At 38.4% G+C, this 111020-nt stretch overlaps 1 protein-coding gene and 3 non-coding genes across 4 annotated transcripts; 2 read left to right on the top strand and 2 right to left on the bottom strand.

Annotated features, from left to right (window-relative positions):
* The first annotated feature begins 32572 nt into the window (after nt 1-32572).
* On the top strand, nt 32573-96507 carry LOC145988076 (uncharacterized). The gene is made up of 6 exons (XM_083122913.1): nt 32573-33017; nt 82851-82927; nt 83172-83323; nt 86928-87104; nt 91958-92198; nt 94726-96507. The coding sequence occupies exons 1-6, from the start codon at nt 32987-32989 to the stop codon at nt 96505-96507; spliced, it is 2460 nt and encodes an 819-aa protein (XP_082979039.1). The 5' UTR covers nt 32573-32986.
* Nucleotides 71811-71883, bottom strand: TRNAK-UUU (transfer RNA lysine (anticodon UUU)). Its single transcript has one exon. It is a non-coding gene; the product is annotated as a tRNA-Lys (tRNA).
* TRNAS-GCU (transfer RNA serine (anticodon GCU)) lies at nt 73969-74050 on the top strand. The gene has a single exon. It is a non-coding gene; the product is annotated as a tRNA-Ser (tRNA).
* On the bottom strand, nt 74977-75058 carry TRNAS-GCU (transfer RNA serine (anticodon GCU)). Its single transcript has one exon. It is a non-coding gene; the product is annotated as a tRNA-Ser (tRNA).
* Nucleotides 96508-111020: the final 14513 nt, after the last annotated feature.

Genomic DNA, 111020 nt, shown 5'->3' with positions numbered 1-111020 from the left:
TAAGATCTCCGCGCTATAACAGGTGACGGAGGAACAGTGTGGGAGGGAGATCAGCAGTCGGTAGGTAAGCCAAGGTTCTCACGGGCTGTCGCGCTATGGGTTATTATAATAAGACGTTCATTTTAATCCAAACATGCAGTGGCGGCGATTAGGAGGAGCGGGAAGTGGGGGGTGCAGTTCCCCAGCCACATTTTGCCACTTTTTCCTCCCACACTATGGCATCTTTATACGAAGCCTTTTCTATCAAGAAAAAGTATATTGTCCTTGCCCCTTAAATGTTGGCACCCGATCGCCGCTACTACAAACATTCAGATAGATTTGTCAGTTGTACAAACCTTGTAAGCTAAGAAAAGTAATCCCCAAAGGAGTAAGAAAACTCTTTCAGTCAAAAACTCATACGATGAAAATACTATGCTCAGGAACATGTCTTCAATTACGAGAAACTTCACGATTGTCTACCATCGCACTTTCTATCACTGTCGCTCCGGCTCCCGTGGTTAGCACATCACGCTACGACACCAGGGGTCCTGGGTTCGGAATCCTTGCATGGGCAGGGCATGGATGTTTGTGAGTGTTCATTGATCAATTTCATCATATCATCACTCATCCCCATCTTCGCAAATTAGCCAAAAGTGGCACAAAAAGCGAAGTAAAATAAAGCAAATAAATCTACCAATCAAATCAATCTATCATTGTCGCCGAATACATAAAATCAAGTATGTGCCTTGTATTTGCAACACAAGCTTAAACCTAATTCACATTTATTTCACTGTATTAACTTGCATGAAATAATGTGGTTAGAATGTATGGCTGCACATGCTAAACACTTCCTTGAAATAATTGTGTCCATCAGAGACAAAGCGAAAGGAAATGGAACAAGATGGGAGATAGATTAGAAAAGAATAAAGAGGGAAACAGGATAAGGAAAAGGAAAAGATGTAAGAGGAGAATCGGGAGTGTAAAAGAGAGGGTGATACATACGACTTACATACACACATGTACTATATATGGTCTTATATTTATACTGCCCACCCTAATCTATCAATATGGCGCTTCTGCCCACCCAGTCGAAAATTTCTGGCGCCGTCCCTGTTGACGATGGTTCAAACCTGGAACATCTGGCCACGAAGCTATGAGGCTGACATGCATGTGATTATCTTGTTGATCATTTTGCATTCATACGGACATGAACCAACGGAAATACTACTGCTACTACTAGCACGACCACCACAAATAATAATAATATTAATAATAATAATAATAATAATAATAATAATAAGTCGTTAGGTGAAGGGAAAAATTGGACCAAAAAGGGAAATTTTGTCCATCGGAAAGGGAAATTATTCCCTCAGATTGTGGCAACACTGGCACCATCTCCGGGAAGCCCAGCAAGTTACTGGACAACCCTTTCTCGAGATGTTCCTCTTGTCATTAATTGTCGACGCTTTTTACACGTATTGTGTACAAATGAAGCCACAAGTATCATCAACAAGTTCTCCTTTATCGCTGTTTCCGGAACAAACGAGAAGGGGCGATGTAGCCAAGATGGTTTGACGAGTTTGTTAGAAGCGTGCATTCCCCTCCTTTGGCGTTCAACACTGGATCCTGCTTTGTTGTCAAGATCAAGCAACAATGCACCAAATAACCCACGCAGTCATTGTCCATCTTCGGATATTTGTAAATAGGAACTTCTGGTCATGAACCAGGAAAGACAAGTACCTTAAGTGTGGCTGCAATTTTTTGCTACTTGATGCCGTCAACAATGCACATAGATCATATTTTTTGTTGTTTATAAGGGCAACCTGCCTATACCAGATTCCAGAAGGCTCAAATAAATAGATTGCGCAATAATATGTCCCTGAGGCTCTTCCACCCATGGATTTAGAGGAATTCAAGGCATTGCATCCGGGTCCTGCTTTTTCTAATGCCGTCGTACCACCATCCATCTTAATGTCTTCATCACGATAATAATGTTGTGCCTATATCATGGTGCATCAATTTTCTGCGTCGCAAAATTAATTATCATGGACAACAGCCCTCCCATTATATTTTCCAATGAAGGATGGCTAGTCTTGATGCTTGGACATGGGTGCCATGTAAAAAAACTTTCAAAATATTTTTGTGTAGAAAATTGCCGATCAAGTGTGTTGCGGCAAAGTTGTCCCTGTTTTTAACAGAGGCGGCGCTAAAATTTTTCAACAGGGTGAGCAGAAGCTGTATACTGATTAATTAATTAGGGTGGGCAGGTATAAATGAAGTACATTATATGAGTTTTAGAAATATGAATTTCTCTCCCTTTTTCTGTGCCTAACATATTTCCAGTTTTCTTCTTTTTTTAATTTTCATCTTAACTCTTTTTATGCCTTATTCGTCTCTTACATTGTCACCTTGTGTTAACTCTCTCCCTCTTCCTCCCTCTCTCATTCTTGAAATATCTCTCTTTACTGACTTCCTTGTCCATTTGTCTACTTTCCTCCATCGTAAGATCCCGGCATCGTATTTTTTCATGTCGATGCTCCGATCCCGATAATTTTACTCATAAATACCTTTTTCTTAAATCTATACATTAATTTTGTATCCTTCAAATTAAACATTAATAAATAAATTATGGCATAGCCGCAAAGAGGAATAGTTTATGTTTAAGCTCTGTGGACAAATATAAAATTTGGTATAAATTTGTTCCCAACCACTGGATCTAACGAAATCTTATAGTTTCCTCCAACACCATTAAATTGATTTTTTAATTGCTGAATTCCATTACCATGTTTCATTTTGAACACCGATAAATTCCAATTGGGAAATCGATGACTACAGTGTCATACTCGGAAAGCATAACTATATTCTTAATTTGATTATAATGATATTGATTGGAGAAATATTATGGGAGAAAATATGCGGTAGCTGAACAGAAGACGAGGAAGAAGGACGCCAACTTGTCGATGAAACATTTATCACAATCACATATCAAATTTGTATTTCTTGAATTTTTAATGAAAATTGCTGCTCAAATTATAATGACTAATTTCAGAAGAACCCTTCACTACCCGGTATAATTGAAGCCAGGGCCCAATAGCGTCATGGCCTATCCAGATGTTTAATTCATAATGCACGAAGTTACCGAGTGGGCAGAGTTTTAAATTATGTGAATTGAAATACAAATCTATTAAAGCATATTATCTCAAATTAGTCTCAATATCACGTAACATATTTATAAAACTACTGGTACTATAAATGCAAACTTTTAATTTCACGTCAATGGAAAATTGACAAGGTTTGTCAATTAGATGTTCAGGATAAACAGTACTGAAACTTTGTTCGTAAATATTTCTAACAATGAATATTTATATAACAATTGACCATCTCTGTAAGCTCTTATTGTAGCAAAAATCTCAACAATTTATATTAATTTTTCTATGACATTACCTTCGTGTTTTCAAAGAAATGCACGTATATTGCTCTGATAATTATCGAACACGAAGAACAAAGTATTTTATCGAGCACAGCAACGTATAAATTGCAGGTATGGTGTGAGAAATGTTTTTAATATTGTAGAAACACAATAAGGTGGCAATTCAGCGTCAGTTAGTGTTTCAATTAAGGTATACAAAGGAAATCTCGAAAGGTTTATGCAGACAACAAAGAATAATGAATATGTCTACAGTAATGAGTTATTTGATAATGAATTAGATTCAACAACCAGTCATATTTTTTTCCTTGATCTATGTATAATTGTATTTTAGATAAACTAAATGAAGAACAACTACCTGTATACATATATGTGGGAATAATACTAACTGTAGCTTTTGTGAATTTATATTGCCTCATTATGATCTCACACTTCCTCTGGAGTCTGAGAGTATGTAATACCGAGAAATCCCAATTTTTTGTAATTGGAAAGAAAATTATTACCTTTATTAAAGATGTTCAACGTCTTTCTATTGTCGATTTATTGCATCAAATGCTCTGAATCGTGTACAAAAGATTTTAGGAACGGTTCGTTTTACGTAAAAAGTAAAAGAGAGTAAAATGAAATGAGAGAAAAATTTACACGAGGAACATCCCCTTCTTCTATTAGAATAAGTTTAACGGCAAATTCGTAATTGTATAGTTGTACGTCGGGCTTTTGTCTTTGACGACAATAAGGTGAATGATCATTAAATTAGGGGGGCGCGCGCACGCACACACACACACACACACACACACACAGACACACACACACACACACACACAAACCCAAAACAAGACTCGAACCTGGAACCTTCAGTGGCATGGTTCTTCAACCAGATATATGATTGTTTGGTTGCCTTTATTGAAAGAATACGATTGACAATCGACGGGAATTACTGATTTATCCTGCGACACAAACTTATGATTTCACATACTGCTACCTATTAGTCAAATTGAACCTGCCATACATGATCATTTGTAATTAATAAAATATTGTAAAACGAATAGATCACGAGGAAATATCAGGATTGGGCTTCATAGCGCAACCCAAACGTATTCACCTTTCTTCTCATATAGGTGTCATTATTATATTCTGTCGTATTAAGTATTCATTAATATTTTCTTTAAATCGCCATCTTCGTGGATATATGTCAAACATCCTTATGACCTCTGTCCCGGGAATCTTTGGAGCAAGTGAACGAAAACAAGTCTCTGCGCAAGAGGGCTCGACCTATGAAGGCGAGAGGCGACGTGAATGAGTGGAGGGTTAAACACGGCTGCAGCTACCAGCCGTTTGCAGCAGCGTGCACTGCTTTGCTCCACCCGCTTGGTTTACCCACTTCTACCGTAACGCACGGCGTTGCACAGATCGCCGAGACAGTATAGCTAATAGTTTTAACGTAGTGCAGTGCAAAGAAATTACGATAAATAGGAAATAACCATAACAATTGTCCTCCTCCGTGGCCGTGCGGTCTAAGGCGCTGTGCTTTGGGCTCCGACTGCAGGACGACATGGGTTCGAGTCTGCCTGGGTTCAGTCTCTAGGTTTTCGGCCTTTGTATAGCGGAGTTGTAATCAATTGAAAGTAAAGCCATTGCGATAGAAGATTGGGCAGTAGAGTAGTAGTTCTTTCTTTACATTCAACATATTGATATAAAAAATGTTTCGAAATTCTAGGACGCAGGTACGGTGCAATGAAGAATACTATGAAACAAACAAAGCTTAAAACCAGATAGGGTGAAATATCTGTTATTATCGATAAAAGGAAACTGCCCACATCTGCGAGAGAGAGGAAATTCCCACCTTGAACCAAGAAGGACGTTTAGCATCGGAGAGAGAGAGGGAATCCCCACTTTGAACCAAGAAAGACGTTTACTATTGGAGAGAGAGAGAGAGGATATCCTCACTTTGAACCAAGAAGGACGTTTAGCATCGGAGAGAGAGAGAGGGAATCCCCACTTTGAACAAAGAAGGACGTTTTACATCTGGGAGATAGAGGGAATCCCCACTTTGAACCAAGAAAGACGTTTACCATTGGAGAGAGAGAGAGGAAATCCCCACTTTGAACCAAGAAGGACGTTTAGCATCGGAGAGAGAGAGAGGAAATCTCCACTTTGAACCAAGAAGGACGTTTACCATTGTAGAGAGAGAGAGGAAATCCCCACTTTGAACCCAGAAAGACGTTTACTATTGGAGAGAGAGAGAGAGGATATCTCCACTTTGAACCAAGAAGGACGTTTAGCATCGGAGAGAGAGAGGGAATCCCCACTTTGAACCAAGAAGGGCGTTTTACTTCTGGGAGATAGAGGGAATCCCCACTTTGAACCAAGAAAGACGTTAAGCATCGAGAGAGGGAATCCCCACTTTGAACCAAGATGGACGTTTTACATCCGGGTGAGAGAGGAAATCTTCACTTTCAACCAAGAAGGACGTTTAGCATCGAAGAGAGAGAGGAAATTCCCACTTTGAACCAAGAAGGACGTTTACCATTGGAGAGAGAGAGGAAATCTCCACTTTGAACCAAGAAGGACGTTTTACATCGGGGAGAGAGAGGAATTCTCCACTTTGAACCAAGAAGGACGTTTAGCATCGAAGAGAGAGAGGAAATTCCCACTTTGAACCAAGAAGGACGTTTACCATTGGAGAGAGAGAGGAAATCTCCACTTTGAACCAAGAAGGACGTTTTACATCGGGGAGAGAGAGGAATTCTCCACTTTGAACCAAGAAGGACGTTTAGCATCGAAGAGAGAGAGGAAATTCCCACTTTGAACCAAGAAGGACGTTTTACATCGGGGAGTAGAGAGGAAATCTCCACTTTGAACCAAGAAGGACGTTTAGCATCGAAGAGAGAGAGGAAATTCCCACTTTGAACCAAGAAGGACATTTAGCATCCAAGAGAGAGAGGAAATTCCCACTTTGAACCAAGAAGGACGTTTTACATCGGGAGAGAGAGAGAGGAAATCCCCACTTTGAACCAAGAAGGACGTTTTACATCGGGGAGAGCAAGAAAATCCCCACATTCTACCATGATGTACGTTTGACATCGGCTTGAGCATAGTAAGTCTCTTGTTATCGAATGAAGGAGTTTTTATCCCATGAAGAGCACAATATTCTCTATATCTTAATGGGAACTAACTTATATGCATTTTTTTAAAGTGAGTTCTTTCGGGCAACGTTTGAAATTACTGGTTTTCCATATAGAATTAACGAGATATTTACTTTTGTTTACAGATTGTTGATTTTTATGTATTTCTGGACAGTGTGAAATGTTTGTAACTAAAATTTTTCATTTACAACTTCTTGAAATTTAAAAGATGAACATTATTTTGAACGAGAGCGAACCATTATGTAATAAAACTCAAAAGGAACATTAAGTAATTTTATTTATTTGTGTTTTTATGTAATTGTATTGGTTACTTTCTGGGGTTAGGTTCAGTTATGGATATATTTGAGTGTTAATTATTACTTTTTCTTATTTTGTTTGGTGTCCTTTTGTTGTGCTAATTCTTCACTCAAGCTGATTTTGTTCCGATTAAAATTGTGCTGGTAACACAATGAAATTTAATTTGAAGTCGGTCTGCCATCTCTCGTTGAAAATTATACTTAACGTGCTTTTCTTTTAGTTGCTAGAGACATGTTAACATCACCAAACCTCACCTGCTAAAGCATCATTGATATTGTAATCGAATAAATCTTTCATTAATCTAAGGGTGCCGATTTGTTTGTCCAGTATCAACTTCTTGAGTTATGCCAAAATCAACGCAATGCTTACAATACCATATAAAATTAGGTGTAGATAAATTAGTTGTCATGAACTTGCCCTTGTGGAATCTTGTAGTTTGCTGAGGTCAACATCATTAAATTAATTTAATAATTGTTGATTTTCATTCTCATGTTGCATTTTGTAACACTGAAAAGAACCAGTTAATCAGAATATGTTAATGAAAATATGACAAATTTCAAAAGAACCTTTCACGGGATGGCGGTTCAGACACACTGCTCCCCAACACTGCTCCCCAACCTATCGCGTAGTCATCATATTAAACCATAGAACATCCCCCCAGGTATTCTCAAAGCTGAAGCGAACATTCCACTTCAAGGACTGCCCCCAAGTATTTACGATACAAGCAACAAGAGGAGAGATGCAGTAACCAAGAATGCGGGAATTTCCCCTTATCATCTCGTCAATACTACCCTAAGCTGTATAAACAAGGACATTGCCAGTGAAGGAAGTGAGGGTACCACGGGAAAGTTAAATGTCAGGAAACCGGATTCTTTAAAGATTTTTTAAGAATCCTTTTCCCCTCACTACTTTATATGAAATTGCTATTAGCGTTTTCGCAAAGCGATTTGAAGCTGAACCGAAATAATGACCGAATCACAGAGAAATGGATTTCCATAGGAATGCTCTAGTTGGCGCTGGACTGGCTGGCTACCTGGATGGAAACGATGGCTGCCCGACTGGCTACTCGACTGGTTTTGAAGACTATGTAATTTCAACTGGCTTTCTCTGCTAGATTCTGTGGAACAGCCAATCAGAGCGAAAGTTCGATCATGCGAAGATAATCTGTGAATTTGGAAAGGAAACCTTTTTGTCTGTGGCTTCCGAGTGTTGATTGTCTTTGTTCACTGCTTGATGAAAGAAAAAAGTAACAGAGGTGATGTGTATTCGTGTTCATTAATAGTAGAAATTTATCCAAAGCGATGAGATTTGTACACGACAAGTGTGAATAGCCGATAATAAAAATCGTTATTGTGTATTGGACATATTTAGTTGTCAAAATATTTTTTTTATGAATGAATCCTGTGAATCTCATGTACGAATATACATACTCGAGTTTAATTAAAAAGCTTGTTGAGTACACTATATTTTCTATCAAGCCAATTTAAGCCAAAGTAAAGACTTTTCTCTTAATTTTTAATAACAGCATAGCTGTTGTTAACAACTGTCTTCAAATATATCGTCCATCGTTTTAGCTTCTCTGCTCTACGCATTGCCTTGTGGGAATTAATCCAGTATCGTGTGAAGCGAAAACTGGAAGATGAGCAAGTACCACACAACTGGTCCAGGTCCAACGGAAAAATCCAGTAGGAAATCTAAACTCATATGATTCAGGCATTAGAAGTTAGCTTCAAGGGCGCCCGTAAGGAGGGGCCACGGCGGGCACTTGCCCCCCTGAGATTTCTGAAAAGAGTTAATGTAATTGGAATGGTGAATTTGTACCGACATTTTATACCATTTTTTTTTCTGTGCGTTACAGCAACTATTATTAATATTATTATATTATTTTATAATTATGTATTCAATTCTGTAATCTTGCATAACCAATTTTGACATAGTGATGTGCCTGTTTGTCAATGAAATAAATATTATTATTATTATTATTATTTTACAGTATCCTTCGGCAGGTAAAAACATGGATCAGAGGTACCTTGAAGGACAGTAGATTAAATAGTCTCTGACTCTGATAGATATCTGCTGCATATTGTGAAAATATACTAAGAGGCAAATAACTATTCATCAACAAAGTGATAGAGTTTATTGAAAGGAAGTAAGGCGAATCAAGGTTCTATCTAAATAGTAGACTCGAGTTTGAACTTGCATTCAACGCCAATTTCAATTCAATTTGAATTTTATGATTTGGAAGAAGAAGAAGTAGTAGTAATAATAATGGCAACAATAACAATAAAAATAATAACAACGAAATAGCATTAATAATAATAATAATAATAATAAAGTTTCTATGACTCCCACCCCTGAGAAAAAATCCTGCAGTCGCCCTTGGTTAGCTTCCAACAGCAACCTGACAGACAAACATGCAAGTCAGACACAGAACATGCTGGAAATAATTCGCATGTGCAGCTAAAGAACAGGTGTAGCGAATAGGTGAAAATCAGTGACTGCAGGCCAGGTCTGTGACATCGCCGAAAGCTGTAAATGGTCTCGTTTCCTTCATTCACCGATGACTGCCAGGCAGCCACAGTGAGTTCCAGTGCTTGCTTCAACGATGGGTGTAATTTGATTGTCTTTTGATGAACAAACCAACGTGAAGAATACCGGAACCTTTCTCCGCAGAAAAAAAATAAGCACTGGTTACAAGGAGAAAACTTAACAAGGACTAGAAAAATTGAATTTTTGAAATATTATTTTTTAGATTTACAGCTAAACCACTGACATTAGCGAAAAATTAAACAAAACCTTTTTGTAGCCCATCAAGATTAAGAAAAGATTATATGTTTGTGACCATTGGTTACGGAGATAGAGGTCGAGAACTAAGAGTCTGCGAATCCAGTGTTTGTTAGATCGCTGAGGAGGTAGCACCGGGAAAGGGGCGGAGATTTTTATGGTTTTGCACTTCTAGAAGTGTTCTATCAACGGACCAGCTTTTACGGGATTATTCCCTACACGAAACCTTTATTGTCTGGGCTAAGTGCTCGAGTTCGCCCCCCCCCCCCAACATATCTGAGTTTTCGTAGCTGTAATAAGTTTCTTTCATCAGTATTATACAGTGGTGTGTTCCAAGGAATTTTGCAGGGAGGGGATTGTGGCTTCTTTTGTTAGTCAACGTTATATTTTCATGTCTTTTCTTTCAATAATCTTACATTCTTTTCTGAAGAGAAAGTCTTGCCAACCCCTCTCCCACTGCTAACATGATCATAAATATATTTGCTTAAGTGAAAGAGACGCAAGGAAGCTCTTACCATGTGCGTGTGTTTGCCCAATTTCACTTTTGAAAATCATTGCTCTCGTACGCCATAAACATACACAGGAACACTTTGTATTCTCACTGTGTGCACCTCAATATCCAAGATAATGCTTCTGTGTGGTTAGCTTATGACACATTCTCACACTGGAGTAACACTTGTACCGGTGACTTAATCCACAACAGACTTAACGGCGACTGACAAAGTTACTGAGCAGCAATGGTGATAAAATCATAGACATATCACATGAAACTACGAAGGCTATGATGCAATCAACTACCATAAAAGCAGGTGCACAACTTTAAATCCTTTCTCGAGCTTTTGTGTGCGAGACTTACAAATTACTACATGCTTTTGTTGCAAATACTTCCCATATCAGAAGTATTATAATTTACCTAGTATAGGATCCGACAAGATTTTGCAGGTGTTTCAGTATTATTTTGGCGGTGACCATTCTACGCGTGCATTCTAAATTACATAACGTTGACAAAGCTGACGGTCCGCACCTTATGTGGTGAAATGCCACTTCATGGTTGACAACACGACACACATGTTTGCGCCTTAATGCAGGTCTCCATGTCTTTTATTTCTTGAAAAGTATCCAGTGTGATAACCACAGAAAGGTTTCTATGTACCTCAATTGGTTGTTTTTGCACATACTGATTCCTTTTTCAAGCGCTTACCTCATACATCCGCGTATTTGCGAGCGACTATTTTCACTCTATTGAAATCAGATCCGGGACATATATCCGATTTCTTTCTCTATACATTTCACCATTGACCTTTCCCTCCCTCCTCAGAGTGAATTAGAAGCCCAGAAAGAGGTACAGAAATAAATAAATTAATAAATTGAAGGCACAGAGAGAGGGAGAGAAACAGAGATAAAAATAGCAGATATCAATAGACACGTAGATTAAGGAGACAATCAGATGGAGAGAGAAAGGGTGACAGAGAAACAAATAAATAGATAGATAAGCGACAAAGCAGACAGAGATAGAGAAACATACAAGAGGGATAGAAACATAAAAAGTAGGGCTGAGCCGATACCGATGCTGATGTATCGGTATCGGAAAATATCGGTTTGAATTCATCTGCCGATACCAGCCGATACTTTTTCGGCATATTGGTCTTTTACGGGGTCCGCAAAAATCCAGTGTGACACCTTCCCGGAGTCTAATTATCCTGGAAATTACGCATAATTCAAACATTTTTTTTTATTTTGCACCAATTTTGCACGAAAAACTATAGTATTTTGTGATTACATAATATCTATTTTAATATTCTGATGTAATTCTTGAATATTCTAAAGCAAATTTCTTGGCAAATTGATGCATATATTTAGAGAAGAATATTTACACACCAATATTGATCAATATTTTTGAACAAATTTTAATTATTGCAATTTTCAAGTATCGGTATCGGTATCGGTGGGGATCGGTATCGGTTCAAGGTGATATCGGCTCACCTCTAATAAAAAGACACAGAAAGAGGGACAGAAACAGAGAATGCCACATACAAGAGGGACAGAGAACAGTGAAAAGGGGAGAGAAATAGCGAAAGACAGAAAAAGATAAACAGAGAACAGTAAAACAGACAGAAAGAGAGAGACACACAGAAAGTGGAAGAGAAACGGAGAAAAGTGAGGGAATTAAGGCAAGGCACAGAAAATAGAGATTACAGAAAGGCAGCTAAAGGCAACACACTTAGAAACAGAAAGAGGAAAACTGAATTAAGAGAAATGCAGAAAAATTTTGTGAAACAGAGACAGATGGACAGGGAGGGGGAGAGAGAAAGGCATAACAGAGAGATACAGAAAGAGAAGCATAAGCGACAAAGAAATAAGACAGAGATATAGAAATATAAGAGAGGGATAGAAACAGAGAAAGCCACAGGCAAAGAGAGACAGAGAACAGTTAAAAAGAGGGAAAGAGACAGCGAATGATAAAAGGAGAGAAACAGGGAAAAGTGAAAGAGGGAGACAAAGAACGAAAGACAGAAGCAGGGAAAGAGAACAGCGAAAGAGACAGAAAGAGAAAGACAGAATGTTGAAAGAGGGGGTGAAACAGCGAATGATACAGAATGAGAAAGACAGAATGTTGAAAGAGGGGGTGAAACAGCGAGAGATATAGAAAGAGAAAGACCGAATGTTGAAAGAGGGAGTAAAACAGCGAAAGAGACAGAAAGAGAAACAGAATGTTGAAAGAGGGAGAGAAGCAGCGAAAGACAGAAAGAAGGAGAGAGATATAGCGAAAGTTAGAAAGAGAGAGGCACAGAGTGACGGAGAAAAAGAGAATATGAAACGCCGAGAGGGGAACAGAAACAAACAGAAAAAGAGAGAGAAATGATATGACAGAATTACTGGTAACCACTCTCCAGTTTATACGCACAGTACCATGTGATTTTCGGAACATAAGAGAGATAGGACCGTTTGAAGGGAGTTTTATGGTTTCTTCTTTTGGTAATATGTACCATCTTCTCATGTACGCGTATCCATCATTAATTTTCTTTCTAAGTCAAAGCTGGATTAAAAGCGAGAGACATAACAACTTCCATACCGAACCGTATCATCTGAGTGTCGATGATGTTATAGTTACATACTTTAATATGCCGAAACCTAAATTTTGCCACCCCTTTTTTTAGTGATAGGGAGATTATAGAGCAGTGCTCTCCAAAGATTACATCCCCTGCTTTCATAGTCTCGGAAGTTGAAATACTGGTAAAATCTCGAATAACGCACTCGATACCACAACTCTGAGTATGACACGCGGCCGAAGGAGTTCTTGAGGATAGAGATGATAAACCTCTTCCAATACGCGTTGGAGATTGGGAAACTTTCCCCCCCTCGAAGTGATGAGTTGCTTTCTGATGCCACAACGAGTAACATTCGGTCACGACTTGCGAATGCCGGGTGCTTGAACCCGGAACCTCTTTGGTAGCAGAAGACATCGGTGACCTTGACGCATCGTCAGCCAAGTTCAGCTTTTTGACACACAAAAATCTTCCAACCACGGCGAAAGAGTTTTCGAATGCATGCCTGAAGCTAGGCAGGGGCCAAGGAAGATTTAGTCCTCTAACAGCTCCACCTTGAGCGTTGCCGCGTAATCAAGAGATCCTGTGTTCGATTCCCGGTAGGTGTACATAGTGGTTCGAATCCAACTTCAAACTGTAAACCCAGCCTTCATTAGTCACAAAGTTGACTTAAACACCAGTGATGTAGTCTACACATAAGCAACGACAAAATGTAGAGAATGTAAACAATGTAATACGAGCGGCCAATGTAGACTATGCAAACAGTAGCACCATGAGAGTGGGTTTAACATCAAGAATTCTAGAAATAGAATAGTTTCGGTTATCGAGAAAGTGTAAGAGATTCTTATATATTTCTAATATATTCTGCAGCCACATAGAAGCAACGAGTAAAGCATGTGGTATTGTTACTAAACAAGGAATTTGCTAGAAAACTAAGATAGTCCAACTGCATAAGAAACAATGCCCTAGTATAATAAAGCAATTTTGTGTGGGCAGGCTTCACATTCTAATTCAGTAAGTTCTCGAACCAGACAAGTCTCGAAGGTCTCACCTCGTCTCGATACAGCACACGCATTGATCGTCAAATTGTCCATGAGTATTTTGATTAGTTTCTCTCTTGTATCTATGTGTTTCTAAGATATGGATTTTTACGTCTGCTGGTGCAGAATCTGCCAGCAGTTTGTTAGCATTTCTTTTTCAATTTTCATTAGGGAAAACAAAGTGAATAAACATACCGATGGGCAACTTGATTATACCATCTCTACTCTGCCCAGAATATTGACTTGAAGGGTACAACATGCCTCACCGACTGGTAACATTGTCGCTTCGGAATTAAGGATTTGCGTGTTCGATCCCTGCAGGAGGCACATGTGGTTTGGATACCACTTTGAACTATAGGTCCAGTCCCAATCAGCCTATATAGTACATAACGTGGACTTGAAACGAAGTTTGACAACTAAGTATAGAACTGAGTACGACATCCGTTTTTGAACGCTGAATACTTCTACTATCCTGAAGGAAAACATCCCGGATCTGAAAGGCGAAAGCTGCCTTGGAAGAATTAAATACGCCCTTCTACTCTGTACGAGATAAAGTCTTTTCCTTTCTCCTCGAGCTAGAACGAGCGAAATTGGAGCAATCGTCGATGATAGCATTGGAATGGAAGTGAGAACACACGATCGTACACGCACAAGTGTAATTAGGCAAATTACAGGGAAGCAATATTACCATTTGCTCGCTTCTCCTTGCGGGGATCCTTCGTACCCATACTGGTTCTTCCATGAACACGCTTTATCTCACAATCAGAACTCTTGACCTGCACAAGGTCTGATTTATAATGACATCATGACAGCATCAACAACAATAAATGATAATCACTTCGATTTGGCATCTAAAAGTGATCACCGCCAACTTGACTTCCAAATTTAAGTGATCTCTTCATAGGCGTAGTTTGGTTCGTCCACTTTGGGGGCTAAATGGGGCTAACATTAGTTATGCTTTTATCCATCCATTATGAAAATCATAGTGGACATTCTACTTGGGAACAGGTGATCCCCACATCATCTTATACAAAAAAAATGAAATTGTGTTTACGTGGAGTGTTACTTTTATGAAAGAAAATAAATACACTATTATAGATGGTTGCAAATTTGTTAAAGAACACATTTCCTAATTAGAATAAGGAAGGTATAATTTTAGTGTGTTATTATATAGGATATTCCTGTGTTCATGGTAATGAACAAATTATAATGCTGCAAGGGAAAGCACTGAGAAGCACTTGCGATTAGTTCCGTGGAAAAATTACTAAGATATTACACAAATTGCATAATTGTCTCATAAAAGTGCTCTTTTTTGCTCTTCCGTATAAATTCCTTAAGAATCCTTTGCGATCCGCTACAATTTACCTTTCTATGTTGTATCTTGCCTCATGGTTGATCTTAGCCATATTTTCAGAAGACTCATTGCAGAAAAGGTCGTTCAGCTGTAGTCGAATGCACTGGAATACAATGTGCAATGTTCAACATTTTGTGCAACTGAAAGTTAACACCTACCCACGGTGCAATTTGTGCCCCACCCCCTTCCCTCCGCTATGTTACGCCTATGCTTTCTGCTTTCGGATCTTAAGAAAATGTACACTGACTAAATGAATTAGGGTAACGAAGAATTCGAGACTATTACAAAATTGAGAACCTCGTAAGTTATTGAATTATTCGCGACAGGTGCGCTATTCTTGGTCTATGTAAGCTTAACGATAAATTTGACTTTTATTAGAATAATTATCATAGGCGGCTGAAAAGAATTTCTGACTTAAACAAAATATAAAAAAGAACAAACTTATACTAAGCATGCACTAATAATAAATGATGGCGTGAAGGAAGGATTGAGAAAGTTGCAATTTAGGTGATATATTTTTCAATTATCATAACCCAGATCAGGTGACTTCAAAAGGACACCAAGTACGACATTAAAAGCAGGTTTTATAAGATCATTTTACATATGCATCCTTTATTTTTTCCCAAATTTAATAGTCTAAGTCTGTTCGCTTGACGCCTTTTACTATTAACAAACACTTTAATAATCAAAAGGAATGATAATTTTGTCATTTGTGACTTAATTTCACATGTGACATGTCTGTGACTTAATTTCACAAAAAAGTATGAGCAAAACATCAAGGAATGAATTTCCAATAATTTCCAATCTCCAAAAGATGATTACGATTTCTTGCTGTTATATAACCAGCATAAGCACGATGATCTTCTGTGGGTTACTTGAAACAAATAAGTTTCTTGTTACCTCCAATTAATATCCTCTGAGACTCTAAGAGATACCTGAGATTCCTATGTTCCTAGTGCAGCATCATTAGAAGTGATCCAGGAAACTCACCCGTCAGTAGAAGAGTTGAACGCAACTTTTAACTGTACCGCCCTCGCACAATGGGAAATTCAAGTAAGTCCTGCACATCTGCATACATATTCGTGACGTGGAGCAACGTGCACAAATTACTTGGAACGGAACGATTCCACTAATGAACTGTAATGATCATTTAATAAAGTGATTGCACGCAATTGAGTCGCTTCTACACGATCGTGACAAGTGATCAGACAGCTACATTTTAAAAGTAGTTTCGCTACAGCTACATCTGCTCTTCCAAAATGTAGCTTCTCTACAGCTACAGCTACATTTACAAAGAAGTAGCTCGCTACGCTACTCCTGTTCGCTACTCGCTACTCGCTACTCGCTACTTCGCTACTTTTGCGCTACTTCTGCATAAAAACTTAAACAACGACATGGATATTCAAAAGAAGTTGTAATTGCTGGAAAATTAATTGTTATTTATGATCATGATTCCCATCATTCAATAATTTTGATATCAGTTTTACTTCAGTTACTTATTTTTACTATAGTGTTTAAACCTATGTAAGCAGCATATCAGTCCAAATTTGATATAATATGAGTATTGCAATTGGGATGATACCCAAATTATTGATTACAACTATACACAAATAAAATTTGGTAGAATTATTTACATTTATATATAAACATATTTTCCTTGAGAATAAATATTGAGTTGAAGCACATAGCGGTTCGGAACCAGTCTCGATCAGCTTATCTGTGCATAAAGTGGACTCAAAATAAAAGCTAGGAAAGATGCCTAGAGGATTGGCTCCTCGTGCTCCTTCATTCCCCACACTGCTCACCATCATTCATCATTCTTCCTCAATCTCATAATTAGCCAAAAGTGGTAACAAGGAACTATAGATAAGAAAATTACTAAATTAAACATTGTCATGATCAGTGAAAGTAACAGAAAAGCGAAACAGAAATATATTGAGGACACTGACGTATAAATCAGAGTGTAATTTGAAAATTTTTGATCAAATATTACGACGAAAATAATTGTAATTCCAGAAAGTGTATGTCTAACGTTTTTGTAACAATAATTTATTGCTGGTGAGATCCTATATCCCGATAATGGTCAATGCTGTTAACGTACTGAGCCACTGATTGCTGGCACTATTACAGTGTCATTGCTATAGATCGCTCGTTTTTCCACTGCAAGTTGTTTTACACAGTAATTAATGACATTTTCTGTCCCTTACACTATGGATATCCACACGATATATACTGGCGCTGGCGCAAACGAGACATTTTTCTCCAAGGGTGCAGCAAAATATATTTGCAGCTCAAAACAACATAGCTGTCAGCCGGAATATATTAATGTACGTCAGTTAGGTATCTGGATACTAGAATTATTCAGATACTAATGAAATAAATTTCGCGGATATCTACAATGTAGATTATCCTTATTTCCATGTAATAGACTTCTTTATGTCTTCCTGCAAAATTAAGCGTTATTGTCGATTTTTGCAACATTGAAAATTTGTCTAAAAAAGGGTGACAAGAAATGTAGTTGTAGCAAAATTTTCACTACAACTACAGGAATTTTGTAGCTTCGCTACCGCTACAGCCAGTGGCGCAACCACAGGGGGCAGGGGGGCATTGCTCCCCAACCTTGGTCGGAAATGAGTTCTAGGGGTGAAAGGGGGGCAAACATTGACGGCCAAGTGTACCTGCAGGGGACAATTACCGCCCAGAACTTCAAATTTTATGCAAATAAAAATACTTTTGTAAAATTTTCTTGCTCGCTTCGCTCGCAATTCCTGTTTTTCTTAGTATTATCAAGTTCAGAACTGTAGCTAGGGGACAGCGGGAGACGGCCCTGGGCGCCGAACGATCTAAATGAAAAAAGAGTTGTGAAATTGATTGATTGATTTGTGTTGTTTTTTTCAAGTCTACTTTGTGCACAGAGAGGCTAGTCGAGATTGGGCCTATAGCTTAAAGTGGGTTCCGAACCACTATGTACCTCCACCGGGTATCGAACCCGTGATCCCTTGATCACAAGGTGACGATGTTACCACTACACCATAGGGGAGGCACAAAAGTTGTAAATGATATAATGCCATGGCGTTCCGTGAAATTATTTGCAACCTATTAAATTAATATTGATATCAGCCTGCAAAATAAAAATGGATCCAAAAATTTTCTTGCTCGCTTTGCTTGGAGTTTCTGTTTGTTCGCTGTAATGCATTGTAAATCACCAGACAGAGAAATAAGACTTGTCTTAATTCATTTTGTTTTAAATGCATGAACAATTACTTGGAGGGAAGGGAGCGTGCACATGTCAGAGACAATTCATGTAATTCTTGCTGTTGGTTTATTGTGAGATGGATGAATTGGTTGTGTAATGTATTTAAATAATAAAACTTGTATATAATATGTATTAAATAAACTTTGAATAGGCACGTACACAATTTAGTGTCCCCGCCACTCCACGTTGCATATATGTGAAGCATATATCGTGCATGGAAGTTATGTTAATGTAAAAATAATTATATTTGGAATGCATTTATCAAGCATTTTCTGTCTTTCAAAAATAGTTTATGTGCTTATTTTCCGTTATTAATGTGAATCTGAACCTGTTAAGAAAATTATTCAAATAAAGCAAATGCTTTAGCACAAACTTCTACCCCTTTTTTTGCGTAATTTACGAGGATAATAATGTCTTTGATACTACCACTACTAATAGTAATAATAATGTTGGTCTTGGGTTCGAATCCCGGCTTGGCCATGGATGTTTGCGAGTATCCATTCATCATTTTCATCATGCCATCACTCATCCCCATCTTCGCAAATTAGCCAAAAGTGGCACAAGAAGCGAAGTAAAATAAAGCAAATCAATAATAACAAAAATAATAATAATAATATATAATGACATTATTAGTAGCATTATTATTATTAAGATTATTTTTATTAACATTATTATTACTATAATTATTATTATTGGTACGTTTATCCTGGTACTTGCCCCCCCCCAGACAAAAATTCGTGGTTGCGCCTCTGGCTACAGCTACAATTTTCAAAATGTAGCGCCGCTACAGCTACAGCTACAAATTTTGTAGCTAGCTACAGTAGCGCCGCTACAAGTAGCACGCTACTTCCGACCACTGGTCGTGACACATTTACATTCACACGACATTCGGGTGGTTCGGATTCCACTTTATACTGTAGGTACTGCCCCAATTAGCCTAGCCTATCTGTGCATGATGTGAACTTTAAAAACAAAGAGGATGTCCAAAACGTTTCTTTACCTTGAGTGAAGGTGGTGTATATCCGGCCCTCTGTTACAACTTCAGAGTTGAAGAAACTGAACCGGTACTGTTATGGAGGCCTCTGGCCAATTGAAATTTGCATGAATCCTTAAAGGGAAACTTAAGCCAAATATACATTTCGACATGCGAGAATGGAATTTCTCAATGATGATCATTTGTTCGTGGGAATGACGCACCGAAACACCATTCCGTGCCTAAGTAACGTCAGTGTGATCATGTAACAGCATGACGTAAACATTATGTTGATGCAGGTGTATGTTGGTCATTTTCAAGTTACCTTCGAAATATTCTCATGACTATTTTAGTGGTGTGAAATTCAATGTTATTCTAATAGGATCCGCTAGCAGTGGCGTGTTCTGGAATTTCGAAACGAGTCATTATGGCTAATTTTTCTGGTTGTCTGTGCTATATGCAAAGTTGGAAGTGAAACAAACCATGAAATCCTTCTCTTATTTTCTTCCCATTTCTGAAGTCATTCCCGACCAGAAAATGCTCTCCCGTTTGAAATATGTACATTATTATAGTTGTGTTTCTATTAGGGCTGAGCCGATATCACTTTTAACCGATAACGATGCCAATACTCTCACCGATTCCCACCGATACCAATATCTGAAAATTGTAAAAATTAAAAGTTGTTCAAAATATTGATTACAATCAGTGTGTAGATATTCCATTCTAATTATATGCATCAATTTACCAAGATTTTTGCTTTAAAATATTCAAGAATTACAAAAGAATATTAAATTGCATGTTGTGTTCATAAAATTTAGTTTTTCACACAAAACTAGTGCAAAATAAAAAGAAACTTCGAATTTTGCATAATTGAAAGACCTTGAAAGACCAAAATTCCGGAAAGGTATCGGCCGGCATCGATAAATAAAATTTTAACCGATACTTTTCGATACCGTTACATCGGCATCGGTATTAGCTCGGCTCTAAATCTCTTTTATTCGTCAGTAATTTTCAGTATTAGGCTAATTCTCAGGTTGATAAGTGTCAATTGCACTATGCCATGTCAAACCTGTGCGGAAAAAGTGGAAATTACGCCTGGCATTTTCATTCTTGTTTTTGTATGTTGTTGCTTGCTATTGCTATTCGTTGTTGCTTGCATCTGGAAATGTGGCTAATTTCTTTTAGTTGAGGAAAAGTTGAGATTAATATTACTTCCAGTATATGCAATTATATGCAATTTATGCACAAATATGCACTAGCGTCTCAAATGTGCATTATATGCCCTGTGAAACTTCAACGGAGTAATCCAAATCAAGTGAAATGAACTAATCTGTTGAAAGGACTTGAATTTTCCCCAGGAGGAAAAAACATGCAAATATGCAAAAAATTTCCCCATGCTCATGACATGAGATAATGTACTAAATGAACATATAAAGACTTTAAAGTTCCCTTCAAGAAACTCAAATAACAGGGAGAGAGAGAGAGGGAGCGAGGGAGAGAGAGAGAGAGATAGAGAGAGAGGGAGAGAGAGAGAAAATCGGACAATAGTTGTTAGACTGTGTTGTGAGTGGAATAAAAACTTTAGAAACAATAAGGCGAGGAAAAGTTGAACTCAATTTCCACGTTTTCTAAAGGACGTGATGTGTTTACGGTGTAACTGTGTTATTGTCCTAGCACTTAGCAACCTGAGCGCGTTCCCACCATCGAAAGTTCGGATTCGGGTTCTATTGATTTGATGTATTTTACTTCGTTTCTCTGACACTTTTGGCTAATCTCGGAGATGATGATGTGTGATGAGATTGATGAAGGAACACTCACAAAGAACACCCACGACCAGGCCGGGATTCGAACCCGAAAAATTGGGGTTTCGAATTCCGGCCTGAGCATCGATAATCCTTTGAGAAGTGTCCCATGAACCATTTCATGTGATCATTTTAAGTCACTGCTGCTCTTAAACGTTAAAAAGGCAAAGTAATGCTACTCCCTCTCCTCCTCATTGCCATATGTTGTGAAGGCATATGGAGGAATGTAGAGATAGATCCTCACACATTCACAATCTCTGCTACTTGTGGAGGTGATGTTATCAGCATCATTCTCCGGCCGCCATGGCAGATGTTTTCAAATATTCCTCTCCTTTCGGAAAACCGCTGTGATATTCCAATATCTGAAAAATTACATCAGCTTACAATTCCTTCTAGAGCATTGACGTGAATTTTCCTGTAGTTTGCTTTCGCTGTTATCTAGATATTTTGAATAGTTTCGTGATTACGTAAGTCTATTAAACTATCGATAATATATTGGGCTGCTCTCAAGTATCCAGTTTTAGAAGCTGGGCGAATCCCAGAGCCGCTACCACCTAGGGGTAAGATGGCTTACCGACTGGGGGTGGATACTCTGCTCCCATTGGAAACTTGATGGTTTCTTCCTCTCTCTCAGTGTCGGCGCCCCAGCATCCGCAACAAGACGAACGAGGCACCAGTGTTCGATTAGTGGCGATGATTGCGGCAGCGTCTTCCTGGAGGTCATGGCTGCCGATGTTTGCTGTGAAGAGCTTTAGCTGTTTCCACGAGTTGTTAGGAAAGAGCTAGTTGAACGTCCGGGATGGAAGGAGGAAAAAAATCGTGACCTCGCTCACTTCAGATCATGAACACCCTGGCCTGGATGCTTTCTGCTGCAATCGTAACACTCTTTCGAGCGAAATTCCAGTGGAACAGTGTTGCCAACTACTATCAACAGGAAGTGACTATATTCAGAGCTGATGTTTAGAATTTTTTTTCAAAGGGATAGAGTATGACCTTTTTTTTTATTAGGTGGTCATTCTCAATGACGCATTTTCCAATCGTTTCTTTCCTACCTGTCTTGATTTCAGTCAGTTCGACGACTATAAATGGCCTAGATCACTTGTACTAATTACACTTTAGTTATTGAAGCATCAACATACTTACCTTAACATATAAAGGCATGAGGTGAACTGTTGCCAGTCCTCTTGCAATAACGAACCAGTTTGTCATCCTCGATATTGTTGCTGGGTGCACTTCGTACGTTTTCATGACACCTATAAAGAAAACGGGTTTGAGCGAGATTCATATCACAATGTTCTTGAAACAAAGAAGAGAGTAAAAAAATAATCCAAAATTAGATATTATAACAAGTCGAATCATTACGGGTGGAAACATCACAGTTCAGGTGATAAAGCAAAAAAAGAGGGTGGGGAGTGGGGTTAATATAACTTCTGGTAAGAATGAACATTTACGTGTATTGCTATGGAGACTTCATCATATCCTCTGAGAAATTTCCCCTTTAGGATCGTGGTGTTTGCTATAAATAGCCAGAACTGAAGAACGATAGTGGAGGGATCCCTGTAGGACGCCAGCTCGAGCAATGTGTGGTGCTGAATATATAACGTTGTAATAAATGTTCTACCTTGAAGTAGTTATTCAACATTTCTTAGCATGGTCGCTGTAGTTCCAGTTGAATGAGCTTAATCCGAGCCGAGGCTCTGGTCTGATGCCATACGTTATTGGATACTTTTTGAACATCGAGAAATACTCTGATCAACTCTACATCTAACATTGTCCACCAATCTTACTAGTAGTTGTTCAACTATACCATGTTTTGTCCTAAGTCAAAATTGATGGTCTGGTATCATGCAGTAATCCTCGTCCTACCTTTGTAGTTGTGCTTGGTATTACGTACAGTCTTGGACACTGCTGGGTTGTAACGACCCTATTGAAGAAGCACTGAAGCAAGCCCTAGGTGTCTGACCACCAAGCGCCTTGTGAGTAGACAACCCAAACAACATTACAATTATGCGGTTTGTATACCAGTCAAGGGTATACATCTTGGGAAATTGAGCAGTGATACCAAAGAGAAATACGAGATGAAGATTGTCGGAATGAATGTCTCGTGTTCTCGACATGGAAAAATACTCGGTCCACATTACGTTCCTTTATTTAATGTTGTTTGGGAACGAACCTGACGGACTGGGTTTATATTTTCACTCCTTGCATTACACTAAGTTCTATATTTTACAATTATATTAATACTTTGAACGAAAATAATACCTAGAACAACATCCAACACACGTTCACACCCCTCTTGTCACACACATGCACGTGAAAACACACAGACAAAGCTAAATTTTAACTTCCAAGTGAATGTCCAAATAACAGTAAACGGAGAAGCATGATGTGCGAGACATGGGATATCTCACAGAAAGAATGCGTCTATTTTTGACATACGTGTTCTATCAATAGACAACGAAACAATTATCAGTGAAATTAAGATGGATTTGCTTTTTCAGGTGTTGAGGAAGAAACAGACTGACTGGAGAAGAGAAAATGTAGTGTTATTGATACTGTGTTGGTTACCGTCCAGAGTTTTCTTCAGCGAGGCCTGGGTTCGATCCCCACCATGGGCAATTTTTAAAATTTTGTCTAGCAGTGAACAAGTATATTATATTGTTTTCTAGGCATTTTGACGAAAGGATAAACATCAAATTTAATATTTTAATCTGTCCTTTCATTCTTCTAATAGGTTCTCTATCACAAGGGATATAGAGATTCCCTATCTTGGTGAAGGATATCTTCTCAATGGTTCCTTAGCTATGATTCTTCATATCTTCTCACGAAATACCATGAATCTAACGAAAACACACAGATATAGTTAGAACAGGATACACACCTCTCATCGAAGGTTCCAGGCTTGAGTTCTGGATTTTTTCCGAGGGTGATTATTTCTGGGTGTCTATTTATCATCCTCGTCTATAAAACATTCCTCACTATTCCCGTGATTAACTTAGGGAGAGACCAAAGCTACTCAAATAACAAAAGTACAGAAAATGCAAGACACACCTGCCAGGCCATGTTATACTTTGGGAATTAGCAATCTGAAAATAAATTTTCGGTTTAGTCGACTACTTGCGAAAACGTTTCGTGTTGTCTCGTTTGGAGTGTTGGCAATCGTGTCGGACTTGCATGCGGGCAACCTGAGTTCGAGCCCACCAGAAGGTAACATTTTTTGTCTAATTTCATCCAACATTATTTATAATGATTGATTTGATTGATTGATATATATAACCACTTTATATATATATATATATATATATATATATAATTTATTTATTTTTTTATTATTATTTTTTAAAATTTTTTTTTAATCTTGATCAGCCCGACCCTGTGGACCACTCGGCCACAGGGTCGGGCTGATCAAGATTTTTGTTCTCGAGGTTACACACACACACTTACTCAGAACATTATTCCTAGCACATCTTGCCTTGACACTAAGGATCGCCAAAAAATATGACGTCACAGGTTTACAACCACCTCGGCTTGCTCAAAAGGGGCGTTATGAACAGACCTTCCAAAGCAGGCGGCAAACAAGTTAACTGACCTTGAATTATATGACTACAAAAGTTCCGCTGTGTTAGTTGTAGTAGCTCTATATAACATTATACACGTTTGAAGTGTGAGAGTAATTTGCACTCAGAATTTCTGCAAACTGCAAACTACTAACTGACTTGATTTTCGACTTGTCATATTTTTCCTTGTAGAGTGACGTCTCTTTTATTCCTTGGTTAAACTCTAAAGTGTTGCAATTTTAGTATTGTCATAGTTGTACAAGGTCTCTTCTCAAAAATACTCCGTAACTTCCTGAAGCTCTCTAAAACTATGTAAAAACACTTGATTTTGGACAGTAGTAATAAACTTATCTTTAATGTACATTATAATAAATAATAATAACCCATAGCTCTACAGCCCGATGAGGGCCTTGGCTTACCTACCGACTGCTGGTCTCCCTCCCACACTGTTCCTCCGTCACCTGTTGTAGCGTGGAGATCTTAGACAAGTATTGGAGTGTCGGGGGATCAGCCCGACGAGCCCCCAGCCGTTGCAGGTCTTCTCGATCGGGTTACGCTCACTCACTCACTCGGAGCTTCCCAATTTCCTCACGATGGTGGGTTGCCACCGGCCCTATACGTAGGCCGAATAAATTCCGACCAGAGCCGGATTCGAACCTACGCCGTCCCGCAGCGAACGATCTCAAGACGAGTGAACGCCTTAACCCGCTCGACTACGGAGGAGGACTAATGTACATTATATAACTTCAATTTTGTCGCTCTAAAGTTTTCTTAACGTAATTCCATTGCTTGGTTGTCAACATATTTTAAAGTCTAATGCAGTGCCATCTATCCGAGAAAGCTTGAATCATTGTTAATGTTAAGGTGCATTGTTTAAGATGCTTGCTTCCTGTTGTCTCGGTATTGCACCAATTTTGAGAAAGATTTCTTAGGACTGGAAACTGAATCTTTGCATTTATGCTTTGATATAGTGAAAATAAAAGTTTTTGCATGTTATTTCCAAAGGGGAACTGCTGTATACCACGGGAATTGAAATGCCAAAATGGCCCCACAATGTTTTCCATGTGCAAATACCATGTGTCACTTTAACAATAACATTTAAGCTTTCTTTATTAGCTCTCCTGGGTAGCTCAGTTGGTTAGAGCAGGTGGACTTAAGGTAAGTCGGGTCTGCGAGTTCGAGTCCACCGCAGGAGAACGATGATTTTTCTCTTTAGAAATTACATTTTTAATATTTTATCTAGTTTTTTAACAAATATATTTTATGTTTTTAGCAACACGTATTTCATTTTTGATAGATACATTTCGGATGTTCATGTGTTCAAATCTAGAAAGGACGTTATATCTCATTACTGATTGACTGTTTTTCTTGGTGATTTTTCTTTGAGTGGCGTTTCATTGCATGGACGTCCGGAAGGGGGCAAGGGAGGGCCACGGCCTCCACCTGGAAAATGAATGTTCACCTAAAAAGTATATATTTCACACATAATTTCATTTCAGTCAACGTAATTTGTTAATTATTATAAGAGATTTGGACGTAAGTAACCCTATAGCGCTACAGCCCAATATTGGGCCCTGACTTACCTACCGACTGCTGGCCTCCCTCCCACGCGGGCCACCAGGGGAACGTGGAGATCTGCAGACTAGGGGGACGGGTGGTCGACCCGGCTAACCCCAGAGTGTATAACATGGCCTGACAAGTGTGTCTTGCATTTCCTGTACTTTTGTTATTTGAGTAGCATTGGTCTCTCCCTAAGTTAATCACGGGAGTAGTTAGGAATGTTTTTTAGACGAGGATGATAAATAGACACTCAGAAATAATCACCCTCGCAAAAAAAAACAGAACTCGAGCCTGGAACCATCGATGAGAGGTGTGTATCTTGTTCTAACTATATCTGTGTGTTTTCGTTAGATTCGTGGTATTTCGTGAGTAGATATGAAGAAAGTAAATAAATAAGACAAGTGGGTGAAAAGGACTAGAGATTCGTAGCTACGGAACCATTGAGAAGATATCCTTCGCCAAGATAGAGAATCTCTATATCCCTTGTGATAGAGAACCTATTAGAAGAATGAAAGGACAGATTAAAATATTAAAGTTGATGTTTATCCTTTCGTCAAAATGCCTAGAAAACAATATAATATACTTGTTCACTGCTAGACAAAATTTTAAAAAATTGCCCATGGTGGGGATGAACCCCGCCTTTGCTGATGAAAGCTCTGCACGCTAACCAACACACTATCAACAACACATCATTTTCTTTTCTCCAGTCAGTCTGTTTCTTCCTCAACACCTGAAAAAGCAAATCCATCTTAATTTCACTGATAATTGTTTCATTGTCTATTGATAGAAACCACGGATCTCAAAAATAGACGCATTCTTTCTGTGAAATATCCCATGTCTCGCACATCATGCTTCTCCATTTACTGTTATTTGGACATTCACTTGGAAGTTAAAATTTAGCTTTGTCTGTGTGTTTTCACGTGCATGTGTGTGACAAGAGGGGTGTGAACGTGTGTTGGATGTTGTTCTAGGTATTATTTTCGTTCAAAGTATTAATATAATTGTAAAATATAGAACTTAGTGTAATGCAAGGAGTGAAAATATAAACCCAGTCCGTCAGGTTCGTTCCCAAACAACATTAAATAAAGGAACGTAATGTGGACCGAGTATTTTTCCATGTCGAGAACACGAGACATAAATTCCGACAATCTTCATCTCGTATTTCTCTTTGGTATCACTGCTCAATTTCCCAAGATACCCTTGACTGGTATACAAACCGCATAATTGCAATGTTGTTTGGGTTGTCTACTCACAAGTCGCTTGGTGGTCAGACACGGAGGGCTTGCTTCAGTGCTTCTTCAATAGGGTCGTTACAACCCAGCAGTGTCCAAGACTGAACACGTAATATGAGGCTGAAAGGTCTATAATTTTGAATGGACCAATTTGTCTTTGGTCTTGTACCCCCTAAATAATAGCCACATTCGTAACCAATGTGACTATTATAACAAATTTTGCATGTTTATTTATTTAACAATGGATTCCAAATAAAGAATTAGCCATTTTACATTTATATGTACTAACAATGTCCTCCTCCGTGGCCGTGTGGTCTAAGGCGCTGTGCTTTGGACTCCGACTGCGGGATGGCATGGGTTCGAGTCCGCCTGGGTTCAGTCTCTGGGTTCTCGGCCTGTGTATACGGTCGGTGGCAACGTGAGGAAATTGGGAAGCTACGAGTGTGTAGCGTAAACCGGTCTGGGAAACCTCCTATAACAGCTGGGGGTTCGACATGCTGACCCCAAGTCACCCCTTTACCGGTTGAAGATCTCCACATCTCTAGGTAGAATTGTGGGAAGGAGACTGGCAGCCGGGAGATAGACCAATCACGGGTTATTATGTTATGGACTAACAAGAGAAAATAACAACATAAAGTAAAATTACATGCGACATAGTGATTTACAAATTTTTACACAGCAGTCTTCTAGAATATGCATGGTTTTCAAAAATCTCTATTTGGTTTGGTAGGCTATTGTGTTGGTTGGATCACGTATGCAGGTTTTTTTATTCGGAAGGACTCGAATTGTAAATGTGGATATTAGATAGCTGCGGAGATTGTAAGGGTGGGATGCACAATAAAATATTTCGTAATTTCCATTTCTAACCTTCGTTTTAAAAGTTGTTCAAAGACGAAAATGGAAATCAGGAGTCATTTTAACGGTCATTTGCATTTATTTTTGGTTTTACCCGAGTACTTTACCGTTTTCATTTGAAAGTTTTTATTTTTAATAATAAATTCTGGAGGGGCTGTAGCTCCATAAGCTTTCTCTTTGCGTACCACCGAGGGCTGGGTAGTCTCTGAGACTTACGACAAGCAAGAGTGGTGCGACAAGGCACTCAAATACGAATTTCCTGGAGTAGGCGGACATCTTCGGTGTAGTGTTGCCCACGGGACGAGACGGGACAGGCTTTTAAAAATTCGAGACGAGACGAGATTGATCATGTGTCCCTTTGACAAACGAATATTTTCGAGACGAGACAGCATTTCACAGCATTTCCACGAGACGAGACAGGCCAAAGTCTCGCCTCGTGGGCAACACTACTTTGGTGTTACCATTGGCTATTTTATGAAGGGATGTGTGATGTGCCAGGCTGTCTCTCTCACGGGGATCGTGGATATTTAACATTTTCTAAAGGATGGGCTTTTCCATGTGTTTTGTAGATGAAACTGGATGACGAATAATGGCTAAGAAGAAATTTAGAATTGAGTTTAGTCTAGCTAGACATTAACGCAATCGCTGACACCATTACTAAATATTGTGAGAATTGAAGTATGTACTTTATACAAGAAATAGTGGCTAGGAAGAGTAATAATAATACATGTGTGGGAAGAATGTTAAGATGGGATGGAAAGCTACACCATTACAAAGGTTTATCAACTTCTCAAATCTACAAGACGACAACGTTGAACTGTTCTGACAATCATAAAGATCCAATAAATGTTAGTTTTATAGGCTCTTCAAAAATACTTAAATTTGTTCTAGAAGAAGAAAATGGCTAATTTACTTGTGGAACAACTATTTGTGAAACAACAAAGAAAATCAGTATAGACCAGCAGTGGAGCCGTGAATGCCGGGGATTGCTAGTGGAAAGAGTAAATAGTAAACACGCCATGTCGCCTAAAAGTATCTGTGGATGTCTAAAGTTAAGTGCTCGCCCCCCATGACACATAAATATAGCGACATGTCTAAGGTCTCTGAAATGTAGCTATCAGCTCTTCATCGGAGTTCCGAATTATTGGGAGTCGGGGGCCCATCTGCCCCCGCTTCCCGCTCTGGTCAGGGGCGGAGTCTGGGTGTTCGAAGAGGTGCTTGCGCATTCCACTTTCAAAACCTATTTTCAAACCGAAAACACTACTAGCTTTTGTACAGAGTGATCACAAAGTTCCATTACCCCCTATCGCGTGTCCACATCGTCATAGATGGTCGCATTGTATTAATGTGAGATCATGGCAGAGGACAACTCGGAGGTAGTGTGACTATTCGTTTTGATTTAGTCTAGAGTGTCTGTGTGTACTGTACACCATCGTTTTCATAACAGAGTATGATTCTCCGCCATGTACGATGGGAAATTCTCCTCAACAACTCATCAGCCATGATTTAGATATAAGATCCTGCAACAATAAGAAACAACAATTCATTAACATCTATGTAATACATAGGGGGTAATGGGACTTCGTGCTTACTAACATCTATGTAATACATAGGGGGTAATGGGACTTTGTGATCACTCTGTAGCAGTAGCGTACGCAGGATTTCATCAAGGGGAATGTTATTTCTAAAACTTTTTTCCAAATTCACATTACCATTGTTTTATTATACTTTAATTAAATAATAATAATCACAATTAATTAATAATACTTATAATTCATTAATTAGCTGAATTAATACTAATAATTCTACTAATACCACTACTACTACTATTAAGTAGTAAAGATCTACATAAATATAGTATTTATGAAAACAATAGAACGAAATTACTTTCTAGTCATTCGATTTTTATCAAATCCTGCGAGCATTTTTTTGTTTCTTTGCTACGAAATAATTGTTTGGTCAACGAGGTGAGACATTTCAAGGGTGAAGAAGATCCATAAATACAAGAAAATATATTAAAATAAATTGAAATAATCAAAGTATGGAACTCATCCAAGGAGCTGCGGTGATCTGGTCGGTAGAGCGTCTGACAAGTGACAATCACGCGGGAAATCTGGATTCGATTCTCGAAATTGGTTGGAATTTTTCCGGCTTTTTCCCCGCATAAATGTCCCCGATAATTCACATCTGGATTATCTCCCTGTTCTTACCAACACAACATTTTACAATAGTTAAGCTTATTGTCGTTTGAATAATTGTCTAGTCAACAAGGTAAGACATTTTAAAGAGAGACATTCAAACGTGCTGCGGTAAACAATATAATGGGAAGGCGGACTGGTGACTGTATTCTTGTCCGCCTAGCCTTTGTCTATACATTAGCCTCTTACAATGTACCAATACCTTTATTTAGTTAATTCTCATTGTTCACACACAAAAAAAATACATGTTCGTTGAACACTGGCGTACGTAGAGGGATGGTCGATGGTGTTACAGCCCCTACCGAAATTTGAGAAAATCAGAATTTTCAAATAAAAATCCATTAAAAAAAAATTTAAAAAAATCAAAATGTGTAAATGCGAAACCTCTTTTAAAGTGAATCCCGATTACCATTTTTGTCTTTGAATACAATTTTAATAGACTGAAAAGCTCCAAAAATACTAAATATTTTATTATGCATCCTGCCCTCCAAAACGAAGCCATGTGCTATCCACATTTACTAATCCAGCCCTCCCGGAAAAAAAATCCTGCGTATGCCAGTGTATTGAACATTGTTGCAACTAAGATACAAAACAACTTTTTTGTCTTTTAAATCATAGTTTCCCTAACCTAACCTCATAAACTCGTGTTTATTTTCAAGGCATCACTCTGAAAGACGAGTGTGTTTGGACCATGCTGCATGGAAATAATAATTCAAATTATTATTATTATTATTATTATTGTTAGTAGTAGTAGTAGTAGTAGTAGTAGTAGTAGTAGTAATAGTAATACTATTGTCCCAGATCTTTGACTGTGAAAAATTGGCCATTTAATTTTTTTCCACAGCATTTTTCATAATATTTCACAAGCTCAAGGGGGGGGGGTTTAAACCCTGTAACCCCCCTCCTTGCGTACGCCACTGCTCTGTAGTGTCATATTACGTTATGACTGTACTGGGGGTAGTCTACAAAGATCGGTGGTTGTTGTTTCCTCTCGTCAGCATTGCTGTTAAGAATTGTTTCTTTCTTTTGTAAGACACAATATTTGTCATTATTAGCCTGTCTTGGACAAGTTTTGTTCCTTTCAAATTACAAAACACGTGGTTGTTGTGGCCTAAGCAAACAAAAATTAATTCATTAGTAGCCTTCAGTTTCAGTGGCATATTATCATATAAGCCTACTAAAGGTGGTCTAGTCGGCGTCAGCCTCCGTGGCGGAGTGGTTAGCTCAGCGCACTACGACGCCAGGGGTCCCGGGTTCGAATCCCGGTTAGGACATGGATGTTTGTGTTTTTCGGGGGATACTACCGCATAGGGCTATTCCTTTAAAAAAAAAAGTCGCGGGACACCCTCGTTCGACTCCCAGGGTGAATGTCACCGCATAAATCGGCTCTGGGGCTCACCCAGCTTCGAATTATTGGTACCTGGTGGCAAAGGCAGCTGGAGCGTGGTGCTGATCACATCAGCTCTAAAATTACTGAGATCGAGGATGTGTGTGGGGCCTACCCTCACATCACCTAAATGTGCCTTCATGTTACGGTACTATATGCACGGGTAACTTTACCTTTTATATACTTAAGGTCAATTGGTATTTCGTGCAGTGGCCAATGCGTGCAATCATGTTTCATGTTTTCTTCATTTTCAACGTCACACCTAGACAAATAATACTGGCGCCTCCGCTACCCGTGGCGCCAAGTCGAATTCAGCGGGGAAGTTCGAAAGTTTGCAACAAAACAATCGTGACGTAACGATCCAAGCAGCGCACCTCCAGGTAATACGTGAACAATTGAACCTGATTCACTCACGCCGAGTGACTCTGCGCGTGCCCAGATAGCTCCGGGTTGTCAGGCACGGTTGAGGTCAAGCCTTTCCAATTTTTTAACAGATTCTTAATTTCACGACGGAGCTTTCCCGCCGCTCACGGTTTTTGGTAGCGGGCATAATTCTTACGAAGGGTCTCTGACCTTTGGATCACGACGCCTCTCTGTCATCGGGAACCCTAAAAGCAACAATGCGCCCGACTGCACCTGTGACGTCATCGGTGACCGAGCGATGTCAGCAATGCGAAGGTATAAAGGGGGATACTGCCGGGAGAGGGAGAGATCCGTGTTTAGACTTTGGGACATTCTAGGTGATCATGATATGTGACGGCCTCAGGACGTCAAGCAACTAGAGGCATTGTAAAAAAAGCGGTGAAGAGTCTATGACGGTTATGTCAGCTTCGCAATACACGTGCTGAAGGGACAAAACAAACAAGACTCTTGCATTGTTGACTTTCGCTGAATCGTGGGTTTTGTTGCAAATAGGTTTTGTTGCAACGCTCTCCAGTTTAACTAGTGTCATGTCTCAGTGCCAAAAGACAAGAACCAACCATTAGCAGGGAAAGTGCCTACCTATAGACTGCAGGGAAAGAAATTACCAAATATATAAACGGCACATGTTTCTTCACATCCTTGCTTTTACCAGATTACTTCTTTCTCATCATGACTTCAGCATCAACAGTGTTTCTCTTTGGTAAGTATTAGTTGCTTTTTCTTTCTTATTTTTAATAATTGGTTCGATATATCGAGCTTAGCCTACGCTCTTATTCACTTAATTAAACCTTACGTAATATCGGTAGCATTTTTAGCAGAGTCATGCGGGGAATGGGAGTACAAAATTCCGAAATTACTTTGTTTCCCTTTTTCAGAGAAACTATTTTTTATTTGATTTGGAAACTCAATGTCAAACTTTATTATATTTAATTACAATTTCTTTAGTTTACAAGTTCCTTTCATCATAACCTTTTATGTTCTTAATTTGGAAATATGGTATAAAATAAGTACATAGTTAGTATTTGCTCCATTTTTGTCAATACTGAAATATTCAGAGCATACGTTTTTTACCAAGAAGATTTCAGGTATCTGCGATTTTTCTGTGTGGTCAAAAATAGCACTTTCTTTATTTTTCATATCTATAGCATTCCGAATCCAGAGTGTTAAAACTACACCAGAAATATATTCCCTTTTATACAACTGACTTCGTGACTTAAGGATGTAGGTGAGTGCCTGTTGTCCCACCCCATATGGTTGGCTCTGACGGTTAATTAGCGATAGTTTTCATGCTCCGTAATTGAAATAAACGTTCTTATCCTGTTTAGCGGTTATTCCCATTGTGGTTATTACTTTTGCTAATAAGGTGGGCTGGAAGCGGACCTACAGTTTTAAGATTCGAAACGCGGAATTTGTGTGCTCGTAAATCGAATTGTAGACAGTGTTAAAAAGAATGTTTCTTGCAAGAAACTTCATTAGCTTTGTGTTTCTTTGGTTTCAAGGGTGCTTGAGTACTTTCCTCATTTATAAGACAAGCAATCGAAAACAAATAGGGGAATGCATTTTTTTCAATATTTGCTTAGTTCGTAAAACAACATAATGCACTGAACTCAAAACTCTGTGTCGCAACATCCCTTTGAGGGCCGAACTGCATTTATTCATTCGATGAAGTAAGGTCAGTGCATCAGTCTCGTTCAGCTCTTTCTGACTTTCGAGTTCGCTGCTATTGCTCTTTCAAACAGCTCCCCATTTGTTCTCACAATAATATCAATACCAACATTTTTAGTCCACCGAGAAACGAACCGAGGATCATTCGCACCAAAGGCAAAAGTGATGACTACACGTGAGCTCTCAAAATGCATGGATCGTTTTCGTCCCGATCTCGTCTCGAAATTATATGTAATACTGTCTTTCCCAGATCGGTACAATTATTGTCCTTAACAATACACTTTGTCTGTGGCTAAAAACGGAGGTAACTGTGATTTTAACTCTAGATGGCACATTCACGAACGTTAAAATCTAGAAATGTACGTGACTGTATCAAGACGAGACAAAACATGGAATTTCATCTCGTGAATGAATGAAGAAACGTATCTCGTCGTAGGTCTCGTCTCGAGTTGAAACTTGGCTCAAAATAATAAAATGCAAAAAATATATAACTAAACAAATTAACAAGAGTTTTTGAATAATGAACTATATATATAATACATAATATACATAATACAATACATATATCTACAAATAACTGGGTACCCACCCTTTTGGTATGTCTGAAAAGCGTCACAGTAAAGCATTTTGGTTAAGACGAACATTTTCGAAATACTTAAATTCTAGTTTCCTAAAGCCTAGAACGATAAGAGACTCTTGGACAGCAGGTCTATTTCTCGGCTCGATTCTCAAATGGCTGTCTAGTTCTCGGTACGTACCATTCTCAATATACTATTATTTTTTTTAAAAAAAAATCTAACTTGAAGTGTTTTCAAAATTGTGAGAATTGTTCTCCCTTATCCACAATACCCGGAACCAAGCAATTTATATGGGACAAAGAGATACCGCGGGATACGCAACTTGCACAACAAAGGAAAAAATTGAATATTTCATTGCATTCTCGTTACAACAGAGGAAAATACTATCTCCAAGTTTGTTACTATATTTTAGTCATTACTGTCAGGCAGTGGCGACGATTGGGTTCCAAAACTGGAGGGGGGGGTGCAAGGACAGTTGACTTTCCCTTGTTACATAAGGTTTAGCATAGTGTGGGGGCAAAAGTAGCAAAAGTGGGTGGGGGGGCAGCTGAAACCCCACGCCCCCCGTAACCCTGTCAGGATAAATTCTTGTTTTGGGTAAATGGTAGGGACCTTGAATGTTTCTCTAAATTGTTTTCTTAACTTGTAGGTGTTATTATTACTTGTTGATTTAAATATTCTAATTCCAGCTAAAATGCAATTGCAAGGTGTAAGGTCAAGGAACAGAATTGACCCCCTTCCGGAATTTAATCGTAAACGAGCTACAAATTTAGTAGAAAGCTTCTACACTCGAGACTGTGGACAAAGAGGATCACTATCTCTCAATGCAGCTGTCAAAAGTTTTCCCTCGCACATTGCAACAAGGCATGGAGCTCAAAGGAGGTGTGGAGGTAGGTGCTCTACATATTCACGATCTCGGCCATTGTAAAGGTGGTGTGATCAGTACCACGCTCCGGCCGCCTTTATCCTCCACAGGGTTGCCCCAACTAGCCATTTTATTAGAGGCCGGCCGACCCCCAGAGCTGCTATTATGCAGGGCATGCTCTGATATTAAGTATCGTGAGAATCGAACTCGGGTCCAGAATTGAAGTAGGTCGTTTTCTGCAACTTTTTGGCTAATGGCGACGATGGTGATGGGTGATGATTAGATTAAATTGATGAAGGGACACTCACAAAGAACAACCATGCCCATGCTGGGATTCGAACCTGGAACCGATGGTGTCGTAGCGCGCTGTGTTAACCATTTTTTTTTTTTTTTTTTTTTACAAAAAGGAATACCCCTAAGCGGTAGTATCCCCCGTTTTTCACTTTTCTATCAATTTTTAATTTCTCGGTTTTCCTCAATTTTCAGTTTTTCTCATTTGGACAAACACAAATACCCATACCTTACCCGGGACTCGAACCCGGAACCCCTGGCGCTGTAGGGCGCTGTGCTAACCACTCCGCCACGGAGGTCGGCTCTCAGTATTCTTTTAATATGCACTAGGGCTGAACCGATACCAGTTTGACCCGATAAAGATAGTCTTACCAATTCGAACGATACCGATGCTTGAAGATTGTAGCAATTAAAATTTGTTCAAAATACTGATCAATATTAGTGGGTGAATATTCCACTCATAGTGGGAAAGAAATAGCGGGATAGACGGAGAAAGAGGGGAAGGGGGAGAAGGCAAAGAAAGGGGGAATAGGGAGAGAAAGAATAAATAAAAACAGAAAGGGAGGTGGATAGAGAGGGGGAAGAGACGTACAGAGTGAGAAAAGCATGGGGAGGAAAAGAGACAGAAAATGCAGAAAGAAGGGGAGGAAGAGTTAGAGAGGAGAAAGAAGAGAGAGAGAGAGAGAGAGAGAGAGAGATCTTATACACACAAATTGCGGCGCAAACCACAAAATATTCTAAAAATCGCATGTTAAAGCAAAGATCAACACAACGGCCGAGTAGTTATCAAAGCGCACTGAAGTGCCAAGGGTTCCGGGTTCGAATCCTGACCTAGGTATGGGTGTTCATCGCGAGTGTCCCTCCATCATATCATCACTTATCCTTATCTTAGCTGGAGACAGTGGTTCGAATCCCACTTTAAACTGTAGGTCCAGTCCCGATTAGCCTTACTGTGCATAAAGTGGACTTCAAACACCAAATTAATCAATCAAAAAACCTTATCTTAGTAATTGGGCAAAAAAGTGGCAGAAAAACGAACAACCAACAAAATCAACCAATCAAAAACGACTTTCTAACCTTAATTGATTTGGTTTATTTTACTTCGCTTTTCTCCCACTTATTTGTCTAATCACGAAGATGAGGATGAGTGATGCTATGAAATTGATGAAGGTACACTCACAAAAGAAGAATCCCGTGGCCGGGATTCGAACCAGGGACCCTTGGCATCACAGACCTCTTTGCTAAACTCCAACACGGATGTCGGTTACCTTCTAACCATTAGTAGTACTTTAGTATGAGTACTACTGAAGTTACGATACACTAAAGATTATTTATTCTGCATTACAACCCCAAAACATAATATGGGGAACAAATGCTGCGGAACGCCACTGGACCTGTAACTCGTGCTGAATTATGTTGGTTGGGAGGACAACAATGGAGCTGCATTCGCGACGTATCCGGCATCTGAACCTGCAGAATGTCCTTGAGAGAAATGCTGTTCTCTTTGCTCGGCCCGTTTGTTCTGCAGCTGTCAAAAGGAGCAGCGTTCACCGGATACACAGGCTTCAGTGGCAGGGTCATCATATTTCATTCTGCAAGAATAAGGTTGCTGGGAATATTGACTAGTCTAAGGAGTACTTACTGTACGTACAATGTCATTTCTCACATTGTTGGTGATAAATGAAAGATGAAGACAGGGAAAGTGATGGAAATGAGAGAAAAACATTGCAAGAATGGATCAGATTTTAATGAAAAATTGATTTAAAAGGCTCGAAATCGCATCAAAACTAGTGCAACAATCATGGAAACTGTTTTTTTCCCTGCAAAATTGGATCTGTCCGCAGTGTGCGAATTTATGGGGGTGGGTGCCGAGAATTTCCCTCCCACACACAAAAATATTCCCCTGCAAAATACAATTACTTTTTTCCCTACCAAGGTTGTTCTTATCCCACTCAAAGAAAGTGGAATTGAATGCATATAGCATACCATTTATTAACTGCATATGTAACAAACACAATTGAGAAATCATTCGTGTCCGTTAAATGTCTAGTCAGCAAAGATTTCCCTGCCGCTAAGTATGCAGCCTTGTGGATCAACTGACCAACCACACCGAGCCGACACAACAGCAGCCTGTTTTCTACTTAAGTTTTCATGGCATCGTGCTGATATTTTACATGTATTATATACGTTCAAAAGAAACTTGAAGGTAGCTTAGATGGACGTTAAGTTTGAACTTGGCAACAGAATTTGGTCAAGTTGTCTGTGTTAGAAGTTGACGAGCTGTATCTTTGCGGGTGAATCCTGTCCAAGCCCGGCTGCGCAGTAGCAAGGGGGAGGAGCTACCGGCTGCGCGTCATTATCCTTGCGTTCTGTCCTTGCTGTCGACCACCCAAAGGGCGAGTAGGTGGCAACTACATAAACGTATCTCTCTCACACTCTGCGCGGGGTAGCCAAGGCGCAGGGGCGGCGCCAGAAATTTTTCACCGGGTGGGCAGAAGCTGTATATTGATAGATTTGGGTGGGCAGGTATAAATGTAAGGCCATATATGTGTATGACATATATGTATGTATATATGTATGTATATATGTACGCATATATATCCCTTCCTCTCTTACCTCCCGATTTCCCTACACTTCTTTTCCCTTTACTTTTCATCTTTTCTTTTTTACTCTTTAATGCCGACTTACATCTTTCCTTCTCAACTTGTTACCTCTTTCTCCCTTTCACTTTCTCTCGTTCCATTCTTCAAATGTTTTTTTTTTCTTTTCTAATCTCTTCTCGCATCTTGTTCCACTTCTTTGTCTCCGATGGACACAAATATTTCAAGGAAGTGTTTGTGTCTGCGCAGCCATACGTTCTAATCACATTCTTTCATTCATGTCAATGTAGTGAAATAAATGTGAATCGGTTGCATCACATTTTGTCCTTCAAGTGCAAAAAACACAAGGCACATACTCAAGTTTATATATCCGGCGACAGTGATAGAACGTGTGATGGTAGACCAGGGCCGATTCCTCCATGTAGGAAGTGAGCAACTTCCTACAGTTCATTTATACTTGCTTCCAGTTCTTTACTTTTTAGGAGTTTAATAATAACGTGCGTTATAAAATTATGAGCGCAATGTATGTACAATTGTCTAGGTTAGCTACTGTCAAGAGTCGACTGGTGCCGCTCCTTCCAGCCGCAGCACAAAGACGATGGACACACAGGCTTGGCTGCAGCTCGCTGAGGAACATCGGCGGTCATCCTACAGCATAGACAAACTATTAGTCTTACAGACAGATGGGTGAGAAGTGGAAAAGGGGCAGGGGGGAAGGTTGCGGTTTTTAAGATACAGCGAGGAAGCACCGAGGGGTTCCTCAACAGTGGTGCCAACCCCATCAAAATGGTACTAAACGTAGCACAGTTTGATTTTCGTTGGCCCCTAGCATCCTGCTTTTGGCATAATGGTAAAATCTAGCATAATCTGCAAACACGAGTCTCTGGGAGAGGGAAATCGATTTCAAAGGAATAAGTTTTCAGGAAATAGAAATAAAATTACTTCCAAGTCTCATTTATACTCACCAGCGGACTTGTTTCAATTTAAAGGGAGTATGCTTTTACAACATGCGATGATCCATCCTGTATCTTTTCTTTATCCTCTCGATTTTGTACCTGAGGAGATTTTACTGCAGTAAATCGATAAAAGGTTTGGGGTAAACAAACCATTTTCTCAAACAGTTTCAAGTTCTATGCTGAACCCATTTCGTTTGTTGAGCCATTCTACACAATTTTGTGTAGTGAATAATAAGTAACGCAAGTTCAAAACTCGGAAAGTATATGCATAATTAAACTTAAAGCTGCAGTTATCCGAAAAAAGTAATTAATAATAAATCCCAGCGCAATTTAGAAGCATTTATCATAATTTCAGAGTTTAAGCAGCATTGTTTACTATCCTCAATCCACACGACAGGGAGAGGGGACAAAATCGAAATTCTTAAAAATCTGAAATATCGTCAATGCTATTTTCGTTGGTTTTTATAGGTTCACATTAAAAAAAAATCATAGTTCAAAAGGGCAAGGGCCTCTTGCCCTACCTTGTGCGTGGGCCTGCAGGTAACATTCTAAATGCAATGGATAGTACGAGCGATTTGTGCGACTGTAATTGAACTCATTTTTCAAACCTTCATCAGTTTACCATAATTTCTTCCTACACTCCAAAAAAGCCACGAGTCGCCACTGAGGTAGACAATGGTGAAGAAATAAATTACTTTCTAGTAATTTAAATGCATGTTCCTGATCATTTTATTTTTATCATTTGAGTTTTTGACTGAAACTTGGGGGTTAATGTTCACTTTTCTTGGCTTACAAGGTTATTGCAACTGACAAATGTATCTGAATGTATGTTTGCAGTAACGGCGATCGGGTGCCAAAACTAGGGGCAAAGACAGTTTACTTTCTTGCTAGAAAAGTCTTAGCATTAAGAGGCCATAGTGCGGGTGCAACAAGTGGCAAAATGTGGCGGGGGGAAACTTTCCTCCAAATCGCCGGCACTGAATATTTTGATTAAAATTAATGTCTTATTGGGAATGTACACACACGCGCGCGGAAAAAAAGACAGTTCGTTCTTCATTCTGCATAAAGTATCGCAAGGCTTATGAAAGGCTATTTTGACAAAACATCGCTCAAAAGTAATAATCTGTTAAGAATTGAAGAGATTATTTGCTAAGTCGCTATTCGTTTTCAGAAGTTAGTCTTCGTTACTCATGAGGGAGAAGTAACACACGTGTGGTTAGATGAACACATGGCCTGAGGTAACAAATAGTTTCATTTTGTAGAATGTGATTTTGGACACAAGGAATTCATCGAAATTGATCACCATACCCTGTAATTCATCTCTTTTTCATAGATGACTTGGGTTGTATGCCGCGACCTTTTCTAAAGCGGTCAAATGTTAACCTCTATCCTGCCCAGTTTACCCTGGAAACTTTAATCTTGCAGGTGAACGAATCTCTGGCACCTGGAACCACAGTCAAAATAATAATTTAATTGTGTAGGGTTGTATTTTCAGTGTCTGCGTGTATTTGTTTTCACCCTTCGTCACTTTCACCTAATCACCATTGAACCTCATCGTCGCCATTAGCCAAATTAGCAGAAAAATGACTTCACATAGAACAAATCAGTCGAATCAGCAACAACTTAATCTTCCAAAAGTGGAGTTTCATTAGTTCATACCCCTTCGAAAGTTGAGGTGGTAGTTTCAATTTCACATTGTTTCATTCTTGGATCAAGGCAGCTAACTCCGTGAACAATAACGTTGTTTTCCGAAAGTCTCAAATATTTGTCTCTGGCAATACACGCTCGCTCTTAAATGAACGCATCTTCTGTGGTGATAAAATGACACGTTTTCTGTGAGTTCTTTCTGCATATTTTTTTCTCCAATGGTATAACGTTGTCGCCTTATAATGAAGAGGTTCTGGCTTCTGCTGCCCCCTCCCCTGGTGGAAGCACAATGCACACTGGTTCGGACTCCACTTTAAACTGTAGGTTTAGTCCCGATTAGCCTATCTGAGCATAAAAGTGGATTTAAAAACAAACAAAGAAAGTTTTCTAATGGATACTTCATGACCCCTATCTTCTTTACTTCATCTGGATCTACAGATTCTGTTGACCTTTTCGACTGAACCTCTGATGCTTCTAAAGTTTAAACCATTCTCATCGTGACTGATTAGTTCTCTGACGGCCCCTTTCTTCTTTTAATTCTACGTAAGTTAATCACAAGAAAAATTGCATGATTACGTAACTGATAGGCTATTATCAATTCAATAATTCTGTAGCGTCTTCCAAACCCACATAACTGTTACATCAAAATTTACAATACCTCGGTATTGTAGTGATTATTGTGATTACTTCTTATTAGTATTTATTAGTTTGATTTGGTTTGATTTGGTGTTTTAAGTCCACTTTGTGCACAGTAAGGCTAATCGGGACTGAACCTACAGTTTATACTAGGATCCGAACCACTATGTGCCTCCACCGGGTATCGAACCCGGGACCCCTTGATTACAAGGCAACGACGCTACCTACTACTGCGCCATCGGGGAGGCCCTAGTATTTATTAGTAGGACGAATATAAAGTCGTTGTTTGTATACCACGTAGATATTTGAAGATGACATGTATGTAAAAATTGTAATGAAATAAAGAAAGAGACACTTCTGGAATTTCAATGTAGACCTAATTAAAAAGTCGCAATGATTTATTGTGTTGCTGGACAATATTTTTATTTAGAGATTACATGCGCAGGCCGGGATTTACAAAGATTCCACCCCAATCCCCTCCACAGTTTCAGTTATAACTTTTCGCTAAGCTACATGAGGTGGTTAGTTATACGTATTTCTACATTTTTTCATCACATCCGAAGTACCTCATTTTTTTCTTTTTGCAGTACTTTTCCAAGCAGTTTTCCCCAGTGCAAGCCAAGAGCTGCACCCTAAATTCTGATCTAATCTTGACCATACCCTGCATAATTTTGCATCTCCTAAGCCTACTAGCTGCTTCTAATCGTAGAAGTATTCAATTGATGACAGTTTATTTTATTACAAGTTCTCCACTAATTCTTTTTGGTTTCTAATGACCAAGTTAAGACAGCTTTTTATGGGATGATGATGATACGTGAACATTTCTAGTATATATAATATTCATGAGTAAAATATACATGTAATGAATACCAGAATACAATTATTTATTGAAACATTCACATATCCCCAAGTATATGTACTTAGAGATTTTGATTGGGTGGGCAATCGGGTGGGCACAGGATTTTTTGGGTGGGCGCTTGCCCACCCGTGCCCACCCCTGTCGCCGTCCCTGCCAAGGCGACCCGCAAAGATACAGCTCGTCAACTTCTAGTAGTTCGATATCGCTTTTTGTGTATGACGTTTGGGTTTTCTTGGTATGTTTCTAAATTACGTAAATGTTATCATGAGATTTAATGACATAGTTTAGAACCAATGTTCTAAGGTACTTAGAACCGTAAAGCAACAGGTTTCTTTACTGTTTATATATATATACAAATTTGTTTCCCCCCAAAAAAGTACCTCTCGAAATAAAATCACAAATACGCCACTGAGTGGGCACCCCTCAAAGCAAAAAGCTAAATTCGCACAGTGTCTGTCCGGTCTGAAAACGATGGAATACAGTTGTGCTACAAGCAGGCCTGTATTTATACACTGTGATACGTTTACTGGAAAATGACGGTCTGAGGCCCCCAATTCCAACTGTAATTCAACTGCAATATTAGAATTTACCGTAAAATTATACAGACTGTCTGCTAATTAAAAAAAAACGGGACGCAACCTTTTTTTTAAATTTAAATTTGAGTATTTTATCAAAACTCCAAAATTCTCTCCACATTATCAATATGGCATCAGAATTTGCCATCGGAGGTTCCGGGTATAAGTCCCGGAAGGGTGTCACTTTGCGTGTGTCCATTCATCTAATTGTCGCTATAATTAAATACAAAGAGAACGCCGAAAGTAACACGGAATTAAACACGAAATCAATCATCGCGATTTGAAATGATCGCTAACATTACAAATCCAAACTGCAAAGGAAGCAAAAGTTCAATAGATCGATAGATTATTCTCTGTGTTCTTTCCCTCATCTATCTCGAACAATTCTTCACTGCCACTGGTAACCTGAAGAGGCAGGGTAGCAACGTATTTTGTAGGACTGGGCCGATGTCGATGTATCGGTATCGGAAAGTACCAGTTGGAATTCATCTAACGATACCAGCCAATACTTTTCCGGCATATTAGTCTTTCACAGGGTCCGCAAAAATTCAGCGCGAAACTTTCGTGGAATCTAATTATCCTGGAAATTATGCAAAATTCTAACTTTATTTATTTTGCACCAATTTTGCACCAAAAAAGTATTTTGCGATTATATGATATCTATATTAATATTCTGATGTAATTCTTCAATATTCTAAAGCCAATTTATTGGTAAATTGATGCATATGATTGGACAAGAATACTTACACACCAATATTGGTCAATATTCTAAACAAATGTTAATTATTACAATTATCAAGTATCAGTATCGCTGGGAATCGGTAACAGTACGGTTCAAAGTGGTATCGGCTGAACTCTATTTTGCCAATAATGCCGTTCCTAGATTTTTCGTCTCTCAATAAAAATATTGATTGATTTGGTTTATTTTACTTTGCATTTCTGCCACCTTTGGCTAATTTCGAAGATGGGGATGAGTGATGATGTGATGAAATTGAAGAATGGATACTCACATAGAGGGATTCGAACCCAGGACACTTGGCGCCATAGCGCAGTATGCTAACCACTCTGCCACGGAGGTCGGCCGCAGCTTTGGTACGAACCAATCAACAAAATTATTTCACACTGTAGCAGCACAACAGGACGCACAAGGCTAAGTGACACGCGAGACAGACAATTGCAATCGGGTGCTAATCGGGTGAGCATGCATTTGGCCAGTTTGAAAATCGACACCGCGGAGAGTAGCAAACTGGTGTATACTGGTGGATATGTATTCAAGTCTTACTTAGAAGTAAATTTGGTTGCCCACATGCCGGATGGAGGGGGTCAGATGAGCCTGTTGGGTTTAGTGAAGGTTGTCTGTGGTTTTAGTTTTAACGTCGTTGCCGGAGGTGATCGCTTAATTTTAGACATCAAGCCGCAATCTCTATTTACTCTAAGTTAATTGATGATTTATTGTTAGCTTTGAACGTCTTGGTGGGGGTGATCATCTAATTTTAGTTGTCAAGGAAAGGTGACTTTCTAAAGTCAAAAGTGAGAGTTATCGTCATTACTCTTATGTTTAATTGAAAATTTAGTGTTAGTCATACACTTGTCCATGGCACATGGACTTTTGTTCAATTCGGACATTCTTAGAGGCACACGCGGGGATATTGCTGGTGAAAACAGTTTGCAACACTGCCCTGCAGGTTCCATGTCTGGTTGTCGAGCTGTGCACCTTGAGGTCAGAGGCAGATCACGACACGGAGCTTCTTCAGTGAGTTGTCGGACAGGATCCGTAAGGTGGCTGCCAATCATCAAAGACGGAACCGCCATCCTTCCATGCACTTGGTTATTCCAACCGAAGCACCTGTGCTGGAAGGTCCTGCACAAAGCGAAGGACCGTAAAAGGATACACCGTCGAATGTGCTGAGTGCATGTTTACTTTACATGCATGTGCTGCGAGCAGAGAGTACGCAAGAGACAGCTTTTGGTTATTGCACACCATTGATCTCTGCAAGGCGGAACTGACAATTTCGCTTGCAACATGGCCAGGTTTACAGATTTCTCGTAACCTTGGGATTCCTACATTCGAGGCACATCACCCAATGAACAGGAACTTTAGTGTTGTGCAAATAGCTAAGTTTGCATCGTTCCAGAGGTGGCTATGTCCTAAGGATTCCTTCGAGAAGGCAGGCAGCAAATGCATTTCTTCCAAAATCACTGGTTCAGTTTGAGTTATCGTGTTCCTGCAACGATCTATACCAGTCTTACTTGTAATTATCAATCCCTTATATCAGTGGTCTAGTCGTAAAATAAACGCTTTACAAACTGCATCTCAATATCATGAAATAGTAGTAGTAAATACGTTTATGTACACAATATGGTGTCTAGTTGTCAATATGACGTGTATCGTCATCATCGTTTTAGTTATATAACATATAAAACTAACTAAAAAATGCCTCGGCTAATAATAAATCTCCAGGAAGATGAAATTTGAGAAAAACCATCGAATCACTCATACAAAAAAAGGGGGGACACCCTGCCAGAAGAGCTTCCAAACTCATAGCTTCGTCTCAAGTGTCTTACAAAAAAAAATATTGTCTTGTTGTTATACAACAAGGAAGTCATTATGCTACGGTTTTATTTTGATACACAGGGTGATTCATTAAAAGCTTGCAAATAGGAAACAGGAAATAGGCGATGCAACAATGAACAATTTGCGATACGGCTCCTAGGGTAGGAGAAGCCACAGTACCGAGATACGGGGCAGCATCTCTCTTCATTGTGGATGCTCGCAACTATCTGGATCGGACGAACAGACCCTATTACTTGTCCAGCGAGGTCACCCGAGGTCTAGGATATTATAGATTACTTGTTTGTGAGATCCCAGTATACACGGACATGGAAATAGTTGCCAGGATTTTCGCCGCCTCTGATGTGATTTGCAGAACTATATGGCAGAATCTCGTACGCCGTTTGACGTACATTGCGGTTGTCGTTTGTCCTTTTTGAAAAGCTGTTGTGAGATGCATAATTGTATTGTTAACACCTGCTTGTCAATATTTGTTTCCAAATGTCAAACACGTAACTCATACTCGTAAATCAACGTCAAAAATGTTGCTGTACGTCAGCAGTGTCACTACTTGTCCATACACGTCACTTGTTTTGTATCAGAAAGGCTGGTTTTGCGTCACTTCTTGCTTTCGTTCAGTTGGAAACAATTCTTTTCAGGTTTTTCTACTCTTCCATTAAGTAGCAAAGAGAAAAATTAAAAATATATTTTCCTACATGTATTACAGTATAATGACCTTTAGCATACAATTATAAGGTTTAAAGGTCCCTAAGTCCTCGCTTGTCCTCGGTTTAAAAAGTCAACTTAATACGAGGTTTTAAAGCGGTACTTTGGATTGTATTATGAAAATTGCTGTAGCTACACACTCTTATAAAATGGAGTTCAAAAAAACAACTTAATATTATCACAGTTACTTACATGAACCATGGCTAGCCTGTTTGTTCTGAAAAGCGCTATTCTTTCACCCTTTGGTGATTTAAATTTGCTTTAAAGTTATCATCACTTCAACACTCTACTTTCACTACACATCCTCTTTCCTTTAACTCAGACCCAAGTTGAAAATCCTAAGAACAGCTGGCGAAACTATTGAGCTATCGTTTAATCACTCGTGGTCCCGTGTACTCGTTTCCATTGTCCTCAATCATAGGCGTAGCTACGGGGTGTGCCGGGTGTGCCTAGGCACACCCTAATGGGCTGCTTTATCAAAGAAAATTAAAGACAGATATTTCAATAAGAGAGAAAATAAGCGGCAGTTTGTAAGAAGTTGAAAATGTCATTACTTGGTACAAACGTGTGCATTATCGCTGATGAAACGAGTGTATATAGTTTTTTCGATTTTTTGTTGTCATTGGAGAAAGAAGATATTTACTGCATTCTACTCTGTACTGCAGCACTTTTCTTCTATACCTGTCACAAGCTGCATGTGTGAGAGAGAGCTTTCTCCAAGCTTTCCCAAGTTAAAACTAAATTAAGAGCAACTCAGAAGCAGGATAGATTGGAAGCCCTGCTCTTGCTATTTGTGGAACAAGAAAAAGCTTAGTCTATTGATGTAAATGAAGTTATTGATGAGTTTAAGAACATTGTACCCTTTGACAGATGTCTCTTGTTATAGATGACGTGTATTTTGATGTATTTGTTTGTAACATTTATGAACATTTTGTGTGTGTGTAATTTCTATGCAATTTGATTTTTTTCTACTACATATATTCAGAAATGTCCAACACTGTCATTTAGTGAATTTATATTCCTTTACAAACATCACTGCAGTTAAAGAGCCAAGTGATTGTGTTGCAAAATATGCTATTAAAAAGGTGCAAGACCTCATTTTTTGGTGCACACCCAAATATAAAGTTCTAGCTACGCCTATGTCCTCAATGCAACTTTCGGGCCGACCAACTTGGACCCAACTGTTTTCGTGGATTCTGAAAACTAAACAGGACAGTCACCGAACTTAAAGATTCCGAGTTTCTTTTTTCAACGCTAGCGCGAACTGTCATTCAGTCGACAAGACGCCATCATCACTGCTTTTGCCGACTTCACGCGAAGAAAACTGAGCGGCCTTCCAAAGACTTCCCACGCTCACTCGCTACTGTTCTTAGCGCCAAAAACTAACTGGGGCAGTCGCGTACGCAAGGGGGGGGGTACCGGGTTTAATCCTCCCCCTTGAGCTTTTGAAATATTATAGAAAATGCTGTAGAAAAAATTAAAAATGGCTAATTTATCACAGTTAAAGATCTGCAACAGTAATAAAAATAAAAATAGTAATAATAATAATAATAATAATAATAATAATATTAACAATACTAATAATGATAATTTGAATTATTATTCCCATGCAGCATAGAGAAAAGCACAACATTTCAAACACACGCATCTTTAATAGTGAATGCCTTGAAAATAAACACAAATTCTAGAAAATTAAATATGAGGGCAACTATGATTTAAAAGAAAAAAGTTGTTTTGTACATCAGCTGCAACAATGTTCAAAGAACATGCATTTTTTTTCTGTGAGCTTTCACTAAATAAAGTTCTTGGTTCGTTGTAAGCTGCTAATGTAGACAAATGCTAGGCCCACAAGGACACACGATCACCAGTCCACCTTCCTATTGTTTGCGCGGTACATTTGAATTTCTGAAATCGAACTACAATAAGCTTAACTATTGTGAAATATTTTGTTGGTAAGAACAACGAGACAACCAGGTGTGAATTATAGTGCCCGTGCATAGTAGATTTTGAGAGCGGTATTGGCGTGTTTCTCATAAATCTTTACAGTGTGGTTTGGGATCCGTCGATATGTCTAAACAATCTAAGCGGCCGCAAAGTTCAATAATGTTGAAGAAGTGCTTTGTGAATCACCTAGAAGTGATAAATGTGTTGGAATGTCTATAAACTTACTTTTGAAGAAAAACATACACTCAGTGGAGTGGAATTTAGCAACATGTCTTCTCCTGCCTCATCATCATCCTGGGTGAGTTCCCATAGGTAAAGGTAATGTAAATTCCCCCGTGCATATAGCACCGTGTCATGAAAGCACGTGCAGTGGTGTGGTGGGGCTCCACACATTCTCAATCTCGACCATTTTGCGATGGTGTGATCAGCACCATGCTCCGGCAGCATTTATCCCCCCAGGGTTGCTCTCAGGTACCCATTGGCTGGGTACGGAGACAAGGCTGGATAAATTCCAACCAATTTCGGGGATCTCCCGCGAGGTTGTCAGACTAGACTAGCGCGGCTCCATGCTGAGGCTCCTTGGCTGAGTTTCATATTTTGATTATTTCAATTAATTTAATATATTTGATTGTTTTTATGGACTATCATAAATAAATAACCATTGACTAGACAATTATTTCTTAACAAAGAAACAAAAAAACTCCAAGGATTTGTTGACAATCGAATGACTAGAAAATAATTTTGCCCTATTGCTTTCATAAATATATTTATGTAGATCTCTACTACTTATAGTACGGACGCGATAAGAAGCGGCGTGCAATCAGAACGCAGAACGGCAGAACATGACCAAATTCTGTCTCCTCGTTGGTTCCCATGTGGCTGGGGGGTTTCTACGTTGCCACGTTCGCACAAACACACGGACAGGCTAGTCAGCTGTTGGCAAGCTCGGGCATTCTGGCAAGCATGAAACATTTTATCTTCCTGCTCTACACAGCAACCGAAAACCTTCACTGAAAGAACCTTTGTTGTGTTTTTATTTTGGTACATTGCAAGCATCAGCTACCGGCATCTTTTTACTTATGTTGTATCGTATCACAATTACCAACAAAAGAAAATGCGTCTTGTGTTATGAACAACACTGTGGCAAATCGTTTTCCTTTGATTTCATGCCGCCTCTCTTTGCCTTCTTTATCACGCCGCGATTGTTGAAGCTTCAGAACGTACAAATGAAATGCATTTCTTGAAAACTAGGGCAAATTACGTATAAACAAATTACGTACAACTTCGTTTCGTTAACACGTTTTTAAATTATATTTCGAGGAACCTACAAAAATTCACCTCCAAAACAGAATTTTACAGAACTGAGTTACTGTATTACGGAGAAGAATTTATCAAGAACAAATCAATTGTGTGTGAATTAATTGATTGAGTTGGTGTTTAAAGTCCACTTTATGCACACTACGGCTAATCTGGAATGGACCTACAGTTGGAAGTGGGATCCGAACCACTATGTGCCTCGACAGGGTATCAAACCCAGGACTACTTGATTACAAGGCGACAACACTTACCCTACCACATGTGCTACATGTGGGTGTGTGAAGTGAGATAATTTGGGAGCTATATGAGAATACAAGCTCTGGCAATACAGAGTTCAATAAATTACAACGAAACGCTTGGCAATTGCTCGATTTCCTTAACATTAATGATACATTTGGTACATGTGTTATTAATGCTTTGAGGCTACCTGTATGTAAAAACATAAAAAATGAATGAAAGAACAGAAGTAGTAGTTAAACAATCAGTTGTTTTTGCTTACCGGCTACCATTGCAGTGGCGCTATCCCAAGATCATCTTCATTGTTGGTTGGTAAAGGAACATCTTCATCTGAGCTACTACTGTCACTGCTGTCTTTCCGCCCAAGTGAAATTACAAAATCCTCCATTTCCTGCTCTTCAACTCCCTCCTTTTCCCATGCTTCGGAAATAATCTTCCTTGTGTGTTCTATAGCTAGTGTTGCCCACGAGACAAGACGGGACAGGCTATTAAAAATTCGAGACGAGACGAGATTGACCATGTGTCATAAGACGAACGAATATTTTCGAGACGAGACAGCATTTCCACGAGACTCCACGAGACGAGACAGGCCAATGTCTCGTCTCGTGGGCAACACTATCTATAGCCGAACGCCACCTATCTGCTGTCACATCCCCGATAGCCTGTTCTGTCAATTGCAAAATTTTAGACGGTGTAATAGGTGGCATAGTGTTCCTCTGTGCTACCAGCCCTTTGACCTGTGCCCAAATAAGTTCGATTGCATTGTACATACAATGATAAGGCGGGAGACGGACCACCGTATGTCCCGCTGCTTCTGCAAGCTTGTCTATTCGATATATGGGGAACTGGGGTTTGTGTAACATAAGGAGCTGGAGTAGTTCAGCCTTCCTCATGTTTCTGTGGGCTCGCGATAATCCTGAAGTAGGTCAATCCGGCAACAGCGCGTCGCTACCAGAGTGGGTGGTCCCACGCCGCTTGCTAGCGCGTCCCGACAATAATAATAGTAGTGATATTAGTAGTAACAGCAGCTGCATTAGTAGTATTATTAAAGCTAACACATTTCTTTGTCGTTTTATTGATACAAGAATACCTCTTAATTCTCCAAGTTAGTTTCACATGACGCAGGACATCTGGGAGATTCATACATCCTCAAGAGAGTACGCAGCTGTGCAGAATTTGGTAGCTTCCGTCGCTGAAACTGACTCAGTCATTGCAAGGATACAGTATGTGCTTCATATTTTCATGGTGTTTGTTGAACAACTGAATGACACAAAGCTGCGTAAAGGCTAGAGCTGAGTCAAGGATATTTTCAACAAAACGGCGCCACATGCCACACATGGAACAAATCCATGGAGCTCATGAACATTTTTTGACGACCAGATAATTTCGAAGAACCTGCGGCCACCGAGATCTCTGGATTTGTCAACCCCGGATTTCTTCCTATGGGGTTACTTAATGACAAAGTTTACGCCACACGCCCCCAGACTTTGGACGATTTGAAGCAGAACATTGTACACGAGATCAATGGTATTGACAACAGCGTTCTCCAACGAGCGGCCAGTAACATGGAACGACGTGTTGCGTTGTGCTTGGAGCAGCAGGGAGGACATTTTCAGTATTTGCTGTAGAGGGTAGTAATCTCCCAAAGTTACTCTACATTTGTGATATAACAAATAGGTTTTAGCAACATTCTAACGTTCTTGTTGAAATAAATTAGGAAAGAAAGGTGTTAGTTTTCTGTGAATCACCCTGTACAATGCGACGTTTTGTATTCACACTGAATGAAAGAGATGGGTTGAAAGCTTCCGCCCCGTAGTGGTCATCCTAACACGTTATGAAGCCAGGTGAAGTGATTGTGGTCATGTCAGTGTTTTTTGATCCTCTTTAATTCATCAATTCCGTACTCCATACATTCTCATCGCCACGATTAACATAGATCAGAACAAATGAGACGAAAATAACCCAAATTTCAATTATGTTTACTTACACATACAGGTATCATAAATTAATTTATCTGTAAAGTCAAGGCTGGAATTAACTACAACCATTCCTTTGGTTAGACAACAGGTAAATATGGTGTTTTCCTCGGTGCGAGGAAGTCTTGCTCCAAAAAAAACTAAGTTGGCAACAGTAGTTCGTACCAAACTAACAGCCGCTGAATTTGCTGAATTCTGTCGTCTGCTCACGGCACAAACGTCATACTGACCCGCAAATTATGGGATTCTTCTTGCCCCTTTCACCTCAATGGCAAAATAAATAAATAAATACATTTTTAAAAAAAGTGATGAAGAATTGACAACAGGGTTCGACCACTATTCGTTGGATTTTTGCGATGTCTCATGATTGGTAGTTCTTTCCAGAGGTGTGTGCATAAATCACTCGGGGGTTAAAAAATACAAACGAAATGAACAAAAATCTAGATTGATGTAATCTGGTTGGCGGGAGGAGATAACGTCTAGCAGACACACATAATTTTCGTACTGAAAGCCGGTATCAAAACTTTTGAAAACGTCACGCCACTGGCAAGTAAAGAAGCGGCTTGGAGAGACATCAATTCACTCTCCATCACATACCGCCCCCCCTCCCTCTTTTACAGATTCAAACAACTAATGGATATTATCGCACTTTTGTGCCTACCCTGCTAGCAACTCTACGCTTCGCCACTGGTGTTGGCTCGGTATATTTCGATGGGCTATTTGCAACAGGGAAATTTTGCATCAAAATACATTTAAAGCTTTGAATCGTGAGTAATAAAAATTACGTACATAATGAGCTGCTTCACGACCTCGCCACAAATATTTATGAGTTCGAGACCTCATCTTCATACTCGCGATCAGCCAAAAATGACAGAAAAGCAACGCGGAAAAAGATACTGGAAATCTGTTTGTGTTAACAATTAAAATACTAAAATTATTCCTTATGAAAGGTGTTTGCAATTATTAATATATCAGACAAGTTGTCGCTCCGTCCTCTTTCTCATTTAAGCTTTTCAGGGTCCACCCACATATCCTTAGACTCGACTGAATGGCGACTGTGTAAGTCACTACGCTATCGAGGAGGTCCATGTTTCTGTAGGGTTGAACTATGTGGATTTTACCGACTGATTATTACTTCACAAACCAAAGAATCAGGTATTTAATAGGAACAAAATAAACTCTTTCTGCGTGTCCGCACACGAATACCCCGCCAAATAAGCCACTCAACAAATGATCTGCGCAGTGACGAACCAAACGCTTCATGAATTGGGCATCCTCAAAAAGTGTGAAAGTTCCGGAATGAACCGCAAATTACACGCGCCTGCGCGGAAGTGACTCACGTGAGACCCCACGGAATGACGCTGCGTATGAGCGCATGCGCATGCAAATCTGCGTCTTGATGAACGATGCAGAGGTTGAACATATTTTTAACATCTGAGTATATCTAACCCGTCGTGTAGACCTCTATTGTCCGTCCACAGTAAGAATGAAGGCAATATAAACAAAAACAACATGGTTTGGAAAAAGTAGTTGGTTTCTTTTTGGTTAATTCATAAATCGCTAGATACCTATTTACCTTATCGTACATTAACCCCCCCCCTTAACTTTACTATAGAAGCTAATTAGAGCGGTGTGATTTTATCATACGCACTTAATTCCCACGTGCAATTTCCGCGAATAGCTGATATTGGAATTACCCAATAGGAAAATTATCCCACAAGTCACGTGCATTGTTTAAGTTGACTTCTATTTTAGAGTGGATGGAGAATAGTAGTCAGTGTGACGATGAAAAACAAGAAGTCCCTGGTTCGAACCCTGGTTATGGAATGTTTGTATCATTGAGTGTGGCCCATCATTCAATTTCGTCACTTCTTCATCATCATCATCGTCACTATTTACTCAATAGGTAGAAAGGACCGAAACAGAAGGAAATAAAATAACAAATTATCAACTCAGACTGGATATTGGAGGGGTATCGCAGAAAGGTATCGTGTGCCGCCTTCAGTGGCCCAGCACACACTAAGCACACGTTCTAGCCACTAAAGTTCCTGGGTTCGAGTCTCGGCCTGGGCATGGGTACATTTCTTTGTGAGTGACCCTTCATCAATTTCATCTAGCCACCAGGGATGAAGACAAGCTGTTTTGTTTGGAGGAGGCAAATTTTAATATATAACTTAATGGCTTATAAATTATACAAGTATATTGTTTTCTATGAATTAATAATATTCATTGCATAAAATATATTTTATATATACACAATATATATTATTGTACGTGCACATATACAATTTCTATATTATAGTTTTATCAACATATTTATATTTAATTTAGTGTGTATCGCAACAAATACAATAACTAAGATGAGATTAAATGAGATACCTTGGGAAGGAGAAATTGGAATGGGGCCTCATAATCGGCGTCCGTGTGTGTAAACAATTTTATAGAAACATTCTACCGTTTTAGAGCCTCACAAAAATTCTTAGTTTCGCCCACAGTGATTGTACTTTATTTCTAGAATTATTAAAGAAAGATATTAATTCAAATGTGCTGTTAAGCTGCTATATCATCTCCCAAGGATGACAGGAGAGAGACAAAGACTCCTGAAAGTAACGAGTGTCCGAAGTGGAAGGGGGAAGACGGGTGGGGGGGAGCCACTCATATGCTTCATCATGGGAACGCTGGTCGTCAATGCGAAAAGCCATTGCTGCTGAAAGTATGCAGAGGGCTTTTTGAGTTATTCCCCCGCTGAATCCTGCAATAAATCAATTAACTTGACGTGTTTAATGAGAACCGGCAACGTGAATGCTGATGAGCTTGATTGCCGGTGCGAGGAAACGCTGTCGCCTGCCTTGTGCATGTACTTGGATGACGTCATGACATCGCCAGCGGTTCCGGCTTCAAGTCCGGGAGCTCCGCGTGGTGGTATTGAAACGTGACACCTGACAGCCGGGGGAATCGCACCTGCCTTAAAAACAAACCTCGGCTCGCTTCAGCCGAGAGGAAGAACGATGTTGCCATCCTGCAGATTTCCGAGCCAGATCTGGCTTTTTCTCTCCGGTCCGTAGCTAGAATTGATCTCCAGGGGGGGGGGGGGGCTCACGGGTTATCAGAAGGGGGCTTTGTAAACCAAGTCCAGTTTTCAAAAGTATAACAGTATTAAATGAAGGTAAATGGTTGAGGGGGGCATTATGTTATTATAAAACATAAAATTTAGAAATACCCTGCAAATACTACAGTTTTTTCTATATCTTCTAAAACATCTATTGAAGTGTTAATTGACTGCTACTGACACCATCCCTTAATACACACTCTATACTATTTTTGATGATACAGGTATTTATATCATACAAGTAAAAATGTACAATATTCCCTTCAATCATGGTGCCTACCGTACCCCGGCCGAAGCAATAAAACTCCTCTTCGTTCCCAAAACTATGGATCTGCTGTTGTCATTTGACGCAGCTGTGGAAGGAATGTGGATGATGACGTTAAAAGTCACAGATATTCATCAAACTAGAGGCTGCAACACGGGCAGAGAAGTTACAGTTAAAAAGAAAAAAAAACTCCCCTATGAAAGAACTTTCTAAAGTCTAGTGAATCTTCTAAATAATTGCCGGTACTTAGACTTCTGCTCACAAACAAGATGAACAAATCTAATAGCCGCTGTTCATGTTCTGTGAATTTATCCTTCGCGAACTTGTGAACAAACTAATATATGCTGTCTATATTTTCACTCTTCACCTCAAAGAAATTACAATACACAGTAGTTTTACCTAATGTCAAGGAGGCTGGCGGCAGTGCCAGGGGGACCTGCGTACATAGCTTGTAAACTTTGCCCAATGGTTCTGGTACTTAGCTAAAGTGAGAAAGGTTGATTAATTGGTTTGTTTTATTTTACTTCGCTTTTATGCCATTTTCAGATAATCGCGTAGATGAGGATGAGTGATGATGTGAAGAAGGGGCATTCACAAAAAAAAAATATGACCAGGCTGGGATTCGAACCCTGGCCCCTTGTCGTTGTACCGCGCTGTGCTAACCACTCTTTTTTTTTTTTACGGAGGTATCCCCCACCATTCACTCTTTTTCTCACTTTTACACTTTTCAATTCTTACATTTTTCTTTGTTTCTTATCAACTGGACGAACACAAATACCCATACCTTACCCGGGACTCGAACCCAGAACCCCTGGCGTTGTAGCGCGCTCTGCTAACCACTTTTTGTCTTTTATTGTCTCATTCTGATATACAAGATATGGAATTACATTGTTGTTGACATAAGTGTATTACTGCTATTACAATTTGAATTCCTATCTGGTTAACCTTTACATTTTTGTTTGACCTAAATTAAGTATAAAGCACTAATAAGAAATTTGCATAGCATTTCTTCCTTGCTTGGAGAGGAATTTTTTCATATTGTTCTTGCAAAAAGATACTGAATTGTTTCTGAAAGCTGCTCACGTCATTGTGAAATAGGTATATATAATAAGTATTCAGTTATCAACCATTGTACTGCTCGTTGTTTTGTTGGTGGAAAAAAATTGAAATCAGGAAAAACTATATCTGTATCCGTAAACTTTGTTAATGAGGTGGTTACCCGGGACTCGAACCCAGAACCCCTGGCGTTGTAGCGCGCTCTGCTAACCACTTTTTATTATTATTATTATTATTATTATTAAAAGGAAATACCCCCTACATGGAGGTATCCCCCACCATTCATTCTTTTTCTCACTTTTACACTTTTCAATTCTTACATTTTTCTTTGTTTCTTATCAACTGGACGAACACAAATACCCATGCCTTACCCAGGACTCGAACCCAGAACCCCTTGCGTTGTAGCGCGCTCTGCTAACCAATTTTTTTTTTTTTTAAAGGAATACCCCTAAGCGGTAGTATTCCCCGTTTTTCACTTTATTATCAGTTTTTCATTTCTCGATTTTTCTCAATTTTCATTTTTTCTCATTTGGACAAAAACAAATACCCATGCCTTACCCGGGACACGAACCTGGAACCCCTGGCGTTGTAGCGCGCTGTGCTAACCACTCAGCAACGGAGGTCGACACTCCACTCCGCCACGGAGGTTGTCTTGCTTAATTCGAGTTTATCTATAACTCGAACCTCGGGCTTCTATTTTCTTTAAAAATGAACGTGTAGAATTTTCATTAACTTCCATTAAATTATAATTAACCTCATATGTCCAAATGTGAAAATACAGAAGTAAGAAATTTTTTTTAAAAAAGCTTATTTCTCAAGAAATTCCGTAACGCAAAACATTTTTTCGTACTGTATATCAAAGATTAAAAATTTATATTTCTGAATTTTTACCACACCATCATTCTGTTCAAGGGCCCCCGCAGGGGGCGGCACTTACCCCCCTGTGATATCTTGAAAAAGTTCATGTAATTCGAATGGTGAAATTTTAGCGATATTTTATTACAAATAAAATTGCCTTGTACGATTTACGGACTCTCAGTTACAGCATGTCCAACAAGATAAGGAAAGGAAGTTTCGCCAGAGACTGCAGTCATCATGTTGACTGGAGGGAAAAATGGAGGAACAAGGACAGTTTACTTTCTCATTTTAGACGAGGCTCAGCATTAAGTGTCCATAATGTGGGACCGAAGTGGCAAAAAAGTGGGGGAAACTGCCCCCCCCCGATCGCCGACACTGTTGACTGCCGTAACTACGGGTGTGCGGGACGGAAATGTTTTGGTGTGGACGGGATTGGAAAAGAAATATTAATAATTCTAACTGAAAAAATTATCCATTTCCAGACCACGTCGTGAAACTTTCGGGACGGGAAATTTTCGAAATTTACCGACGAGGTGAAAAGCTCGAATTGTGCACACCATTTCTCCTTCAAGTGATTGTTTTTGCACTTCTGGAATAAAACTGTTCATTTGAAGAAATTTAAAATACCGGGTGGCCAGAATTAAAGTTACCCAACTGAGAGCCCTCTGTAGCCTGTTTGAGGCATCGTAGAACTGAAATTTGGTGAATCTACTATACAGAACATGGGGTTGAGGATGGCGAGAAAGAAAATAGTTCAATTTTCCGCCACCAGGTTGAAATGTGGCGCTGTACTTCCATGATGGGTTGTAATAATGACGTAAACTGCTCCAATTGGTTATGGATTTGCCTTTACCTTGCAATCTTGCAATAAACGAGAGATTATTTCCTCGCAACTTCCAGCCACTAACAAATGTCTTTCTAATTAATAACTCAGCTAAATCACTTAACGTGATTATTTGTACGCCACATTTCAACCTGGTGGCGGAAAATTTAACTATTTTTTATATAGTCATCCTCTTCCCCATGGTCTGTATAATGGATTCACCAAATTTCAGAGTTCTACGATGCCTCAAACAGGCTACAGAGGGCTCTGAGTTAGGTAACTATAATTCTGGCCACCCGGTATAATATAGTAAAAAAAATTAAAAAAATAAAATAAAGTGTTCCCCTGTGCTTAGCACCACGCCATGAAGGTGTATAGGGAGTGCGGGGCTAACGCACAGAAAATACCAAGAATTAATCTCTTAAGTAAGATCCTTCAGAATTTCTCGGCTAGTCGGGATTGAGAAAAGTTGGGAAATAATTTCCTGAAGTCAGGATCTGACATCGACAATTCACACACACTCCATCATTTTGAATTATTACTTTTTTTTTACCCTTCAGGAAGTAAAAAAAAACATAAATTAGAGGCACAGTGGTCTCTGTTTGATAACTGTGCATTGTGATAAAGTATAAAAAGACAAAGAACTGTTCATCTACAAAGTGATAGGCTAGATGTTTATTGATAAGCAGAAAGGCGAATCCAGTTTCTACCTAAATACTAGACTCGAGTATGAAATTGTATATAACGCCAAAGTATTTTCAATTCAATTTGAATTTTATGATTTGTAAGGTGGTGGTAGTTGTAGTAGTAACAACAACAATAATAAAAGTTTCTATGACTGAAGCAGTGGCGGCTGGAAAGAAATCAATATGGTCATGCTCACCAATTAGCAGTAGTCCTCAGAACGCTTGAATTTCGTAATCGCGTTGAGACAGAGGTAAAATAGTCCCCCGTTCGTATCTCCGGGTGGGGACTACTTTGTGAGGTCCCTGGACTAAGGATAAGATCTACATTAGGAATAAGGATATTAAATTAGGCACCTGGAATGTTCTGAGCCTTTACCGGCCTGGGGCATTTCAGTGTACAGTTAATGAGATAGTTAAGTATAAATTAGATGCAGTAGCTGTCCAGGAAGTTAGGTGGCCAGGAGAAGGGAATTGTAAAACTAAAAATTATACTTTTTTCTATGGTGGTACTGAAAATCATAATTTTGGAACAGCCTTTTTCATAAATAATAGAATTATCTCGGCTCTTAAAACGGTAGAATTTATTAATGATAGGATATCATATGCAGTTTTACAGGGTAGGTGGTGTAAAATTATTTTAATAAACATACATGCACCAACGGAAGATAAAGATGATAATACTAAAGATGATTTTTATACAGAGTTAGAACAGGTCTTTGATAAATTTTCTCAGTATGATATGAAAATTCTGTTAGGTGACTGTAATGCACAGATTGGCAAAGAAGAGACATTTAAACCCACGATTGGTAAAGAAAGTCTTCATGAATTAAGTAATGATAATGGTATAAGATTGATTACTTTTGCAACCTCAAAGAATTTAATTGTGAAAAGTACCACTTTTAAACATAAAGATATCCATAAATATACCTGGTCTTCTCCAGATGGTAAAACTCATAATCAGATAGATCATATTCTCATTGATAAGAGAAGGCATACTAGTATAATTGACGTTCGTACACATAGAGGTGCTGACTATGCCAGTGACCATTATTTAGTAATTGCTAAATTAAGAGAAAGACTCTCAGTGATAAATCATAAGCAACAAAATCTAAAAGTTGTAAAATTTAATACAGGAAAGTTTACTGATAAAAGAATTAAGAAAGATTACCAAATTAAATTGTCAAATAGATTTGATGTTTTGCAGGATTTAAATGATGATGAAAATATAAATGAGACAGACGTAAATAAGAATTGGGAGCACATACGTAATGCAATAGAATCAGCAGCTAAAGAAAGTATAGGATACCATAAACCAAGAAAAAGTAAGCCATGGTTTGATATTGAATGTCATAATCTAATAGAAATAAGAGATCAGGCTAGACTTAGGTGGTTAAATAACTCTGATGATACAAACCTAAGCAATTATAATAGAATAAAGCGAGAAGTTAACCGCACGTTTAGAAGTAAAGAAAGAGATTACTTGAAAAGCAAAATTAACGAAATTGAAACAAACAGCAAAAATAAAAATATCAGAGATTTATATAAAGGTGTAAATGAATTTAGAAAGGGGTGGCAACCTAAAGTAAACTTGATAAAATATAAAGACGGTGATTTTCTAGCTGACCCAAGCGATATTCTAAATAGATGGAAGAACTACTTTAATGACCTTTTAAATGTCCATGTAGGAGATAAATCAGAAGTAAATGAAGTCCACACAGCAGAACCTTTAGTTCAAGAACCTAACTTGACTGAAGTTAAAGATGCTATTAAAAGGCTAAAGAATAACAAATCACCTGGCATTGATTTAATACCAGCTGAGTTAATTAAATATGGTGGAAATTAATTAATATGTCAAATTCATAAATTAATTTGTTTAATATGAAATAAAGATGAAATCCCTCAACAGTGGAAAGAATCCATAATTGTTCCTGTGTTTAAAAAAGGTGATAAAATGAACTGCAATAATTACCGTGGAATTTCTCTACTCTCAACAACATACAAAATATTGTCTAACATTCTTTTAACAAGACTAACCCCATATGCTAATGAAATTATAGGTGATTATCAATGTGGATTTAAACGTGACAGATCAACTACAGATCAAATTTTTCACATCAGATAGACACTTGAAAAAAAGTGGGAATATAATCAAAATGTCCATCAGCTATTCATTGATTTCAAAAAAGCATATGATTCGGTCAAAAGAGATAAATTATATAATGTATTAGTAGAGTTTGGAATACCTAAGAAGCTTGTTAGTATGATAGAAATATGCAGCAGTGAAACAGAAAGTAAAATTCGTGTGGATATTAATATGTCTGACAAATTTAGAATTCATGATGGGTTAAAACAAGGAGATGCATTATCTCCATTGCTCTTTAATTTTGCCTTAGAATATGCTGTTAGGAAGGTAAAAGAAACTAAAGAATGACTAAAATTAAATGGTGTGACTCAGTTGTTAGCATATGCAGATGATGTAGACTTACTGGGGGATGATGTGAATACAATTAAGAATAATGCTAAAATATTTTTCAAAACTGCTAAAGAGATAGGTTTGGAAGTTAACAAAGAGAAAACTAAATATATGCTTACAGGCCGAAACCAAGTGTTAGGTAATAATCAAAATCTAATTATTGATAACAACTCGTTTGAACCAGTTTCCAAATTCAAATACTTAGGAGTAATATTAACAAATGAAAATTATATTAAAGAGGAAATAAAAAGTAGGCTTAATTCAGGAAATGCATGTTACTTCTCTCTTCATAAACTTTTGTCTTCTCGTTTAATATCCAAGAAACTAAAAGTTAAAATATACAAAACAGTAATTTTGCCTGTAGTATTATATGGATGTGAAACTTGGTCCCTTACATTGAAAGAGGAACATAAATTGAGATATTTGAAAGTCAGATCCTTAGGAAAATATTTGGACCTTAAAGGGATGAGGAGACAGGTTAGTGGAGAAGGTTACATAATTTAGAACTACATAATTTGTATTCATATCCAGATATTATTAGAATAATTAAATCAAGAAGACTTAGGTGGGCAATCCATGTGGCACGAATAGGAGAGGAAAGAGGAGTTTACAGGATTCTTGTTGGGAAACCTGATGGTAAGAGACCTGTAGGAAGGCCAAGACGAAGATGGAGGGACAACGTTGAGATGGACCTAAAGGAAATCGGTAGGGATGGAAAAGAGTATATATATCTTGCTCAAGATAGGGAAAGATGGAAGGCCTGTGTTGCTGCAGCCATGAACCTTCGGGTTTAAGAAGGCTAGAGAGTTAGTTAGTTAGTTAGTTGAGACAGACACATAAATTATATTATATTCGAACGGCATAACAAACCACTACTTGGACCTCGGGAGAGGAACCGCAGCTGACCCAAATCGCTTGCGCGCATGCTCTTTTCAAACCACGGTGGTGATGCAGGGTAGATGCTGTCAAAGTCTCGACGAATCAGAGAAAAGTACTGCGTAAGGAGAATGGCATGACTTCCCACGGAACGCGAAGCGACGGGAGCTTCTTAGGAAGACGACATTCCCATCAATACGCACAATAAAAGAAAAGTAAAACAAGAATTGAAGACAATAATAACTATGAAATCTAATTGTTTAGATTGTGCTTTATGTTAATATAAATCAAAGACTTACACATAATAAAACCACTTCAACTATTTCATAACTTATTAACACAGTTAGTAAAGGAATTAGATAGCTGCTTTGCAATATCTGATATGTATACAAGCAACAAATTAATTTCCTTTATGTAATTAATAATAATAATATATTATTACTTCCAGTAGCACTTTGGGATAAATTTTCTTTGTTCAGAGCTTAGTCTTTCTTCACTCATTATTTCAAAGTGATTGATTATACCTGAAACGGTCATAAAATTATGTGAGTTATCAGCTGTTGAAGACTGCATACGTTTTTTGGTACTCCGGTGAGTGTTTGTGTGTGTGTAGCCAACTCTACTTAAAATATTATTTAAGATTGTTAAGGCAGGCCTAAACAAGGTTCGTTGATGTGCTTGCCCTCCGCTTTGGAAGGCCTGTTCATAACGCCCGGTTTGAAGTCAAAGGGAAGAAAGATCGCCGGTGAAGCTACCAGAAGCCACCTGCTTTACAAGTGAATTCTGTTTCTGCTTTTTTCCTTGATATTAATTGAGTAATTTATTTTTAATTTTAATAACACTACAAATATGTATATCGTATTATTTACACATATGTTTGTGGGGGAGGGACTTTCTCCTCCCACCAGTTTTCAATGATTATGCACTCTTAACTAGCATTTCATCCAAGATTCGTTGTTTGTGAAGGTGTATAGCATGGGATTAGCTCCTTTCTGCTAAGTTGGTTTGGCAACACTGAGGAAGACCGCCTCTAAAGCCATGTCCTTACATTATTTTCACCTTGTCGCGGAATACTCCTGCAGCGAGGATAAAGAAGCGGATTTACGATAGACTAAATTTCTCATATTCACACCACATGAGTCACCGCCGTTGGGAAAGCAGCGTGTCTGCGAAACAGCTGACAGTTGCTTGCAAAATTATTTTCAATCAAAGGAGATTTGTACGATGTATCTCTAATGCACGTAATTACTTTGAGTTTCGCATTAAGACGTAGCTGTCAAGTACGAGGACGCCCGCAGGGGGGAGCAAGGGCGGAGGGTATTTGCCCGTTCTTAAGATTTCTGAAAAGAATTCATGTAATTCAAATTTTGGAATTGTAGCGTGAAAACAAGGACGAGGGGTGCCGTGAAAGTCAGCAGATGAAGTGCCTATGTAAATTATCCTAGTCCTGGGATGTTTTATGAGAATTCTCTTAACTGGGGGAAAGCATCACTTCACTTTTCCCCACTTTAAGCACTGCTTCTCTCCCCCCTCCCCAGAAAAATCCTTCGGGCGGCCTTGGTCAAGTATAAACTTTTGATTATATGTGTAGGGAGTATCTACTCCATCTGTGGACAATAAAATGTAATCATAAATGCGATTTTTTAAATGTTGCGAAAATTGGACAAAGGAAGCTAATTTTACATGATTTATTTCTAGTACTCCTAATTTACAGATATTTCGTAGGGGTGAGGACCACAAAGCCTTCTCCCAGCACGCCCTTGATATTGATATGTTTATTTTTAATAGTTCAGTAACGGATTAACTTAGCTCTTTTGGGGGATGATGCTTTCGGTGTAAAGAGGAAATGCATATCCCACATTTTGAAAGGGAATCTGTTTGGGGAAAATTAATGTACATAATAATAATAATAATAATTATTATTATTATTATTATAAACACTAACTGTTTCAAACATTGAAAAATCATCCAATGACTGAAATACGTATTTTGCGTCTGTTTATTTAATCTCTTTATTTATTTTCAATGTAATTTACATCATTTTTCAGTTCTTGAGGAACAACAAAAATGTGCGATGGCTAAGTTCTGTATCACCATGTAGCGACAATATTTACGGAAAAAAAAATAGTAGCTTATACCCATCTGTCGCGATCTTTGTTGGCAGCCCGTTGTTCCATTTTTCACTCTTCCACACGCAAAGCGCTTATAAGGATATACTGAACAAGTATCATGGAACTAGCTTGTATATTTGATGCATTGTATCCAGTCTGCTGTGAACGTTAACTCTTGGTACAGTTCTAACCACTCATTCATAAGCACTCATTCAATTTTATTGTCGGTAATAGATTCGTTGCGACCACAGAACATAAGCGAAAATGAGTTCAATACCGGGTGGAGCCACAAGTGGTTCGCATCTCACTTTAAACTGTAGGTCTAAACTTCCTGTCCATACCGTGGGCCTAAAACCAAAACTCAATCTCAATAAGCGAAGGTGAACATGAGCCGGTAGCCTTAAATCCGGCAATTTCATCAGTCCTTGGAAAGAAGTCGCCTTCGTAGGTAGACCCTGGTATGTGGAATTCTCGACTCGCTTACCGCACACTTCCATCTTCTCGCTAACCACACGGTGTGCACCATTCTGAAGGTCTTCCTCCGTCCATGATACTCGTTCCGTTGTTCTCGGGCGCGTTCTGGGCATATTTCTGTAAAAAAGTGGAAAGACTTTATTACTAACTACTGCAGGTAAAGGCTGAGGTAATGAAACGATAGTATCAAACTCTGTAGCTGATCTTGTAAACTTACATGTGAATGTAAAAAAGCGCCGCCATCTGTCCCACTCATCATTGCGCCTTCTTACCCCACAACGTCGAGATGGCAACACTGACCTGAATACACAAAACAACAATGGAAGTGCAACAGACAAGCTTCCCGAAATGCGTTTGAAAATTTCATAATTCCTTCCTATGTGAGATCTATGGTGCTTACAAAATAGTGGTAATAAATTTATTTCACTTACCAGCTACGTCCTGACGACGTAAGCTTTGTAATAGCTCTGATATCGGATTTATCGGGAACACAACGCTCACTTGTTCGTCTTGATGTCTCTTATTCAAAACGGTGGAAAAGTGTCGCCAACGGCCTGCACCTTATCTGCTAGTCACGTCATGCGCCATCTGTCTCCCTGCACCATCTGTCCGCCCTTTACCCTATACACACAGGGTGAATGGCGTCACGTAAAGAATTTTGATTTTCTAAAAATAAGTAATAAGATCATGTTAATAATTTTTCATTAGGCCTGTTTTCAAACTTTGCCGTTCTGGTCCAGGCATTGCTTGAAGCGTGAAGCAATAGAATTGCGAACATTCAAGAATCATTCCTTTCGGTATTTGAGGGCATTCTCTTTCAATCACTGGCTTCAGTCCGTCGACTCTTGCCGGTTTTCTACCGTAAACTTTACCTTTTATGTATCCCTGTACATAAAGTCTAGTGGCGTGAGATCTGGTGAACGCGGAGGCTATTCCTCGGAACCTCTTCGTCAAATCCATCTGTTTTGTACATCTTGCCAAATACGACCCACAAATTGTACTCTCCGGTCCGGATCATCTGCACTGAGAGCATGGAATGTGACTCTTCCAATAGCAGCACTTTAAACTGCAATGGACGCTTTTGATTTTGAAATTCTTATCTCACGATCAATTTGCCTCACAGATTTCTTTGAACTCTGGCGATAAGTTTCCATCAGCATCACTGTGTGTAACTTCTTGCTTTGTAGGGCTCGTCGATGTTCGCGGTCTTCCGGAACATTTCTTGTTGACATTATCTGAACAGTTCCATCTGCTTCATTTCGAGCGATGGTAAGTCGCTTAAGTGAACCTGCTTCAAATTCTCTCCTAAACTATATTTGCACTTCAACTGCGCTTTCAAACTTCCAGTAGCACTTTAGGATAAATTTTCTTTGTTCAGAGCTTAGTCTTTCTTCACTCATTATTTCAAAGTGATTGATTATACCTGAAACGGTCATAAAATTATGTGAGTTATCAGCTGTTGAAGAGTGCATACGTTTTTTGGTACTCCGGTGAGTGTTTGTGTGTGTGTAGCCAACTCTACTTAAAATATTATTTAAGATTGTTAAGGCAGGCCTAAACAAGGTTCGTTGATGTGCTTGCCCTCCGCTTTGGAAGGCCTGTTCATAACGCCCGGTTTGAAGTCAAAGGGAAGAAAGATCGCCGGTGAAGCTACCAGAAGCCACCTGCTTTACAAGTGAATACTGTTTCTGCTTTTTTCCTTGATATTGTAGTCGTGATTTTCTAATGATTTCTTTTTATGTGATTGACACATTAGTATGTCTGAATAATAATGTCTCATTTGTGCCGTAAGCACATGCCGAAACTAACTCTAGAAGACAAAAAAAAATGATATTGTGTATGATACGTTTCCATTCCATCCGATTAGGAGTTCCGATAGATACTTCAAAATTCAAGTACGCCATTGTATTTTAGCGAGATAGAAGAGAGCAGCACTATTGCAAGTTTCCGGCTCCGTGGAGGAGTTGTCAGCGTAGAGCGTTTCGGCGCTAGGGGTTCCAGGTTCGAATCCTTGGTAAAACAGGGTATTTGTGTTTGTCCTGAATGAGAAAAAATAGAATATTGAGTAATAACTGATATGAGAGAAACAGAATGATAGGGAAAACTACCGGTTAGGGTATCGAAATTTTTCCGGCCTTGTACCCGCATAAAGCGGCTCTGGGACTCACCCAGCCTTAAATCAATGGGTACCTGAGACAACCCTGGGGTAAAGATAAAGGTGGCCGGAGTATGATGTTGATCAAATCACCTCCAAAATGGCTGAGATTGAGAATATGTGGGGCCTTACCCCTACATCCCCTAAATGTGCCTTCAATGCACGGTGCTATATATGCACGGAAAACTTTACCTTTCACCTTTACTTACTAATATTGTGATCACGATAACTGCATCGAAATTAGAGCTTTTAAGCAGGGATTCACTGACCTCTATTGCAATTAAATGAATAACACCCAAGAACGGTAATTGTTCTCCGAATTTGCATATACGTGGGTAAAATGACACACTATTCTCATTTTTCGTTAGTACTAAGTCAGAAATAATGCAAATTTGCGATTTTACGCAATTTTTAGTATTTATCGCGAATTTTAACACATTTTGCACAAATTGTGTGAAAATTCCGCGGAAATGGTCAAATTTATCGTACGTGATTTTAATGTGTGCGATGCCATTTTCGCAAAAGTAGCATTTTATGGAAAGATACGGAATGGTGAATTTGTATTATCCACATAAACTTATTCAATAAATGTCTTTCTGCAAAAATAAACAAACAAATTTTGACGATAAAAAAAATAAAAATGAAATAAAATAAAATAAGACAAATAAAAATTAAAGCGCCCGAACAGGGACTCGAACCCTGGACCGTTAGGTTAAAAGCCTAACGCTCTACCGACTTTTTTTTTTTTTTTTTTTTAAAAGGAAAGCCCCTATGCGGAAGCTTCCCCCATCACACTTCATTCACTCATATCATTTCATTCATATTTCAATTTCAAGACTTTTCAGGACAGACAATCACAAACATCCATGGCCGAGCCGGGAATCGAACCCGGGACCCCTGGCGTCGTAGCGCGATGTGCTAACCACTCCGCCACAGGGGCCGCCCTCTGTTCATAACGCCCGGTTTGAAGTCAAAGGGAAGAAAGATCGCCGGTGAAGCTACCAGAAGCCACCTGCTTTACAAGTGAATACTGTTTCTGCTTTTTTCCTTGATATTGTAGTCGTGATTTTCTAATGATTTCTTTTTATGTGATTGACACATTAGTATGTCTGAATAATAATGTCTCATTTGTGCCGTAAGCACATGCCGAAACTAACTCTAGAAGACAAAAAAAAATGATATTGTGTATGATACGTTTCCATTCCATCCGATTAGGAGTTCCGATAGATACTTCAAAATTCAAGTACGCCATTGTATTTTAGCGAGATAGAAGAGAGCAGCACTATTGCAAGTTTCCGGCTCCGTGGAGGAGTTGTCAGCGTAGAGCGTTTCGGCGCTAGGGGTTCCAGGTTCGAATCCTTGGTAAAACAGGGTATTTGTGTTTGTCCTGAATGAGAAAAAATAGAATATTGAGTAATAACTGATATGAGAGAAACAGAATGATAGGGAAAACTACCGGTTAGGGTATCGAAATTTTTCCGGCCTTGTACCCGCATAAAGCGGCTCTGGGACTCGCCCAGCCTTAAATCAATGGGTACCTGAGACAACCCTGGGGTAAAGATAAAGGTGGCCGGAGTATGATGTTGATCAAATCACCTCCAAAATGGCTGAGATTGAGAATATGTGGGGCCTTACCCCTACATCCCCTAAATGTGCCTTCAATGCACGGTGCTATATATGCACGGAAAACTTTACCTTTCACCTTTACTTACTAATATTGTGATCACGATAACTGCATCGAAATTAGAGCTTTTAAGCAGGGATTCACTGACCTCTATTGCAATTAAATGAATAACACCCAAGAACGGTAATTGTTCTCCGAATTTGCATATACGTGGGTAAAATGACACACTATTCTCATTTTTCGTTAGTACTAAGTCAGAAATAATGCAAATTTGCGATTTTACGCAATTTTTAGTATTTATCGCGAATTTTAACACATTTTGCACAAATTGTGTGAAAATTCCGCGGAAATGGTCAAATTTATCGTACGTGATTTTAATGTGTGCGATGCCATTTTCGCAAAAGTAGCATTTTATGGAAAGATACGGAATGGTGAATTTGTATTATCCACATAAACTTATTCAATAAATGTCTTTCTGCAAAAATAAACAAACAAATTTTGACGATAAAAAAAATAAAAATGAAATAAAATAAAATAAGACAAATAAAAATTAAAGCGCCCGAACAGGGACTCGAACCCTGGACCGTTAGGTTAAAAGCCTAACGCTCTACCGACTTTTTTTTTTTTTTTTTTTAAAAGGAAAGCCCCTATGCGGAAGCTTCCCCCATCACACTTCATTCACTCATATCATTTCATTCATATTTCAATTTCAAGACTTTTCAGGACAGACAATCACAAACATCCATGGCCGAGCCGGGAATCGAACCCGGGACCCCTGGCGTCGTAGCGCGATGTGCTAACCACTCCGCCACAGGGGCCGCCCTCTGTTCATAACGCCCGGTTTGAAGTCAAAGGGAAGAAAGATCGCCGGTGAAGCTACCAGAAGCCACCTGCTTTACAAGTGAATACTGTTTCTGCTTTTTTCCTTGATATTGTAGTCGTGATTTTCTAATGATTTCTTTTTATGTGATTGACACATTAGTATGTCTGAATAATAATGTCTCATTTGTGCCGTAAGCACATGCCGAAACTAACTCTAGAAGACAAAAAAAAATGATATTGTGTATGATACGTTTCCATTCCATCCGATTAGGAGTTCCGATAGATACTTCAAAATTCAAGTACGCCATTGTATTTTAGCGAGATAGAAGAGAGCAGCACTATTGCAAGTTTCCGGCTCCGTGGAGGAGTTGTCAGCGTAGAGCGTTTCGGCGCTAGGGGTTCCAGGTTCGAATCCTTGGTAAAACAGGGTATTTGTGTTTGTCCTGAATGAGAAAAAATAGAATATTGAGTAATAACTGATATGAGAGAAACAGAATGATAGGGAAAACTACCGGTTAGGGTATCGAAATTTTTCCGGCCTTGTACCCGCATAAAGCGGCTCTGGGACTCACCCAGCCTTAAATCAATGGGTACCTGAGACAACCCTGGGGTAAAGATAAAGGTGGCCGGAGTATGATGTTGATCAAATCACCTCCAAAATGGCTGAGATTGAGAATATGTGGGGCCTTACCCCTACATCCCCTAAATGTGCCTTCAATGCACGGTGCTATATATGCACGGAAAACTTTACCTTTCACCTTTACTTACTAATATTGTGATCACGATAACTGCATCGAAATTAGAGCTTTTAAGCAGGGATTCACTGACCTCTATTGCAATTAAATGAATAACACCCAAGAACGGTAATTGTTCTCCGAATTTGCATATACGTGGGTAAAATGACACACTATTCTCATTTTTCGTTAGTACTAAGTCAGAAATAATGCAAATTTGCGATTTTACGCAATTTTTAGTATTTATCGCGAATTTTAACACATTTTGCACAAATTGTGTGAAAATTCCGCGGAAATGGTCAAATTTATCGTACGTGATTTTAATGTGTGCGATGCCATTTTCGCAAAAGTAGCATTTTATGGAAAGATACGGAATGGTGAATTTGTATTATCCACATAAACTTATTCAATAAATGTCTTTCTGCAAAAATAAACAAACAAATTTTGACGATAAAAAAAATAAAAATGAAATAAAATAAAATAAGACAAATAAAAATTAAAGCGCCCGAACAGGGACTCGAACCCTGGACCGTTAGGTTAAAAGCCTAACGCTCTACCGACTTTTTTTTTTTTTTTTTTTAAAAGGAAAGCCCCTATGCGGAAGCTTCCCCCATCACACTTCATTCACTCATATCATTTCATTCATATTTCAATTTCAAGACTTTTCAGGACAGACAATCACAAACATCCATGGCCGAGCCGGGAATCGAACCCGGGACCCCTGGCGTCGTAGCGCGATGTGCTAACCACTCCGCCACAGGGGCCGCCCTCTGTTCATAACGCCCGGTTTGAAGTCAAAGGGAAGAAAGATCGCCGGTGAAGCTACCAGAAGCCACCTGCTTTACAAGTGAATACTGTTTCTGCTTTTTTCCTTGATATTGTAGTCGTGATTTTCTAATGATTTCTTTTTATGTGATTGACACATTAGTATGTCTGAATAATAATGTCTCATTTGTGCCGTAAGCACATGCCGAAACTAACTCTAGAAGACAAAAAAAAATGATATTGTGTATGATACGTTTCCATTCCATCCGATTAGGAGTTCCGATAGATACTTCAAAATTCAAGTACGCCATTGTATTTTAGCGAGATAGAAGAGAGCAGCACTATTGCAAGTTTCCGGCTCCGTGGAGGAGTTGTCAGCGTAGAGCGTTTCGGCGCTAGGGGTTCCAGGTTCGAATCCTTGGTAAAACAGGGTATTTGTGTTTGTCCTGAATGAGAAAAAATAGAATATTGAGTAATAACTGATATGAGAGAAACAGAATGATAGGGAAAACTACCGGTTAGGGTATCGAAATTTTTCCGGCCTTGTACCCGCATAAAGCGGCTCTGGGACTCACCCAGCCTTAAATCAATGGGTACCTGAGACAACCCTGGGGTAAAGATAAAGGTGGCCGGAGTATGATGTTGATCAAATCACCTCCAAAATGGCTGAGATTGAGAATATGTGGGGCCTTACCCCTACATCCCCTAAATGTGCCTTCAATGCACGGTGCTATATATGCACGGAAAACTTTACCTTTCACCTTTACTTACTAATATTGTGATCACGATAACTGCATCGAAATTAGAGCTTTTAAGCAGGGATTCACTGACCTCTATTGCAATTAAATGAATAACACCCAAGAACGGTAATTGTTCTCCGAATTTGCATATACGTGGGTAAAATGACACACTATTCTCATTTTTCGTTAGTACTAAGTCAGAAATAATGCAAATTTGCGATTTTACGCAATTTTTAGTATTTATCGCCAATTTTAACACATTTTGCACAAATTGTGTGAAAATTCCGCGGAAATGGTCAAATTTATCGTACGTGATTTTAATGTGTGCGATGCCATTTTCGCAAAAGTAGCATTTTATGGAAAGATACGGAATGGTGAATTTGTATTATCCACATAAACTTATTCAATAAATGTCTTTCTGCAAAAATAAACAAACAAATTTTGACGATAAAAAAAATAAAAATGAAATAAAATAAAATAAGACAAATAAAAATTAAAGCGCCCGAACAGGGACTCGAACCCTGGACCGTTAGGTTAAAAGCCTAACGCTCTACCGACTGAGCTATCCGGGCACCGGGAAGCACTTTGTTTACATAATTCAGACAAGTGATTTCAAGAAACGAATACGGTGAGCCACTCTACATCTTCGAACTCTATGATGCCAGTGACGGGTGATTGTTTTATCATAAATCTCCCGTCTTTTCTTCTCGTGTCCTCCCGTTTCGCCATATTGCGTTTTCACCTCACCCAATGCAATTTCAAATGATTTATGTGACACGAACTTTCTAAGGCGAAACGGGACATTCCATTTCGCCTTACACACAAAAAATTTCCGACCTGGGAATATTATCGACTTGAAGGGCAATACATAATGGGAGCGCAGAACTTGTGGTATTGCCTACCTTAGCTCCCATTGTCCTGTCGGTTAGGTTAGGTTAATAATACATTAATAATAATGACCCTTCATGTCGATAATATTCCCTGGTGGGAAATTTTTTGTGCGAAGTGAACATTTCCTCTCAGGAGGTAAGTTCATATACTATCACCTTTCTCTGTCACTTTTAGTAATGGATCAAGCTGGTGTGTTTAATCATACTTGCAAGTAGTGTTTCTTTGTTTTTGTTTGGTAGAAAGGTGCTGATACTTCCGATAAATTTGACGATAAAAATGATAATCTTCAAAGTTTAATTCAACTTGATAATTTTATATTTCGTTATTTAACACAAACTCTTATTAAGTTTTAGCCGATCCATGAGAAAAGGTACCGGTAGTAGGCTTTGCGTACTGTCAGAAAAAAAAGCACTGCTTGATTAAAACGTATTCATGATACATCAAAGTATCCCAAATTCATTTGGCTTCTTTTACTTCGCTTTTCTGCAAGTTTTGGCTAATCGTGAAGACAAGTCATTAAACACGCGTGAACTAAAGTTCGCCAAAGGTTTAGGCCTCTTTTCATTTCGTTATCGTTCAGTTCATATGGATCTACACCGCAAAACTTCGCCTTTTCTCCATATCTTTTTGTGCTTTTTGTGTCGACTGCGCAAAGAGCTTGAACACGAAAAATTGCAGCCATTTCCAGATGGCACAACATTGTCATTAATTGTGTGCAATGTTACCGAAATTTTACACAGTACTATTTTTTTATAACAACAAACGTACAGTTGGCGCAGGTATAACGAACGTTACGTGCAAAGAGAATGGATCCCATTCTCCTACGTGGTGAGTGTTTCCTTGCAGACGACAAACAACTCGGTCGTAAACATGGCGGCGGTGCGAATTCTGACGTCACATGAAACCCACCTAAAATAAACTACATCAATCGATCAATCCAAAGAGTCCAACAAATTAGCTATTATACCATGACCAACATAGATTACCCGATTTTCCTTTTTCACGGAGGTTCAATACCTGGTCAAGTGACCCTGTTAGCCCCTCCCCTCCCTCTCCTAAAAAACCCTGACCCAAAGCCTTTGGTGGTTCAGTTGGATGCCGCTAAAATCTCTGTATACATAATTATTTAATTTTCAACGCATCTATCGAAACAAATAAGAGCCCCAAGTTTCTTTCGTTTTATTCCGATTTCATTGTGCTACAAATGCAATTTTTACAGGGTTTCATTTCGATTTACGTCTGTTAACCCATACTGCGGAGTTTTAGTGATTTCTTAAGATTTTGTGCAATGTATGCTTTGTTAGTTAGGTAAGGCGGGTCAGGTTTAGTTCTCTTAGCATTAAAATAAAGTCCCTACATGCATTCTAATAAGGTTGCGAGTTACTTCTGCACGATACTTACAGTCGCTTGTCAACGGAAAATACATTGTCCATGGAAAGCGTGCATGCTTGCGTAAGGTAATTTTTAAGCTGTTTTTTTTCAACATAAATAACTTTTTCGAAATCCAAACAGTGCTCATTACTTTAAGGAAGGTTGAAATTTCGTGTGACAATAATAGCCAAAATTCTACGATAATTAGACTTTCTGCTAGGAGAATTTTTTTTTTTTAAAAAATAAAACAATCAGAACCGTTACCCAAATAAGAACTTTTGGATTTATTTAAAAATAGAAACGCATGAAACTGGTTATTTTGGTAAGTGGAGAAACATGCTGCACGACCACTGTCAATGCATTTAAGTTTTTCGATAATACCAACGACTGTAAATGATGAGGTGGCCGAGCGGTTAAGGCGTTGGACTGCTAATCCAATGGGCTCTGCCCGCGTGGGTTCGAATCCCATCCTCGTCGGTGTAATTTTTGACTTCGATACATCTGATAGCAAAGTCAGTGTGAAGTAAGCTAATATCAAGATTAGGAGAGGGTGGCGTGAGGGGGTAATTGCCCTTCAACTTTTTGCCACTTTTGCTCCGGCACTATGGCTTCTTAATGCTAAGCCATATCAATCAATCAATCAACCAACTATCCATGCCCCCCAGTTTTGGCACCCAATCGCCGTTCCCGAAGTACTGATCAAGATCATATTCCAATTTTAATGGGTGGGAGGTGTCTATGAAATTTATCCCTTTTTCCTCCAGGCTTCTTTTCTTAATACAATAAAACCTCGTTAATGCGAACCTCGATAAGCCGGACAGGCAAAGGGCCAAAAAAAAAAAAAAAAAGAAGCAGAATGCAAGGTTTTAAATGTGGCTAGAAGTCAACAAGAGAACTTCACAAAGAAAAGGCAGTCAACCACTGATGAAATTCTGTTTCCCGCAGACTTTGTACTATACTGAATAGTGTATTTAGGCCTATGTCCTTTAAATACACCATAATAAACGTGTTTTGTTGCTATAAACGGAGTTTTAATGCACTTTCTACTGTTCTTTTAGATTATTTCAGTTAATCCGGACTTTCGTTAAACCGGTCAACTTATTCAATCCCCCCATTAGTCCGGATTATTGAGGTTTTACTGTATATACGCAGCTCTACTAGAAAATATTACATGCAATATAATTACTGTTTTTCATAATAAAACAATTTGATTCAACTTCTGTTCTGTTGTGTCACAATAAGTGAGAATATCAATCCGAACACGGATAATATCAACCTATTATGAATATATTCTAAATAGGGTGAATTATGATAAGATTGTAAGTATTCTTGTAATGCGTGTCTCGTACTCCTATCACTTTCACTGTAGCTTGAAACTAATCAATTGAAAATGAAAACTTCATCGACGAGGATGGGATTCGAACCCACGCGGGCAGAGCCCATTGGATTAGCAGTCCAACGCCTTAACCGCTCGGCCACCTCGTCAGCTGTTCTTTTTTAAAAGTTAGGGGTAGACATCGTCGAGAAAAATTAAAATTAAAACTTACAAGTAAATTTGTTGGGACTGGGCCCTCATCTTATATAAAAAAAACAATTTGCCGGGCCGCGGTCTCACAAAGGTTGAGAACCACTGCTCTATATGGTGTAGTGGTAACGTTGTTGGCTTGTAGTAAAGGGGTCTCGGGTCGGGGAAGGGGGGGGAGGGTTATAAAATTTGGGCCCCTAGGCTATCCTTTGCTTTGGACTGCGTCGACATTATATTATTATTATTATTATTATTATTATTATTAACCGTTTTGTTACCTTGGTAATTCACTTCCACTAATTGCGTGCTCCGTATTAATAACTTTAAAATATAGACACATATCTGATTAAATATTTATTCATTAAACTCCTATACAACAATACACTTACATTTAACAAGAGAACACTCACCTAAAACTGTTTCTGGCTTTCATGGCAGCAAACGAATAAATGGACGATCCGAAGTCATTTTTTAAATATGTGAAGGATGCCAAACTAGAAAGTCTGCTATCCGACGCTGAATTTCTGAGGGCAGTTGTAATTCTTTTTAGAACACTGAACGCTCGCTCTCCACTGGCATTTGATGGTAAAATACCCACAAAAATTATCAGATCAATGTCAACACTGTTGAATGTTTTTCATGAATAAGTTTTAAATAGTTCTCTGGAGTCTGCTGGACAGACTTGCTCTCCGGTTGATATGCAGTACTGAAAATATGGTTATGATGTAAGATGTTATTTACAGACGACCTTCTTTCATGAAATCAGCAAGTAAAAGCACTTGACGTGATTTTTAATTTTGCTATTATCACAATATTAAGGAATGTTGATAGTTTCTGTCACTTCTGTCCCTTTAGCGTCTCATTTCTATGCCCCTCCCTCCCACCTGGACTTGCGGCCCCTTAGACTATAGTCTAGGATAGCCAGCCTAGTGGCAAATCTCGTCCTGGTCTCGGATTTTAATCCCGGTGGAGGCACAGTACAATGGTTCGGATCCCACTGCAGATACAGTCTCGAATATCCTATTAAAGTATAAAGTGCACTCAAACTTTCGATATTGTTTTCTTTTTGCTTCTTTTGTCTGCGTAATGAAATATTAAATGCACTGTAACAAGTTATTCAAAGAAAATTTTATTAACTCCCTTACAAGATATTGATTTAAATGGAGCACAAAAACTGTAAAGTAAAACTGGTACGGCAGCAAAGATAAACAGTAGTAGATAAATTGTTCATACCTGCTGATTCAGAAGTAGACGCCTGTCCTCAGAGGCGCAACAACAATTTTTTGTCTAGGGGGACAAGTACCAGGATAAACGTATCAATATTATTATTATTATTATTATTATTAATAATAATAATAATAACAATAATTGTTATTATTATTTATTATCATATTATTATTATTATTATTATTAGTAGTAGTAGTAGTAGTAGTAACAAGACGTTATTATCCTCGTAAATTACGAAAAAAAGGAGTAGAAATCGGTGCTAAAGCATAAGTGTTCGAACAAACGATTTGAATTATTTTTGCAACACGTTCAATTTCACATTAATAATGGAAACCAAGTCCACAAACCACTTTTGAAAGACAGAAAATGCTTGATAAATGCATTCCAAATATAATTATTTTTTTACATTAACATGTATAACTTTCATGCACAATAGTATACGTTTCACATTCATACATATGCAACATGGAGCGACATAAAATAAGAAAATAAGGTAAGTTACCGCAATAAGGCCCACTTCAAAATGTTTGCCTTTGAAACTGTCAATTTAGAAGAATGGACAATTATTGTTACAGGCACGGGCGTATATAAGGGGGGGGGGTTCAACGGGTCCACCCCCCTTATGGTTCAATAAAATTACGAGATTACCTGTTCTATCCGCTTGTTCATAAAAAATTCTTCGGACTAATTTTATTCTCCTAAATTCGAAACGTATAGGACGGGATACGGACGGGAAAAAATTACGTAATTTCACACACTAGATGGGACTGCAGACTAAATGTCTGCAATTTCCTGATAGTTTCGGAATTTCTGCGTTAAGAAACTGCATTGGGACTGTCAAATCAGTTATACGTATATTTTATCCTTTGAGTTTTCGTAAAGGAATTTGGTTTTTAAAAACGCAGTGCAAGAAAACCAGGGAAACACCTTAACATTCTCAAGTTGTTTGACACAAGATGAACAGAAAAGCATCAATACTAAGTAGCGTGGCTTGTGGAATTGTATTCACTAATTATAGAAACTACGGACCTTACAATTTACTAGTAGAAGAGAAATACTTCAGGAAGCTCTTCAGTTTCTTCACCGTGTAACCTGTGAGGAGTTTGAAACATCTTCACTTTTTCTATCCAAATTGTTTTCATGCAGTGCAAGATTATGTTGGGCACCTCAAAAGAGGTACTGTGAACATGTCAGAATTCTAAACGAGACATTAAAAAAATTTGCACCCCCAAATCATGGACGTCCGCAGATTTTTTTCCAAGGAGGGACAAGCAAGGTATATTTCCATGGGGCATATTACCCCGATAATAGTGTTGCTCCCTCAAAAAACAACACTTGAATTTGAATTTAGTATGGAATTCATAGTTTTCGGAGTCGCTAAGATGAATAGTGACACTCTTAATGCCGTTCAACTCCAAGACACCTCTGGTACCCCTATGGGTGGGGTTGGGAATGGGATGACGTAAAAATAATTGAAAAAGACCGATATTAGTGTGGAATCCACAGTTTTCGAGGTCGCTAAAATGAATAGTGACTCTCTCAATGCCGTTCAACTCCAAGATATCCCTGGCACCCCTAGGGGTGGGGATAAAGAGGGTGACATGTAAAAATAATAAAAAACGACCGATATTAGTGTGAAAGCCATGGTTTTTCGGGTCGATAAGATGAATAGGGACACTCCCAATGCCGTTCAACTCCAAGACACCTCTGGCACCCCCAGGCGTGGGGGTGGCATGTAAAACGACCGACATTAGTGTGGAATCCATAGTTTTCCGGATCGCTAAGATGAATAATGATATTCCCAATGCCGTTCAATTTATTTATTCTTGCTCTTGGAGGTGGAACTAAAAATGTTTTTAAATTTATATTATAGTGAATTTGTAAAATATATTACTTTATAATTTGTATACTGTACTTATACTTTTAAATACCTGTAAATAAAATTAGTTACATTTTACGCTATAGTTAGAATTTATTAAACACCCGAGCAACGCCGGGTAATCAGCTAGTAAACATATATAAGGCGAAATATGTGGTTTGAAAGTTATATCTCACCTTATTGCAACAGCAACAAAAATTCGGACTGCTTAAGTTCCGCGACGACTCATACTACACGGGAAATATGGGTAATATTCTTCCTTGAGTACTTTCATACAATGTTGCCATCTGGTAGTCGCTCTTCATAGTTTCAGAGAAACAGACAGTGGGCTTTATTGTGGGCCGGGCCTTATTGCTGTAACTTACCTTACATATGCAACGTGCCAATACTAAATTGTGTACGTATTCAAAGTTTCTTTAATACATTTATACACAACATATATTATTTAAATACATTGCACAATCAATTCATCTACCCCATAATAAACCAACAGCAAAAATTACACAATTGTGCACGCTCTCTTTCCTCAAAAAAATTCATGCATTTAAGACAAAATCAATTAATTTTACTTCTCTCTCTCTCTCTCTCTCTGATAATTTACAACGCATTATAGAAAACAATAATAGATCGCGAGCGAAGCGAGCAAGAACATTTTTAGATTCATCTTTTTTTTGCAGACTGAAATCAATATGATTTAATATGGCGCAAATAATTCCACGAAGTGCCATGGCATTCTCTCTTTCCCAACTTTATCATTTTCATCGTTAGGCGCCCAGGGCCGACTCCCGCCACTCCCTAGCTACGGTTCTGAACTTGATAAGACTAAGAAAAGGAGGCATTGCGTGCGAAGCGAGCAAGAAAATTTTACGAAAAGTATTTTTATTTTACATAAAATTTGAAATTGGGGGCGGTAATTGCCTCCTACAGTACCCTTGGCAGTCAATGTTTGCCCCCGTAGAACTCATTTCCGTCTAAGGTTGGGGGGGGGGGGGCAATGCCCCCTACCCCCTGTGGTTGCGCCAATATCTGTCCTTTGCTTACTTGCGTTTTTGTTATTTGTTTATTGTCTATTGTTGTTGCGAGGGCCTCCCCAATGACATAGTGGTAACGTTGTTGCTTTGTAATCAAGGGGTCCTGGGTTCGATACCTGGTGGAGGCGCATTGCACAGTGGGTTGTATCTCACTTTAAACTGTAGGTCCAGTCCCGATTAGCCTATCTGTGTATAAAGTAAACTTAAAACATCGATTCATCAATTTTATTGTTGTTGCAGAAAACAGAATGAATAAACATATTGATGGACAATTAGCCTGCCTGCTATTACTTCTGCCGTTGGCTTTACATGCGATAATACACGAGGCATGTATAAAAAGTTCCAGGAATGGCACCAATGACGTTTGGAGCAATAAAAATATGGAAATCCTGTTCATAGGCGCCGACTCTATGGGGCTTGGGGAGGATCGAACCCACCAATGTTAACGATGTGGGGTCAGAGCCCCCAAATAATTAAGAGGATCTAATGTATTTGCTTCTATTGTAAAGTTTACTGTGAATTGTGCCACATGACCTTAACTTTAAATACACATTTCAAATGTTCTAGACCATCAACTTAAGGGGGGGGGGGCTATGACCAGAGACAGCCAAACTAAGTATATAATTATGAGTTTTGTTAACATTTTTACTAAAAAGAGTTTCAAAAGACGATGTGCATGAACTAGGGGAGTGGATGGGACGTTCGGGCTACAAATGGCTCTCACACAGGGGCCCCCACCAAAAGGAAGCGGTGAAGGGCTTCCACCAAAAAAATATTTTAATCAGCTGGCTATGCTTCTGAAAAATTACATAAGAAGTTGTATTTGAAAAGTAAAAAAAAATCACAGATCGATCAGCTGACTATAGTTGTGCGCTATATGAAAGGGTTATCTCCAAAAGAAAGGTTTCTGACCTTTTTACCAAATTGTGGTCACACTTTGTCTACTATTGCTAATGCGTTATTAGAATTTCTAGATCATCATAAGATTGATATACGTGTCTGTCCTGGCCAAACGTACGATAATGCTGCGAATATGTGTGGAAAGTATATAAAGGCATGCAAGCTCTCGTCAAGGAAAAAAATAAACTAGCAGAGCTAGTACCATGTTGCGCCCACTCTTTGAATCTGGTAGGGAAAGCAGCGGCTTAATGCATGTCCTGTAGCTGTTCATTTCTTCGATTTTGTACAACAGATTTATGTGTTCTTCACAGGATCACCTCACCGTTATCAAACATTGGTGGATGAGTTAAGACAAGCAGAAGGGAATAGGATTTTTCCCTATGAAACTGTCGCAAAGAGGTTCAGTATTCTAAATGAACTGCAGCTCGCGAGCTTGTGAACATCTACGAGGAGGATCTGGAACCCTCACTAGAGAATGAGCTGATACAGTTGCACACCTAGTAAGCAGTAGCAATGTCTTTGCACACCTAGTAAGCAGTAGCAATGTCAAACATCAGGAAGACATCCCAACTGTCTATGTATAACATTGTACGTATGCAAGGACCCGTTCCGCAGTACATTTCCCAATGTCGAAATTCTCTTTAGAATGTATTTGGTCTTAATGGAAAGAAACTGCAGCAAAGAAAGATATTTCTCAAAAATGAAATTAGTGAAAAACAGGCTTCGTGCTGCCATGGGACAGGAACGCTTATCCAATCTTTGTTTATTAAGCATTGAACATGAACTTCTTCGTGAACTGGACTTCGATGATATAGTAGATGAATTTTCATCGAAAAAGGCAAGAAAAATGTGTCTACTATAAGTGTTAAGCCTTTGGGAATTTTCTTGAAGAAAGGGCAGTTACTACAACTTCTACAATGAACCTGTCGATAATTGTCCAGTAGATGGAACGTGCATATGTAGTAACATATTTACTCTTAATTGTAAATAATATCATTTATAATAAATTATGTACGTAAGTACAGTCTACTGCTCAGTTCTCTGTTTCCGTCTGAATCCATTTAGTATTTACTATATATATTGTAGTTACGGTGTTCACTCTTCATAATATACTGTAGACATTTAGACGCAGAATTTTACTGCTGCTATAGCGCTACAATTTTCGTCCTGTAACTTTATTTTACTGCGCTATTCTCCCTGCAAACCTATCTGCGATATGTTCGATTGTGAATGACTACTGATTCTAAAATCAGGTCTACCATTTGAACTGATGAAAATTTGTGGTTAACATATTGAACTAATAAAGCTCCTAGTAAAATAAAAAATAAAAAAATAGGGGACCTCCACAAAACATTTTGCCCAGGGGCCTCCACAAACCTTGATACAGACCTGCTCTCACATGACATTCAGAACGAGATCATTAGGGAGATATGTTTTGCGCTCCGTGGTAGCAGATATTAAAAGTCGGGAATATTTTGCTAATATGGTTGACGTTCCTTGTGACATAAGTCATTAATTAATGTATTTTAGTGATCAGAGCCCCCCCCCCAATTAGTTTGCCAAGCCCCTGATCCTGTTTCAATTAGTGACACATGGCACATGAATCTTAGCAACATTTCACAGTCGACATTTGAAGATATTGCGAATACTTGCCTGCCTTAGTTAAAATGATCAATTTGCTCTTGCTTTGTTGGTAACAATTTTTTACAGTGCTCGAAATGGAAATTCCTAGCTGGGGGATAGGTGCAGGCCTGTAGCCAGGCAGGGGCCAGGGGGGGCTGGCGACCTTCCCCCCTGACAGGGTCGCCAGCCCCTTGACATTAGGTAAAACTATTTTGTATTCTAATTTGAGGTGAAGAGTGAAAATGTAGACAGAATATATTAATTTGTTCACAACTTCGTCCGTTCATCTTGTTTATGAGCAGAAGTCTAGCAGCGGAAAGTGTTTAGAAGATTCTCCAGACTTTAGAAAGTTCTTTCATAGGGAACCTTATTTATCTGTACCTTCCCTGCCCTGCCCCTGTTGCAGCCTCTCGTTTGACAGAAATCTGTGACTTTGATGTCATTATCCACATTCCTTCCGCGCATCTACGTCAAATGTCAACAGATCCCAAGTTTTATTGCTTTGGCCGGGGTTGGAATGTACGGTAGGCACTATGATGGACGTGAATATTGTACATTTTAACATGTATGATATAAATATCTGTATCATCAAAAATAGTATGGAGTGTGTATTAAGGAATGGTGTCAGTGGCAGTCATTAGCACTTCAACAGATGTTTTAGAAGATATATATATAAAAAAACTGTAGTATTTGTATATTTCTAAATTTTATATTTTAATTTAACTTAATGACCCCCGACACACATAATTTACCTTGATTTAATCCTATTGAACTTTTGAAAAGTGGACTTGGTTCACAAAGCTCCCCCCCTGATAACCCATGAGGCACCCCCTGGAGGTCAGTTCTAGCTATGGGCCTGGATAGGTGGGGGGGGGGTTGATTGTATGAATGAACATCAATACAATGCAGTAGATGGGAGAGATAACTATCCTAACTGCAGGCAGCTGCAGGGATGAAGGGATGCTTTGTGAACATTTTGTTATCCCCACTTCGAGCATTGCATTTGTAAAGTCATTCTTACTGCATGTTTCTTCTTTTACATATAAAAAAGTATCTTTATCTTTGGAACTAATTATGTTAATTTTATTTCAGCTTTACTTCATATACCTAAAATCAACTGTGCACCCACAGACAGAGGCGGCTGCTGCAAGTATGAAGATATATCATGGGTAAGTTGTTTTTAAACAGCACACTATACACAATAAGACACTCATTAAAGCTTTTCTGCATTTGGTCATTGCCAAAATAAAGGATCTAAACTGAATCAGTTTTTAAAACTGAAAAGTATTCAACTACACTTGTCATTCATCTTTACCATTGGATAAAATTACTTGTTTTTTACATATATGATTCAGAAACATAAACATGAAGCAATACATGGTAAGACATTGTTAAGAACAATTGTCCTTCCAGGTTTCAACAGCAGAAGGAAACAGTTCAGAGAATGTAGAGGAGTTTCGAGCTGATGAAATAGCTGTTGCCTTACCTTTATCCTTTAAATTATCCTGTCAAGATAAAGAAGATGGCATCTACCGAGATCCCAATTCTTGCCGCATTTACTACAGGTCAGTAGCTCATTCACTGGGTGATTAAATTTTTACACGAATATATATATTAATTGCTCATATAAATATAAACACCTTTCAATATATATATATATATTTTATAATTTTGCATTAAACACTTCTAAGCAGGTAAGTTCACCAATGCTAATCACACGGCCTAAGTTTAAATTTACATTCTTATTTAAAGTCTTAGAAAAGGGGCTGTGAGGGCTATAATCCTCCTATGGCCCAGTGTTCCTTAAAAAAGATAGTCAGAAACATTAGAAGATGGAAAAATGTAGCACAGACTATTACATTTTTTTCAGCACAACACTGACGAGATAGGAACATACCCAAAACAATATGCATGTAGAATTATTAAATTTATAATATTTCAGCATAGCACCTGCTTAATCAAATGGTTAGCACTCTTAACTTTGGTTTGGTGTGGGCATTCTCAGATTTGATCACCTGTGGAGTTCTAAAACTTCAGTGTAGAGAAGAACTGGGAGGTACTTGAAAGCAACAGTAGGAGACTCAGGTCTCAAAAGCCAGAAAACTATGGCGATGGGACTCAATGACAAGCATCATCCAATGAAAATCCTCATTGCATACTTTATATTCTTATTTCTTTTGTACAGGGGCGGCGCCAGAAATTTTCGACCGGGTGGGCAGAATCTCCTTATTGATAGATTAGGGTGGGCAGTATAAATGTAAGACCATATATAGTTTATATGGTGTATGTAAGACGTATGTATCTCCTCTCTCTTACACTCCCGATTTTATTCTTACTTCTTTTCCATTCCCTTCTCTTGTTTTCTTTTCTAATCTAATCTCGCATCTTGTTCCATAAAATAAATGTGAATTAGGTTTAAGCTTGTGTTGCAAATACAAGGCACATACTTCACAATGATAGAAAGTGCGACGGTAGATAATCGTGAAGTTTCTCGTAATTTAAATGCATGTCCCTGAGCATAGTATTTTCATCGTATGAGTTTTTAACTGAAAGAGTTTTTGTACTCCTTAGGGGTCACTTTTCTTAGCTTACAAGGTTTGTACAACTGAGAAATCTATCTCAATGTTTGTAGTAGCGACGATTGGGTGCCACCATTTGAGGGGCAAAGACAATATACTTTTTCTTGGTTGAAAAGGCTTAGCATAAAGAGGCCATAGTGCGGGGGCAAAAAGTGGCAAAATTTGGCGATGGAACTGCATCCCCCACTTCCCGGTCCTCCTAATCGCCGCCACTGAATGTTTGGATTAAAATGAACGTCTTATTAGGAATGATTTAAAACACACACGGAAATCAAATTCTTTGTTCATTGTCCATGAAGTATTCCTAGGCTAACGAAAGGCTAACCCCGTTTTTCTCACTTCGGCTTTCTGATTTGTACACGGTCGCGTGCTCCGGTGTTTTTGCTTTCAAACAAAAGTTATCCGAAGTAGATTGCTCAAATAGTCTCCGAGATATACTAATTTATTCTCTAATATGACATATTCCGTCATATTTCAGCCTGTATGAGGACAAGAGACTTGAAAGAAGTTAAGTTCCCTTTGTTGCAAAAAATCTATTCTTTGAAAACAATGCAAAAGTTTGCGCCCTTTTCCAAAATAACGGAAGAAGAGGGGGCGAACGTCAGATTTTTTCATTGAAATTTGCGGACTTGGCCCCTCCCAATCCCGTTTTTACACTTGGGCTTTCTGAATTGTACACGGTCGCGTGCTCCGGTGTTTTTGTTTTCAAACAAAAGTTATCCGAAGTAGATTGCTCAAATAGTCTCAGAGATATAACGTTTTTCTGAAATAAGTGTAAAAATTTAAAAATCGCGCGCAAAGGCCGCGGCGAGAGAGGGTTACTTTCGAAAGGTTTAAAGGTTAAATATAACAAATCAACCACAACTTACTCTTCCAAAAATGGAGTTGCATTAGTTCATACCTCTTAGAAAGTTGAGATGGTAGTTTCAATTGCACAGCGTTTCATTAGTAGATCAAGGCAGCTAATTCCGTGAACAATGATGTTGTTTTCCGAAAGTCTCAAATATTTGTCTCAGGCATACGCCGTCCTAAAATGGACGCATCTTCTGTAGTGATAAAATGCCACGTTTGGTGCAAGTTCTTTCTGTATATTTTTCCACAAAGGCATAACGCTGACGCATTATAATGAAGAGGTCCTGTGTTCGACTCCCTCCTCCTCTGGTGGAAGCACAATGCACACTGGTTCGGACTACACGTTAAACTGTAGGTTTAGTCCTGATTAGCCTATCTGAGTATAAAAGTGGATTTAAAAACAAACTAATAAAATCGCCTTCTGGATACTTCGTGACATAACTTTTCTTCTCTACTTCATCTACATCTACAGATTCTGTTGGCATTTTCGGCTGATTCATGTGGCAAAATTTATGTGTGGAAAGAGGATTTCTAAATAGGATAAGCCACTCATTAGCAATTGAATAATTATGTAGCTTTTTCCATACATAACTGGTTTATTAAAATTTATTCACTGCAGTATTGTAGTGATTATTGTGATTCCTTCTTATTAGTAGAATGAATATAAAGTTGATATTTCGCATACCATATTGATATTTGAAGATAACAAGTATATAAAAATTGTAATGAAATAAAAAAAGGGACACTTCTGGAATTTTAATGCCGAGCTAAATACAAACTATATTATACTCTCTAGCATACTTAAACCCGAAGGTTTATGGCTTCAGCAACAGAAGCCTTCCATCTGTCCCTATTCGGGGCAAGATCAATCCAATTTTTTCGATCCTTGCCGATTTCTTTTAGGTCCATCTCAACGTTACCCCTGCATCCTCGTCTTGGCCTTCCTACTGGTCTCTTACCATCAGGTTTCACAACAAGAATCCTGTAAACTATTTTTTTCCTCTGCCATTTGTGTCACACGGCCTGCCCATCTAAGTCTTCTTGATTAAATTATTCTAATAATAATAATTAAAAAGTCAAAATAATGTATTGTGTTGCCGGAGGAAGTAAGGCTAAGATGATGATTTTATTTGTTTATTTGGAGATTATTTTAACCATACCCAGGGCGGGATTTATATACGTATGTGGAGGCTCGGAGCTACAGTCCTCAAGTTCACCCTAAATTCTGATCTAATCTTGATCATACCCTGCATAATTTTGAGCCTCCTGAGCCTACTAGCTGGTTTTAATCATGGAAGTATTCATTTTATCACAATTTTTGTTTCAATAGCTCTAGTATTTACTTTCACTTTTCTAATGACAAAATTGGCTTTTTATGGGTTGATAATATGTGAATATTTCTAGCATAGATAATATTCACAAGTAAAATATACATGTTATGAACACCAGAATACACTTATTTATCGAATTATTCATATATCTCCAAGTATATGTACTTATTGAATTTGATTGGGTGGGCAATCGGGTGGGCACAGGATTTTTTGGGTGGGCGCTTGCCCACCCGTGCCCACCCCTGGCGCCGTCCCTGCTTTTGTACTTAATTAAAAGTGTTAGTAATACTAACAAGCATCAAACACTATCAAGAAGAACTACAGCAGCTCTTCTTAAAATAATAATACAGTATTATTGTACCACATTATGTTGTGACTGTATCATTATATCAAATCTGCCATTATAGATGCTCCAGGGGGAGGAAAGAGACATACAAATGTGTGGATGGATACTTGTTCAACCCAAGCAGTGTGAAATGTGAAGAAGAAAATTCTGTCGCATGTGACATGAAGCAGGAAGTGTGCAGGCTGGAAAATGATGGATTGTATGCCAACTACAGCTGTAATTGTCAATCCTATTACAGGTAAATATATGCACAGCATATTGAGCTGCCTGGGTGATCAAGCACAGTGAATGGTTGACTCCTGATTTCACCACAAACGATTCCAAATTCGAATTCTGGTCTGTGCAGTGGTGTCCACAGGGAGTATAATGGCATGGACCATTCCATCAAAATTTGGGGGGTTCCTTAAAATAATAAGAAATTGAACATGTATACATTTTTCTAAAATACATGTAAAAATTTTACACCTTGGCACTATGCTACTATACATGTGATGATGTAGGAGAGGGAGATGGGGTGATCAGAATACATTTCCTTAGTAATTCGTTTATGTAGGTGATAATACCAAGTCACTTTTGCTACTTAGGTGAACCATATTTAATATTTAATCCGTTAGATGAAGAAAAGAAGAATTTACAGGGGCAGATCAAACAGGTTAAGTAAAACTTTAAAAAGTTACTTTCAATAATAGGATAGTAAATAGACATGCTGCCATAATTAAATACTTGATGGGAATTATGACATGATCTGGAGAGTTGGGATTTGGTAACCCTTGGGCCTGGGTGTTCCTTGAGTGGGTCCATCACTATAATCTAAACAACATACATTTTCATCATAGTGATTAGTCTAGTTGAAAGCAATAAAAAAAAAATACCTCATGCTCATGAGCACATCCAACAGGTGGCAAGAAGTGGCACTTACACCTGGAAAACAAGTGGTAAAAAATTTTATCTTGTTCATTGTCTTTTTATGTGGAAAGTAAAATAAATATTCTTCCCTTTTCACATAATTCAAAATAAAGTATTGCCCTCCCTGGAAAAACGTTTGGGTATGTCCATGCTTATGCTTATACAAGTAATGTGCTGGTTTCTTTTTCTATGGTTATATGAATGCTCTCCAGCTGAAGTTAGAGAGAGAATCATCATCATTTGTAATATTTTACATCACTTTTCTGGCTCTTCAGGCTGATGGAGATGATGAGAATGAATTAAATTAAATTCATGCAGGGAATCTCACAAAGAAACACCCATATCCTGATCCAAACAAGAATTTGAAATTAGCATCTTTGCAGAGAGGAAGAGAGAGTTCTATGAATGTTAGTGACGATGGTTCTATATTACCATGCTAACTAACTTCTTACACCCCAAGGTTTATGGCTGCAGAAACACAGGCCTTCCATCTGTCCCTATCTCGAGCAAGATCTCTCCACTTTTTTCCATCCCTACAAATTTCCTTTAGGTCCATCTCAACGTTATCCCTCCAAATTTGTCTTGGCCTTCCTAAAGGTCTCTTACCATCAGGTTTCCCAACAAGAATCCTGTAAACTCCTCTTTCCTCTCCCATTCGTGCCACATGGCCTGCCCACCTAAGTCTTCTTGATTTAATCATTCTAATAATATCTGAACATGAATACAAATTATGTAATCTTCTCCACTCACCTGTCTCCTCATTCCTTTTAGATCCAAATATTTTTCTAAGGATTTAATTTTCAAACACTCTAATTTATGTTCCTCTTTCAATGTAAGGGACCTAGTTCCGCATCCATATAATACTACAGGCAAAATTTGTTTTGTATATTTTAACTTTTAGTTTCTTAGATATTATACGAGAAGATAAAAGCTTGTGAAGAGAAACGTAACATGCATTTCCTGAATTAAGCCTGCTTTTTATTTCCTCTTTAATAACAATTTCATTTGTTAGTATTACTCCTAAGTACTTGAAGTTGGAAGCTGGTTCAAACAAGTTGTTATCAATAATTATATTTTGATTATTACCTAACACTTCGTTTCGGCCTGTAAGCATATATTTAGTTTTCTCTTTGCAAACTTCCAAACCTATCTCTTTAGCTGCTTTGAGAAATACTTTAGCATTATTCTTAACTGTATTTACTTCATCCCCTGGTAAGTCTACATCATCTGCATATGCTAACAACTGAGTCACACCATTTAATTTTAATCCTTCATTAGTTTATTTTACCTTCTTAACAGCATATTCTAAGGCAAAATTAAAGAGCAATGGAGATAATTCATCTCCTTGTTTTAACCCATCATGAATTGTAAATTTGTCACCAAGCAGCAATGTTAATTGGACATTATCCATTGTCCAGTGTCTAGCACCTCTTCTCTCTTCAGTTGAGCAAGTTTATTTTTGCCGATGGTGAGGATCAAACCTATCAGTGGTGTGCGGTGCTAAATCAGGCAGTTGCCCCCCCCCCCTTCACCTCTGGGTGTCTTAATATAGTACAGTAGACCAAGTAAAGTTCAACCCTTATTGAAATAACAAAAAAATATACAATACATATATTATAAATTGTCAGAAGTGACATACTTGAGGCACGTTAAAATTATGTGAAAATAATTTTAAAGCAAATATGAAAGAAAACATTAAAAGCAAAATTGTTGATGCGCAACGAAGAAAAATTTAATAAAAGGAATTTATGAGTGATCAGAGAAAAAGAATAATGCTTTGTCGAAACTTTTCATCTCTTTATTCGTAGATTAAATTGAATTTTTTTATATATATATAGAGTTGACTATTCTTGTAATTCAAACCTCCTCAACGCAATAATGGCTTAGAGATGGCTGAGTTTTTTCCTTGACGTACTAGATTTGTAGAAGTAGAAGAATGTGACAGCCCGAACTGTTCCAAACTCCCTTCTCAGGAACAAACAAGGACAACAAGATCATTTGCCACTGGAAGAATATCCACTTAATCGTTTTACAGAGTTGTAGAAATTCGTTTAAGTTTATTATCACCTCGAAAACTACTGTAAGTGAATTATGCTAGACTTTTCGTATTTCAAAATACAAGAGTCAGAATTTATTACAGAGGCAAGGTAGGAATTTGAGGGGAATGACGTAAAACAATAATTTTCCAATTATGTTTAAAAAATGTGAAAATGACAAAAGACGTAAATATTGCATTTCCAATTTAGTGTCGCTATTGAATTCGTTTATGCAAGACATCCAACTAATAATCTTGAAACGGTTATTACTTACTCAGTTTATTACGACCGGATCAAGAAAGTGTGGGGCATTACCCCCACACCTCCTATATGCCTTCATGGCATGGTGTTAAGCACAGGGGAGCACTTTACCTTTTTTTTTTTTACTTTGAATATTTGTACCTTATTAGAGCCCATACACACATAAAGTTACTTTCTAAACTTTTGAAATTAGAGAACTGGTACACTTGTTCCCTTTCATCCCATAAACATGCAGACATTTTACCCCATCTATAATAGGGTAAGTCAAAATGATGGACCCGATTTGAGACATATATTCTGTGAAATACAATAAACAAATGTTATTGTGAGACATGTGCTAAGAAAGGTACACTGTCAAAGTTTTTTTCAAACAAATCACAAGTGTTCTATGTGAGCACCTTGCGTAACACGGCACACAACAAGCCAATAGTCTATCTTCTGCCAAACGTTGTGTAGCATGTGGCAGTCAATATCAGCAATGGCTGCTGTGATGCTGGCACGCAGGTCATCCAATGTTGTTGGAAGTGGTGGTACGTAAACATGATCCTTGACAAAACCTCACATGAAGAAATCACATGGGGTAAGGTCGGGGGAACGAGGTCGCCAATGAAGGAGAGGTCGATCCTCCGGAGATGCATGGCCTATCCAACGTTGTTCCAATGCCCCATTGAGATGGTCCTGAATGCTGCCATGGTAATGTGCAGGGGCACCATCCAATTGGAGAATGAAATCTACGCTATCCTCTGCAAGCTGTGGAAGGAGCCATAGTTGCAGCATATCAAGGAAAACAAGTCCTGTCACAGTACGTTCATGGAAAAAAAGGGTCCATAAATCTTTTTATGGGAAATGGTACAAAAGGCATTCACTTTGGGAGAATCACGTTCGTGTTCCACAAATTCATGAGGGTTAGCAGTTCCCCAAATCCTTACGTTGTGTCTATTCACTTTCGCTGAAAGGTGAAAAGTTGCTTCATCACTGTAAAGTAACCTCTCAGAGAACCCATCTGTTTCCATTAATGCGAGGAAATCAGCAAAGAAGGATGCGTGCAAAGCGTAATCAGTGTCTTTTAAGGCTTGAACTAGTTGCAAGCGGTAGGGTTTCATTTGTAAACGTTTCCGCAGAACCTGCCAGACAGTTTTCTGTGGAAGTTGAAGTTCTCTTGCTGCCCGGTAGGTGGACTTCTGTGGACTCCGCATAAAACATGTGCACACTCGTTCCACTGTCTCTTCCCCAGTCGACGACGGCCAGTCGATTTTCGTTTACAGATGCAGCCCGAATCTCTGAAATGTTCATACCACTTACGAATGGCCTTCCCCGTAGGTGGTTATCTCGGATATTTGGTACGGAAATGCCGTTGCACACTAATCACAGACTTGTTCACATGATAATCAAGCACACAGAAAGATCTCTGTTCTCCAGTCAATGCGATTTTCCTGCTCGCTGCTGACTCCATGTGGTAGAAAGTGGAAACACAGTGTGGAAACTAAACTTTGAAAGTTAACCTCACAATAACATATGTTTATTAGATTTCACAGAATAAATTTCTGTAATTGGGTCCATCATTTTGACTTACCCTGTATGATTACGCCCACAACGTGGCCGAAGGTCACGCATGCGAGCGTACATGACGTGGCCAAAGGCCACATCGAAATTACACGAGTATATTATAATAAAGCCTCTACACTGTCCCAAGGTTTACCAAAATCTTGCCTCCTCATTCTGGCGTTGTCAGAATTTAACAGTTCATTCTGAATATGTGTTGTCCAGCCTAAAATGTTGTTATTCTCAGTTACAGGATATTTGGGCACTGGGAACTGGGAAACTATTTATAAATATGAATTGCTTAAAATTTGACAGTGTTTTCCACAACTCCTCTCTTATTTTTCAGATGTTCAGATGGAAGACTTACAGAAACCCATAATTGCAAACCAGGTTTGCTGTTTAATGTTGGATATCAAGAGTGCCAACCTGCTTCAGAAGTTACTTGCTCCGAGCCTCATTGCTCGGTCTCAGACAATGGATACTTCATAACTCCTGGCACAGGATGTCGAGCTTACTACAGATGTCAGCATGGTGTAAGAACACACTTCATTTGTCCACCTGGGGAGGTGTTCAACAGGCAATCTAAGGTAAATTTCATTGGATGTAAAGCAACTTAGGATGGCATATGACATTGACAATATCAACAAAGAAGCAAAAGTGGTTCTTGAGATGTGTGTGTGTGCATGGGGGGATGTGAATACACACACCTGTGTGTGCGTGTGTGTGTCCATGTGCACATAAGCGCATGCAAATTTTAAATAAAATTCAGTATTAAATGACGTTTTTGTCAGATTTGTCAATTGTTAATTGGAAACTTGAAAATATAGCTTTTGTTACTTGTTTATTTTTTTGTTAATGGTTATTTGTTTTAACTGACATTGCGACACATGAAATTGTGTTGAAATGTTGAGTTACAACAAAGAAGAAATACATACATGCAGTGGCGTATGCGAAGACCAGGGCTATCTCCAAATATAGTAGTGTTTGAATTTAAAATGAAAATCTGTCTGGCAGAAAAGGTTCACGTTTTGGATTTTTTGAGTTTGAGTTGGTGTTTTTAAGTCCACTTTATGCACAGTAAGGCTAATCGGGACTGGACCTACAGTTTAAAGTGGGATCCGAACCACTGGTGCCTCCACCGGGTATCGAACCCGGGACCCCCCTGAATACAAGGCAATGATGCTACCACTGCACCATCGGGAGGCCTTTTGGATTTTTTGTTGTTGTTGTTTACATTGAAATCTTGCCATTAAAAACAACAATAGTAAGCAATGGACATACCATTTTAAGCTATTTATAAAAAGGAGTGGTCTATAACATTCAATATGTAGGACCTACATGCGAGTATGAAATAATTAACTTCTTACCTTACTTGAAGGTAAACTCTATTCTTCTCTCCTTTTGCGTGAATTTCTGGGTCACTTTTTCATAGAATGTTTCTTGGGAAGACGTTTTTATGTTCATTAGAAGTTCGAACATTTTTCACAATCACTGCCAAATTATCAGCCGGTGCTCCTTGTAAGGAAGCCATGAGAATGGCATCTTTGACACAAGTTCGTGGAGTATATCCTTTCGCCCCCCCCCCCCTTACTTTATCACACGCACGCAGAACAAAAGCACAGAATCACACAACACATGTCAACAACACAGCACAACAACATGGCCTCGGTCACTGAAAAATTTAAAAAATGCTTTCCCGTCCATAGTCAACATGCTACGCAACACAAGGAACTCAGACACAGCAAGTTTGACCATATATCTATCCTCTTTTTTAACTTTGCGAAAACCACTGACCAGCGTCATTGAAAGCACGTGGGGTGGCTAGTTGCTATGACAACAAAGATTGTTTATGTTCCCAAATGTATTTTCGTTATCGAAGGGATGACTCCTGCAGAAACCCCACCACGAGCAAAAGGGTTTTCACATTTTGACAGCGGGGAGGGGGGGGGGGGTGTGCTTGAAACAGGATGGCAATATGACTGACGTCATCAAAATGTCCTATATAGCAAAACTGGAAGTGGAATTCCAAGGAGAAGCAGAGGGCCAACCTCAGGGGACTGGAAAAGAGATGAGCAGTGCTAGAAGGGATGTAGGGAGGGGGAGAGAGGTGATGTAATTTTCATGTAGCATTTCCCTAGCTTGGATAATTTGCATTTGCATCCCCCGCCTATTGCAATGTCTCCATGTTGATTTGCACAAACATTCTCCGACCAATCCCTCAACTTGACCAAGTATTTCCCCAGCTAGGAATTTATGCTCCAAACACTGGTGACAAACTAATTTTCTGGCTACTTTGGGCATACATTAGCAACCTATCTATCGAATTCAAGTAAAATCGCACAGATGTATCTTTTACGTGGGTACAGCGAATGATTCAGCTTGTCATCCACATAATTTACTTATGAAGCAAATTTTTCCTCATAAAATGTTTACGTGAATTTTTCTCAGCATGGAAAATATACGCTCTGCCATCAAATAAATACGTTTTACATTTTCACACATTTTTTTTAGCCATTTAGCGAATATCGTATTTCCATCGTTTGCAACACTGGGGGCCTATCACCATGATGAACTGAAGCCTTCACTTTCCAGCACAAATACATCATGGGTTGAAAGACTCTTCCTCAGACGAAGAAGCCTGGCGATAGGTTAAAGTAAAGACAAGCATACACTAGCACATTTTCCCGTGGTCGTTACATGAGAGTGAAGCATCGGTTAAAAATTTGCTAGTTGGTTATTACCTGTATTTTGATATGGGCTTCAGAGATAGCCTAGAATATACGTGCCTGCATACATGTGTATATAGTTTAAATTAGTGCAATATGAATGTGATTGCATGGGCAATTTCAAAATATTAAAACCTTGGCAGTATTTAGAAAAATCATGCATACCCCTAACAACTAAACATGAAACACCTTCATTTATTTGCTTACCAATAGACTAAAAAAAATCCTTTTAGTGGTCAAAAATAAAGTTACCTTTATCAAAGGTTTTTGTGAAAAACTGTATTCTTCAGCAATAAGGAAGAACTTGTACATATTTTGTGTATTCACTTCTTCATTTTCTAAACCTAGTAAACAATATAATTCTGATCTACTGTTCCCATTCTTACAGATCTGCAGCTCAGAACCCACTATATGTTATGAGCCAATTTGCACAGGACGTGTAAATGGACGCTACCAAGACTCAACACACGAATGTCGACGGTTCTTCCAATGCCATGGAGGGGCTGTTCAAGATGTGTTTGGATGCCCTGCTAACCAGCTATACAATGGACGTGCCTGTCTTCCTGCCAGTGGTGTGACCTGCCCAAGCCCAGATACTACCGCAGTGGCCAAAATCGTTCCATCTTCAAGTCAGGCATTTCAATGCTTTCAAAAACCAGATGGATACTATGCAGATATTGAATCTGGATGCAAAAATTACTTTCTTTGCAAAGGTGGAGTGCGAATGGCAAGCTTACGATGCCCAGAAAATTTGGGTTTTGATGGCCGCCAGTGTGTTGCTTCTTATTCGTGCAGTGACAAGGAGCAGAACAACTTGTGTGTCGATGCAACTAATGGATACCATACAGACCTTGCCTCTGGTTGTAGGGACTATTACTATTGTCTGGAGCAGAGAACAATAATGCGACGGACATGCCCAGAAGGAACGCTCTTCAATGGCAAAATGTGTGTCCCATCCCCACTCTTTTCCTGCCCGACAACCCCAATCATTTTAGCATCCACTGCATCAGTTATTCGCAGCAATCTGTGTACAAATCAGAGAAACGGGTTCAGAACAAACTATGCAACAGGATGCAAGGAGTATGTCTTTTGCTCTGGCCAACGTGTGGTCTACAGAAGCACCTGTGAGGGTGACAAAGTGTTTGATGGAAATATTTGTGTGGAACCATCAACATTTTTGTGTGAAGGTCCCGAGTTATCTTCTGACTGTGCTGCTCTTGAAGATGGATTTTACCAAGATCGTGCTTCACACTGTAGACAATTTTACTTTTGTACAAATGGATACAAGACTCTACTATCTTGTGCAACCGATCATGTATTTAATGGGGAGAAGTGTGTAAGTAGCGAGGACTATCTGTGCCCAAGTCTGGAGCCTGATTCATGCTTTGAGAAACCAGATGGCTATTACCAGGACCTATCCTCAGGTTGCCGAAGCTACTATTATTGTTCTAACAGTCTCAAGATTACATACGTGTGCTCTGGGAATTTTGTTTTTAATGGTAAAGAGTGTGTGGATCCATCGATTTACGAATGCTCTTTTTCCTCGAAAGACTGTCAGGGAAGATCAAATGGTTACCACTCTGATGAGCAATCTGACTGCAGGAAGTACTTCTACTGTCTCAACGGCGACAAAATTACAACTCTTACTTGTGCTGGAGTTAAAGTTTTCGACGGTAGACGATGTGTTGACCCCTCCATATATACATGCCCAAAAACAGTCAAACATTGCACAGGACAGCAAGATGGCTACTACCCAGATCTTTCAACTGGATGCAAAAGCTATTACTTGTGCACCGGTCAGAAGAAAGTGAAAGTGTTCTCGTGTCCTGATGATCAAGTATTTAATGGAGAAATGTGCGTAGACTTCAGGTCATTCTCTTGCCCAGACTTTGGCAAGACCACTACCTCACAAGTTGCCAGTGCAGACTGCAGCAAACGAAACAATGGCTTCTACCAAGATGTAGAATCCAACTGTCGCAATTACTTCTTCTGCATAAATGGCATGAAAACTGTTTTGACTTGCCCAGGGAATGAAGTATTTAATGGTCAGTTATGTGTGGATTCAGCCACATACGATTGCTCTCCTGTGGCATCTGCAGCATGCAAAAATAAAACAAGTGACATGGATGCTCAGTTAGGATGTAAAAAATATTCTTCTGATAATGGTTAAATATATTATTTATATATAATCCTGTTATGATTTCCACTGTGCTTACAGACATTGTATTAGTTGTAAAAATAGTAGACCGACTGCTCACATGATAACACCACTTAGGATCACAGTAGTAGCAGCAGCTAGGTTTTGAAATGACTGTTTCTCTTCCTCAAACTCAATCATTTTGAAGCTGACGATAGGATAGAAACTGGGTTAATATATACTCTGTCTCTGTGGAGCATGCCATATGTATAAAGGAAGGAAAGTGAGTAAAGCAGTGCATGCTGCCCCAAATGGCTGGCAACTGTAGCCATATTTTCCTCTCTCACAAGTTCATTGGTTGAGCAGTCTCTAGTCACAACCTGCACAGACTTGTTTTCATTCGGTCACTCCAGAGATTCGCAGGATAGAGTGTAGTGGTAAATTTTGTAACCTTTTCCTCACAGGTGGTACCAGGATCTGAAAGCTATGAAACTCTTGCTTCGAGAGGTGTATAAAGTAAATACACACATGCGCACAGAAAGAGATATTCAAGATATGTTTACATCCGGAGAGAACCAAGGAGTAGGTACAGTCCTCCCAACATATGTTGGTGGAGGTCTTAAATTGTGGGGTGGCATTACGTTGGGGCTTGCTCATCGCTCCGTGTGTTCACCAGGGGTACAATCACAGGTCAGACATAGTGGGGAGTTATTCCATAGCAGTACGTCTAACTGTCTTGAATGGCTGTGAGATACAAGTTCCTTCATATAAACAAATAACACTCATCCCCATTGGCCTAGTGGAAGACTACCTGATACAAGGTCACCTACCATGTGCACTGGCCCAGCCTGTTACCAGACATAATCCCACCAAGAATGCCTAGGATGCTAGCCACCATCATGGTTCATGCAGAAACTTCAAACAACCCTGGTACAGAAATAGGACTCTATAATATTCCAAGAACTGGTTGAAAACCCTTTCACAGCATGTGCATGTTCTGAAGCATTCATCATTGTACAGGGCAACCGCATACTAATACATGCAAGTATGTCATCAAGATGTTGTTTGTTTTGTACCAATGCTGTGCCAGCAGTCTTGTTTTGTGTTTACGTATATCATCTTGGAAGGTGCAGCTGGACATGTCAAGCAGATCTGGAAGAGGTCAAATGGAAGTTTCCAAACAAGCGAATTCCTCAACTTTTGATCATCAGTCCCCAATCGTCTTCACAATACTGAGCTCCTATCAAATCAATTTTTGGGGGATTCCACTGGATTTTGATTGATTGATTTGATTTATTTTACTTCACTTTTTATGCCACTTTTGGCTAATTTGCGAAGATGGGGATGAGTGACGATATAATGAAATTGGTGAATTGACTCTCACAAACATCCATGTCCAGGCTGGGATTTGAACCCAGGACCCCTGGCATCGAAGTATGATGAACTAACCACTACATCATGGGGGCCGGTGGGATTCCATTGAAGATTGAACTTAGTTAGGATCACTGGCACTACAAAGTGAGCATGTTGACCATTAGTGAAACACAATGACGCTTGTCTAGACATTTCTTTTCAGTGTTGTCCACTTTCTTACCCTACAATTTTTCACATTGTGGATCACCACCATGGAATCAACAATGACAAACAGTCGGAACTGATGGACAATGAAAAAGAAACATGCCACGTTGTTAATTTCAACTCAGAATCTCCTGATTTCAATAATTAATCATATTTGCTGTCACTGGATTATTTGATTCAAAACGAAGATCGTCCCAGAAAAATCACATCTAACACCCATATCTTAAGCTCAAAGGGTCTCCAAATACTTTATTAATACGATGCATAAAACTTGGTTCTCTTGATTAATTGATAACCTTACTGCATCAGTAACCAAAAATTGACTTGGTTTATTTTACTTCGCTTCTCTTCCACTTTTGACTAATTGCAAAGATGAGGATGATATAATGAAGGAACACTCGCAAAGAACAGCCATGTCCAGGCCAGAATTCTAATCTGGGACCCTTGGTGTCAAAGCACACTGTGATAACCATTCTGCTACAGAGGTTGGTGCATCAACCAAAAGAGAAGAGAGATTGATGTAAAAAGGTCCTCAGCACACGTACAAACAAAAAAGTAAGTTTAATAACATAGTTGACAGGTATAAAAACAAAGGTTTAAGGAAACATGATCATTATCCTTGCTATATTGCAGTTCCCAGAGCTTAATTATTCTGCAACATTATAGTTTCCAGAATAAACTGTGACCTAGGAGATAAAAAACTAGTTTCATGAGGGGTTTTCTGTTACAGAACATCAGTATTGATTTACTGACATTTATTATAAACCTGTCAGCAGAGTCTACACTTATGCATATAATATACATGATCTCTTTACCATGCAATGTACAATTTTCGTAAGCAAAGTTACCATTCATATTAACCAGACATAAAAGTATACACATTTAATTTACAAAATATGCATAATTTTTCTCATTACTCTTATTAGTGCAAAAGTAATAAATTCTTACAATACTACCTAATGAGAGGAATTGATGTAATTGATCTTATTAATTGACTAGATCAGTTCTTTCCCCCTGGAAATCAAATTCAGAAGTTTCTTCATATGGATAAGAAAGTGAACTACATCCATTTATTACACATGTGGTACTTCATAAAATGAAACTAATTTGCATAAAATTATTTTCTACTAATTGTAGAAATTACAGGAAGGTAAAATTTATACATAGTTATTGTCACAAGATTTATTTTATAAAGAATTCTTTTCTATGCTTTTTTCTCTCAATGTATCAGGCACAATATTTCACCAAATTTACCTTGTTTCTTAATATACAATGTATGATAATTTTAATAGCCAATGTCATTAAAAAAATCTTGAATTTGCAACAATACTGCTCATTAATGAATATTTATTCTATAAAAATGTAGATGAAGACACCAAATTTGGTTAATATGAAACAGTCAACACTAATACATGTAAGAATTTTAGGTCAAACAAAAAAAAAAGACAACAAAATAACAAAACAAAGTAAACTGCAATGGATATTCTGGCTCAAGATAAAAAGAAAAAAAACACTTGGCTGTCAGTACAGAGCAATACACCAGATATATTTATTTAATACAGTGCTCAAAATGGGAGGGTAGATTCCATTCCCCAGTTACGGAAATGTATGCCCCCTTCCACACTCATGTTAAAAAGTGTCACTATAATCCCTATTACCTATCCACAAGGCATCCTCTACTTTGATTACTGTTATGATAACCAAAGACACAAAAAAAGTTTGTGTGTGGAGTAGTAGAGAAAAGTGATAAATAAAGCAATTTAAACATGCAGATTGTTTATAGGTTTCACGTTAAATAGCAGGAAGAGAATCAAATTACCAATGGATTTTATTTCTCTTTAACTGGGAAGTAATACAAAGAAACAGATGAAATTAAAGATCTACATATCTAACAAAATAATAGTATTTTTTATTGTGTTTTTTTTAAGTTGTATATTTCTACCACAAGCTATCCATCTTCAATAAAATCATTGTAGTAATATCTTCATGTTCACCTGACAAACAAAACACAATTTTGGGTGTACATTAAGACTTCTTTACAATTTTTTTAAAAGCCAAAATAACTGCTAAATAACACTAGGGAACAGTCATTTTTGTAACATGTAACTCAATATGTGTGGCTTATCATCTCTGGTGCATCACTTCTTAGTTACACATGACATCACTTTGGGCATACAGTACTGGCCTGGCAGTACTAAATATTAACATAGTCAATACTCCTTTACTATTTGTGCTGAATGTACTCATGTTTTTTGGCGGTTGAATTGAGTCTGTGCATGTGTTTTAGTGGCACCATGGCACTCTCTAGGATTCATGGCTGTGCAAAACAACCAAATATGTACATTATTTTGTGTGTGTGAAAAGTTCATACCAAAATCCGAGAGGAAACTTGTATATAATCAAACTGAAACAATGCATGCTAGGGCAAAATCAAAACTGAACAGACACCACCCTTGATTCAGGAAGTTGAATGCAATGATTTGGTGCGGCACTTCAGTAAGACAATAGTCAAACTCCCAGCACAAACAAAAGACAGGACAATCAACTTTGGCATCCAATTTCTAAGTAAATAAAAAAACTGCTACAACAGTACTGGAACATCAACACAAGTAATTTAGTGGACTATTTGTACATAATACACTGTGATTAAACTATGATCTGTATCCAGGCCCGTAGCTAGAATTGATCTCGGGGGGGGGGGGGGGGTATCAGGGAGGCTTTGTAAACAAAGTTCATTTTTTAAAAGTTTAACAGTATTAAATTAAGGTAAATTTAGTGTGTGTGTGGGGGGAGAGCATTAAATTACATAATATTTAGTAACACAAAAACAACATTTTCCTATATCTTTTAAAACATCGCTTCAAGTGTTAATTGACTGCTACTGAAATCATCTCTTACTAGACACTCCATACTACTTCTGATGATACAGATATTTATATCACACAAGAAAAAATGCACAATATTCAATCATATTGCCTACAGTAGCCCACATTCCATCCACCCCCGGCCAAAGCAATTAAACTCCCGTTTGTTCCCAAAACTTGGGATATGTTGACCTTAGACACAGATGACATCAAAATCACAGATTTTTGTCTAAACTGGAGGTCGCAACAGGTGCAGCGTACGTACAGATAAAGAATGTAATAGCTGCTGTCTACATTTTCACTCTTCACTGCAAACAAATTATACACAATAGTTTTACCCTATGTCAAGGGGGCTGAAGGCAGTTCCAGGGATGGGGTTAGCCCCCCCTCCCCCTGGCCCCTGCCTGACTATGGGCCTATCTGTATCATAGGTCAAAAACAAACACTGGTGGCAGGACACCGAAGTAGATGGGCAAATATAAACAGGTTGATTCAGTAAAAGCATGCAAAAATGAAACAGAAAATAGGTGATGCACCACTGAACAATTTGAGATAGGGAGCCTAGGGTCGGAGAAGCCACTGCAATGAGTTATGGGCTGAAACATGTACGTACATTGTCCATAGGAATGACATGTATGGACATTGCTGACAAGAAAGAATGTTATGAGATCCTCCACAATAATCCAACTTCCAGCAGAAACCAAGAGCAGGCCGATCAACTTTGGGATACAATTTTTAAGTAAATAAAAAACTGCTACAAAAGTACTGGAACATCAACAAGTAATTTAGTGGACTACTTGTACATAATACACTGTAGTAAAACCGTGGTCTCTCTCCTAGGTCAAAAATAAACAGTGGTGGCAGGGCCACTGAAATCGATAGGTAAATAAATATATGCAAGTAGCGGCATTTATTGACATTGATTTACGCACAAGAGGTACATGCTTGATGTTTGGAAACTAGTTTCATAGCTTTGACAAATGGGTGCTAACAATGTACAATTATGTACCTCACAACAATTGTTCAAAATGACAACCACCAACCAGAATGCAAAATATCCATGGGTTGTTATGAATCACATCACAAAAAAGTAACAAAATTCCAAGCAACTAATTCCATGTCCGTGTCCACTGGGATCTCATAAACAAATGATTTGAGATATCCCAAGATTCAGGTCGGGTGACCTCTCAGGCAAGGGACCAGGAAAGGTAACATCCAGATGGTTCTGGCCATCCATATGACGTGATGCTCTGTATCTCTTCGGTCCTAGGTCCCCTATCTCAAATTGGTCCATCACCTGTTTCATTCATGCTTTCACTGAATAACCATGTATTTATTTTTTTCATAAGTAACGGATTTATTAATACTTTTGACACAATTCAATTGACATGTTTCTTTGTTCTGTTTTGTCCTCATGAACAACACAAATTAATTTTCAAGAACTGATAATTATTTCTGAGCAATTACGTCTCAAATTGTGTATCATGCCTATTCTAAAATGCCAACATACTGTATTTAGAAAAAGTTATGTGATGTGCAATTTTGTGAATTACGCTGTTTTTCTCCTTCGTTCTATTAATTTCAGTGGCCACTGCCACCATCCTCACTGGAACTTGCTGTACTCAAGAACTGAAATTAATAGAACGAAGAAGAAAAACAGTTTCGTGGATAAAGTGAGTACTACTTTCTCCGTATTTATCTACTACCGTGTCTCTCTTTTCCCAATTATGAAAACCAGCTTTATTATAACAATTAAGCTGGTTCAAAAAGAAATAACACTATGATGTATGATATACAAACAGAGAACACAATATACCAAAATTAAATATATTATAGCATTACAATATTGTGAGAGAATAATCTGATATTAGATATCACAAGTTATTTCAACATTACTGAAGAATGGACAACTAGAAAATTTTCAGAACTTATTACAGTTTAGTATGATAGTCATTTGTTATTGTTCCTTCATGTCCAAGCTGCTGCAGTAGAAACAATATTGAGTTTGGTGTATACATGTAGACTAAATGATATACTTTCTATACCAGAAAAAAATTTGGTTTATAATTGACATACATATTATGATATGGTCTTACACTAGATGAAACATGATTGTGTAAGTACATAATATACAAGCACATACATTTGCATTTGGATCATTCATGTTATACAAATTATTTTTTCACTTCACATCATCACAGGAAAATCAATACATTTCTCTCCTGCATATGTACATTCCACTGAATATTGGCTGAATATGTATTGGGGTACATTCACACTTGGATTTTGCATAAAAGAGTGATTTGAGTCTCACTGGGAAAAAGAAGTGAATCTGATTTACAAACACTAATAGTTAATACAACCTTGGTGACAATGAAGTTCGACCAGAAAGGAATACGTGATTAAATGCACAGAGGCATAGGCGGTGGAATGGGTGACCCGCAGAAGTGACGCATGTGTGTAAGAGGAGGCGTGTGAGCAGGCAAAAATCGTGATCCCAGCATGTTGCACCCAAGGTCACGTAAAGAACAAAAACGGGGAACTATACGCGTGACATTGAACTTCGACCAGGCACCAGACCCATACGGAAAATTCCAGATAGTGGCGCGCATTCGACGGAAGCATGACGTCACGGACACGATAAGGGAGTCCGCCATATATAAGCGCGTGCTGTGCACCGAGGAACCGCAGTGCATCATCACCATGGCCAGGGGCAAACCTATTCACAACACCGTGAGGAGAAGAGTGGTGGAGTTGCAACGGGATGGACTCAGTGAACGGGAAATAGGGCGCCAACTGAACTTACCCAAGTCAACCGTCCACTGCATCATCAAACACCACCAAAATACGGGTACTACAGAGCCAGGTAAGGCCCCCGGTCGAAAACGCCTGCTGAGCGTGCGTGACCTACATATATTTAGGCTCTATATCCAGACCAACAATCATGTTTCTGTGGCCAAATTACGACTGTGGACTCGAGAACGCTTTCACATTGAAGTGTCAACCAGAACCATTCGCCGTTACCTACAGCGATGCGGTTACCGAGTGTACAAAGCGAAACGTAAACCCTTCCTTTCCATGTTGAACAAAGGCAATCGACTACGGTGGGCACGAATGTACCGGGGATGGACATTTCGGCAGTGGAACAGGATTTTGTGGACGGACAAATCCATTTTCAATGTTGTGTACGGGAAAATACGGAAAACAGTCATTTGTCGGAAGGAGGAACAGAATGAAGCAAAATGTTATGCACGTCGGGTACAGAAACCTGCGTCAGTGATGGTATGGGGCTGCATGGCGGCATCTGGGGTTGGCCCACTACACGTCTGTGAGGGGCATTGTGAATGCACACGCCTATACACGCATACTGAAGCGGCATCTTCCCACAGTGCGAAGGCACCTGTTCCACAGGCGGCGTCTCATCTTTCAACACGACAATGCCAAGCCTCATACAGTGCGGCTGACAAGAGAATGGTTGACTCGCCATCATGTGCGAACTCTGCCAAAGGCCACCATCGAGTCCCGACCTCTCGCCCATTGAGAATGTGTGGCGTGTTCTTAAGCGACGTGTGCAACAGAGGGGACCCACGACAGTGGCTGCTCTTATCACCTGCCTGCAGGAGGAATGGCACCGCATCGATGTGGAATACCTTGAACGACTCGTCCGCAGCATGCCCCGACGCATTGCCACAGTTATTCGCCGACGGGGCGGCGTCACACCATGGTAAACAGTATCCCCTCTAACAGTGGTTGAACTTCAATGTCACGTGTAGATGGACGAAAATGTTTTATTTTGTGTGGACACCATACATTGCTGCGTTGCAGCGGAAATTTATGTTTTCCTTTGTTCCATGTAGCCTGCTGAATAAAATATGTTCAGCATATGCATGTGTTCTCCTTCTTTCACAACGCACTCCTATATTTGTGACTGGTCGAACTTCATTGTCACTAAGGTTGTAGTTCATGAGATCAAAAACTTGATCAGTATCTGTTGTTGTTGACTTGCACAGATGGACAGCTAATAAATAACTGGCACACAAGACTAATAAAAGTAGTTAGTATCATGAGAGTACATGAAATGAATTTTCAATGAAACTTCCATGGTTTCCTTTTTTCTATTGACAACATTTAAATCAGGCAACCTAAAAGGGATACACCTTGCACCATTTTCTGGTGGTCATCTTTCAAACTCAATCTTTAACATCCTATCAACACTCTAGTAGAGGATTTTATTTCGTGTGGGGCTCATCCCTTATCAGCACAGGCGTTGCCAGAAATATTTGTAGAGGGGGCAGGTCACTGATAAAACTTGACTAGTACAAATAATAATTATTACCACATTTATAATTGTCATTTTAAAATAATAACTATTATAAGTTATTAAAAATGAACCAATTTTAATCCAAATTTATTGTTAATAATAATAATAATAATATTATATAAGTGGAGAGACTTTGCTACTCGATCCACCGTATGAGTGAATATTCAACACAAGTGTTGTCCATTATTTTTATGACATTTTATAAAGTTAGTATACTGAAATTCATTTAAGTTATTTTATTTTGTTATTAACTTTTACACATTCTGTTAAAAAAAGCTATAAAAGTTAGGACCAAATTTTAATCATAAAGTTTATATTATGTAACCTCTCACAAAGAAAAATATAGATACATTTTGAGAGCTGTGGATCCATTTATTCTTTGGATTAAATGGTAGAATATATAATAATACAACCTGGTTCCTCTATTATACACTAAACTCTTTTTGATGTAATTTTTTAATCCGGCTAAGGATGTAAAATTAATTACTACCACTATACACGATTTAAAGTAGATATGTATAGGACTTTGAGGGGGGGGATGGCTTCAGCCCCCTCAGGCCTCCCCCTGGCTACGTGCCTGCTCTAGTACATGGTATGGAACTTTCACAGTTCCATTGTTACTCATACTTGGTCTGTCAGTCAAGAATACTTCTGAATTTTAACAATCTCATTACAACTCGGAACTGTCTGTGACTGAACATGTAGCATAACCATTATATACATAAGATCATTGTGGAAAGATAAGTTAATGCAGGGAGTGTTTTAGAAGTGGCTGCATGTTCAGGGAGTTGAGTTTGGGAGGGAAGTTATAACTTGAACCCCTTTGGCCCAGCATTCGTAAAATTATAGAACATCACATGCAAGAAAAAAGAAAAGCTAGCTATCTCCTGCATATTGCAATGTGCCATGAAGGCATATGGGAGGAAAGTAGAGACAGAGCACCACACATTCTTGGAAATCTGTGCAGGTGATGTGATCAGCACCATGGCCCCCTCCCCTGTTTTAAAGACAAACAAAACTCAAGAAGGTTATCTAGTCATTTGTACGAGTCTGCCTGGGTTCAGTCTCTCGGTTCTCAGCCTGTGTATAGGACCAGTGGCCACCCACCATCGTGAGGAAATTGGGGAGCTACGAGTGAGTAGGGTAACCCGGTTCGGAAATCTCCCATAACGGCTGGGAGTTTGGCATACTGACCCCACGTCAACCCATTACCGGTCAAAGATCTCCACACCTCTAGGTAGGATTGTCGGAGGGAGACTGGCAGTCAGGAGATCAGCCTAGGCCCTTCAAGGGCTGTCGAGCCACGGGTTACAATATTTACGTATGATGTAAGGTATCCACAATAAAGTGCTACTAGCTTGCTGAAACTGATATAATTTATGAATGCTCCTTAACAAGAAACTTGGGGGAAAAAATAATAATAAATAAAATACTAGTATAAAATTATGGCTTAACATGAGAGACTATGTTACACACTGAAGAAAATCTGTATCTTAATGATATAAAATCTTTAATACACTTACACCGTGACTTATGCACCAAAAATATAAAAACAGTGTACAAGAAAACTTCTACATGCACAAATAATAGTATCAACTGCTATGCTATTAGTAGCAACAAAGTTCTGCATTTTCCAATAAACAGATACACATTCATTTACATGAATTGAAATATTCACACTCTGCACTCTCTTACATGTATTAATATGATCCAAATACTAACAATGAAATATTCATATATTTCTTTTCTTACAATGGAGTCGTGGTTTAATATGTCCATGTAAATATACGACACAAACTTTTAAAATGTCAAATGAACTACTTTCACATTTTTAATATTTGTTAACTGAAAGTGAAATAATAGCACATATGATCATTGGAACTAAAACCAGTTTTCACAAAACTATGACAACCGTATACCATATAATAATTTAAAGGCATTACTATTGTATTAGCTTATTTGCACTTAAATAACTCCTAAATTTTATTTCTAATCACATAATAATATAAAAACACATTTTTGATATGCATGTTTCATTGGATCACCATTTCATAATGAATTTTTGCTTACGAGCAAATTTAGATTTAGATTTGAAGTGGCAAACAATGGTACATGAATCTAAAGTTCACATACATCAGAAATAAAAATACAGACAAAATTAAATTAGTACTTTCATAGTTATATTTGAGTGTTTGAGCACATAATTAACGAACAAAATACGTTAAGTTTGGGAAAGCATGCTTGCTTGTTAACACTTTCTAAGCTCAAAATATGAGATCAAAGAAAAATCCATTTCCTGCGAGTAGAAATCATTTTTGCTCATTACTGTACCTTGGTCTCTCCTAACGCATAAAAACTTGACAACTGACAATTTTGATGTACATAAATCTACATAGATCATTTACTGCTTAAACTTGTCACATTTCTTCACGTGCAAACAATATCATTTGGTTCTAAAAAAAACACTCAATACATTGATAAAATAAAGATCCTAATACCTGCAATTTAACAAAATATTGAAATTACTATTACATACCTTAGTTCATATAGCCATAACATTCATGTGGACTGTTGCAATTTTCTTATTATAGCTACCCCCTTATATATATATATGTGTGTATCTTCTATGATCTTATATAATGTACGACACAGGTAAATAAAATTTTACACTATGGTCTTTACGAATTCAAGCTGCAGATGTGCTGTGAATTAGTGTTATATGATCTGTTCTTAAAAACACCACACTTTTATAACACTTCACCATCAAAGAATCCGATCAGTTGGCTACTAATGTGACACCAGGATCAGTCAACCTCATAGCAACATTGGGTTTTCAGGTTAAGACATGTTCTATGACATTATCAGGATAGTTGAGGTGTAGCTTATTTAAAGCTGATAACAACTGACAATCATCTCACAATCCATTCTTTCATTCTGCACCTGTTTTGACAGTAAGGCACAGTCACTACATTCATCTACATCAACAATGATGAGCAACCTTGTTCTATAGTGTTTACCACTGAGTAAGCATTAATGACTGACACACGAAGCCATCTCTTTGTCCACTATACACACTTACTAGATGTGTCATGTGCAATTCTGCAACTGGTAGATGAGTATGTTGACTGTAGATAGTGATAGGATTTTCTGTTGACTGGAGTAGTGATCACTCCATCCCAACCTCCAGGTAGCAAATTCTGTTGAGCGATCCTAGCAGTGTCCAATGGTGGCAACACATTATAAACCACATTAAGCACTAACTCAGCCCCATGCTTCAAGAGTAATTGAATTACACATGATTGATTAAACCAGTCATCACACAATCTGAGACACTTTTAGAGTGAAATACATACTTTAAATTAGAGGGAATTTTTTATAGAAATGTTGAAATAAAGTTACTAGAACTGATGTACCACATCTCAACTACTCAATTTAAAGGCTACTTCACTTTATTTTAACTGAATTCCTTCTTGTCGTACTACATGAAAATTTTAAAATAGCTCGTGAGAGAACATATAATATTCATCTTGTTGAAACATTTGCAAATAGCAGAAACAGTTTCAGTGATAATTTTATAAAAAATTAGCATTGGATGCATATAATTAAAAAGAGCTGGAGCAAGATGTCTGAAAATCAATTACAGTTCAAGACTTAGTATTTTTAGAGCATAGAATTTCCTGTGAGAAGTTTTTATGTATCATGTTTATGACTTTTGTCATGTTGGATTTGTGTTTAAAGTTTCACTACTACACTCAGGTCTAAATTGACTTGTATGATTTTATTGGTCAACATATGAAAATTTAATAACTAAAGAGGTATTTTATTATAAAAGTAACCACACGATGGAATCAAAAATAAGAAACATTTTCATCCAAATATTTTATTGTTACATCTTCAGACCTCAATTGTCTGGTAAGTGTAGGTGGCGTGGCTGTATGTTAAAATCCAACTATATCAAATGTAGTCACCAAAAGCGCAAAAAACAATTTAATAATACATGTAAAAAATATATATATATATTCATACAAGAATTCAATTTTTCTTCCAGTACTATATAACTTTTTCTAATTGTGTAGATAGAAAAAAAGAATTAAACCTTTCCTGACTGTATGAGTCGAGACAATGGCATATTGAACAGACTCTTACGAATGCCAATATTTGAACACTGCAACAATTTAAAATCATTTAGAATAGTTTAAAAAATTAAACTATTAAATATTCTATTGCAACTGTGTCATGTCATATTGCCATAGATTCCTTCAAAATGTTCATAATTTCCTACATGACAGAATATTCAAAACTAGTCATTTAATGAAATCCATTTTCTTCACAATACGTTAGTACCAAATTGATGAAAAATGGTTCATGCATAATTTTCACGACAGCTAGATAAGGGTTAATTTTTTTTTTGCATTTTATATGATGATGTGAGATAGTAGACCTCAAAGTAAGTAACAATGATTATATATGAACCAACCAATACTTTCCGATACTGGTTTGGCTCTAAATTTAATTATACCTACAAAACAAAGTAGTCAAAGAAAACAATTATCTTCTATCATGTTGTAGTAAGGAATTCTTGTACATTGAACAATTCCATTGTGGGTCTCTTTAAATGTAAATGATCCCATCATTTCATGCTATGTTTCATTTTCATTTATAAAAATTTTAAAAATCATAAAATTTAAAAACAAAAAAAAAAAATTGTATTATACTAAAATATATGAAGCGGGAATGCGTGCCTTGATTTGCTGGTAATTTTTTTCATGAAAAATATAATTCGATATTAACACACCCACAGTTAACAAGGTGGCCAAGTTCAGAAAGTGAATGAATATAACTGGGTCAGGCTTGCCTGTTCCTGTTGTTATCGTCTGATTAGAGTGAACAGTCGCATTGGCAGTAAATGTTACTTCTGGTAAAGAACAATACTCCCACTGAAAGCAAACAAGATCTGTCCACATATTATACTCACATTGGGATTAGACTTACTGCGAACTTTCATTAAAATACTGGGTATTAAATGGACATCTTCACCCTTAGCTCTATTTATCAATTAACTTGCTAGTCTTACATATTGATTTGCACAACATGATCTGAAAATTCAGATTTTTTTATACCTTTTCTGGTTATAGGCTATTCCTATTATCAATAATATATTTTTATGTAATTAACAAGAATATATTATTTAGATCTTTACTATACACTGCTACAAGGAGCATTTAACAATAATTCAACATAAGAAACATAATGTGAAAATATAGCTTGCCTAAGTTTACCTGAAATAAGGGAAGCATTTAACCCGTTTATGGTTGAATTTTATTGGTGCTAAATTTTGGAAATTCTTTTAGTACATGATGTGTATGAACCATTTATTAAAAATTCACAAGAATTTCTAACCACAGAATATCGGTTACCCAAATATGGTATGGTGCGAAAACAAACCAGTGGGCATTGGTGAGGTCATTTTTGGATACATAAAGAAAAACTCACGCTATTTTTTCTTTTGTTCATGATTCTATTTAGTTGATAGCATTCTAACTTAGCACGTGTTGTATTACATTTGATAAGTAATTTTTGATTGCTGCTTACATTGTTTTATGCACTCTTTATTATATTTTAGGCTAAACCTTCCGAATACTTTTTTTTTTTTTTTTACAACGGAACAATTTATTTACAAAAGCAGCATGTGCAACTACATAAATCAATTTACCAACAGTGAAAGAGATAGACACATTTCTCATGCAGGGCAACATTACATTTGTTGCACTTCTTGTTTGTAT

This window comes from Lepisma saccharinum, chromosome 5, assembly GCF_977018435.1.
Source record: "Lepisma saccharinum chromosome 5, izLepSacc3.1, whole genome shotgun sequence".
Classification (NCBI taxonomy): domain Eukaryota; kingdom Metazoa; phylum Arthropoda; class Insecta; order Zygentoma; family Lepismatidae; genus Lepisma; species Lepisma saccharinum.
This window is presented reverse-complemented; position numbering and strand designations above follow the sequence as displayed.

What these genes read in the sequence shown, in the direction of transcription:
- LOC145988076 (XM_083122913.1), top strand. Translation starts at nt 32,987, where the DNA reads ATGACTTCAGCATCAACAGTGTTTCTCTTTG. An exon ending in ATCAACAGTGTTTCTCTTTG is followed by an intron (nt 33,018 to 82,850) that starts GTAAGTATTAGT and finishes ATTTTATTTCAG; the next exon opens with CTTTACTTCATATACCTAAA. An exon ending in TCTTGCCGCATTTACTACAG is followed by an intron (nt 83,324 to 86,927) that starts GTCAGTAGCTCA and finishes CTGCCATTATAG; the next exon opens with ATGCTCCAGGGGGAGGAAAG.